General features: G+C 45.0%; 1 protein-coding gene across 11 annotated transcripts; it reads left to right on the top strand.

The window, feature by feature from the left end:
* The first annotated feature begins 46,241 nt into the window (after positions 1 to 46,241).
* On the top strand, positions 46,242 to 96,632 carry LOC103346970 (WW domain-containing adapter protein with coiled-coil-like). Of its 11 annotated transcripts, none has more exons than XM_089312423.1 (8): positions 46,242 to 46,372; positions 63,258 to 63,364; positions 66,257 to 66,384; positions 68,900 to 69,015; positions 69,574 to 69,686; positions 81,670 to 81,978; positions 93,395 to 93,640; positions 96,368 to 96,614. In XM_089312423.1, the coding sequence occupies exons 3-8, from the start codon at positions 66,289 to 66,291 to the stop codon at positions 96,580 to 96,582; spliced, it is 1,095 nt and encodes a 364-aa protein (XP_089168549.1). In that variant the 5' UTR covers positions 46,242 to 46,372; positions 63,258 to 63,364; positions 66,257 to 66,288; the 3' UTR covers positions 96,583 to 96,614. The 11 variants fall into 11 exon arrangements, with proteins under 11 accessions (XP_089168549.1, XP_089168555.1, XP_089168550.1 ...); XM_089312424.1 differs by lacking the exon at positions 46,242 to 46,372 and adding an exon at positions 46,842 to 46,860; XM_089312425.1 differs by lacking the exon at positions 46,242 to 46,372 and adding an exon at positions 47,330 to 47,352.
* Positions 96,633 to 111,300: the final 14,668 nt, after the last annotated feature.

Raw genomic sequence — 111,300 nt, 5'->3', positions numbered from 1 at the left:
TCTTGCCACAAACTTTCTGGCGTGCTCTCCTGTCACCATATCCCTAAACCTGGATAATGGTTTGCTTGGCACCTGAGATGACGACTCAGTCAAATCAGGAGAGCTCAGTGGACACCGTGTGTGGCTTAGGAAACGTGGGGGCCCTGTGCACCTGCTCAGCCAGGCTTCCTGGCTGTGGTGGGAGACAGGGGCACTGGTGGGGAGGGGCTGGGTTCTCCCTCACTCTTCACTTTCTGTGCAGACCCTACAGGACATGGGCTCTCCCACCCGGTCTCTATTGGACTGTGCGTATCTCCCACACGCTCATTCTCAGCTGCTCTGACCTCTTGGAGGCAGAGCAAACATTGGGCCAGACTTCCTTTTTTTTTTTTTTTTTTTTTTAAAGATTTATTTATTTGAAAGAGTTACACAGAGAGAGGAGAGGCAGAGAGAGAGAGAGAGGTCTTCCATCTGCTGATTCACTCTCCAATTGGTTACAATGGATGGAGCTGTGCAGATCCGAAGCCAGGAGCCAGGAGCTGCTTCTGGGTCTCCCACACGGATGCAGGGGCCCAAGGACTTGGGCCATCTTCTGCTTTCCCAGGCCACAGCAGAAAGCTGGATTGGAAGAGGAACAGCCGGGACTAGAACCGGCACCCATAAGGGATGCCGGCACTGCAGGCCAGAGCTTTACCCGCTACACCACAGTGCCGGCCCCGGCCAGACTCCCTTGTCAGGCTGTTGCCTTGCAGGGGTGTGTGTATGTGTGTTTCAGGGGACCCAGACAACTTCCTCACACCCCGCAGGGTCAGGTGCACTCTTCTCAGATGCGCCAAGTGCATCTGTGGATTCTAGAGCCAGTTGCCTGCACTTGGCTCTGGGCCAAGTCCGGGGAGGTGGGATGGGGTGATGTGGGGAACAGGCAAAGGAGTTAAGACAGGAAATAAATGAGCTGGAAGATTTTCTGCAGGTTTTTTTTTTTTTTTTTAAGATGTATTTATTTATTTGAAACTCAGAGTTACAGAGAGGGAGAGACAGAGATCTTCCACTGTTTCACTCCCCAGATGGCCATAACACTGCCCTAGTGCTGGGCCTGGTCGAATCTAGAAGCCAGGGGCTTCTTCTGGGTCAGCTATATGGGTATAAGGGCCCAAGCACTTGGGCGATTCCCTGCTGTTTTTCCAGGCCGTTAGCAGGGAGCTGGGTAGAAGTGGAACAAGCCGGGATTTGCACTGGCACCCCTAGGGGATGCCGGGGTCACAGGCGGTAGCTTTAACCTTAGGCCACAACACTGGCCCCAGAAGATTTTCTGAACTTCTTCCACAGCCTCGCATCCTAACTCCACTCCCTTGCAGGCCAATCCAGCACACCCACTTCCCCAGGATGCCATGAGCACGCACGCACTCAGCTCCAGAGGGAGACACTGAAATTTCCCAGAGAACATCACGCACACTGAACCCTGTGCAAACTCCACCTCATTTACATATTCAAGTAGGGCACTGCCCCCATACCCAATAAAGAGGACCACTGGATGGGCACACCCCTTCTCTCACTCACATTCTCTCCTAGTGGGCAGCTAACTTGCTCGCTCTCTCTTAGTAAGCATCTCTCCTCATGAGGTTGCCCGCCTTCATGCCTGAGTGTATACTCACTCTCGTGTTAAAGCAGACCTGCTCTTATTATTGCACTTATGTCTCTGCTTTGAATTTTTTTTTAAGATTTCATTTATTTGAGAGGTAGACTTCCAGAGAAAGGGAGAGACAGAGGGAAAGGTCTTCCATCCGCTGGTTCACTTCCAAATGGCCACAATGGCTGGAGCTGAGCAGATCTGAAGCCGGGAGTTTCTTCTGAGACTCTCACGCAGGTGCAGGGGCCCAACCAGTTGGGCCATCTTCTGCTGCCTTTCCAGGCCATAGCAGAGAGCTGGATTGGAAGAGGAGCAGCTGGGACATGTACCAGCACCCATAGGGGATGCCGGGATTGCAAGCAGAGGCTTAGCCTGATATGCCATAGCGCCAGCCCCCTCTACTTTGAATTCTCAACTCACACAGGGTCAAGAACATGGAATCAGAAAGCCGGGGATCATATCTCCACCCCTGGAGGGCTCACAGGAGGGTGGACAGACATCAGCGCAGTCTGCCTGGGCCGGTCCTGCCTCCCCTCTGTGGTCCCAGTGTAATCAGGGCCCTGGGGGCGGGTAGGGCTGAGAACCCCCCAAGAAGCTGGCTGGCCTGTTCCTTTCTGACTCTCCCCTCTTCCACCCTCGAGAATCTGCACCTGCTGTCATCCTGGGAAGCCTGCCTTCCACCATCGCCGCGTGCTCTTTCCCATCTATCGTCCGTGGCATAAAATTACTGCCTTGTTGCCCTCAGAGCCAGGCTTCTGATACCAAAACGCTGCAGATGTTGAAACTCCGAAGACTCTCCCTTCTGCTTCTCTGGGATATACAGTAGACACCCCACAGGCTGCTCAGCCATGGGATGATGGTAAATGACCACGAATGAAAACCGCATTGCACAGGCTCCTCCCACACTGCCCCCTGCCCTCAGCATCCCCTGCCCCAACAAAGCAAGCTGACTTCCCACAGGGGGCTCTGCTGCCCCACACCCTAGGAGGGAGCCACTGAGCCTTGTCCCCAGCTGGTGCTCTCAGCAGGTTTGTGTGCAAGGCCTTATGGCTCCTGACCTTGGCCCTGCTGGAGTGACTGTGACATCGGTACCCACCCCCCAACCCTGGATAAAAAAAAAATCTAGGAAGAAGATCCCGCCCTGCGGAGAGTGGTGGCAGAGCCCGCATGAACTGCAATGGAGTCTATGCCACCCGCAGGAACAGGCCCACAAAATGAGAACTAAATAGAGACAGGGGAGAAACAAAATGAGAACTAAATAGAGACAGGTGCAGGTGGGTTGAGGCCTCAGACTCCCATGGGACACACAGCAGGGACTGTCATGCTGATGGCCAGACAGCTACGTCCCAGGCTCCGTGCTAAGGACTTCACCTGTTGTAGACGCTGCTACTGTCCCATTTCACAGAAGAAAACTGAGTCACACAGACATGCAAGGATCGTCCAAGGGCAAAGGACTCTTGAGCCCTGCAAACTGACAGCGGAGCCTGTGATGGAGTTTGTAGTCGGCCCCTCCAGGATGGGAGAAGACTGTACCGACTTGGGGTGCAGCTGAGGAGCAGCAGAGCAGGGACAGCCCCCAGAGGGCATCTGTCCCCAGGGCCTGGGGCACTTTGAGTCCCTGAGCACCTGTGAGGCCCAAGCACCAGCTGGGCACTCTCCCAGGTGGCTGAGAGCAGTGTGGGTGCAGCAGAGCGAGCCGGGGGACAGCAGGAGGGTGCTGCACCCGAGCGAGCAGCCATCACAGAGAACAAGGACATTGCAGAGGGGGCCTGAGGGGATAGCCAGTGGGGGGCTGGGGAGGGGCGTGGCCAGGCAGCTCTGCCCTGGGACTGCCAAGTCTCTGCAGCCACGCCCAGTACAGGGTCAGGGAGGGACCAGAACTGTTTGGAGACATCATAAAACCAGCTGTGAGCCGAGTCACCTGAACTGGGGGAGGTTTCACTCTCAGCACCTGCAGGATCAGGGGTGACGGGGAGTGGCGGCAGTGTGAGGTTCAAATCGCTGCTACCAAAAGTTCTGGCTGCATTCCTCAGAGCCTGTGTGGTTTGTGCCCACTCTGTCTGGGGCAGTTGGCTTAGCCAGGCTCTACAGCAAGGGAAGCATCAGTTATGCCCGAGAGACCACGAGGTTGCCATGAACCTCAAGGCAGATGCAGATACATGGGTGGGTGCCTTCGGGCCAGTGGTGTTTTCTCCGGAGATGGGGAGGTGGTGTAGGTGTGGATGGAGGTAGTTCCGGCTCCTGTGGGTGTTATTAGTGTCTTGCCTGTTGTTTGCAAGCAAGAAACAAAGGAAAGTGGGAGTGACTGTTTCTGAGACTGAGCAACCAGCTGGGGTATGAGAGCAGATTCCAGCCCCTTTCAGGCGCCCTGGGGGTGCTGCTGGCAGAGACCAGAATCTCCCCCCATGCAGCCTTCCCAGTAGCAGGATTGCAAACAGGACTTAGGAGCTGGGAAGGGAAGCACATGGTGGCAGGAAGACTGGGGGCCGTGACGTCACAGAAGCTAGCCCGTAAACGGAAGAGACTGCGACCTGGAAGTGTGGGCTCCTCAGGATGGGTACCAAGGGCCCCATGGTAATCAGGTGTCAGAGAATCCCCTTCATTCACTTGTCCAGGTCAAAGCCAACCCAGCACCCGTGTTCATTGGCTTGGCCAACAGGATGCCCCAGTGGGTCTCTTTGGGTGAAAGTGTGTCTGCTCTGGGTGCCAACATCTCCCAGCTACAGTCTCGGGTAGAGGAAGCAGATGGCTTTGGGGAGGTCGGTAGGTATGTTGAGAAGTCAGTCCCTCCTCCCCTGTGGCTGCCACCCCTGTGCCAGGCAGACAATTAGACAAGAGTGACTGGGGAGGGAGCCACGAGACCTCATCTCCACCCAGGACCCACCCAAGACCACTCACTTTGCAACTTCACTTGTGGTTCAACCCAAAGCTGTGCAATGCCAGGATGTCAATCACGGATGCCAATCATGCATGTCACAGACACACCACCAGTCCACACCCCTCAGACTTCAGGGATAAAAGCCCCAAACAGAGAAGCGAGGGAGCCCTGGGCTCTCTCCCGACTGGTGCACTCCTCCCTCGAAACATCCTTTCGTACAACTTGCTGTACTACCCCTCCCTCCGGCGCTCGGAACTGCAATTCACAACTCTGTCAGTGGAAAAGAACCAAGGCAAGCTGGCCACCACCTGGTGACACGGGGATTCTGGTACAAGTGCACCCGGTTAGGGGACAAACAGCAACTGTGGCCAGAGAACAGGCTGTGTCATTGCAAGGTGTCCACCCAGCTGGCACAAGAAGTGGCAGCCAATAGTCCTTTCCCTTGTCCTCCAGAGCCACCTGCTTCTGGGGCTGCAGATACCGTGATACCGTTAGGGAATGCCATGGTCATGAGCCCACTGGCCTGCTTTTTCTCTGTAAAGTGAGTTTCTCGGTCAGGAGTAATACTGCGTGGATGACAATAACAGAATATATGCCATCGAGCAGGTTGAGAGAGAGAGAGAGAGAGAGAGAGAGAGAGAGAGAGAGAGAGAGGAGAGATGCTGGCAGCCAAGGAAACCAGATCCAAGACTGGAATAAGGGAATGAATCCAAAGGGAACCAGTCGCTGCCCCCTCCTGATGGAACAGGTCCAGAGCCATCAACCTGCCACCTGGCAGCCGGCCCCTCCCCCGGTCCTCACCCCACTAAACTGTGCAGTCACCCATTCAGCTGATCAGGTTCCAATTCTAGGCGTTCTCTGTTTTTCCATCTCCTACACAGGCAGTCTTCAATCTGTCAGCGATTCCTATTGGCTCTATGTTTAATAGAGACCTGGAATCGGACTTCCACCCAGCACTCTCCACCTCCAGCACCCAAGTTCCAGCCACAGCAGGGGCCTCACAGCTGGTCAGCCACTTCTGAGTGATTTTTTTAATGAAAATTTAAAATTGCGATGAAACACTTGTAACATAAAAATTTCCTTTTTTTAAAGATTTATTTATTTATTTGAAAGAGTCACACAGAGAGAGAAGGAAAGGGAGAGGGAGAGGAGAGGGAGAGAGAGAGAGAGAGGTCCTCTATACACTGGTGCACTCCCCAATTAGAAGTATTACTTCTGCCACTGCAACAGCGGGAGCTGTGCCAGGAGCCAGGAGCTTCTTCCAGGTCTCCCACGTGGGTGCAGGGGCCCAAAACTTGGGCCATCTTCTAACTGCCTTCCCAGGCCATAGCAGAGAGCTGGATTGGAAGTGGAGCAGCTGGGACTCAAACTGGCGCCCATATGGGTGGTGGTTTAGCCCAGTATGCCACAGCGCCAGCCCCACAATTTCCTTCTTAACCATTTCTAAGTGTGTGGTTCAGGAGGGCTGGGCACCTTCACATCGTGGCTTGGCCAGTCCCCAGGACTCTCAAGAACTGAGACCAGCAGCCCACAAACATCCTCATTTCTCCTCCCCAGTCATTCTCCTCTGTGTCTAAGAATTTCACTATGCTGGGGACCTCACATACATGGAATCATATAACATTTGTCTTTTCTTAAAGATATTTTAAAAATGTATTAAAAGTCAGAGAGAGAGAAAGAGAGAGAGAGGGGTCGGAGCTATGGTATAGATTAATCCTTTGCCTGCAGTGCCAGCATCTCATATCGGCACCGGTTAGTCCAGGCTTCTGTTCTGATCCAGCTCCCTGCTAATGCTCCTGGGAAAGCAGTGGAAGATGACCCAAGTGCTTGGACTCTGCACCAGCATGGGAGACCCAGAAGATTCTGACTTCAGATCAGCTCAGCTGTGGCTGTGCGGCCATTTGGGGAATGAACCAACGGAAGGAAGACCTTTCTCTCTCTGTCTCTCTCTCTCCCTCTCACTGTCTGTAACTCTACCTCTCAAATAAATAAATAAAATCTTAAAGAGAGAGAGAAAGAGAAATAGATAGAGAGAGATATATCCTCTATTCACAGGTTCATTTCCCAAATGGCCACAACAGCTGGGGGCTGGGCCGTGCTGAAGCCAGGAGCCAGGAATGCCATCCATGGGTTGCAATGGCCCAGTAGTTGGTCCATCTTCCACTGCTTCCCAGGCGCATTAGCAGGGAGCTGGAGTGGAAGAGGAATAGCAGGGACTCGAACCAGTACTCCAGGATGGAATGCAGGTGCCCCATGCAGTGGTTTAAGCTGCTGCACCACAGGTCTATTACGGTACTTGTTTGTGACTGGCTTACTGCGCTTAGTATAATGTCCTCAGGGTTCATCCATGTCATAGCATGTGTCCGAATTTCCTTCCTTTGCAAGACTGAATAACATCCCACTGTATGTGTGTACCACATTGTCCTTATCTGTCATGCATTTTCAAAGCATACATCAGGCTCAGTTTGTTCAACAAATAAACGACATGGGAAAGAAGCAATCAGCTGTAACAGACATTGCTTGCATACTGATTTCAATTGTAAAAAGATGCTTTGGAGAAAATGAGGGCTTTTGAGCAGAAATGGGGATTTATTAGGGAAAGACTTTATGAAATTGTTTTTTAAAGTTTTTTTTAATTTGAAATGCGGAGTTACACAGGGGCAGAGAGAGCGAGCGAGAGAGAGAGAGAGAGAGAGATCCTGTCTGCTGGCTCACTGTCCAATTTTGATGGGTAACTGAATCTCCCACTCATTGTGGGTTTGTTCAGACTCCTTTGGGCCACAACCACCACCCCTGCACCACAACACAAAGTATTACCCAGAGTATTTTTAAGGACCTAAAAATAGAAATAATACATAAATCACATTCATAGAAAGAATAAAATTGTAACTGTAAAACAAAATTATAAAAATAGTTCAAGCGAGGAAGTTAGTCTTTTAAACCAATATTGTGCTGGAGCAATGGCATAGCCATAGGCAAACAAAAGGAACTACAATCTAATTCTCATGCCTTATACAAAGTCTTACTCAAAATACAGGGCCAGCACTGTGGCGTAGCGGGTTAATGCCCTAGCCTGAAGCGCTGGCATCCCATATGGCCCTGGTTTGAGACCTGGCTGCTCCACTTCTGATCCAACTCTCTGCTATGGCCTGGGAAAGCAGTAGAAGATGACCCAAGTGCTTGAGCCCCTGTACCTTCTGGGTCTCCCTTCATGGAGACCCAGAAGAAGCTCCTGGCTCCTGGCTTTGGATCGGCACAGCTCTGGCTGTTGCGGCCAATTGAGGAGTGAAACAGCGGATGGAAGACCTCTCTCTCTCTCTCTCTCTCTCTCTCTCTCTCTCTCTGCCTCTCCTCTCTCTGTGTAACTCTGACTTTCAAATAAATAAATAAATCTTAAAAAATTAGATCATCCACTTAACTAAATGTACAATTACAGACATATTACAGAAAAACGTGAGGGAAAAATCTTCATGATCTAGGGGTATGCAAAACATCATTAGCTTGACACCCAAACTATGATTCCCTCCTCAAAGCGACAACTGAAAGATTCGCCTTCCCGCCCAAATCCATGAAACAAACATTAACAGAACTGAAGGGAGAAAATCAGCAACGCAGAGTGGGAGACTCCAATCTCCATTTTCACCAGTGGATGAAACATCCAGACCGGAAATTTCCAAGGAAACAGAGGACTTGGATAACACCAGGGACCAGAGGGGTCCGACAGACGTACACCTGCACCATCGATTATTCTTCAGGACGGAGCTCACCGTCACAGCTTTGAGCGGACTGGTAACATCCCCAGTGTGTTTCCTGACCACAGTGGAAGGAGGTAGATGAAAACAGACATCCACAGCAGACAGCAAACTGGAAAACTCACAGATCTGAGGGAGCTGGGCAATGCACACTTGAACAACTCACGGGTCAAAGCCAGTTAGAAAACATCTTAAACAAGTGAGAACGTAGCAGTGTGCAAAGACTTAGGGGACACAGCAAAATCCACAGTGCTGAGTGAAAGTTTACATGACAAAAGTGGGTGTGAAATTAGCTACCTAACTTCACACCTTGAAGAACTAGAAAAGCACAGCACGTATAACGTTAGCAGAAGAAAAGAGATAATAAAAGTTAGATTAGAAATACATGAAATTGAGAAAAGAAAAAAAAGTCAACAAACCCAAGTTTTTTTTTTTTTTTTTTTTTTTAACAACAAAATTGACAGATCTTTGACAGGACTAAGAAAACAAGAGAGAAGGCCCAAGTAAACACAATCAGAAATGAAAGAGGAACCAGTATAACCGATGTCACAGAAGTGACAAGGACTGTGAGAGCCCTGTAGATAACTCTGCACCATGGAACTGGAAGACATGGAAGAAATGCGTACATTGCCGGAAATATGCAATGTACCCAGGCCGAATCATGAAGAAAAAGGAGTCTGAAGAAACCCACAATGAGGGGGAGATTCAGTTACTCATCAAAAATATCCCACCATGGGGTGGGCGCTGGGGTACAGCAGTTGAAGCCACTGCTAGGGACACTCGCATACCTGTCAGAGTTCAGTCCTGCTAATGCATCCTGCGAGGCAGCAAATTCCATCTCAAGTGCTTGGGTCCCTGGGCCCTGCCACCGTATGGAAGAACTGGATGGAATTCCTGGCTCCTCACTTTGGCCTAGGCCAGCCCTGGGTGCTGTGGGCATTTGCGGCAGTGAACTAGCAGATGGAAGACATCCTTTCTCTCTCTCTCTCTTTCTCTTTCTGGCTACCTTTCAAGTACATGTAAATAAATATAAACTTTTCAAAAAATCTCCCAACAGCCAAGACCAGACGCCTTCGGTAGATAAGTCTATCAAACATTTAAAGAAGAGTATATAATAGAGCTCTCCTTGTCAAATTCTCAAAAACACAAACAAACAAACAAAAACAAACAAACAAACAAACAAAAAAAACAGGAGAGACAGGAACACATAGAAACTTTTCTTTCTTTCTTTCTTTCTTTCTCTTCCTTTCTTTCTTTCTCTTCCTTTCTTTCTTTCTCTTCCTTTCTCTCTCTCTCTTTCTCTCTCTCTTTCTCTCTCTCTTTCTCTCTCTCTTTCTTTCTCTCTCTTTCTTTCTTTCTTTCTTTCTTTCTTTCTTTCTTTCTTTCTTTCTTTCTTTCTTTCTTTCTTTCTTTCTTTCTTTCTTTCTTTCTTTCTTTCTTTCTTTCTTTCTTTCTTTCTTTCTTTCTTTCTTTCTTTCTTTCTTTCTTTCTTTCTTTCTTTCTTTCTTTCTTTCTTCTTTCTTGTTAACATAGGAGAAACTCATTCATGAGGCCACCATCACCATGGTCCCAAAGCCAGACAAGGCCACTAAAAGAAAACAATGGGCTAAATATCCCTGATGACTATAGATGCAAAAATCCTTAACAAACTGCTAGGAAGCCAAATTCAATAGCACATTAAAAGGTTCAAACACTACGACCAAGTGAAACTTATCTCTGGGATGCAAGAATAATCCAACAGATGGAAATCAATAGGATACACTGCTCAGCAAACAAAAGATTAAAAAATCATGGGGCCAGTGCTGTGGCGTAGCAGGTAAAGCCACTGTCTGCGATGCCGGCATCCTATTTGGGCAACGGTTCAAGTCCCAGCTGCTCCACTTCCCATCCAACTCCCTGCTGTGGCCTGGGAAAGCAGCAGAAAATGGCTGAAGTCCTTGGGCCCCTGCACCCACGTGGGAGACCCAGATGAAATTCCTTGCACTTGGCTCTGTCTGGTCCAGCCCTGGTTATTGTGGCCATCTGGGGATGAACCAGCAGATGGAAGATCTCTCTCTCTCTCTCTCTCTGCCTCCTCCTCTCTCCCTCTCTGTAACTCTGACTTGCAAATAAAATAAGTAAGTCTTTAAAATAAGTAAATAAATAAAGTAAGCAATCCACAAATGAAGTTAAGGAAACACTATCATATACAGTAGCATCACAAAGAATGCAACACCAAACTGGGGAGATGAAAGACTTGCACACTCAAAACTGCAAAATGTTGTTGAAAGAAATTAAAGATGCACAAGACAATGAAACGACATGACGTGTTCATGGATAGAAGACTGTGTGTCCAAACTGCCCAGAGTGATCTACAGCTGCAGTGCAATCCCTATCAAACTCTCAATGGCATTGTTGGATAAACAGTTCATATGGAGCTTCTTCAAGTTCATATGGAACCACAAAGAACTCTGAAGACAATCAGGGTACTTTGACAAAAAGACCCAATCTTAAAAATGGAAGTACAGAGCTCCTCCCGTGATACATTAGCAGGAGGCTGGATCCATAGGGATTCAGACTGGCACTGTGGTATGGGATGCTGACATTGCAAGTGGTGGCTTAACCCACTGTGCCACGCCACTGGCCTCTACACTACATGGAGTTGACCTCACATGATGTTTTCATTACCACATTAGCAAATAATCACAGAGAAGGAGGGAAGGAGGGAGGGAGGAGGGAGGCGCTGGCATACAGCACTTTGGCCCAGTGGGTTAAACCACTGCTTGTGAGTCCAGCATTCCACATCAGAGTGCTGGTTCCAGTCCTGGCTGCTCTGTTTCAGATTCTGCTTCCTGCTAATGCTCACCCTGGGAGGTAGCAATGATGGCTCAGGGAGCTTCGTCACATGAGAGACATGGATTGAGCCCCTGGTTCCGGGTTTAGACCTGGTCCAGCCTGGGCTGTTGAGGACCACTTGAGGAGTGAACCAGCAGAGGAACTTTCTAACGCTCTGCCTTTCAAAGAAACAAATAGAAATAAACAGAAATGTGTAGAATAAAAAAAAAAGAGGCAATAGTAAGTCTAACAAACACTTATGCATTTTATATGCTGGAAACTGAAGCTCTGATTAAAGAAATGAGAGATCTAAATTAAAAGACACATATCACACACATGTTGGAAGATTCAACATGGCGAAGACATCGGTTCTTTCTCAGATTGATTTATGGGTTTCATGCAATGTCGAGCAACAATCTAGTAGGGGGTTGGGCACTGTGGTTCAGCAGGTTAAACCACAGCTTTGGATGCCTGCACTCCATGTCGGGGTGTCAGCTGGAGTCCTGGCTGCTTCTCCTCCTATCCAGCTCTGTTACTGCACCTGGGAAGGCAGCGAATGATGGCCCGAGTACTTGGACCCCTGCCACCCGTGTGAAAGACCTGGATGGAGTTCCAGGCTTCCGGCTTCAGTCTGGCCCAGCCCCAGCCAGTGCAGCCATTTGTTGAATGAACCGGTGAATGAAGGCTCTCTTCCTCGCTCTTTGTCATTCTGCTGTCGCTCCCCCTCTTCGTGGAGGAGCGACACAGGACCCTGTGCTGTTCTTTTGTCTGCTCGGCCCTCCCCGGGTTTGCTGCTGGTTCTTCCCGGGTTGGCTACCGTCCCTTCCACCTCTGTGGAAGGGCGGTTCCCCCTGCCACTTTCCCCACTTCCGCGGGGGAGCGGCACACCGCCGGCCGGCTCTCTCGGGGGCTGCTCAGGTGTTCCTTCAGATAGATGTTCCTGGTGCATGTTGTCTCTCTCCTCCTTTATAGTCCTCTTCCACCAATCTCAACTCTGCTACCCACACGCCGTGTACGCTGCTCTCCTCCAACTCCTCCAATCAGGAGCAGCTCCTGCAGCTTGTCAAGTTGGTGAGAGGCAGCTGTGTAGAAGCTGTTTGCTCCTCTCCCAGCGCCATATTGTGGGAGAGCAGATGCATAGAATAAGTCTTAATTCCAGTAACAGTCTAGTCCGAGTTGCTTCCCACATTCTGCCTTCCAAATAAATAAAAAAAATTGTGTTTTTTTTAAAGAAAACAAAATTTGTATTAGATTTATTTCTCCACAATATTTCAATACAGACCAAAGCTCTTCCCACCTGCTACCAAAGGATCTTCTGTACGTAGAATGCGATTGCTTTTAAAATACAGTGTTCTGTTGCTGGGCACAGTTCTGCTGACATGGAGCTAATCCCTTCTCTGTTGTAAAATGGAGTTGAATACAATGATGCAAATGTCCATTTCCAAGTCCTAACTTTTTGTGTTCATGAAGTCCCAGCATTTCTTTGATTGGGAAATGGCACATACTCCTTGCTTTTCCAAAGCTGGTGGACACAGCGCTCCATGGAGCCTGGAAACCCTTCTCTTGGCCGCCCTCTCAGACAGAGCTGAACACCAGCCAGCTTGAGCCTTCTTGCGGTCCTCCTCCCTCCCTGTTCCCTGGAGAGCCAAGTCCTCCTCACATGAAAGTGCATTGTGCAAACACAGATCTCCGTGATTCCTTCTGATTCCTCATTTCACGACTAATTCTTTCTTACGTTTTAGTGACAACTGTACATCACTGTAAGAAGAGATTTGTCCCACTTGGTTGCACATTAGATTAGAATAATTTTAAGAGTTTACTGACTATCCCTGCTTGGCTAGAATGTATATGGAATGAAGTGGAATCAGTCACCATCTCACCCGGACACACGGGTGTTAATATCAGAATAAAAACATTCAACCAGATAAATATCACACATCTCCGGAGTGAGGCTCTGAGAACGGGCGATCTCCTATGAGGTAGCTGGGCCATGAATGCAAACCCATACTGAACCAGGAGGGACCACCAGACAAACCCTAAGTGGGGGATATTCGGTTTCTTAGAAAGATGGGGGGAGGGTTCAGGTAGCATTGTGGCACAGTGGGTGAAATCACTGCTTGTGATACCAGCGCCCCATCTCGGAGCGCCTTGTTCGAGTCCTGGCTGCTCCGCTTCTGATCCAGTTTCCTGCTGATAGGCCTGGGAAAGCAGTGGACCAAGTGCTTGGGCCCCTGCCACCTATGTGAGAGACCCACCCCCTCTCTGTCAGTCTGCCTTTCAAATAAGTCAATAAATCAATCCTTCTAAAAAGTGACGGGAAAGCTGTATTTTTCAAAACATTCAAGAAGAGTTGTGCCAGTGTTCTAGAGCAGCAGGAGACCCCAGAGACGGACAGGAAACGCCAGTGCCTGACCCCAGACGAACCCTGTGTTGGAGGGGAAGAAAGTTCTCCAAGGACACTTCTGAGTTAACCGCCAAAAGTGGATACCAATGCCGGCGTCAGATCAGGTTAGACAAAGGCGTTGTATGGTGTTACGTTTACTGAGGCTAATAACTACAGCAGTTACAAAATACACACTGATGCATGCAGGATAATCTTAAACTATTTAACTAGCCACCTAGTACTTCAGGAAAGTACTATTAGGAAGAAAAGACAGAAAGAATGATAAAGCAGAAGGGGTAAAATGCTGATGATGGGCAACAAGATGGGTGTTCTTAGTACTATTATTATTTAAATCCTTGGCAAATGTGAAATTATTTCCATATAAAAAAAGAAAAAAACAAGGAATTAACCCACAAAACCCTTTTTCATTTTATCTAATTTGAATATGGCAAATTTCAAGCAAATAAATATAAAGGAAACTATAACTGAACTCCCTGCACTCATTTTTTTTTAACCAAAAAAAACACTTTAATGACAGACAAAAGATGGCCAGGGTCTCGTGGTCCAAAAACCCAGGAATTCTGAAGGCAGACCTGTTGGTGGACGCCTGTGTTCCCAACGCAAAGGAAGATGCCTAAGGACGGCTCTGGAAGACCTGCCTGGAGCAGACCCCACCACGTCCCCGCCTCCTCCATCTCCCCTTCTCGAACGTCTCCTTGGGCTTGTGTCCTCCTGGTACAGCAGGTGGTGCGAGGCCACTCCCCTCCTGCTCCGGGCTCAGAGACCTCCTCCCCCCAGATGCACGTCCACCCAGAACCTCAGAGCGTGATCTGCTTTGGAAAGAGGATCTTCGTGGAAGTAAGTCAGCCAAGGTGGGTCATGCTGGATTAGCATGGGCTGCCAGCCAATGACCGGAGTCCTCGTTAGAAGGAGGCAGACAGATACAACATGTTGGGAAGGTCATGTGATGACAGAAACAGAGATGGGAGCAGTGTGCTACCAGCCAAGGGATGCCAAGGCTTGCCATCAGCCACCGGGGGCCAGGGAGGGTCCCCACTTAGAGCCGTCAGGGGGAGCATGGCCTTGGAGGCATCTCCATGTCAGACAAAACCTTCGTGTTGTTTGGTGGCACCCGGTGTGCAATAATTCCCCGTAGTGGCCCTGGGAAACCAATGAGACTATCACCCAAGTACATTCCAAGGTCAGGATCGCACCACCCTTCTTCCCCGGCACACTGACCTTCCAGCCAACCCCTTCCCCAGCACCGGACGTGGTGCCTGAGGGCCATTTGATTCTTTGGGGGCCGCTGAAATCCGAGGCTGAGGGGGCTTCTCACTAGTGGTTGCCCTCATCCTCTTTGCCATCTCATGGAATTTTCTTCTCTTCCGTGCGTACGTTATCTGAAATTATCTCTCTCTCTTTTTTTCTTGTTTACCTTCAGGCTCTCCCACCAGGATGCAGAAGACACAGGAGAGCAGGGACCTGGTCTGCCTTGTTGGCTCTCTCCCCAGCATCTGCAGCCCAGTCAGTGCGAGGTGAGTGGCTGGAGGCTACTGGAGGGAGGCGAGAAGGCCTGGGGCCTGTGGCCCAGCCAGCAAGCCCCCAGCCGTGTTGCCTCTCCACGCATCCTTATCTGGATTCCCAAGTCAAGTCCTACCTCAGCTTTCGGGCTGCTATTGTACCATTGGCCCCTCTGTTCCCAAGCCCATCTTCCTGATGGATGTGAGCTCCTCAAGGTTGGCACTTGTCTAATCTGCCTTCCCCTCAGGGCCCGTCAGGTTTGTCCCAGAGTGGGCGCTCGGTGCATGTTGTCGTGTGGACAAGTGAACGGGTTGGGAGGGCGTTAACATGCTCCTGAAAGCCTCCCCGCCCCTAGGCATGCCTTGACGCATGGCCATGGCTTCCAGGTTGCACAACCCGGCTCTGTGAACTCATCCTAACCACACCTAGGATGAGGAGGACCGGCTTGCCCCGCCTCTTTCCTCTTGGCTCCTCCAACAGGCGTTGCAGGCTGCAGGGCTTTGCTGGAGAGATCTGAGGCTGTCCAGCATGGGACTGCTCTTCTACAAGCTCAGGTCAGCAGAGTGCACTGATCAGTGCAATCCACACCTACATTTTTTTCACTGCTAGATCTTTCCCTTTCTAATGAATGACAGCTGAATTTAGAAATGATGTTTGATCCTAAATTACACACGCACGCCAAAGTAGTTAAACAGCAGCTTCGCTTGGGTTCTCTGAGAAGCAGATGCCAAGAAGGGATTAGAAGGGGAAGAGATGTACTGGGCAAAGCAGACTCTTACACAGCCTTTGGAGGTGGCGAGATCTGGGTTTGAATCCCAGCTCTGTCACCTCTGTCACAGTGCTGTCAGCAAAGGGGGGGAGGGGCTGGCAGTGTCCAGTGCCGGGCCTCGGGAAACACTCCAGAAGCAAGTACACTTTTTTTTTAAAAAAAGATGTATTTATTTTTTGAAAGAGTTTGAGAGAGAGATCTTCCATCTGCTGATTCACTCCTCAAATGGCCGCAACAGCTAGGGCTGGGCCAGGCCAAAGCCAGGAGCCTGGAACTCCATCTGAATCTCCCACATGGGTGGCAGGGGCCCAAGCACGTGGGCCATCTTCTGCTGCTTTCCCAGGTGCATTGGAAGGGAGCTGGACAGGAGCAGAGCAGCCAGGACCCTTAATGAGTGCCCATCTGGGATGCTGGCATCACAGGCAGCAGCTGAACCCACTGTGCCACAACCTTGGCCCCCAGAAGTGTACTTTTATGTGACCATACTGTGGGACGATCATGTTTGTGATAACACTAGATGACAGATAAGCAAGTTTCGCAGGTGTCAGCTTACTCAAAAGCAGAAGGGAATTTTAGAAGGCACACAGTGGAGGCCGCTAGCAACAGGATCAGGAACCACTGCAAACTGGTACTCACACGTCATCAGTGCAAGCGAGAGTGAGAAAGGCTAAGTTCCCTTACCTTTCTACACTGCGCTGAGAGTAAGCACACCTTTTGCTATATTGGCTGTCACTGCTCTACCGAGCACCAGGCTGTGTGTTGAAGAGAATGTACATGTTAGAAAAAGGAAGCGGAATTAGAGACCAAGGCTCTGTTAGTTTCTTCTTTTTCAGGTACTTAAGCCTCTAGCTGATCGATTTTGTAGGGAGGGGAACTTCTAGGTTACCTGCTTAAATGCATTTAATCCTCTGTGTTTAGTAAGTTTCATAAAAGGGATATTTCTAGTCATATGAGGAAAATTGAAGGAGTTCATAAGACATGGAATAAAAATATTAATTTGATTGACTTGGGTGCAAAGAATTTTGAAACTCATGTATAGTTTTTTCATAATATACATTTCCATCAGCTTTATTTATTTATTTATTTATTTTTGACAGGCAGAGTGGACAGTGAGAAAGAGACAGAAAGAAAGGTCTTCCTTTGCCGTTGGTTCACCTTCCAATGGCCGCCGTGGCTGGCGCACCGCGTTGATCCGATGGCAGGAGCCAGGTGATTCTCCTGGTCTCCCATGTGGGTGCACTCCACTGCACTCCCTGGCCACAGCAGAGAGCTGGCCTGGAAGAGGGGCAACCGGGATAGAATCCGGCGCCCCGACCGGGAGTAGAACCCGGTGTGCCGGCGCCGCAAGGCAGAGGATTAGCCTAGTGAGCCACGGCGCCGGCCTAATTTTTAAAGAGTTCTTTACTTGAAAGGCAGAGAGAGAGAGAGAAAGAGAAAGAGAAAGAGAGAGAGAGAGAAAGAGAGAGAAATGAAGGAAGGAAGGAAGGAAGAGAGAGAGAGAGAGAAAGAAAAAAAGAAAGGATGAAAGGAAGAAAAGAAAAGAAAGAAGGAAAGAAAGACCTTCCATCTGCTGGTCTACTCCCCAAATGGCCCCAACACCCAGGGCTGGCCCAAGCCAAAGCCAGGAACTAGGAACTCCATCCAGGTCTCCCACATGGGTGTCAGGGCCCTATCTTCCACTGCCTTCCCAGCCTCATTAGCAGGAGGCTGGACTGGAAGTAGAGTAGCCAAGACTTGAACTGGATGCTGGCACTGCAGAGGCTTAACCCACGGTGACACAATGCAAGCCCACCTGGCTTCATTTTTAAATTACATTGGTATGTAGAGAAAGTTATGAAATTATTAGCGTTAAGACAGAGTCTAGGGGATTCAGGACTTAGGGACGTGACACTGCCCCTTTTCCTACTTGACTGTGTTTATGACACCAACTTTCAGTGTTCTGTGACTACAGTGGGATACCCGAGGCAGAGGAAAGACTTATTTAGCTCAGCTTCAGAAGTTTGCGCCCACGACTGGGTGGGCCCATTGGTTTGGCCCCTGGTGAGGGTGGTGAGTGGCAATGGTGGGGCACGCGCACAGGGAGGGCCACCTGACGAGCCAGGGAGCAGACTGCGGTGGGTCCAAACCCAGGCTTCTGCAACAAACCTCTCGCCAGAACTCAGATCACCTGAGAACAGACTTCCAGGGGTACACCCTCACGAGCTCAGGACCTCCCACTAGGCCCTGCCTCCTAAAGGCTCCGCCACCTCCCGACACCAGCACTCTGGGGACCAAGTGACACACAGGTCTGTGGGGGACGCTGATATCCAAACCGCACGCGCTCCCAGAGTGCAAGGGGCCATGTTGGTGTGGCTGACTGACAAGCAGCTTTGGGCTTGCTTCCAGGGCTACAGCTTCCTGCCAGCCATCACCAATCATGCTGGATGGGGACAATGAGCTGTATTTTCACGGGACGGGGATCAGCACCAGCTGTTTCTGGCTGTGTTATTGAAGACAAATCATTGAATCTGCATGCTACAGTCTCCTCACTATCAAAACCAAGAGGCTGAGCTGGGTATCATTCAGTTTTCAATTTTTGTCTCTATAGTCTGTTATTAGTAAGGCTGATGCTGTCAGATGGCGCTGGGCTGGTGAAAATAAGGCACGACTGTGAGTACACTCAAGGATTCAGTAACTGTAAAGCTACTGTAAAGAGTAAATATGATGTGTTACAAGTTGACACTTCCATTTTGCAGTAGGCTAAGAACCATGGTAGATCCATCTAGACTCAATTCAGAGTTAATATACGTTAATTCTATGGGCTGGGTGTTGTGATATAGTGGGTCAAGCCATCGCTTGCGAGGCCTGCGACCCATACAGGGGTGCCCAGGATTGAGTCCTGCCTGCGCTACTATCCACCTTCCTGCAAATGGGCTTGGGAGGCAACACAGGAAGGTACATGGCCTCCTGCTACCCACGTGGGAGAGCTGGATGGAGTTACACGTTTCTGGCTGGAAAGAACCTGGGCTGGTGCCATGGCTCACTTGGTTAATCCTCTGCCTGCGGCACCAGCATCCCATATGGGCACTGGGTTCTAGTCCCGGTTGCTCCTCTTCCAGTCCAGCTCTCTGCTGTGGCCTGGGAAGGCAGTGGAGGATGGCCCAAGTCCTTGGGCCCTGCACCCCATGGGAGACCAGGAGGAAGCACCTGGCTCCTGGCTTCGGATCGATGCAGTGCCGGCGGTTGTGGCCACTGGGGAGTGAACCAACGGAGTGAATACCTTTCTCTCTGTCTCTCTCTCTCTCTCACTGTCTGTAAACTCTACCTGTCAAATAAAAAATAAATACATCCTTGGCCAGCGCCGCGGCTCACTAGGCTAATCCTCCAACTTGCAGTGCCGGCACACCGGGTTCTAGTCCCAGTTGGGGCGCCGGATTCTGTCCCAGTTGCCCCTCTTCCAGGCCAGCTCTCTGCTGTGGCCCGGGAGTGCAGTGGAGGATGGCCTGAGTCCTTGGGCCCTGCACCCCATGGGAGACCAGGATAAGTACCTGGCTCCTGCCATCAGCGTGGTGCTCAGGCCACAGCGCGCCGGCCGCGGCGGCCATTGGAGGGTGAACCAACGGCAAAAGAAGACCTTTCTCTCCGTCTCTCTCTCTCTCTCTCACTATCCACTCTGCCTGTCAAAAAAAAAAAAAAAAAAATACATACATCTTAAAAAAAAAAAAAGAACCAGCAGATGGATTTTTCTCTCTCTGGCTCTTCCTTTCTCTCTGTCACTTGCTTTTCAGATAAATAAACATAAATCAAATATACGTATTTAAAATTATACTGTGCTGTTAGTTACTTTAGTCATCTACATGAATCATTTATGAAATTATATCCAAAAGCAGCTAACCTCTTCAGATCTTTGCTTGGTGATAGGTAATAACTTTCCACAAAATTTAAGAAAATTATTATGGTATTTATTAATTTTCATTAATACAATCATGTGTCACTTAATGATGAGCATATTTTCTAAGAGATGCATTGTTACCCGATTCTGTCACTGTGCAAACATTGTAGAGTGTACTTACACAAACTGAAACAGCTACAGTATCCCTAGGTGATATAATTTTATGAAAATACCACTAGGGCTGGCGCTGTGGTGCAATGGGTTAACACCCTGGCCTGAAGTGCCAGCATCCCATATGGGCGCCGGTTCAAGACCCGGCTGCTCCACTTCCAATCCAGCTCCCTGCTATGGCCTGGGAAAGCAGTAGAAGATGGCCCAAGGGCTTGGGCCCCTGCACCCACGTGGGAAACCCGGAAGAAGCTCCTGGCTCCTGGCTTCAGGTTGTCGCAGCTCCGGCCGTTGTGGCCATTTAGGGAGTGAACCAGCAGATGGAAGACCTCTCTTTCTCTCTCTCTCTTTTTGCCTCTCCTCTCTCTGTGTAACTCTGACTCCCAAATAAATAAATAAATCTTTAAAAAAAGAAAATACCACCATATGTGTGGCTTTTATTGCCCAAAATGTCATGTAGTATAAGACTGCATATTTTAACTAGGACAAGAGTAATTCGAAAGGGGCCGGCGCTGTGGCACAGTAGGTTAAGCCCCTGCCTGCAGTACCGGCATCCCATACGGGTGTCAGTTCAAGTCCTGGCTGCTCCACTTCGATCCAGCTCCCTGCTATGGCCTGGGAAAGCAGTGGAAGATGGCCCAAGTCCTTGGGACCCTGCACCCACATGAGAGACCCAGAAGAAGCTTCTGGCTCCCGTCTTCGGATTGGCTCAGCTCCAGCCGTTACAGCCATCTGGGGAGTGAACCAGCGGATGGAGGACCTTCCTCTCTGTCTCTCCCTGTCTCTGTAACTCTGCCTCTCAAATAAACACTTTTTTTTAAAAAAAAAAGTAATACAAAAAATGGACATGAATTAGGTCAGATATATCTGAAGATAATTTTAAAATTTAAATAACATTTGAGAATTAGAAATGACAAGTTCAGGGTAGGTGCTTAACCTAGCAGCTAAGCCTCTGGTTAAAACATCTGTGTCCCACATCAGAGTAACTGGGATCAACACTGGGCTCCAGCTTCCTGCTAACCAGACCCGGGGAGGCAGTGGTGATGGTTCAGGTAATCGGGTCCTTGCCACTCAAGTGAGAGATGTGGATTGTATTCCTGGCTCCAGGCTTCAGCCCCAAGGCCACTGTGGGCATTTGGGGGAATGAACCAGAGTATGGGCACTGTTTCTGTCTCTCAAATAAAGAAAGGAAAAAGCAAAATAATAATAGAGGAAATATGAAAGACAGCGTTCAAGTTTGTGGGACTCTGTAGCCCCTCCAGGACTCGATATTGCATCAGGCAGTTCCCATGATAAATGTCCTCATATGGCTACTCCATTGGTTGTTTATCTAATGAACCTGACTCATCCACATACAGTCTTACCTCCCTTTCTCCATCCTATGTAACAGCATGGAGGACAGAATAAAGGAATGAATTCTTGTCATTGTAAAGTAAGAACTCTCCAGTGGACCACCAGTAACTAAATGTTTTTTTTTTTTTTTTTTTTTTTTTTTTTTGACAGGCAGAGTGGACAGTGAGAGAGAGAGACAGAGAGAAAGGTCTTCCTTTTGCCGTTGGTTCACCCTCCAATGGCTGCTGCGGCCAGCGCGCTGCGGCTGGCGCACCGCACTGATCCGATGGCAGGAGCCAGGAGCCAGGTTCTTTTCCTGGTCTCCCATGGGGTGCAGGGCCCAAGCACTTGGGCCATCCTCCACTGCACTCCCGGGCCACAGCAGAGGGCTGGCCTGGAAGAGGGGCAACCGGGACAGAATCCGGCGCCCCGACCGGGATTAGAACCCGGTGTGCCGGCGCTGCTAGGCGGAGGATTAGCCTAGTGAGCCGTGGCGCCGGCCTAAATGTTTTAAGATATTTATTTATTTATTTGAGCGGTAGAGATACAGACAGAGAAAGAAAGAGACAGAGAGGTCTTCTATCCACTAGTTCACTCCCCAGACGGCTGCAACAGCTGGAGCTGAGCAATCTGAAGCCAGGAGCCAGGAGCCAGGAGCCTCCTCTGGGCCTCCCACGTGGGTGCAGGGGCCCAAGGACTTGGGCCATCCTCCACTGCTTTCCCAGGCCATAGCAGAGAGCTGCATTGGAAGAGGAGCAGCTGGGACTAGAACTGGTGCCCATATGGGATGCCGGCGTTAACCCACTGTGCCACAGCACCAGCCCCATACAGTAACTCTGGCACATACACTGGGAGGGGACACATCCCCAAATCATGTGTGTTTGCTCAGGTCTTGTAACCTTCTCTGAACAACAGCAATTGGCATTTGTTGGTTAGTAATGGTGGTAGACTTTGCTCCTCTCACAATCACTCTCAAAAACACAGTGGTTTGAAGCAGCGACCAAAGATCACAATCCGAGCCGGCCATTTGGGTGGTCTTGCCGAGCTCAGCTGGTATGGGCCTCGTCTGGAGAGGCTGGATTGACTGGGACGGCTGGCTCCTCTCTCCACCTGCCCTGTCATCCCCTTGGAGGCTAATGGGAGTGGTGGGCTCCCTGGCAGTAGTCAGAGAGGGCAAGCCCTTGTACACGGGTGCTCGTGCCCCAGTGACCACATCCCGATTTAAGCAGTGGAAAAGGCTCTGCCCCCGACGGTAGGCATGCTCAGGTCGCATGGCAAAGGCACACACGAAGGCTGAACTGCTGGTCCTTTTTCCTGAGAATGGAGTGTCTCCCTTACTGAAAGGGGCGGGGAAGGTGAGCACAGGCAGGTGTGGGAGCTGAGTGGAGCAAACCTTCACTGAAGACCCAGAGCGTGACCCGCAGAGGTCACAGTGTGTTCTGGGGATGTCCTCGCGATCACGCAGTCTGCGCCTTCCATGCCAGATCCAGCTCGGCGGCAGCCATTTAGAGCGTGGGAACAGGTTAGCCCTGGCAAATCGTCAGGGACAAACAGCACACAGCACGGATGTTGCTTGGGGCCATTTTGCACGTGTTCCCCTGCAGAACTGTCTTTTAAATCCTTTCCAATGTCCATTCTAGTTCGCTATTTCTACTGCCAGGCCAAGACCCTAGGCCTTCATTTGTCTCACTAGTTCAGAGCCTGCCTGCTGCAAACACTCAAGCTACTGGAGTACTTCCTCCTGGTGCACATTCTTCTCCATCTAGGCCTAAATCAACCTTCCAGTTCAAGTAAAAAATGCATTCCGTTGTCTATCCCTCTATCTCTGCAACTCTGACAAAAACTCAAATAAATAAATCCTCCAAAAAAAGAAAATTGTGTTTCTGGGGCTGGCCCTATGGCTCACCTGGTTAAGCTGCCATCCGCAGGGCTGGATTTCATACGGGTGCCTGTCTGAATCCCAGCTGCTCCACTTGTGATCCAATTCCCTGCTAATGTGCCTGGGAAAGCAGCAGAAGATCACCCAAGTGCTTGGGCTCCTGCACCCACGTGGGAGGCTCAGATGAAGCTCCTGGCTCCTGGTTTTGGCCCAGCTCCAAGCCTTGGGTGCTGGGGCCGTTTGGGGAGTGAACTAGCAGATGGAAGATCTCTCTCTCTCTGACTTCAAAATAAATAAATAAATTTTTTTAAAATTGCATTCTGGATAGCTAAATAAGCCCATACTCAGGATATGACTGAGTTTTTCAAAATTGTTTTCATTTTAAAAATTATTTATTGCATTTGAAAGACAGAGTCAAATCTCCCAACTACTGGTTTACTTCTCAAATGCACACAACACTCAGGGCTGGGTCAGGTCAAAGCCAGGAGCCAGCCAGGCACGCAGTTTAGGTCTCCCAGATGGGTGGCAGGAACCCAACCACCTGAGCCATCACCTGCTGCCTCCCAGGGTGCGCATCAGCAGGACTCTGGAATCAGAGGAGGAGCCAGGACTTGAACCCAGGCACTCCGATATCGGATGTGGCATCTCAGGTAGTGGCTTAACTGCTATGCTGAACACCCACTCCTCTTCATTAAGTCTCGGTCTTGATATTCTCTATTTTTTAGTTCCCATGCCTGCTATGTTGGATAGAAAAAAAATTTTTTTTATTTACAAAATACAGCAAAACTTGTCCACAGTCGAGACATGCTGTTAATAAGTCACTCAAGGGTGACTGCCAAAAAAGGGCAAAGAAAAATGTTCTCTCAGAAAGCAGGGCATAGGAAGATCTTATCACACTATTTTTTTTCTGTCTAAGTCTCCCTACTTTGATCAGAATAGTTGCGTACTGCACTTATTTGCCTAAAACAGCCATTCATTTTCAAAGGAGACCATCACTTACAGATCCTGTTGCTGTATCTCTGGTTTGCTTGACTGAGCTTCCCTGGAAATTGCTCCCTTGAGAAGTTTTGGATAAGGAAAAAAAAAAAAAAAGGAGTGAAAAAGGGAGGGACATGTCCCTGGTCACTCAGGGTCATCTCTGTCCACGCCCACCCTCACTGTTGCTGCAGCATCAGTTTTTGGAGCTCCTGATTTCATCCTGCAGGGGGGCTAGGCCTTGTGGGAGCTGGTTGTCCTGGTTTTCTGGGATCTGGATGAACCCTAAACCCCGTACGAGACCTGGGGTTGCATGAGTTTCCGGGTCCAGAGAACTCAGTGGGACTGCTCCGAGCAATGACGAGTTGAGCACGGGAAGGGGAGGGTGGTGAGGGATTTGGGGGGGCAGGAAGGGCTGTGGGACAAAGTCACCAGGCCTGCACCCCCGTTTCTGACTGTGTTCTCTTCGCAGGCCGTCTCTTCATCCCTTGTTTCCGCCTACTTCTCCTTACTTCTGTTATTAACTAGCAACTCAGTTTCTTCTTTCTTCTCCTTACTGTACCCCCTTTAGTAAAATCAAATCCTTCCTCTATTCAGTTTTTGTTACTCTGATAAATACTGGCAAAGACGCAACAGTCATCAAGAGATGAGCAGTATTTCTAAATTAATATATTCCTTAAGTATTTAATTAGCATTTTAATTTCATGTAAGGAGCCAAGCTAAGAAATCTGAATCAGACATCTGACTTTTTGGTGTCCTTTTCTTAAAAGGTCACAAAGAGCCGGGCTGAGGGTCACGGAGATGATTGGGGGCAGCTACTGCTGTCTGTCTGTCCCGCTGGCGTCCTGCTCTCTGCTGTGGAGAGTCCTCTAACCTGTGTAGCTGGAGAAGGAGTGGCTGTCTGCCCAGCGGCGGAGGGGTGGGGCAGTAGCAGGGATAGGGACTGTTGAGCCTGAGATTTAGCCGTGGACGATCAGACACTCCCTGGGACTTTGACCTTCGAATCCAGGAAGCGACCTTAAGGACTCAAAAGTGGACAGAGGTTGTTACTGCTGCCTGGATTCTGCTGAGAACTTGGCTTCCTGACCTTCGACAGCAACTTCATCCCTGTTCTTTGTCCAAGTTTGCTCCCACCAGCTTTCCAGGAATTCTCTAAGCTCTTCCCATAAATTCCATTTCGCTTAAGAAAGTTGGACTTGGTTTTTGCCGTTTGCAGCAACAGCAAAAGAAAAACAAAACGGAAGTCCTAGCTGAGGTACAACTTGCTACTTCTGATTCCGTTACACAAAAGACAAAGAAACATGGAAAACAGCCCGCTGGCCACCCTGCCAAGGCTGCTGTGTGGTGACAGCTCCCAGCCTTCTCCAGAGCGCCCGAGGAGATGGTTCATGGCGCCTGGTCCTTTAGGAGAATATTCAGTGTTTTAGATCGGCTTTAATATTTGAAGTTAAAATTCAGAAAATTCAGAAAAAAATGTAGAATGAAGTTTTTAGAATAAAAACAGAAATGGTCTCATCAGCTAAATCAAATTATTTGCAAAATCAGTACAAACATTTCTGTCTGTCCATCTCTTCATCAAAACACGAACCAAGGAACAATTTTTTCACTTTTCTTTTGTGCTAGTTGGATTTTTTTCTATTTGCAGCCAGTTCCTTTTTGTTTTTTTTTAAAGATTCATTTATTTATTTGAAAGGTAGTTACAGAGAGAAAGAGTGAGAGAGACAGAGAGGTCTTCCATCTGCTGGTTTACTACCCAAATGGTCGTGATGGCACTGGGCCAGACTGAAGCCAGGAGCCAGGGCTTATTCCTACTCTCCCAGGTGCCCCGGCACTAGGGCCATCTGCTGCTGCTTTCCCAGGTCATTAGCAGGGAGCTGGATCAGAAGAGGAGCAGCTGGGACACGAACCAGCACCCTAACGGGCTGCTAGCGCTGCAGGCAGAGAGAGGCTTAACCAGCCGCGCCACCCCATTGCAGCCAGGTGTGTATGCGGCAGGTCTTCATCAGCGTTTAGTCTGTCAATCCAGCTACATACAGAAACGCCCAGGATGTTATCCGCTAAACCTTGATGTTTTGTTCAGTTTGCAGAGGAGAAAAAAAGTCACGAATATGCCCAGGCTCTATCGTCTTTTACATCTCCTTCAGAGCGGGCAGTAAACACCCAAAACTGATCAATGTGACAGGGAGGTGGTCGAGCTAAATAGTCCTGGATTCCGATTCTAGTCCCTCCCTTCTCCGAGCCCTGTGGTCAGAAATGCCTGCTGCCTGATTCCCTGTTTGCACAAAGGGGGTAAGAACACCTGCCTTGCAGGGCAATGTGAAGACTGAAGATATGGAAAACGCTTACTACAGAAAGCAAGCCAGCCGCCCGTGTTAAGGAGACAGTAAACTGTAGCTAATGGCAAAGATAAAAGGAAGAATGACAGCCAATCCCCTGGCTTCTCTCCCCTTGCCTTAAGTCAACAGTCAGTCACTGCTGTGTTTTCCTTTTTTTTCATATTTCTCCTTGAAATCAAGTGAAAGCTATGGGGCCTTTCTCTAGAAAAATAAACATCACAAAACCAGCTCAAATGGTTACATGAATTTCGTGGGAGTTCTGGATATCGTAAAGCCATTTCACAGACTTCAACTTACAAATGCCCACTTTCAATCAGGTAGTAGCTACCTTTCAAGTCACCTGTATAAGAATGTTCACAATACCCAGGTGTTCCCCTAGAGCTGTTAAGGGCCAGAGGACGGTGATGAGAAAGACGCAGGATGGCGTCCGTCCCACACCGAAAGGAACGAGCCTGAGTTCCTAGTTTTCTCTTTCCCGCTGAGGCTGGAAGCAAAGGACTTTGAGATGGCAGAGGTGTGAGGTATAGCACTGTGGGTCCCAGAACCGAAGGACAGCCACCAGGCAGATCCACCCGACTCACTGGGCTGTGACGTGATGGAGGAGCGATGGTGATGGAGGAAGGGACATTGCTGGAATTCACGGAGAAGTCAGCCAGCGTGGCTTAACCCAACTAGCACGAGCCCTCTATGGATCCAGAACTGCAGGTAACTGGAGTTAATCTGGACCATATCCATAGGTAGTAAAATCTGTATATTAATAAGAAGAGGCTTGTAAAATGCTTGTTCAAAGGTCTCCCCATATCTCACTGTGAGATTTCACAACTTTGTGAGATTGGCAGGCAAGGATTATCACACCTCTAATAGAGCAAGTGAAACTCAAAACAGGCAGGTGCCTTGTCCAAGCATAGTTCTTTTTCTGAGAAAACTTTTAAAATCTGACCTTTCCATCCATCAGTTCTAACCTAGTTCCGTGAAAGATCTGAGGTGGTCCTATTTTAGTTAAATCCTATATTTTAATGGTATCAGCTAAAGTAGATGCTACATAGAGAAAATCTGAAAACTTTCTGAAAGTTAAAACTGCTGGATGGTTTCAACTGAAATATCACCCACACCTCTTTATTATGATGAGATTATAACGCAGGGAAGTATCTAGACATATGCGCAGCTGCATGGACAATCACGAGGCAAACAGACACAGTTACTCTCTGGGTCGGTGAGGAAAACCTCACCAGCACTGCAGACGCAACCCTCCTGCCACAGAGTCACTATCAATGCAACGCGTAGTTTTTTTGTTTTGCTTTGTTTTGTTTTGGTCAGAACACAGCCTGCCCGTGACAGTGACCTGGACTGGATACAAGAATGAAAAATGAAAACTGCATTTCAGCAGCTTTGAATTAGCAAGTGATTTGCCTTAGAGAACCAATTTCCACTTGTCAAAGCAAAGAATTCCTTCAAGGAGAAGGACGATGGTGAAGGTACTGATGCCCTCGGAAGGAGAAGAAGGAGCCGGCATTCTTGTTACTGACATTATTATTATTATTATTACCCACCACTACTACAGGACATCATTCAGATCTGAATAACTACTCGATGGAGATGCCACAATAAAGCCAAAATTAAACCACTTAGAGCATCATACCGCAAATTTCCAAAAGAATAAATTTTCTCTATGTATTTGCGTCTATTGATTAAATCCAAAATGACAGTGGCCTAATGAAGCAGTAGGCTAGTTTCTCTGAGATAAACACACCCAGAGGTAGACTCTCGACAGCTGCAGGGACGCGGGCCTGACACCAGGCTCCTGCCGCTGCTCTACCCTGAGCCCGTGGCTGCCCCTCTGGTGCGAGAAGGCTGCTGAAGCTCCGGCTGCCACGTTCACATTGCAGCTGGGATGGAGGAGGGAAGCGGAGCAGCCCTTTCCCTTTGCGGCTCTTGCCTGGAAGTTCTGCCCACCACTTCTGCTTATCTCCCGTTGGGCACACATCACCCGGCTGCAGGGGAAATGTGGAAATGAACCTTCTTCTGAACAGAGGGACTCCCGTGAAAATGGAGTCTACTAAGAAAGAAAAGGAGAAAGACACGAGGAGGCCTCTTGTGACAGGGCTTTGGTATTTGGTTCCACAGGTAAATTTACTCACCATGTAACAGGTCACTATTCCTTCCAACATGTAAGGACTTCCACACAGAAAATCATCACAAATGTGTTTTAGAATTGCGAAAATGAAATCTAACTTTAAAATACGGATTTCGGATGGCCTGTCTTTTGGACATAGCTGATGAACATTCCTTTCTCCAGCAGGCTGCTTGGTGATGAAGGAATGCCAGCCGGATGGAAAACACTAGAGCGGGGAACAACTGGGTACGGCCACATGGGTGACCGCACGCCGCCTGGCCGGCAGACAAGGTGTCGTCTAGACATGCAGCCCTGCCTGCAGAGTCACGTGCCCTTGCTAGACTGGGTGCAGGGGCATGCACCTGCCGCTGAGTGCCACGTGGGCCCCCTGCTGCAGTGCTCTCGATACAGGGGCCTTAAAGCACAGGCCATGGGGAGGCATCAAAGGGGTTCCTGTAAAAGCCATGTCGTCCGCAAACGATCGTGAGACTTGACAAATGTCAGACCACTGGATAGCTACATGAGTGGATTTGTAATATTTCCTCAAAAAACTAGGTACTTGGCAATTCTATTGCACACAAATTAAACCACAGCCTGTGTGACTCCCTTGGTCTAACTTGTGGAATTCAGACTATGAACAGAATACTGACTGTGGAAGGTTTGATAGAAGTAGGTTCCATGACATAGAGAGACAGGGTTATCTCTGGCCATTGCCACCATTTGGGGAGTGAACTAGCAGGGAGGAGACCTTTGTATCTGTCTCTCCCTCTCTCTGTTTGTAACTCTACCTCTCATGTAAATATATAAAATCTTTTTTTTTTTTTTTTGACAGGCAGAGTGGACAGTGAGAGAGAGAGACAGAGAGAAAGGTCTTCCTTTGCCGTTGGTTCACCCTCCAATGGCCGCCGTGGCCGGCGCGCTGCGGCCGGCGCACCGCACTGATCCGGTGGCAGGAGCCAGGAGCCAGGTACTTATCCTGGTCTCCCATGGGGTGCAGGGCCCAAGCACCTGGGCCATCCTCCACTGCACTCCCTGGCCACAGCAGAGAGCTGGCCTGGAAGAGGGGCAACCGGGACAGAATCCGGCGCCCCGACCGGGACTAGAACCCGGTGTGCAGGCGCCGCTAGGTGGAGGATTAGCCTAGTGAGCCGCGGCGCCAGCCATATATAAAATCTTTTAAAAAATAAAAACCCACCCTTTTAAAAATATTTCATTTATCTATTTTTATTTATGAAAGGCAGAGAAAGAGAGTCAGACAGAGATTTTCCATGTGCTGGTTCACTCCCAAAATGCCCTTCACAGCTGCCGTTGGGCCAGGCCTAAGGCAGGAGCCTGAAACTCTGTCTGGGTCTCCCGCTTGAGTAGCAGGGACCCAACTGCTTGAGCCATTGGCTGCTGCCTCCCACAGCTGGGATAGAAGCAGAACTGCTACTCACACCCAGGCCCTGTAATACAGGATGGAAGCTCTTAACCACTAAGTCAGCCAGCTGCCTCCACCACACTTTCTACAAGCGCATTTTACTTTAACAAAGACCTCAAAGTAGGTGCCATCTCTCTACAATTCAGAATAAAAGGGCCCCAAGAAAACACTTGCCGCCTTCTGTTCAGATTCAGAGACAGACAAATAGCTGAAAGGTGATACAGAAGCCTTTGAAGAAGTGACAGGCCGCTGGGGGAGCTGAAGAGTGCGCATAGCCTGCCTGGTGACACCATCCACTGGCAAAACAACTTGAAGACTGAGACACTCCCGCAGGAGGCAGTCACACTCACTTGTCCTTTTGTGTTCACAGTGAGCCTCCTCCTGCCATACTGGGACTGCAGAGTGGCATGCTGCCCCAGGATGTGACAGGGATGGGGCATTGGGACGGGAGGACACGAGTGGGACAGCAGGGAATAAGGAGGAAGAATCACAGGCAGAAAGACAGTTAAAGAGCTGGTTTCTTCTCCAAACTCTCTCTCGGAGAAATGTTGCTGGTGTATGTAGTTTCTAGTAAAAAACAAGCAGCCCTTCACTGCAAGAGAGAAATTGCAGCATCTTGTAAAAAGCTGATAAAATTATGGGAAAAAAAATCAAAATAAGAAAGCTTTTCTACCAAAAATGCTGCTTGTCCATGGGGCAGGCGTGAGGTGCAATGATTAAGCTACTGTTTGAGACACCTGAATCTCATATGGGAGTGCCTGTTTCACGCCTCAGCTACTCCGCTTCTGATCCAGCTCCCTGCTAATGCACACCCAGGGAGCCGGCAGGTGTTGGCTCAAGTATCTGGGCTCCTGACATCCATGTGGGAGACAGTAGCTTTGACTTGGCCCAGCCCAAGCTGTTTCAGGCATTTAGGGGAGTGAACCAGCAGAAGGAAGATTCATTCATTTTCTCTCTCTCTCTCTTTCTGCTTTGCATATGGGAAGAAAAAAAATTCATAAGGTTTCTTTCCCTGGACTCCATGTTTTGTACAGCACATGTCCTGTTTTGCAAAAAGTCTGCAGAGACTTTGTCCTGCAAAGTAATCTGAATAAAACAGGCCTGGGCTGCTGCTAGGGCAGTTCTGCCGCTCTCTGGCAGAGCAGAGTTGTTCCGTACATCAATCAGTTGGGTGACCCGTGCTTCTGTTTGGGGCTAACTTCCTGGTACAAGACTGCCAGGGCCTCCTCCTCGTCTGTCCAGCCTGCTCTTCTGTGATACAACCACGGCTGCAAAAGAAGGCCTAACATGGGGCCCCAGAAGCAGTGCTCCCCCAGTCTAGATCCTCAGTGAGTGAACACACATGTGCTCAAGCAAACAATCACACCATGCAGATGATGTTGACGTTGAGGCTTTGTGAGAAGGGGTGAGCTGCGCTGTATGTCGGGTTATCCATCTCCCTTGAGACATACAGTCAGACTGGATTTTATGTACGTGGATAATAACTCCTCAGAGTGTCCAAAACCATTTCTAAAGTGTAAAGCTCTGTGGCATTACGTTCATTCCTAGCTGTGCCATCACCCTCCAGAACTTCTTCCATCAAACTGAAACACTGTACTCAGGGCAAGAGCTCACCCTTAGCCACACTTTCCCCAGTCCTGGTAACCAGTCTACTTTCTGTCTCCAAGAATTTGACTTCATGGAACTAAAACCACACATTTGTAGCCTAAGATCTTTAAGGTTCATCCGTGCTGTAGTATGTCTCAAAATTTCCTTCCTTGAGGGGCCAGTGCTGTGGCACAGTGTGTTAAGCTGCTGCCTGCGATGCCAGCATCCCATATAAGCATCGGTTTGAGTCCCAGCTGCTTTGCTTCTGACACAGCTCCCTGCTAGTGCATCTGGGAAAGCAGTGGAAGACGGCCCAAATGCTTGGGCCCCTGCCACCCATGTGGGAGACCTGGAAGAAGCTCCTGGTTCCTGGTTTGGGCCTGGCCCAGCCTTGGCCATTGCAACCATTTGGGGAGTGGACCAGCGGATGGAAGATCACTTGCTCTCTCTCTCCATGTAACTCTTTCAAATCAATCAATCAATCAATCAATCTTAAAAAATTCCTCCCTTCAAATAAGCCTTTAGCCTAGCAGTTAAAAACACCCGAACCCTACATCAGAGTATCTGAGATCAATTCCTGGCTCTGGCTCCTGACTTCAGTTGGCTTTCTGCCAGTGTGGACCCTCAGAGGCAGCTGTGGTGGCTTGAGTAATCGGATCCTTCCCATCCACACGGGAGACCTGGATGTATTCCAGGCTCCTGGCTTTGGTCCCAGCCTAGCGCTAGACGTTGCAGACACATGGGGGTTAAACCAGTGGGTGAGAGCTTTCTGTCTGTCTCTCTCTGTCTGCTTCTCTGCCTCTCGAATAATTTTAAAATCACTTTTAAAAATAATGAATAATATTCTATTCCACATATAAACCATATTTTATTTATCTATTGTGGGGAGCAACTGGGAGCAACTCGGACTAGACTAAGTTACTGGAATTAAGACTTATTCTATGCATCTGCTCTCCCACAATATGGCGCTGGGAGAGGAGGAAACAGCTTCTACACAGCTGCCTCCAGTTCAACCAATAAACTGTAGGACCTGCTCCTGATTGGAGGAGGGCAGCGTACTCGGCGTGTGGGTAGCAGAGTTGGGATTGGTGGAAGAGGACTATAAAGGAGGAGAGAGACAACATGCACCAGGAACACCTGAGGAACATCTGAGCAGCCTCCGAGAGAGCCAGCCGGCGGTGTGCCGCTCCCCTGTGGAAGTGGGGAAAGTGGCAGGGGGAGCTGCCCTTCCACGGAGGTGGAAGGGACGGTAGCCAACCCGGGAAGAACCAGCAGCAAACCCGGGGAGGGCCGAGCAGACAAAAGAACAGCGCAGGGTCCTGTGTCGTTCCTCCACGAAGACGGGGAGCGACATCTATCAATAGACACTTAGGTTGCTTCCACCTTTTGGCTATGGTGAATAATGCTATGAACACTGGTGTATAACAGTCTGTCTGCGTTCCTGCTTTCTTTTGTGGAATTACTAGTTATATGGCAAATCGCTTTTTACTTTTTTGAGGAACTGACAAACTGCTTTCCACAAAAGCTGAACCATCTTTACCTCCCTATTAGCAGTGCAGGAGGGTTCCAAGTCCCCCATATCCTTAACCAGCACTGATTTTCTGTTTCGCTTTTTCTTTTTTTAAATAATTGAGGCCTTGGTTCTTGTACTAATTGCCCCAAGTATACCTTTTATTTTTTAAAGATTTATTTTGAAAGGCAGAGTTAGGGGGTGGGGGTGGGGCAGAGACAGAATCTTCCATCTGCTGGGTCACTTCCCAAAGGGTGGCAATCGTCAGAGCTGGGCCAGGCCAAAGCCAAGAACCAAGAGCTTCATCTGGGTCTCCCATGTCGGTGGCAGAGGCCCAAACACTTGGGATCAGAAGCGGAGCAGCTGGGTCTTGAACCGGCACCCATATGCGATGCTGGCGCCTGCTAAGCCACAATGCTGGCCCCTTGCTTTTGGTTTTTAACAGCAATCCTAATGAATGTGACACAGTATCTTCTTGTTACAGCCTATTTGGAGACATTCTTCACAAAAGCATCTATTCAGAGTTGTCAATTTTCTGGTTTGTTGAGTGGTAGAGAATTCTGCATGCACTCTGCACATCGGTCCCTTAGCAGATATATGCACACGCAGTGTTTGAAGAGGGGAAGCAAGTCTGCAATGATGGCTGAGGGGCAGCGGAAGACACAGGGAGGCACACACTCTAGTGTGAGTGACAAGTGACAAGGGACAAGTGGGGGAGGAGCGAGTAGAGAGCTGAGAGCCCCTCAGATGCCCAGGCAAAAGGTGTTTTTTTTTTTTTTTTTTTTTTTTACTTCTAGGCAGAGTTGGCTCTACCCCTCACCTTTTACCACTTGGAGTTACCGCAAGTTCTGCCCCGTTTTTCTCACATCAGACACCCCAGACAGATGACATGCTTTACAGAGAAGTTTCTTTAACTTCCTGCACTGACCAATTTCTGCTATATTTTTATGCCCAACTTGTTTTCACTGCTTTTCTTTAAATCATTTCAATGTTGGAAATCCAATTTATTTCAAAAAGAAATTTTAAAGTGGGTATTAGAAGTGGAAAACTGGAACCGGTGTCGCTGTAGGCATAGCAGATGACAAATAGCAGTCACTCCTTTGTCATCCAGGACAGCCCCGGCTGTGGTCCTAGATAAGCAAGTCCTCTCGCTATCGGGGAGCCAGTTATGCGTGCTGCTCTGCTCAGCTGGGTCCATCTGTGGAGCAGAGGTGCTGCTCCATGGGAAGCTCACACCTGTGCACGGGTTTGTAGCAGGAGCAGAGACGGGCTGATGAGGGTAGGGTACCCTATCAACTGTCCTTTCACCGCACGCTTTGGCAGACTTTGCTATAGCCGAGAACACACTGCCTGAGATTTTATTCTGAGATTCCCACAGAGCCCAGTCTGTGTGTGTGAGTGACTGGAAACAGGGACAGAGCTGAACTAACCTAGCTATCGGTGGTCTGGAGGTAACCCTTTACTTCAGCACTTCTTTTTTTAAATTTTATTTATTTATTTACTTATTTTTATTTTTTACAGGCAGAGTGGACAGTGAGAGAGAGAAACAGAGAGAAAGGTCTTCCTTTTGCCATTGGTTCACCCTCTAATGGCTGCCACGGCTGGCGCGCTGCAGCCAGTGCACCGTGCTGATCTGAAGGCAGGAGCCAGGTGCTTATCCTGGTCTCCCATGCGGGTGCAGGGCCCAAGCACTTGGGCCATCCTCCACTGCACTCCCAGGCCATAGCAGAGAGCTGGCCTGGAAGAGGAGCAACCAGGACAGAATCCAGCGCCCCGACCGGGACTAGAACCCGGTGTGCTGGCGCCGCTAGGAGGAGGATTAGCCTAATGAGCCGCGGCGCCGGCCTATTTATTTATTTATTTGTTGACAGGCAGAGTGGACAGTGAGAGAGAGAGAGAGACAGAGAGAAAGGTCTTTCTTTTCTGTTGGTTCACCCCCAATGGCCGCTGCAGCCGGCACACCGCGCTGATCCAAAGACAGGAGCCAGGTGCTTCTCCTGGTCTCCCATGCGGGTGCAGGACCCAAGGACCTGGGCCATCCTCCACTGCACTCCCGGGCCACAGCAGAGAGCTGGCCTGGAAGAGGGACAACTGGGACAGAATCTGGCGCCCTGACCGGGACTAGAACCCGGTGTTCCGGTGCCGCAGGCGGAGGATTAGCTTAGTGAGCCGCGGCGCTGGTCTCATTCACCTATACTTTAATAATTTCATTTTTTTAAAAAAAATTAGATATTTTATACAGGTAGGAAGACAGACATAAGAATCTGAACTTGGAGAGACATTAAGGTTACATATAAGTTTGGGAGCTGTCAGCTAAAGGATAGATTTGAAAGCCATGAAGCTGGGTAAGAGCCATCCAGTGCTCTGGTGGAGACAAACTGAGCCCTGGGGTACTCTGGGGTGAAGAGATCCGGGAGAAGAATCTGAGCAGGAAGGAAGAATCCAGGGATGGAGGGAGAAGGCACAGCGTAGAGATCTGGAAATCAAGTGCAGAGAGTTTATCAAGGAGGAGAAGTGATTCACTTTGTCCAATGTTGCTGCGGGACAAATGACATGGAGACTGAAGGCCGACTGCTGGGATGAGCATACAGAAGCTGGTAGTGATCTTAACAACGGTGCTTGCTTTGGTGGTGGGGGAGAGAGCCTGATGAGAATGTGTCCAGGTAGGAATTGAAAAGAAGGAATGTGGAGCAGCAAGTATCAACTGCTATGTCAGGGTTCTGTATTGCAAAGCGGAACCAACAGGGCAGACTGGCATGGGAAGAGGTTTCGAGAGGTTTTTGGTTTGTTTTTTAAAGATGACAGAAATAATAATGCTCAAACGCTGGTGGAAATACTCTAATTTGGGGGCCGGCTCTGTGGTGTAGTGGGTAAAAGCCGCTGCCTGCAGCGCTGACATCCCATATGGGCGCTGTTTCAAGTCCCGGCTGCTCCACTTCCGATCCAGCTCTCTGTTATGGCCTAGAAAGCAGTAGAAGATGGCCCAAGTGCTTGGGCCCCTGAACCTGCGTGGGAGACCTAGAAGAAGCTCCAGGCTCCTGGCTTCAGATCAGTGCATCTCTGGCTGTTGAGGCTATCTGGAGAGTGAACCAGCAGTTGGGAGACCTCTCTCTCTCTCTGCCTCTGCTTCTCTATGATTCTGCCTTTCGAATAAAAAAAAAATACTCTAATTTGGAGCCCAAAACTGATTAATGTAGGAGAGAAAAGGGGGAAGGACCGTGTCAATATTGAGTAGATCAGAGGGAAAGAGATCTAGATCTACACAGGAATCAGCAGTTTTTGGCAAAGGATCAGACAGTGAGTATTTGTGGCTCTGTGAGCCACACATTGTCTCTGGTACATATTTTTCTCTCCAGCCATCTAAAAAATATGATAACCATTCTTAGCTCATGGGTTGTATGAAACAGTGACAGGATTTAGTTCAAGGGCCACAGGCAGGTAGCAGGCCTCTGAGGTACTACACAAGAAGGGAGGCTGGTTTGAGACAGCGGCAGGGAGAGCATTCACAGTTGGTGTGTGCTAGGTAGTGAGCCGACAAGGAGACTGTGAGTGCGGAAGCGAATCCGGAGACAGAGGAGAGGCAGGAGGTCTCTTCTGATTGTTTCGTTTTGTCCAAGAAACAGAAAAAAAACCATGGAGGGCAAGATTTAAAGTAGAAAATGTTGGGTATTTTGAGAGGCTAACAGATGAGACAGTCTAAAGAAAGGGGGTAAAGGGGAGAGCTGTGTCTGAATGTTTGTGTTTGGTATGTTGAACTCTTAACTCCCAAGGTGGTGGTAATTAGAAGGTAAGGCCTTTGGGAAGAGATTAGGCCCTGAGACTGGACCAGTCATGACCGGGATTAGTGCCCTTATAAAAGAGGTCCAAGAGATGATGTGAATGGAAGGGGAGAGGGAGTGGGAAAGGGGAGGGTTGTGGGTGGGAGGGACGGTATGGGGGGGGAAGCCATTGTAACACATGAGTCGTACTTTGGAAATTTATATTCATTAAATAAAGGATAAAAAAAAAAAAAGAGGTCCAAGAGAAATCCCTCATCCCGTCCAGCGTGTGGGGACACCGTGAGAAGGTGGCATTTATGGATCAGAAAGTGGGTCCTCATGAGATAGCCAAGCTGTTGGCTCCTTGTTCATGGACTTCCCAATCTCCAGAACTATAAGAAATAAAGCTCAGGGGCCGGTGCTGTGGTGTAGCGGGGGAAGCCGCCACCTGCAGTGCCAGCATCCCATATGGGCACTGGTTCAGGTCCCGGCTGCTCCACTTCTGATCCAGCTCCCTGCTAATGTGCCTGGGAAAGCAGAGGAAGATGGCCCAATCCTTGGGCCCTTGCACCCATGTGGGAGACCAGAAGAAGCTCCAGGATCCTGGCCTAGGATCAGCCCAGCTCTGGCCGTTGTGGCCATTTGGGGAGTGAACCAGAGGATGGAAGACTCTCTGACTCACTCTCTCTCTCTCTCTATCTCTCCTTTGCTTCTCTGTAACTCGGCCTTTCAAATAAATAATTTTTAAAGATTTATTTATTTATTTGAAAGGCAGAGTTACACAGAGAGAGGAGAGGCAGAGAGAGAGAAAGAGAGAGCGAGAAACAGAGAGAAAGAGGTCTTCCATCTGCTGGTTCACTCCCCAGATCTCCGCAGTGGCCAGAGCTGTGCTGATTTGAAGCCAGGAGCCAGGAGCCTCCTCTGGGTCTCCCACACGGGTGCAGAGGCCCAAGCACCTGGGCCATCTTGTACTGCTTTCCCAGGCCATAGCAGAGAGCTGGATTAGAAGAGGAACAGCCAGGACTAGAACCGGCACCCACATGGGATGTTGTGCCACAGTGCCAGACCCTCAAATAAATATTTTTTTAAAAAAAGAAATAAATCTCTGTTGTTTACAAGCTACCCAGTTTGTGGATGTTTTACTGTAGTGACCTAAATGGATGAAAACAGCAAGAGTGAATAAACTTGAAGAAAAACTAGAAATTGATTGGCAGCATTTTTAGGTCACATTAAGTTTCTGTTCATGAATTTAAAGTGAGACCCTCACATGTTTCTGAGTCACATTCCACTACAAGAGGAGCAGGAGTGAACAGATGAACATTGGTTAGAGTCCTGATTTTGCTGGAAGGATAAACTGAGAAAGGAAATCAAGAGAGTATTCAGGGGCTGGCATTGTGGTGTAGTGGATAAAATCACCAGCCATATGGGATGCTGGTTCCAGTCCTAGCTGCTCCAATTCTGATCCAACTCCCTGCTAATGTGTCTGGGAAAGAAACAGAGAATGGGCCCCTGCACCCTGTGGGAGACAAGGAGGAAGCACCTGGCTTCCGGCTTCAGCCTGGTTCAGCTTTGGCTGTTGTGGCCATTTGGGGAGTGAATCAGAGGATGGAAGATCTCTATACCTCTCCCTTTCTATAAAATAAATAAATGAATCTTTAAAAAAAGAAAGAAAAAAGAAATGTTTCTCATTAGGCTGCTCTCAGCGAACAGTTAAGAGGTCATTGTATAGACAGAAGATGGTGTCTTAGATGAGACTGGTAGCAGATCAGAGCAACTGGAATAGTGAGCACTACTTAGGAAGTAAAATCAATGGACTCAGCTCTCTGCTGTGGCCCTGGAAGGCAGTGGAGGATGGCGCAAGTGCTTGGGCCCTGCACCCCTGTGGGAGACCAGGAGGAAGCACCTGGCTCCTGGCTTCAGATTGGCGCGGCGGGCTGGCTGTAGTGGCCATTTGGGGGGTGAACCAACAGAAGGAAGACCTTTCTCTCTGTCTCTCTCTCACTGTCTAACTCTGCCTGTCAAAAAAAAAAAAATCTATGGACTCTAATGATGAACGGGATAAGGTGTGTAAACCAGAAGCAACAAGGATGATGTCTACAGTTCTGCAATGTTGGCAACCACCGTTACCTAAATGTGACCACTTTGATCACTCAAAAAACAAACACCATATTCATTCAGCAGTAGCCCCTCATTCCTGTCTCTCCACAGCCACTGGAAACCACGAATCTGCTTTCTGTCTGTAGCTTTGACTACTTTAGCCATTTCATGTAAATGGAATCTCACACCCTGTGGCTTTTAAGTGTCTGGCTTCTTTGACTTGGCAGGTTTTCAAGCCTGATCCACGTTGTAGCATGTATCAGCACTTCACTGTTATTCATGGCTAAGTAATATTCCATTGTATGCATATACCATGATTTGATTACTCATTCACCTTTTGATGGGACATTTATGCTGTTTCTACTTTTTAGCTACTATGAATAATACCACTATAAGTATTCACATGCCAGTTTTTGTTTGAATATCTGTTTTCTATTCTCTTCAGTATACATTTAAGAGATCTGCTGTGACATACTGTAATTCTCTGAAATTCTGAGGAACTTCCAGAGTGGTCTGCATAGCAACTGCATCTTTTTACTCTCTCACTAGCAATTTATAAGACTTCCAGTATTCCACATCCTTACCAACACTTTTAATTGATAGTCATCCTAGTAAGTGTGAAGTGGTTTCTCTTTGTGGTTTTGATTTGCATTTCCCCAACCAGCAATGATGATGAGCATCTTTTCTTGTATCTGTTAGCCATTAGAATATTTTTTGGGGGTGGGCCAGCGTTTTAACAGAGTTAAGCCACTGCTTGTGACACTGGCATCATTTGAGCCCTGGAAACTGGCTGCTCTGCTTCTGATCCAACTTCCTGATAATGTATGAGGGAAGGCAGCAGAAGACAGCTCAAGTGCTGGGGTCCCTGCCACACACGTGTGAGACCAGGATGCAGTTCTTGGTTCCTGGCTTCAGCCAAGCCCAGTCCTAACTGTTGTGGCCATTTGGGGACTGCAACTGCAGATGGAAGATATTTTTCTTCTCTCTCTGTAGCTCTTCCTTTCAAATAAATGAATCTTTAAAAAAAATTTCTGGGGGGCCAGCACTGTGATGTAACAGATAAAGCCACCACATGCGGTGCTGGCATCCCATATGGGCGGTGGTTTGAGATCCGGCTGCTCCACTTCTGATCCAGCTCTCTGCTGTGGCCTGGGAAAGCAGTAGAAGATGGCCCAAGTCCTTGGGCCCCTGCGCCTGCATGGGAGACCTGGAAGAAGCTCCTGGCTCCTGCCTCCTGGCTTCGGATCTGGTGCAGCTCCAGCCATTGCGGTCAACTGGGGAGTGAACCAGCAAATGAAAGACCTCTCTCTCTCTCTTTGTCTTTCCTTCTCTCTGTGTGTAACTGACTTTCAAATAAATAAATAAATCTTTAAAAAAAACTTTTTAGAGAAAAATATGTTCAAGTCTTTTGTTCATTTCTTTTTAAAGATTTATTTTATTTATTTGACAGGCAGAGTTACAGAGAGATAGATACAGAGAGAGAGGTCTTCCATCTGCTGGTTCACTCCCCAGATGGCCGGAACAGAGCTGTGCCGATCTGAAGCCAGGAGTCAGGAGCTTCCTCCAGGTCTCCCATGCTGGTGCAGGGGCCCAAGGACTTGGGCCATCCTCCACTGCTTTCCCAGGCCACAGAAGAGAGCTGGATTGGAAGAGGAGCAGCCAGGACTAGAACCGGCTTCATATGGGATGCCGGTGCCCCAGGCCAGGGTGCTAACCTGCTGAGCCACAGCACCAGCCCCTTGTTCATTATTTTTTTAAAAAAGATTTATTTATTTATTTGAAAGGCAGAGTTACAGAGCAGAGGCAGAGAGAAAGAGGAAGCAAACCAGCAGATGAAAGATCTCTCTCTCTCTCTGTAACTCTTTGAAATAAACAAATAAATCTTAAAAAAAAAAAAAGAAATGCAGGTTGTCATCTTCAAAGATGCTGCTGGGCTGGGCAGGTGAGTTAAATGATGCAAAGCTCTCCTCTGAGAGAGAGATATAAGTCATCCTTTTCTTAAGCGTCTGCCTGGTCACTGCAAACCTCTGACTAGTTTCCAGAGCTCACTCAGGGTTGCCTCTGACAATTTTTGCCAATTATTTATTTTGCAGGAGGATGGACTCATGGATCCCTACTTTATGCCGACACTTCTCTACTTTGTGAGAAACTTCAACAGATGGTAATGGAGTAAAAGAGGATGAAGGGATTACAGGAACAGTTGGAGAAGTCAGAACAAAATAAGGACCATGTTGTACCACAGAAGCCAAGTGAGAAGGGCAATGCAGAGAGTAGATGTTAGTGTCAAATACTCTGAGTTCAGGGATGGGTGTTCTGTGAACTAGTTAAGATGCTGCTTGGGATGCCTGCATCCATCATGTAATATCTGGGCTTCAAGTCCTGACTCTACTTCTGATTTCCAGCTTCCTGCCAGTGCCCTGTGAGGCAGTGGGTGATGGTTGAAGCAGCTGGGTCCCTGGCAGCCATGTGAGAGAACTAAGTTGAGTTCCAGGCTTTCACTTGGCTCACCCCCAGCTGCTGCATGTCTTTAGGGCATGAACCTGCAGATGAAAGATTTGTCTCTTAACTCCCGTCTGCTGACTTCTGTCTCTCCATCCCTCAAAACAAATACAAATAAAAAGCCTGCCACTTTGAGTTCAGGTAGGAAAAAACTGAAAAATGTCCATTGAACACAGGTAGAGAAGTCATTTGTGACTTTATGTCTTGAGGGAGTGATATCAACACTTGGAACAGGACAACTGTGAGGTACACAGGACTGTCCTAGGCATTGCTATATGTTGCCCTCCAACAAGCAAGTGACATCATCCCTCCATCCCTCCTGGACAGTAAGCAAGTAGCATCGCTCACCCTTGGTCAACTGAAAATACACAAGTGATAACCAATAAATACCGCCACACATTCCCAAATGGCTCCTGAAGACTCGGCACTGCCTCTTGAAGAGCTGCTGCCTTGGGAAATCTGGTTTCATAGCTACGGGGCATATGTCCACTGCAGGGACTTCAACTATGAACAGAGGAGTGCAGAATTAAACCGGACAAGACTTGGTGGAAGTCTGGCAGAAGGAAGGAAGGTAAAAGAGTAGTAACTGGCTAGGGGCAATAGGAAAGTTTTTTTTTTTTAAAGATTTATTTTATTTATTCAAAAGGCAGAATTAGAGAGAGGCAGAGAAAGAGAGAGGTCTTCTTCCATCTACTGGTTCACTCCCCAAATGGCCACAATGGCCAGAGCTGAGCTGAACCTAAGCCAGGAGCCAGGAGCTTCTTTTGGGTCTCCCACGTGGGTGCAGGGGCCCAAGCATTTGGGCCATCTTCTACTGCTTTCCAGGCCATAGCAGAGAGCTAGATGGGAAGTGGAGCAGCCGGACTTGAACTGGCCCCAAGGAAGTGTTTTTTAAACACAGGATTCAACATGTTGAAGATCTAATGGAAATGAGCCAAAGGAAAGGAGAGCCTGCATATACAAAAGAAGGGAGAAGTGGTACCAGAAGGCAACTGAAGGGGCACAAGGCAAGCACAGCTGACACAACTGGCAGTAGACAGGAGCCCAACTCCTGCTTTGAAATAGCAACCTTAAGACAATGCTGGAGCGTCTGTACTGGCTTGCTGTTTCCTTTCTTACCATGCAGACTGTTCTTTTTTTCTTTAAGATTTATTTTTATTTATTTGAAAGACAGTTACAGAAAGAGAGAGAGAGAGAGAGAGAGAGAGAGAGGTCTTCCATCTGCTGGTTCACTCCCCAATTGGCAGCAATGGCCGGAGCTGCACCAATCAGAAGCCAGGAGCCTCCCCTAGGTCTCCCATGTGGGTGCAGAGGCCCAAGGACTTAGGCCATCTTCTACTGCTCTCCCACGCTATAGCTGAGAGCAGGACTGAAAGTGGAGAAGCCGGGACTAGAACCGGCGCCCATATGGGATGCTGGCACAATGATCTGTCTTTAGAGCTACTTCCTGCTGACATGGGGCAACAGGTACTCTCTGCTGGCATGGGGCGATGTCTCAAGCCATTGTCTCCTGGGTGGGAGCTGAGTATATCCCTGTAGCAGCATTTGGTTGACCAAGCAGGCTAATTTTTAATGTGATAATTTTTATGGCCTGTGAATGATGCTATAAATATCCAAAAGGCCCTTGGCAGAAGACAGGCTCCCCACCTCGGCAAGATCCTTCACAGTCGGGTCTCCTGACCTCCTTCCCTAGCACTGCCCCCTCGGTTATGACCCACCATGCACAGAACTTCCCTGATTGTTCCTGCAGACAGAAAGCTCATTCCTGCTACAGCACCTTCACCAGGCGCTCTCTCTGCAGCCATCCACGAAGGTTTCCAGCGTTCCACCTTCATGTGTTCACTCAACTGCCACCTGTTCAATGAGTACTCTATTTAAAATATTACCCCTCAATCCCACCTTTCCTCCCACTCCGCTGTTGCCTGTAGCACACGCTCCTGTCTAAATTAGTTATCATAGGACTGACTTTTCCCACTGGAATATAAGCTCCAGGAAGGCAGAGTCCTGTTTGTATTGTTCAAGGACATATACCCAGCACACAGTGGGTGCACAATAAATGTTGGCTGAGTAAACAGATGGGTGAGTATAGATAATCTGTATAGTTCAAAAGCAAGAAGAAAGGGGCCAGCATTGTGGTGCAGCAAGTAGCCTATATTACAAGTTCAAGTCCTGGGGGTTCCACTTCGGATCCAGCGCCCTGTTAATGCACCTGGGAAAGTGCCTGGACCCCTACCACTCACATGAGACCCGGATGGAGTTCTAGGTTCCTGGCTTTGGCCTGACCCAGCCCGGACTGTCACAGGAGGAGTGAACCAGTGGAGAGATTTGTTTCTCACCCTCTCTCTGTTGCTCTGCCTTTCAAATGAATAAATCCTCAAAGTAAATTAATAAAATCAAAGCAGAAAGAAATTTCCATTTGGGACTTGTTTGGGAGGAGGTAAGTGACATTTTCTGAGTGAAGGTCATGAAGTGAGGGAGATAGGCTTAGGGAGAAAAGAAGTCTGAAAAACTTCGAGATCGCCTGGTGGTGCTGAGGGTCCATCTGAGTGTGATGAACCAGAGACTGTTACGGGATCAGTCCAATCTACCATCTGCTAGTCCACAGTACGTGCAACTGCTTAGAGACCCTGACATGGTGAACAGCTGGGTTAATTCAGGCTGAAGTTTTGCCAGAGGCAGAGGGTTTAGAGCTTGGCTTTTTTTTTTTTTTTTTTTTTTTTTTTTTGGCCAGGCAGAGTTAGACAGTGTGGGGAGCAAACCGGACTGGACTGAGTTACTGGAATTAAGACTTATTCTATGCATCTGCTCTCCCACAATATGGCGCTGGGAGAGAAGTAAACAGCTTCCGCACAGCTGCCTCCAGTTCAACCAATAAACTGTAGGACTTGCTCCTGATTGGAGAGCAGCGTACTCGGCGTGTGGGCAGCCGAGTTGGGATTGGCGGAGGAGGACTATAAAGGAGGAGAGAGACGGCATGCACCAGGAACATCTATGGGGAACATCTAAGGGGAATACCTGTGCAGCCCCCGAGAAGAGCCGGCCGGCGGTGTGCCGCTCCCCTGCGGAAGTGGGGAATGTGGCTAGCGGGAACTGCCCTTCCACGGAGGTGGAAGGGATAGTAGCCAACCCGGGAAGAACCAGCAGCAAACCCGGGGAGGGCCGAGCAGATGAAAGAACAGCGCAGGGTCCTGTGTCGTTCCTCCACGAAGAGGGGGAGCGACATAATGGTGCCGTGACTCGGATATGAAGCCTAGGCAGGGTTTAGTGTCGTTCCTCCATGAAGAGGGGGAGCGACAGACAGTGAGAGAGAGAGACAGAGAGAAAGGTCTTCTTTCCGTTGGTTCACTCCCCTAATGGCTGCTATGGCTGGTGCTATGCCGATCTGGAGCCAGGAGCCGGGTACTTCCTCCCGGTCTCCCATGCAGGTGCAGGGACCCAAACATGTGGGCCATCCTCCACTGCCCTCCTGGGCCACAGCAGAGAGCTGGACTGGAAGGGAGCAACTGGGACTAGTACCCTGTGCCCCAACCGGGACTAGAACCCAGGGTGCCAGCACCGCAGGTGGAGGATTAGCCAAGTGAGTCACGGCACTGGCCCTAGAACTTGGCTCTTAATCCTGGCGAATCTTTAGTATCACCTGGAAGAAGTTAAAAAAAAAAAAAAAACGGCCAGTTTGGTAAACCCAACTGTGATCATTACGGCCAACACATGAGTCAGTAAGTCCTGCAGCATCTGCTGTTATTTACGTTATCCCTGCCTGTGTGGGTTCACCACACACGGATGGGGGTGCTGTTCTGGAGGTTTTTAGTCCCCTTTTCTAAATGGGAACTTTTGTTGCCGTTGTCTTAGTCTTTCTCCTTAGGACACTTCACACTACAAACCTGTGAACCCAAAGCCTCTTCTTTTAGTTATGTATGAATATTGTTTAGTCAAAATATAAACTCGCTAAAAGCAGAGATCAAGTGACTTAGTCTAATGCTTTATTTCCAAGACCTGATGATTGTGCTTTAATACAATTTTTCTGAACGAATGGTAACCACCAGCAGCGGGGCATGTATTTTCTCAGTACTGTTACTTATCCAATTTCACTTCTTTTTCACCTGCAATGTTATATCCTGTCAAGTTCAGACAGGAGGAGGAACAGCCTCTGAGAACCCAACACGTTGCCCGAAGTCACACTGCTGGTGAGTCAGAATGAAGCCAGAGCTCAATTCTGATACTAAAACCCACGTTTTTAATCAATATGTTATGCTGCGTTTGATAGGGAGGTAAGGATGGAGACAAACAGAGAAATGAGAAAGAAGTAGGTGGAAATTTCCAAGAATGCATCCTTATTTTGTGGCCCATTGGCAACTGCAGCAAAATTTGGTATCAAGTCCCTTTCACAGCTGGAGGCCCGATTCTCCCCCGGTAGGATCACACTAGAATCTTGGTCACCTGCAGCAAACATGTGGCTCTTCCCCTCTCCAGGAAGATGTGTTAATCTACTGGCTGAAATACAGGTTTGTGCTCACTTGCAAACTTGGTACCTCTCATTAGATAAGCTATCCACTACCCTGCTTACAACTTGGTACATATGCGAATTTATGTAAGTTTTCAAATATTATGTTTCAATGCCATATTTTGCTTACACATAACCCAGCTTTTCCCCATCCTATTTATGAGGCCAGGACTGGATTTTGGTCTTTTATAAAGCAAGTATAAATAGACCATAAGCCTTTTCCTCTTGAGAACTCTAATACTTTACTTTTCCTTTTAATAAGCAAATGTCCTCTCATTCAACAAATATTTATCTGGTGTCGAATGGAGTGTCCACTGCAGTGGGAGACAAATGAATTATGTAACATGTTATGTGGTAAATAGTATAAGAAAAATGCGGCAGGGTGAGGGAGCAAAGGTGGTGGGGAGCCATTAGATAGTCTCAACAAAGACCTTTCTGACAAGGTGAGATGTCAACAGATACCTGGGTAACCATAGGAGCCAAGCAGTTACCAACGGGAAGAGCACTGCAGACAGAGGAATGGAAGTGCAAAGATCCCAAGGAGGACGGTTGCTTGGTACACTGGAGAAACGAGGAAAAGAATGACCCAATAAAAGTCTCCAGGTAAGGAGTCAAAGCTAACAAGGCTTGGGAAGTTTACAAAAAGCCTATGGGACATCACTAGAACTTTGCTTTTTGTTCTGGAAGAGACGGGAAGCTCCTGGTAGATTTTAAGACAGCAATGATACTTTAAAAAATTTACTTATTTTGGAAGTCACAGAGAGATCTTCCACTTGATGGGACTATCTCCAGATGGCTGCCAAGGGCCAGGATGAAGCCAGGAGCCAGGAGCTTCATCCAGGTCTCCCACATGGGTGGCAGGGGCCCAAACACTTGGACCGTCTTTTGTTGCTTTATCAGCTCCAGCAGGGAGCTGGATCAGAAGTGGAGCACCAGTTGGGACACGAATCAGTGCCCATATGGGACGCTGATATCACAGTCAATAGCTCTACCTGCTATGCTACAATGCTGGCCCTGTAACACGCATTATTTGCCTTTTAAAATGATCACAGTGACCTCAGTGTGATGGAGCTGACCACTTAGAAGCAAGGGTAAGGCCGGCGCCGCGGCTCACTAGGCTAATCCTCCACCTGCGGCGCCAGCACACCGGGTTCTAGTCCCGGTTGGGGCGCCGGATTCTGTCCCGGTTGCCCCTCTTCCAGGCCAGCTCTCTGCTGTGGCCAGGGAGTGCAGTGGAGGATGGCCCAGGTGCTTGGGCCCTGCACCCCATGGGAGACCAGGAAAAGCACCTGGCTCCTGGCTCCTGCCATCGGATCAGCGCTGTGCGCCAGCCGCAGCGCGCCAGCCGCAGCGCGCCGGCCGCGGCGGCCATTGGAGGGTGAACCAACGGCAAAAGGAAGACCTTTCTCTCTGTCTCTCTCTCTCACTGTCCACTCTGCCTGTCAAAAAATAAAAAAAAAAAAAGAAGCAAGGGTAGAAGCGGGAGCCTTTGCCTTGGTCCAGGTGTAAGATGACAGAGCTTGGGCAGGAGTGAAGGTGAAGGTGATGGTCAAGAGAAGTCAGATTCTGGAGACGTTATCAAGGTAATTCCAGCAGGATTTGCTGGTGGAGTTGATTGGAGATGTCAATCAGATGGCTCCTGGGTTGTTAGCCTCAAAAGGACAAAGCTGCCATTTCATGGGGGTAGGGAAGACCCGAGGAAAACTTGTTTTGGATCCATTACGTTTGTAATGCCTGTTAGACAGTCAGGCAGTGCTGCATGTAGGCAGTTAAGTGTGAACCTAGTATTCAGGGGCCTGGTTGTGGGCTGGAGTCAGCGTGGGTTTCCCCCAGCCAGAGATCTGAATGGTCCTGCCTGGGGAGAGAACAAGGAGAACACACACAGTGCAAGCTGTGAGACTTGGATCCTGGGACTCTGGCACTTACAGGCTGGAAAATGAGGAAGAACCAGCAAGGACACTAAAAATAGCCCTTTAGGAAGGAAGAGAAGCCCGAGAGAGAGAGAACAGGATCTTGGCAGGCAGCATAAGGGCTTCACAAAGAAAGTTAGCAGTTGTGTCGAATGCTGCACACAAGTGAAGTGAGATGAAGCCTGGAAACAGAAATCAGTTCTGAGAACATGGAAGATACTGAAGATCTGCAGCAGGTTCAGGAATGTGGGAACAAAGCCACATCGTGTGGGCCGGACAGAGTAAAAGTGGAGATGAGTATTTCAGTAGAGAAGGTCGCAGAGCCATGTGTTGATATGTGGTGGGAGTTACGGTTCAAAAATGTTTTTTTTTTTTAAAGGTGGTAGCTGGTAGAAAACGTTTAGAAGGGAGTGGAAGGGATCCAATTGAGAGGAAAAGAAATCCCTGAGAAAAGTAGATGATTCTAAGAGTCAAATGCAACAAAGTGGCCAGACTGGTCTTACTCTTACCCAGTTACTGTAATCATGTCACAAGGCTGGTACAGGTAGTTACTGCTTTCTGATTTCTTCTGTCTTCCTGGAGATCTAAGAAGCAAGATAACGAACTACAAGCGAGGAATGAGGTTTTGGCAGGTTTAGAAGACGAGAAACAGCTGGTGAGGAGGGCAAGGTACATGGATTTGTGCAATAAAGCCTGGAGGGATGAGGAACCCAAGGAGCTCACTTCAGAGAGAGTATGCTTGTGTTTTCTCCCTGTCAAGTTCACCTGCTCTGTGCAGGTACCCATGCTGCAGGGAACTGACTAGGGTTGTGGTTCAGGCAGGTAAAATGGAAAAGAGGAGTTGAGAGTTATTTGCTAAGGAGTTTTGTTAGCTATTCAGGCCACCCTCCTGGGCCACAGCAGAGAGCTGGACTGGAAGAGGAGCAGCCAGGACTAGAACCCGGTGCCTATATGGGATGCCAGCGCCACAGGTGGAGGATTAACCAAGTGAGCCACGGCTCCTGCCCCACAATGTCTTTTTTTTTTTTTTAAGATTTTATTTGAGAGGCAGAGTTACAGGATAGAGAGAAGGAGAGACAAAGAGAAAGGTCTTCCATCCACTGGTTCATTCCTCAAATGGCTGCATTGGCCAGAGCTGGGCCAATCCAAAGCCAGGAGCCAAGAACTTCTGGACCTCCCAAGTGGGTGCAGGGACCCAAGTACTTCTACTGCTTTCCCACGCATGTTAGCAGGGAGCTGGATTGGAATTGGAGCAGCTGGGACTCGAACCATTGCCCATTTGGGATGCTGGTGGAGAATTAACCTGCTATGCCACAATGCTGGCCACGCTTACTGCTTTCATACCATCATTAATTTGAGGAACACTCAGCCAGTTTAGTGCAAAAGCAGCCTTGGGTAGTATGTAAATGAGTGACCAGGATTGGCTAGTGTAAGCCTTGTCTGCCTCTTCTGTAGAGAGAAAAGAGAGTGAGCTGGGGATTAATCATCCCTGTGTTACTTCAGGTGTTCAAGGTTAGGGCTGTGAAGAGAGACTAGCAAGAGACTGAGATGTGGCCGGGAGACTAGGATGGGAGCAGTACCTATGGACGTCGTAAACTGTGGAAGTTTGTTTCAAAAGGGGAATGGAGAAGAATGCTATGGCTGCAGTGGTATGTGGATTAAAGAAAAGCGTTCCTTTTGTTTTTCTTTTTTATGGCAACTGCTGTCAGCATACTCATGTGCTGATGGAGCAGATCCTGAAGAGAAGTTGCTGGGTTGGCAGGAGGGGGCGCAGTTGCTAGAGAAATGTCACTGAGACTTAGTACACAATTAAAGGGTTGGCCTTAGATTGGAGCATTCACAGTTTGTTGATAATAAGAAGGCTGCTGTTTACTATTATAGTGTATATGCTGATGATTATTTACCATTTACTTAATTATAGCTGGAGAACTCAACTCCATTAAAGATAAGCACCATTTTAAAGTTACATGTGGGAAAGCTTATTCAAGGTTATAGTTGGGGCCGGTGCCGCGGCTCAGTAGGCTAATCCTCCGCCTGTGGCGCTGGCACACCGGGTTCTAGTCCCGGTTGGGGCACCGGATTCTGTCCCAGTTGTCCCTCTTTCAGTCCAGCTCTCTGCTGTGGCCCAGGAGTGCAGTGGAGGATGGCCCAAGTGCTTGGGCCCTGCACCCGCATGGGAGACCAGGAGGAAGCACCTGGCTCCTGGCTTCGGATCAGCGCGGTGTGCTGGCCGCAGCGGCCATTGTGGGGGGTGAATGAATGGAAAACGAAGACCTTTCTCTCTGTCTCTCTCTCACTGTCCACTCTGCCTGTCAAAAAAAAAAAAAAAAGGTTATGGTTGGTAAATTCCTGTCTCCTTGGTGTTTCGTAGTGCTGCCTTTGGTGCCATGGGTGTGCTGCAGAAAGGCCTTGTGGGTCACTGTTAGGAGAAGGAGGGAAAATACCAGTTTAAATTTTTTTTAAAGATTTATTTGCAAGGCAAAGTTAGAAGGAAGGACAGAGAGAGGGATCTTCCATCTGCTGGTTCACTCCCCAAATGGCTCCTATAGTCAGAGCTGGACCAGGCTGAAGCCAGGAGCCTGGAACTCCATACAGGTCTCCTATATGGATGGTAAAGGCCTATGTACTTGGGTCATCTTCTCAGATACCTTCGCAGAGAGCTGGATTGGAAGTAGAGGAGCTGGGACTTGAACTGGTTTTCATATGGGATGCTGGCATCACAGGTAGCAGACAGCCCACCCAACCCACTGTGCCACAATGCTGGTCCCCAATATTTCATTTTGGAAGGATTTCTTTTTCTTTTTTTAGTTTATATTCTCCCATGACATGAAACAGTGAATGCCACAGTTAAAAGAACAGTATTGCGAGTTGATGACCAACTGTAGCTCTCCAGAAATAGGTATTGGTCCCCATCCAGTTTAAGAAATTAAACATTACAGATAAGGTGTACCACTTCCTGTTGTATTTATTTTTGAAAAGATTTGAGAGGCAGAGGTAGAGCTCTTTGATCCACTGGTTCACTCCCTAAATAGCAGCAATGGCCGATGCTGGGCTGATTTGTAGCTAGGAGCCAGGAGCTTCCTCTGGGTCTCCCAAGTGGGTGCAGGGGCCCAAGGACTTGGGCCATCTTTTGCTGCTGTCCCAGGCACATTAGCAGGGAGCTGGATTGGAAGTGGAGTAGCCAGGACTTGAACTGGCACCCATATGGGATGCTGGCCCTGCAGGCAGTGGCGTAACGTGCTGTGCTACAGTGCTGGCCCTTTTGTATTACTTTCTTAACCTCATTGCCTTCTGATGCTTCCTTTCCCATAATTGTCCTAATTTTGTTATTTGTTACTCCTTTAAATTTGATATTTTGTTTTTACTTTGTACTTACTGAAAATTCGTTTTAACTGACTTGTCTTTGTTAAAGATTTAACCAAAAATGAAACATTTACCTTTAAATTTCTTTTAATGGTCTAAAACATTTTACGTTAGGAGGTGAGTATCAAGTTTAGTGGGATTTCGTGGAGAGAAAGAAGGTTAACTGAACTTTCTAAATTTTTTTTCTAGCTGAGATGGTAGAAGCAGTGTAGGTTCCTCAGGTTCTGGGTGGTGAGGGTAGGGGGCAGGGATGTGCTGTGCTGTGGACAGGCGAGATGAGTTAATAGCACAGCTTCTAGACGTTTTATTCTTAGTTCCTTAAGGGCAGTGGCAGTAATAGAAATTTTGATTTTTGTCAAATGGTTTGATCATTTGACAGCATGGTCTTTGGTCAGGTTCTTAATGCACGTAATCCATTTGGAAAAATACAGTAATTAATGAGTAAATAGTTCCTGAATTTTTTTTTGAAAAGTCAAGCTTTTAAAAAGTGTTAATATACCTTTGAAAGATAAGAAAGGTAGCAAAAAGTGGTGTTAACTTAGGCTTTTCATTCTGTGACATGGGGACAATATCCATATGCTGGTTGACTCCACAAGTGCTCACCAATGGCAGGACTGGGAAAATGTTGAACAGCAGCTTGGAATGTGCTCCAGGTCTTCCCCTTGGGTGGCAGGACCCCAGTCGCCTCCTAGGAAGTTGGAGTTGGGAGTCGGGACTCATCGTGAAACACTCCAGTGTGGGATGCAGGGGTCTCATCTGGCAGGCTGTGGCTGACTCCCTATGCCTTTTTGAAAGAGGTTAAATAACTATACTGTAGCTGTCCTATAGCCAAATACTAGATGTTGCATAACTGGTAGTACGTTGATGGCCTTGTGATGCAGTGGAGATAATAGTTAGGGCAAGGACTCTAGCCGCTGTTTCCCACTTGACTCTGTGGACTTGGGCTCATTGGAAAAAAGGAGTTCCTCATTTTTGAATAGTAAAATAAGTATTTTGCTCGTATTTCTTTTTTTCTTTTCTTTTTCTTTTTGACAGGCAGAGTAGACAGTGAGAGAGAGAGAGAGAGAGAGAGAAAGAGAGAGAAAGGTCTTCCTTTTGCCGTTGGTTCCCCTCCAATGGCCACCACGGCCAGCGTGCTGCGGCCGGCGCATCGTGCTGATCCGAAGCCAGGAGCCAGGTGCTTCTCCTGGTCTCCCATGCGGGTGCAGGGCCTAAGAACTTGGGCCATCCTCCACTGCACTCCCTGGCCACAGCAGAGAGCTGGCCTGGAAGAGGGGCAACCAGTTCAGAATCCGGCACACCGACCGGGAATAGAACCCGGTGTGCCAGCGCCGCAAGGTGGAAGATTAGCCTATTGAGCCACGGCGCCGGCTGCTCACATTTCTAAGATTTGTTTTGGTAGTAAATAATGTGTCTAAAATCTAACAATTTTTAGCAGATACAAGGGAAGCCAAAACTTGTAATTTATTTTATGATGGCTGTGTTTGAATAAAGAAATATATTTGGATTTGGGCACAAAGAATCTTATTACTCTTTTGGTGTTGCTCTTTTCAAGTAATTGGGTTCTCCTCCCTTTACTTGGGGCGCTTACTAGTATGGAACCTAGTAATCATGTCTTAATTTTGGCTTATACCAAGGTTAATGGTGTAGGAGGTAGAACAAGTAGGATTTTGGAATAAAAGTAGAAAATAGGAGAAGTGTAAATGTCTATTGCTTATTGGCTAAAGCAAATCCCTTTATTGCCTAAAAACTTCCTTCTAAAAATATTAAATTTAATCCTTAAAATGATGAGTTGTGCAAAACTGGTTAATTTGGGAATTTTGTTCTTGGCGTGTCCTGATGGAAACTTATCTCCGGTTTTTTAGTTCTTTATCTTTCTTCAAATTGATGGCAGTTTAATGACTGTAACACTCAGTATCCTGTATCTTCAAGGAGAATCTGAGTAAACCCTTTGAACTAGAAGCTTGCTTTCTGGAGTGACATCAAATCCAGAGGAAAGAAGGAAAACTAAGGAAGAGCAGTGGAGAAGTGCCCTGTGAGGTTCATTGACAAGAGCTGTCAGTGTTGTAACTAGGAGGCAAGGTGACTGGGAAAGGGTGGAGGCTGACTGAAGTCAGGGAGATGGGATTCAGGGTAAGTCTAACTGCAGAGCTCGGGGAGTTAGGAGAGCTGGTAGGAGTTACTAAACATTAATGTGTGGGAAGGGGGTGGGGAGTGGTAATGGGAACTGTGGCAGGACTCTGTGATGGGGGAAACAGGACAAAAACCACAGTGACACTCTTAGAGGCAGGGCTGCAGACAGAGCCACCACACTTGGGTTAAAATGGTAGCTGTTTGTTGTGCTAATTAAGTTTAAACAAAAAATTTTGTTGAATTTTGAGATTGTATATTTCCCTGAAATTGTATAAACTAATGTAGAGAAATCCAATCTACCCTTTGTCCATTTAAGTTAATGTGACCACTGCAACAGTCACAACAGAGAACAGGTTCATCACAGGAATCTGCTTCCCAGCCATGGCCGTGATCTGTCTTCACTCTTCCTTAGTCTCAGCAACCACTGATCTGTTCTCAGTCTCTGTAATTCTGTCATTTCAAGGATGTTTATATTTGTGTCTGGGTGTGTGTGTATGATACTCGGCATTAACATTTTTTCAAACATTTATTTATTTGAAAAATATAGTTAGAGGAGAGACAGATCTTGTATCTGCTGGTTCACCCCCCAGTGGCCACAACAGCTAGGGCTGTGCCAGGCTAATGCCAGGAGTCAGGAGCTTCTTCTGGGTCCCTTACATGGGTACAGGGGCCTAGGGACTTGGGCCACCTTTTGCTGCTTTACCAGGTGCATTAGCAGGGGGCTGGATTGGAAGTGGAGCAGGAATGAAACTGATGCTGGCTCTGCAGGCTGCTGCTTAACCTGCTGTGTCACAGCACTGGCCCCAACCTTAACCTTTTGAGACTGACACTCTCAGGTGTAATTCTCTTGAGAACCCTCCAAGTTTCAGTAACTCATTTCTGTTTTATTGCTGTGTAGTATTCCATGGTATAACATACTGTAATTATTTAACAGTATGCCAGTGGAAGACATTTGTATTATTTCTGTTTTGGGGCTGTTAACCATACAAGTGCTAGAACATTTATTACAGCTATTTGTGTGAAAACAGCTTTTCACTTCTCACTGATTAAATTCCCAAGATTGTATTTGTTGAATCACACAGTAGGCTGCACTTACATATTTAAGGGGATGGTGTTGTGGCGTAGTGGATAAAGTCACCACCTGTGACATTGGCAACCCATGTAAGTGCTGGTTCATGTCCTGGCTGCTCTACTCTTTTTTTTTTTTTTTGACAGGCAGAGTGGATAGTGAGAGGGAGAGAGAGAGAGAGAAAGGTCTTCCTTTGCCGTTGGTTCACCCTCCAATGGTCGCCGCAGCCAGTGCACTGCGCTGATCCAAAGCCAGGAGCCAGGTGCTTCTCCTGGTCTCCCATGAGGTTGCAGAGCCCAAGGACTTGGGCCATCCTCCACTGCACTCCCAGGCCATAGCAGAGAGCTGGCCTGGAAGAGGGGCAACCGGGACAGAACCAGCGCCCCGACTGGGACTAGAACCTGCGGCACTGGCCTGCTCTACTTCTGATCCAGCTCCCTGCTAATGTCCTGGAAAAGCAGCAGAAGATGGTCCAAGTGTATGGGCCCCTGCTATCCACATGAGAGACCTGGATGAAGCTCCTGGCTTCAGCCTGGCCATTGTGGCCATCTAGGGAGTAGAACCAGTGGATTGAAGATCTCTCCCTATCTTTCCCACTTGCTTTTTGTAACTCTTTCAATAAAGAAGTCTTTTAAAAATAATATTTTTAAAAACTTCATTTTTTACAGAGAAAGAAATCTATCTTCTGGCCCCTTTCCCAAATACCTGCACCAGCCTGGGCGGGGCTGGGCTAAAGCTTGGAGCTGAGAACTCACTCTGGGTCTCCCTCCTGGGTGGTAGGGATTTCATTCCTTGAGGCATCACCTGGTGCCTCCCAGAGTGTGTAGTAGAAGGAAGCTGAAATTAAGAGCTGGTCCAGGACTCAAACCTGGGTACTCTGATACAGGATGTGGGCATCCTGAGTGGTGTAGTTTTTAAAAATTTATTTATTTGAAAGAGTTACAAAGAGAGGAGAGGCAGAGAGAGAGAGTTCTTCCATCCGCTGGTTCACTCCCCCATTGGCCACAACAGCTGGAGCTGTGATCTGAACCCAGGAGCCAGAAGCTTCTTCCGGGTCTCCCATGCAGGTGCAGGGCCCAGGGACTTTGAGCCATCTTCTTCTTTTTCAGGCAATAGCAGAGAACTGAATAGGAAGTAGAACAACCGGGTCGCGAACTGGCGCCCATATGGGATGCTGGCACTGCAGGCAGTGGCTTTACTTACTATGCCACAGCGCTGTCCCTCCCCGTTCCCCCCCCCCCCCCCACAGTGGTGTCTTAACTGCTTTGCCAAACATGAAATGTTTTAATGACAGAAGCACAGAAGTCTTCACTTTATTGTCAAGGATCAAAATGTGTTATTAAAGATTATTATTGGATGCCAGAACTTTCCCTTTCTGTTGTCTTCTCTGTAAACACATTCTTCTGTAAGCTGTTGCACAAATACCTGAATTTTGTTAAGGAAATAGGTTTAATTACGGTGTGCTATTTGGATGTTTTAATATTTATGTTCGATGTTGAATGAAAAAATATAGATTTGCCTTTCTTTTCATAAAATAACATAAGCAAGACTTTTTAGTATATATTGTAGAACAAATAAGGTATTTGTTAGGTATATTTAGTTACTTTAAAATATGTATTTTCAGAATCTGACGTTTATAGCAGAGTTCCATACCTGTTAAACTGCCATTGTAAAAATAAAACCGATTTAGAGTAAATACATTACTGGATGCTGCTTAATCCGCCTCTGAGGCTTTAGAAGACTCAAGAAGTTGTAGTAGATGTTGTACTATAGTAGGCATGCAGTTCGTAAGCCTGACTGTCTTTCAGAATCACCTGAGAAGTTAAAAGAAATCTGAAAAACTCCAGATTATTAAGTGTCAAAACAAAACCAAACTTCAGTTTCATTTGATAAATACTAAGTTTAGAAAACTAGAACTCCAGGAAAGAGGGATTCTGTTGGTGCCTTACATCTACTTTGGCATGTAGTCAACACTCAATAAATTAAATGTTAAGTGTATGCAATGTGTGGATGTTGGGTGTGGGGTGGTGAGAGTGCTTTTGACTGCTTATATAAAATAAATGAAAAGCTTAAAGAGTCTAGTTAACATTTACTGTATACTTTCAGTTGCTTAGATAAAAGTAACAGGTGTCAAAATGGGAACTTGGATTACAAGAGTGGCTGTTGATCCAGATAACTAAGCAAACAAGTTTGGCTAGATTACATGCATACTGCCACTGCTCAAAGCACAACTACTCTATCTGCAGATTTGTATTTTTTTTTTTTTTTGGTATTTCTTGTGATTGGTAGCTCCCTCTTTCCTAAGTCATAAGTGCTTTAATCTTTGAATTATTTTGTATTTGAGAATGTCTTCCCTTTACCTTATTACTTAGGAATAGGACATACTGACTGGAAGGGTAATTGAGTACTACTCCTTTTCCTCTCTTCACATAGAAAGGACATTATTCCTTATTCTCCAGCATACTTCTGCCTGGATATTTTTAGAATTTTTGTATAAAATCCAGCAACTTCCCTAGGGTATAAGAATAAGTACAATTTTATTGGGTATTACTCTTTCCTGGTATATGGTGAGCTTCCTTCGGTGTGTAGATTCAGATCTTCTTGTATTTCAGGGAAGTTTTACTTTATTATACTCTTGAGATTCCTCTCTACTTTCTCTTTCAGGACGTCTAGTTTTGTGTATGTTGGCCGCATCATTCATATGTAGCATCTTCTCTCCAAGAGCTTTCCTCTTTGTCTTTTTTGCTTATTTGCTTTGTGATACTTCTGTTTTCTGTCCCTTGTGGTTAATGTTTTATTACTTTTTAAAAAATATTTATTTATTTGAAAGACAGAGTTTCAAAGAGACAGAAGCAGAGAGAGGTCTCCCATCTACTGGTTCACTCCCCAGATGGCAGTGGCCAGAGCTGGGCCTATCCGAAGCCAGGAGCAGCTGAGACTCGAACTGGTGCCCATGTGGGATGTCAGCACTGCAGGCATGGCTACACCTACTCTGCCATAGTGCCACCCCCCACGTCTTATTACTTTTAATGTAATTTTTAATTTAATGTCATCTTTTAAATTCCCCTTATTCTAGCCACCCTCACGCACTTTTTGTGTTGTCTTACCTTTTTGTTTCAGTTCATGCAGTCTGTGTTCTCTGAATTTGCTTAAAAAGTTCTTGAGTTCCTGAGATTCTTTCTTCACCTGTTTTGTGCTGTATACCCCCACTTGGGTGTGTGCCTGCTGTGTGTGGGAAGCTTCCTGGTGCTTGTCTAAGTGTCATTCACTCGGGTTCATGTATGGTAGACTTAGAGTTGGGTGACTGGCGTGAATACTTTGTCTTCGATGATTTTTTTTTTTTATTTGACAGGCAGAGTGGACAGTGAGAGAGAGAGACAGAGAGAAAGGTCTTCCTTTTGCCATTGGATCACCCTCCAATGGCCACTGCAGCCAGCGTGCTGCGGCCGGTGCATCGCGCTGATCCGATGGCAGGAGCCAGGTACTTCTCCTGGTCTCCCATGGGGTGCAGGGCCCAAGCACTTGGGCCATCCTCCACTGCACTCCCGGGCCACAGCAGAGAGCTGGCCTGGAAGAGGGGCAACTGGGACAGAATCCGGCGCCCTGACCAGAACTAGAACCCGGTGTGCTGGTGCCGCACGTGAAGGATTAGCCTATTGAGCCACGGCGCTGGCCAGCCTTCTGTGATTCTAATGTCTGTCCCCCGGACACTAGAGAAAGAGGTATGAAAAGCATGTACTTGGAAAAGAGAGTGATAAAGTGCAGAGGTTAGCCTTTCTTTAAACTTTGACTATATTCTAAATTCTCTTTCCATGTATCACACGTAGGAGTCTGGTCAAAGGTTTAAGTTCTCTAGCTTAGTGGGCTAAAAAGTGGGCCAAAAAGTCAATTTGATGGGGCAAGTGATCTTTCCTCTCTTGGGTCTGGCTTAAGTGTTCAAAATATGTAGACTTGACAGGAATTGGAATTTAGTACTTTCCTGTACTTAGTATGGATCTTAATTTTTCTTGAAACCCTTGTCAGTGCTGTGACTTCTCCCTTGTTGGATTTGGTTACATTTTTTTTTTTCAGTTCTTGGTTTTGATAGATGCTATAGAGGGCAAAGAGAAGACGCACTTGCGCTGTCAGCTTTCTGTGAGCTTGCTTTTAATGTAGTTGCAGTGACAGTTGTTAAAATATTAATATCAGTTATTAAAATGTTCAAACATTTATAATTTCAGTGATTGAACTAAGGGCTTTTTAAAGTCAATTTAGAAATAATCTCTTAAGATTACTTTATGTAATTCTTACTATCGAATTTTGCTAGTTTTATATAAAGAATTATTGGGCCAGCTTGTATATTTTGTCTTCCTTTGTGCCCTTGGATTTGGGACTGAAATTCTGAATTCAAGTTTTGTGTTCTGTTTTTGTTTGCTACTGTCGCTCCCCCTCTTCGTGGAGGAATGACACAGGACCCTGCGCTGTTCTTTCGTCTGCTCGGCCCTCCCCGGGTTTGCTGCTGGTTCTTCCCGGGTTGGCTACTATCCCTTCCACCTCCGTGGAAGGGCAGTTCCCCCTGCCACATTCCCCACTTCCGCAGGGGAGCGGCACACCGCCGGCCGGCTCTCTCGGGGGCTGCTCAGGTGTTCCCCTTAGGTGTTCCTCTTAGATGTTCCTGGTGCATGCCGTCTCTCTCCTCCTTTATAGTCCTCCTCTGCCAATCCCAACTCGGCTGCCCACACGCCGAGTACGCTGCTCTCCTCCAATCAGGAGCAAGTCCTACAGTTTATTGGTTGAACTGGAGGCAGCTGTGCAGAAGCTGTTTACTTCTCTCCCAGCGCCATATTGTGGGAGAGCAGATGCATAGAATAAGTCTTAATTCCAGTAACTCAGTCCAGTCCGGGCTGCTCCCCACAGCTACTATCCAAAAATCACTTAGATTCTGCATTTTAATAAGAATATGAAACCTTTGCTTTTGTTTCTAAAACAAGTCCTTCATGGATTCTAATAAATTCACATGATATTCAAAAAAAAAATGGGAGGTTTCAAAGGAGTGTTGTGTTGTAGCACTTCTCCAGGTACTGCTCTGGGAAATTGTCACTGCTGCCACGTTACTCTGCCCTCACGGTCAGGGGGAATAATCACTTTGCCCTTCCGTTTGTATAATCACATCAATTTGGTAGGTTGACTTCGAACCTTTACTAAAAGGTTCAGGTGTGGTACTTCAAAAATTGTTTTGCCAAATAGAAGTTGTAATTTTAATTCAAAAAGTTGGCCTGATTTTTCATTTAGCTTAGTATTGTCATGTCATTCAGGGGACTATCTGCCTTTCCTGCTGGCTGGAGTCTGAAGATCTGCTGCCTGCCTACCTTACACCATGCTTCCTATAAAACAACTGCCTAGATTTGGATTCTCATAAGAATGTTAGTTTATTCTAGTTTTACCAAAATACCTTCATCTTTTTTTTCTTTGAGTTGAATTACATTTGACCCGCTGCACCACAGTGCCAACCCCAGGTTTTCATTGATTAAGAATAACCACTAAAATAGAGTGAATTCCTAGATTTTAACCATATGAGAAATCAGTAGACCTCATGTATAATATATTATATGTGCATAATCAACCTGTCACTTGTGTTTTTGAGTTTTGTTTTGTTTTTTAAAAGATTCATTTATTCATTTGAAAGGTAGAGTTACAAATAGAGGCAGAAGTGGGGTGTGTGTGTGTGTCTTCCGTCCGCTGTTTCACTCCATGAATGGTCACAATGGCCAGAGCTAGGCCCATGAGGAGCCAGGAGCTTCTCCTGGCTTTCCCACACAGGTGCAGTGGCCCGAGGACTTGGGCCATCTTCTGGTGCTTTCCCAGGCCATAGTAGAGAGTTGGATCAAAAATGGAGCAGCCAGGACTCAAACTGGTGTCCATGTGGGATGCTCGTGCTGCAGGAAGTAACTGTACCTGCTATGCCACAGTGCTGGCCCCATTTGAGCTACTTAATGGGGTTCATGTCATTCAATAAAATTGGCTTTTTCTTATTGTCAGCATACTGAAATTTATCTCATTGCTTTGAGTTGTGCATAAATTCATCTTCTAGTGGTCATATTACTAGTTTTTTCTTATCTGTAATTTAGTTGTGAATCTGTAAAATATTTTTTATGCCTGAAAAGTAGAAATTGTATCATAGGTCTAAGACTTTCTTTAAAAATTGGGTTATTTTTCTTTGTTGTCATTTGAGGGTCCTAAGCCTACCCCCAGGTTTAGTGATTCTCAAAGACTCAGTCTGAGGTGGTGTATATAGTCACTGTCACAGCTGTGACTTAACTGCTACGAATGAGGGTGCAAAACAAAAGGGATGAGACAAAGTGGAAGAATCAGGGTGCAGCACTCCCCTCCCCATCCCCCCCTCCCCCCCCGCTGGACTGAAACCAACTGTGTCTGACTTGATTCTTCTTCAAACAAATAGTGACAACTCTTATGAAATGTTGTCTATGGAAAATCTCATTAGAGTGAGTGCCCAAGATTTGGATTTGGCCACTTAGATAAGTATACTCTGCTTAACATGTACCACAATTCCAAATGTAGAATTGGATATCAGGTGTTCAGCCAGCATAGGAACAGCGAGCAGTTAGAGATCTGAGAACTCTTCTGAAATTCCACGCCTGCTGAGGCCACGCCACACAAGCCGGCCTTGGTAAGGTAGCAGTGTGAGGTCTGCTCTGTTAGCTTTCCTGCACACTGAACTTATTTTTGACTGATGGTACATATAAAAAAATCAGTTAACTTTAGAGGCAATGAGAGAAGCAGCAGCCACTTGCTGGTTTACTTCCCTAAATGTTTGCGGTTGCTGGAGCTGAGCCACAAAAGAGCTGGGAACCCAGTTCCAGTCCTTCATGTGGGTGCCAGGGACCCAGTCTTGTACTCTGTGCATTGGCTGGAAGCTGGACTCAAACAGCTAGGACTGAAACCCAGGCACTTGACTCTGAGATGATTACATTCCAACCGACTTCTTAACCACTGAGCCACTCGTCTTTAACTGATTTCTTCTTGATCATGTTCATTCTTGTGGGGAGCAACCCGGACTGGACTGAGTTACTGGAATTAAGACTTATTCTATGCATCTGCTCTCCCACAATATGGTGCTGGGAGAGGAGAAAACAGCTTCTACACAGCTGCCTCCAGTTCAACCAATAAACTGTAGGACTTGCTCCTGATTGGAGGAGAGCAGCGTACTCGGCGTGTGGGCAGCCGAGTTGGGATTGGCAGAGGAGGACTATAAAGGAGGAGAGAGACGGCATGCACCAGGAACATCTAAGAGGAACACCTAAGGGGAACACCTGAGCAGCCCCCGAGAGAGCCGGCCGGCGGTGTGCCGCTCCCCTGCGGAAGTGGGGAATGTGGCAGGGGGAACTGCCCTTCCACGGAGGTGGAAGGGATAGTAGCCAACCCGGGAAGAACCAGCAGCAAACCCGGGGAGGGCCGAGCAGACGAAAGAACAGCGCAGGGTCCTGTGTCGTTCCTCCACGAAGACGGGGAGCGACAATTCTTACTGGCATTTATTGAATGATCTACTTATTTCCTGTTGTATTAAAGGTATTACTTTTTTATAAAGTAAGTTAATACGATCTAACAAGATAAGTAGAAGAAACATCGGGTATCTCCTAGCATCAAGCTTCTTGGGGACTTTATTTTTTGTAATATTTGCATTACCTGTTAAGTAACCATGTTAATGACATCAGTAGTCTTTTGGGTCTTGGAGTCTGCATATAGCTTCCCTTGCAGTCTCTTTTGACAGAGTTAGACAGAAAGGTCTTCCATTGGTTCACTCCCCAAATGGCTGCTATGGCCAGTGCTGTGCTGATCCAAAGCCAGGAGCCAGGTGCTTCTTCCTGGTCTCCCATGCGGGTGCAGGGCCCAAGCACTTGGACCATCCTCCACTGTCTTCCCAGGCCACAGCAGAGAGCTGGCATGGAAGAGAAGCAGCCGGGACTAGAACCCAGTGCCCATATGGGATGCTGGCGCCACAGGTGGAGGATTAACCAAGTGAGCCATGGCGCCGGACCCTCCCTTGCAGTCTTAAACCTTGACCGTTGTTATCCTATTATTTCATCCACGAATGTTTATTGTATGCATGCCAAAGTCAGTCTAATACCATTGATGTCTAATGGAAAAATACTTCCAAATTCACAACTGTGTGCTACCTTTCTCTTGGATTCCTAGTTTTACATAGATCTGTTGACCATTTCCACTTGGATAATCTGAAACTTTTATAGTCATAATCTCTAAGTATACATTCCCTCTTACCGTTTAGTTTTTCCTGTTAATTGAAATAATTCATACTAATTTCTGGTTTTACCTGGTTCTGACTGCTAATTCCTAAATGACTAGACCATTTAAGTTACTCTGCTGCTTTCAGTTTTGTTTATAAGTGTAACCAACCCCCATACCATTGCCAGCTTTCCTTCCTTCTTTCCTTTCTTTCCAAGTACCAGTTGAATTGTTGCTGAAGGTCCCTAGGTATGTGGAGTGAAATTGAAATACTAACATTAGGCTTTGTAGGGAACCTTTTTATATCATTAACCAAAGTATTTTTGCAAGATTGGACTTCGAGACTTTTCTTTGTGAACCTTTTTGAAAGCTTGATGCTGTTTCAGTGAAAAATTGACTATTAAAAAGTGAGGTGCAGAAACTGAAGAGATGGAAGTATATAGTTGGAAAACATACTGCTAGTAGTGACTTTCAGTATTGGGTCATTGGGACTTTTATACTCTGTGCATTTTTTTTTTCAGTGAAACTTCTCTTTAAAAAGTTTTTCTAGAAATTACACAGGACTTTGTATCCTGCTCATCTAATTAAACTTCGTTGTTCCATAGGTTATCAGCTATGTAGTATAATAAGCTGCATCTATAGTAGACTCAGATTTTTTGTGTATTATAAAACTGTATTCCTGATACTGAAGTGTAATAATGGTCTGTAGTATGATAAAAATCAGATGGAATACAATTTACCTGGAATTCACTTTCCTCTTTATTTTTTAAAGGGACCAGTTACTCTCCACAAGAAAATTCACACAACCACAGTGCTCTTCATAGTTCAAATTCACATTCTTCTAATCCAAGCAATAATTCAAGCAAAACTTCAGATGCAGTAAGTATTAATACACACGCCCAATTTTATCTTTTGGAATTCATTACAAAAATCTGATGGCAAAGCTCCTTATATCCAGTCTGTTCTTATGTTCTAACCAAAATTGATGTTTTCTTAATGTATTTATTTGCAACAATAATAACACTCTTTTAAAGTAGTGAGTAAACTTTACAGGTGTTAGTAGAATTGAGGACAGTCAGGAAATACCATCTTGGCATTACCTTAAGCAGAGTTTTGTCTTTGCAATATGTGAGTTGTAAAGAACTTCAGATGAAACTTCCATGGTTAAAGTGTTTTAAGAAAAAAAATAATAAAGTGTTTTAAGACTGAAGTAACTGCTACTCAGTTTGGATTTTTCTATTCAGTGTCCAGATTAAACACAGATTTCTAATGTATTCATTTAACCAGAAATAATTTAAAATTTCATTTTACTAGGTATATGCTAGAATGTAAGCCTACAGAATCAAGATAATGTGACCCATCTAATTTTAAGAAATGTTTAATACAAAAGCTTGTTTATTTGAAACGCAAAGTTACAGAAAGGGGTGGAGAGATCTTCCATCCACTGATTCACTCCCCTAAATGGCTGTCACAGCTGAGGCTGGGCAAGGCTGAAACCAAGAGCCTGGGATTCCACCCAGGTTTCCTTCGTGGGTGGTGGGGTCCCAAGTACTTGCGAGGTATCTTCCACTGCTTTCCCACCTGCTTTATTAGGAATCGGGATCAGAAAAGGAACAGTGGGGACTCTAACTGGCACTCGTATAGGATGCTGACGCTGCAAGCGGTGACTTAAACCGCTGAGCCACAACACTGGGAAGTACCACATTTCAAGGAACTTTTAGACTTGGGGAGATAGAAAAGTAAAAAACACAGTGTTTGTTAAAGTTGCTCTGGAGGGCACTCAGGATAAAGAGCCACAGCTTAGATGAAGAAGATAGAAACTGTAAGTAAAGCTTCTTAACAGGTTTAAATATGGCTTAGCCAGTAGAATAGGTGTGAACATTGTGTAGCATACAGAGGAATAAGAATAACATGGAAGTATGAGATGGCACGGCATGTTTGAAGAACTGGGAGGATTTGATGCTGTGGAAAAATGGCAGGAGCCTAAGATTAGGTATTATTAGTGTATTTTAGATGGTAAAATGTCTGTCTTGGCAAGGAATACAAATTATGTACAAAGGCAGTAGAAAGTTATTGAAGGATCTAATCAGTAAAGCAGTATCATAATTATAATCAGAAAGTCATCTGAGGTAGCAATGTGGGAAGGTATAGGAAAGAAGCAACAATCTGACAGAAAACCATCGAAGGTGCAGGTTTTGCTTGGGTGTTTGAGTGATTTTTATACCTTAATTGGCACGGCAAGACCTTTCATTTTTTTTTTTCTCTTACTGAAGTAGTGTGGATAGAAAAAAAGGATATTAAGGTACACATAAATCTAGAATAGTTTTGAGTGTTAGTCTGGGGTCAGTTAGGAAAAATAATTACAGTAGGGTGTTTTAACACAGAACTTAATATACTGGTAAGCAGATATGATAGGTATTAAAAGTTGGGAGGGGGGATAAAAGAGGAGGAAACCAAGAGGGCTGTGGTACAATAGCAGGAAGTTTAGATTTTCGGAACCTGATGGTGAGGAGGCACCCACAGAGCTGGAGACAGTGCCTCTGAAGCTAGTTCATGTGGTGGACTGCACTGGCGAGCTGGAGACCAGAACCCACTATGGCTTCATCTTCTGGTGTTTCTGGGAGGAAGTGATTTGCATTGTTCCAGCACTTGGACTAACATCAGCATTGCAGAGCAGACTTGAGATGGGATTGAAGCTGAGGGACTTTGGCAGGTGCTACCAGCAAACCGTGTGAATCTTCTTTATTCATGGAAAAACAGTCTGTTAATTTACATAAGTAAAAGATTGATTGATTGGTTTGAAAGAGGGAGACAGATTTTTCACTTGCTGGTTCACTCCCCTAGATTGCTGCAGCAGCAGCTGGTGCTGAACCAAACCAAAATCAGGAGCCATTTTCTTCTGGAAAAACTGAAAGCTGTTGTTTATGTGATCTGTCATCAGCAGTTATCATATTAGAAATTAAAACTGAGCAGGTGCTGTGGCATACAGGGCTAAGCCTCCACCTGTAATGTCGACATCCCATATGGGCTCCCGTTCATGTCCCAACTGCTCCTCTTCCAGTCCAGCTCTCTGCTGTGGCCTGGGATAGCAGTAGAAGATGGCCCAAGTGCTTGGTCCCCTGCACCCAAGAGACCTGGGAGAAGCTCCTGGCTTCCATTTGGGAATGAACCAGCAGATGGAAGACCCTTCTGTCTCTCCCTGTCTATCTGTAACTCTACCTCTTAAAGGAATCAGTCTTTTTTTAAAAAAATTAAAACTGAGCGATAGTTGATCTGACTTAAGATGCTGATCAGAATGCCAGTATCACATATTGGGAACTTTTCCCTCCCCCTAGCATTAGATTACGATAGGAACATGTAGTTTCTTGCTAACTCCCATGGTTTCAAGTCTTGGCTCCACTCTACATTGAAGCTTCCCCCTGCTGCATGCTCTGAAGGTATCAGTCGATGGCTCAAATGGTTGGTCTCCTGCCACCCTGCATGGGAGATTTAAGTGGAGTTCCCATCTGCTGCAGGCCTTTGTGGAATGAACCAGCTGCTTGGCGCATGCTCTGTGTCCCATCAGAGTAAAATATTTAAAACCATAAACTTAAGAGATTAAAATCATTTACTTAAAATGGCAATCATAAAACTGTTAGACATTGATATGGGCGTATCTGTATGAACAAATTTTAGAACAAAAAGACACCAAGCTTCTCTTTAGTGTCTGACTTAGTAGATGACATTTAGAATTTCCTATCTGCTTCTGTATCCAATCTTTTGTGAAAACAGATGTCCTGGACAGCTCTTAATAAACTCCCTGTATGCTTGTGGTACATGAAGAGACAAAGTCATCTTGGTCTTCTGTGAAAACAGTCTCGATCTGTGAACGGCCCTCCAAGTTCCCTAAGGATTCTTGGGTAACACTCTGAACTTACTTAGCACCTGTGCTGGCAATCATCTCAAGCCTAATTTAGAATACTTGAAATGGCTATAGTCCTTGTGTTTGATTTTCAATTTGATTCCTTTAGTAAAAAAAAAAAAATTGACATCTGTTGCACATTAGTATCTTAAAAATTATTCCATTACTTGATTTTCTTTCCTAACTCCTTGAGGATGGAAGTTGGGAGAAGATAGGCAGAAGTTACTGGTATTTGGCTGTAATGCTATACCTTGGAACATGCTTTAAGACATTAGCACGTGCTGACTTAAGATTTGATGGGCAAATCCACATAGTGTCACAGTCCAGGGTTCTGCAGGCTCTGGTCTGTCAGTTAGTAACTGTCAGGAGGTTGCAGCAGAATCTTAAGGAGATTCCTGGTGAGAGAGGCACGAGTGCGTGCTTGTGTGTGTGTGTGTGTGTGTGTGTGTTGTGGTGCTAACTCTATCTCCCCTCGGAAAGGTGCAGGGCTGTGCTTGGGCAGTTTGCAGAGCGCTGCTCTAGATCACGCTGGTCTCCCCTCTGCTACCCATATCTTCTGTCTGCTAGCTTCAGATCCCACTTTCCATCCCTTTGGCCTATCTGGGAACCCCATGTAACCAAGCAGAGCAAATCTGTTGACAACATCTATAAGAGGAGGGTGATTTTGTGTAATTTACCTACAGGGAGAAGTGAGTGATGGAGAACTTTATGAATTCGGCATCTGTGACTGGCCTGCTAACATTGTCATAGCTTATTTCTAGCTGCTCATGATTGAAAATTAACTCCCCACTGCTTTTAGAGACTTGGAAGCACAGGGCTGAAGTCCAATGTTTTCCTTATTTTGAGATGTAAACTGCAGAATATAAACTTATGGCAGAGTCTGCAGCATTTCTCCAACTGTTCTCAAAATTTTTAAAGCATTTCCAGAATTGATGTCTATTTAATGGAAATAATTAGCATTCAGAAACCAGAATTTTGATCCTTTTATATACCACTAATTAGTTTTCTGACCTATGCACAACTCATTAAGTTCTCTCAGCATGTTTCCTAACTGGTAATATTAAACTGGGTAGGGCAAGGCATTGAGTAGAAGTTGATTTCTCAAGCTTCAAAATTGTGCCACTGAGTGGGCGTGTAGCTTGGCAGCCACATTGCTGCATCCCATGTACAAAGTCCAAGGGTTTAACACCTGCCTCTGGCTCCTGACTTTTTCATGCGGATACAGACCTGGGAAGCAACGGTGATAGCTCAAGTTGGTGAGATCCTGCTGCCCATGTGGGAGACCTGGATTAAGTTCACAGCTTTGTCCCTGGGCAGAGCTCATGCAGGCATTTGAGAAGTGAACCAGCAGATGGACAAAATCTGTCTCTTTCAGTCTCTATGACTCTCAAACAAGTAAAAATTTCAAAATAAATAAAACTGTGTCATTATACACTTTGGCAAACCCAGAAGGTTAGGCTACCATAGTATAACATTATTCATTTTAATCTCATACCTCTTAGAAAAAATAGTTAAAGTTGGGGCTCACATAGTGAGTAAAGCCACCACCTGTAGTGTCGGCATCCCATATGGGCACTGGTTCTGATCCAGCTCTCTGCTGTGGCCTGGAAAAGCAGTAGAAGGTGGCCCAAGTCCTTGGGCCCCTGCACCTGCATGGGCACCCAGGAAGAAGCTCCTGGCTTTTGCATTCAGATTGGTGCAGCTCCGGCCATTGTGGCCATCTGGGAAGTGAACCAGAGAATGGAAGACCTCTGTCTCCTCTCCCTCTCTGCCTCTGCCTCTCTGTAACTCTGCCTTTCAAATAAATATTTTAAAAAAATAGTTAAGGCTCTCAACTAGAAGAATATTTGACATTTTACTGCATTTCCTGTGCTCAGTGCAGACACTTAGCTTAGACTTCTCAGATTTTTCTACCGTCATTGTGATTGTTACATTTCCTCTAAGATACCTGCAAGAGACTATATGTGAGCATATCCGGAAGACCAGCTCTGGTTGTGGGAAAATGAGTGATACTGCTGGTCATGATTACATGAGACCAGGGGGTCTTACTTAATGCTTGACTCATCTCATGGATTTTACAAAGAACTTTCAGCTGACTTTTTGTCTATATTTTTTAAATGTTGGTTCCCTTTTCCACTGTGTTGCAGTACCTACAGGCAGACTGTTCTCTGTTGTACTGTGTGTGACCACTAGCGTGCTGCAGTTAGAACTGAGGGTCTCATGCTTTATTAGTCACTTGGCAGTGATTTCTCCTCCTCGTCACCATGCTGTCGTATTTCAGCCATGGTGATTGAGGGCTTCTGTGTTTTTCCTTTTTTGATTTTTTTAAGGTTTTCTGTGATTTATGAAGATTTCCAGTCTACTGTTATATGTACTCACATAATTAGCAGTACAGAGTAAGGCGCTTTGGTCTCATATGTATGCTTTTGTTTCCGTGTATATGCTTTGGAAATCATTGATGCTATCAGGTTATTAAGTAATAATATTTTCTCATGTTTAAAATTATCTTTAAGCCTTATGATTCTGCAGATGACTGGTCTGAGCATATTAGCTCTTCTGGGAAAAAATACTACTACAACTGTCGAACAGAAGTTTCACAATGGGAAAAACCAAAAGAGTGGCTTGAAAGGTATTTGCTTTTAATCTAGTTGAGCTATATTTACCATTCTTGATTCTACAAGTTAATATTTTATGGTGTTATGCATTTGAATTTTAGATTCTTTATTGAGACATCATCACTCCCTCTTTTAATTGCAGTTGTTGACCTGTTTACTGTGTTTTCTATAATTTGTCTTAACATGTAGGAGAGCAGCTGCCCATAAGGTTCTTATGAGCAGTTAGTATATTTAATAAAATGCTTACATTATTAATCTCCATTTGTGCATTTCTGTTATAATTTATAATACAAGTTTGTAGAGCTTATGGGACAATCATGCTCATGTCTTTTACATATGTAGAATTAATACTGTGAAGTTGTCTGTGGCATTAGTGGTTTAAATAATTGGTATACTTTTGCCATCACGAAGAAACATTAGTGTTCTGTGTGCTTACCTCCATACCAGATAAATTATAGACCATATTCAGTTCTTTGATTTTGTATATACTGTTTGAATATTTGGCAGGAGCTATTATGGGTACCCATGTCCTTGATGTGATTTTTATGAGCTTATATATTTTCTATTTTTAGAGAACAGAGACAAAAAGAAGCAAACAAGATGGCAGTTAATAGCTTCCCGAAAGATAGAGATTACAGAAGAGAGGTGATGCAGGCGACAGCCACTAGTGGGTTTGCCAGTGGAAGTAAGTATTAATTTTGTCTCTAACCACTGTAATGTTGGATTATTCCTGTCATTCATACATCACAAATCTGTGCATCGCTATGCATTAATTAAAGTAAATAGAACCAGCACTCTGCTTAGTCTTTCCTACCCAGCCTCCCCCAGCTTGTGTCTTGAGAAGTGAAGGGTACACAGTAGAATAGGACATGTGTGCCTATCTCACCACCCATAGTGGCTACAATGTGATCAGGATGGTAGCTGACAAAATCTTATGTTTGGGATTGGCTTTTCTATCCAGATACAAAACTGAGTGGATTTCAATCCAGTAATTGAATCATGGGTACAGGCATAGTGACATAATGACTGTTATCAATGAGAGACTTGTTTGTTTGGATGTAGATAGTTTAACTCAGGATTTTTTACTTACAGTGGCCTAAATGTATACCCATACAATAATTTTTGTTTCACTTCCAGTACAGTTAATAAATTGCATGAGACAGTGCTTTATTATAAAATAGGCTTTGTGCTAGATGGTGCTCTTCTGTCCCCTCCCTGCCCCCTGCTCTAGGCCATAGGGCACTTTTAAGTGTTATGAGCATGCTTGAGGTGGGCTAGGCAAAGCTGTGATTTTTGGTAGGTTGGGTGTTATTAAATGCATTTTCAATTTAATGATCTTTTCAACTTAACAGGTTTGTCAGGGTGTAACCCCTTTGTAAGTGGAAAATGTGTGCATTTCTCCCTGATCGTAGGTCTGTCTGACATCTCTGTGTGGAGCATGTACAAAAGTAATAAAAATGCTTCCTAAAAAACTTTTATAGAGCCCTTTGTTCTAAGGCACTCGTCTATAAACCAAATTGCAGGCATGTCCTACTGTTCTTTTGAAAGCAAATTTATTGCAAATAAATAGAATGGTTTTTAGCAAACATTATACATTTGTTTTTTGATTTGTTTTCTAAATTTGAAGTTTCACTTGCAGATATTCTATTCCCAGTGTTGTCTTCTGCCCAGAATGAAATTTAAATTTCATGTAGAATTCTTGGGTTCTTTACTGAGCTTTGGGTTTGAAAAGAATTTAAAAATGATGGGTTCTGGAAATTCTTAGACTTGAGCATTTGAATCCTGCTTCTGTAACTTAACAAAAACTAGGGGTGTTTTTTTTAACTTTTATTTAATGAATATAAATTTCCAAAGTACGGCTTATGGATTACAATGGCTTCCCCCCCATAACGTCCCTCCCACCCGCAACCCTCCCTTTTCCCACTTCCTATCCCCTTCAATTCACATCAAGATTCATTTTCGATTCTCTTTATATACAGAAGATCAGTTTAGCATACATTAAGTAAAGATTTCAACAGTTTGCTCCCACACAGAAACATAAAGTGAAAACTAATAGATGATTTTTTAAATAATGATGAAACCAGATCAGACCTATTGTCATGTTTAATCCCAGTGAGAGTCAAGTTGGGAATTGATAATTTCTTTTTTTTTTTTTTACAGAAGATCAGTTTAGTATACATTAAGTAAAGCTTTCAACAGTTTGCACCCCCATAGAAACACAAAGTGAAATATACTGTTTGAGTACTTGTTACAGCATTAAATCTCAATGTACAGCACATTAAGGACAGAGATGCTACATGAGGAGTAAGTGCACAGTGACTCCTGTTGTTGACTTTACAAATTGACACTCCTGTTTATGGCATCAGTAATCTCCCTATGCTCCAGTCATGAGTTTCCAAGGCTATGGAAGCCTTTTGAGTTCACCGACTCTTATCTTATTTAGACAAGGTCATAGTCAAAGTGGAGGTTCTCTCCTCCCTTCAGAGAAAGGTACCTCCTTCTTTGAAGACTTGTTCTTTCCACTGGGATCTCACTCACAGAGATCTTTCATTTAGGTTTTTTTTTTTTTCCAGAGTGTCTTGGCTTTCCATGCCTGAAATACTCTCATGGGCTTTTCAGCCAGATCCAAATGCCTTTAGGGCTGATTCTGAGGCCAGAGTGCTGTTTAGGACATCCGCCATTCTATGAGTCTGCTGTGTATCTCGCTTCCCATGTTGGATCACTCTCCCCTTTATGTATTCTATCGGTTAGTATTAGCAGGTATTAGACTTGTTTATGTGCTCCTTTGACTCTTAGTCCTTTCATTATGATCAATTGTGAACTGAAATTGATCACTTGGACTAGTGAGATGGCATTGGTACATGCCACCTTGATGGGATTGAATTGGAATCCCCTGGTATGTTTCTAACTCTACCATTTGGGGCAAGTCAGCCTGAGCATGTCCCAAATTGTACATCTCTTCCCTCTCTCATTCCCACTCTTATGTTTAACAGGGATCACATTTCAGTTAAATTTTAACACTTAAGAATAACTGTGTATTAATTACAGAATTAAACCAGTCACATTAAGTAGAACAGACAAAAAAAAAAAAACTACTAAGAGGGATAATGTATTAAGTTGTTCATAAATAGTCAGGGCTATGCTGATCAAGTCACCGTTTCTCATAGTGTCGATTTCACTTCAACAGGTTTCCTTTTTGGTGTTCAGTCAGTTGTCACCGATCAGGGAGAACATATGGTATTTGTCCCTTTGGGACTGGCTTATTTCACTCAGCAGGATGTGTTCCAGATTCCTCAATTTGTTGCTAATGACTGGATTTCGTTGTTTCTTACTGCGGTATAGTATTCTGAAGAGTACATATCCCATAATTTCTTTATCCAGTCTACCGTTGATGGGCATTTAGGTTGGTTCCAGGTCTTGGCTATTGTGAATTGCGCTGCAATAAACATTAATGTGCAGACTGCTTTTTTGTTTGCCAATTTAAATTCCTTTGGGTAAATTCCAAGGCGTGGGATGGCTGAGTCGAACAGTAGAGTTATCTTCAGGTTTCTGAGGAATCTGCAGACTGACTTCCATAGTGGCTTGATCAGTTTGCATTCCCACCAACAGTGGGTTAGTGTCCCTTTTTCCTCACATCTTCGCCAGCATCTGTTGTTGGTAGATTTCTGTATGTGAGCCATTCTAACCGGGGTGAGGTGAAACCTCATTGTGGTTTTGATTTGCATTTCCGTGATTGCTAGTGATCTTGAACATTTTTTCATGTGCCTGTTGGCCATTTGGATTTCCTCTTTTGAAAAATGTCTATTGAGGTCCTTGGCCCATCTCTTAAGTGGGTTGTTTGTTTTGTTGTTGTGGAGTTTCTTGATCTCTTTGTAGATTCTGGTTATTAACCCTTTATCTGTTGCATAGTTTGCAAATATTTTTTCCCATTGTGTCGGTTGTCTCTTCACTCTCCTGACTGTTTCTTTTGCAGTACAGAAACTTCTCAATTTGATGCAATCCCAATAGTTGATTTTGGCTTTGACTGCCTGTGCCTCCCGGGTCTTTTCTAGAAACTCTTTGCCTGTGCCACTATCTTGAAAGGTTTCTCCAATGTTCTCTAATAAGTTGATGGTGTCAGGTCATAGATTTAGGTCTTTAATCCATGTTGAGTGGATTTTTGTGTAAGGTGTAAGGTCTTGCTTCAAGCTTCTGCACGTGGAAATCCAATTTTCCCAGCACCATTTATTGAATAGACTGTCCTTGCTCCAGGAATTGGTTTTAGATCCTTGATCAAATATAAGTTGGCTGTAGATGTTTGGGTTGATTTCTGGTGTTTCAATTCTGTTCCATTGGTCTATCCATCTGTTCTGTTTCTGTAGCAGTACCATGCTGTTTTGATTACAACTGCCCTGTAGTATGTCCTGAAATCTGGTATTGAGATGCCTCCGGCTTTGTTTTTGTTGTACAGGATTGCTTTAGCTATTCGAGGTCTCTTGTGCCTCCATATGAATTTCAGCATCATTTTTTCTAGATCTGAGAAGAAGGTCTTCGGTATCCTGATTGGGATTGCATTGAATCTATAAATTGCTTTTGGGAGAATGGACATTTTGATGATGTTGATTCTTCCAATCCATGAGCATGGAAGATTTTTCCATTTTTTGGTATCCTCTTCTATTTCTTTAAGATTTTGTAATTCTCATCGTAGAGATCTTTAACGTCCTTGGTTAAGTTGATTCCAAGGTATTTGATTGTTTTTGTAGCTATTGTGAATGGGATTGATCTTAGCAGTTCTTTCTCAGCCGTGGCATTGCTTGTGTATACAAAGGCTGTTGATTTTTGTGCGTTGATTTTATATCCTGCCACTTTGCCAAACTCCTCTATGAGTTCCAATAGTCTCTTAGTAGAGTTCTTTGGATCCTCTAAGTAAAGAATCATATCGTCTGCAAAGAGGGATAGTTTGACTTCTTCCTTCTCAATTTGTATTCCTTTAATTTCTTTTTCTTGTTTGATGGCTCTGGCTAGAACCTCCAGAACTATGTTAAATAGCAGTGGTGAGAGTGGGCATCCCTGTCTGGTACCAGATCTCAGTGGAAATGCTTCCAACTTTTCCCCATTCAATAGGATGCTGGCCGTGGGTTTTTCATAAATTTCTTTGATTATGTTGAGGAATGCTCCTTCTATACCCAATTTGCTTAGAGTTTTCATCATGAAAGGGTGTTGAATTTTATCGAATGCTTTCTCTGCATCTGTTGAGATAATCATATGGTTTTTCTTCGCAGTCTGTTAATGTGGTGAATCACATTGATTGATTTGCGAATGTTGAACCATCCCTGCATACCAGGGATAAATCCCACTTGGTCTGGGTGGATGATTTTTCTGATGTGTTGTTGTATTCTATTGGCCAGAATTTTATTGAGGATTTTTGCATCTATGTTCATCAGGGATATTGGTCTATAATTTTCTTTCAGTGCTGCATCTTTCTCTGGCTTAGGGATTAAGGTGATGCTGGCTTCATAGAAAGAATTTGGGAGGATTCCCTCTTTTTGATTGTTCTGAATAGTTTGAGAAGAAATGGGATTAGTTCTTCTTTAAATGTCAGATAGAATTCAGCAGTGAATCCATCTGGTCCTGGGCTTTTCTTTGTTGGGAGGGCCTTTATTACTATTTCAATTTCTGTTTCAGTTATGGGTCTATTTAGGTTTTCTATGTCTTCATGGTTCAATTTAGGTAGATTGCATGTGTCCAGGAATCTATCCATTTCTGATAGATTTTCCTGTTTGCTGGCATACAAGTCCTTGTAGTAATTTCTGATGATTCTTTTTATTTCTGTGGTATCTGTTGTTACGTTTCCTTTTTCATCTCTGATTTTATTGATCTGGGTCTTTTCTCTTCTTTTTTTAGTTAGTTGGGCCAATGGGGTGTCAATTTTGTTTATTTTTTCAAAAAACCAGCTTCTTGCTTGGCTGATTTTTTGTATTTTTTTTTTTTTGGATTCAATCCTGTTAATTTCTTCTCTGATTTTAATTATTTCTCTTCTCCCACTAGATTTGTGTTTGGTTTGCTGCAGTTTTTCTAGGTCCTTGAGATGCGCTGAAAGCTCATTTATTTGGTACCTTTCCAATTTCTTGATATAGGCACCTATTGCTATAAATTTGCCTCTCAATACTGCTTTTGCTGTATCCCATAAGTTTTGATATGTTGTGTTGTTATCCTCATTTACTTTCAGAAAGTTTTTGATTTCTCTTTTGATTTCTTGAATGACCCAGTGTTCATTCAGGAGCATTTGTTCAGTCTCCATGTGTTTGCATACTTTCTAGGGTTTCCTGAATTGCTAATTTCCAGCTTCATTCCTCTGTGGTCTGAGAAGCTGCATGTATGATTCTAATTCTTTTAAATTTGCTGAGACTTGCTTTATGGCCTAGTATGTGATCAATCCTAGAGAAGGTTCCATGCACTGCTGAGAAGAATGTGAAGTCTTTAGATGTATGATTGAAAGTTCTGTAGATATCTGTTAGATCCATTTGGGCAATAGTGTCAATTAAATCTGCTGTTTCCTTGTTGATCTTCTGTCCGGATGATCTGTCTATTTATGAGAGTGGAGTATTGAAGTCCCCCAGTACTATTGTATTGGAATCTAAATCTCCCTTTAAGTCCCTTAACATATCTTTTAAATAGACTGGTGCCCTGTAATTAGGTGCATATACATTGATAATAGTTACATCTTCATGTTGAATTGAACCCTTAATCATTATATAGTGTCCCTCTTTGTCTCTCTTAACAGTTTTTGTATTAAAGTTTATTTTGTCTGATATTAATATGGCTACACCTGCTTTTTTTGGTTTTTGTTGGCATGGAATATCTTTTTCCAACCTTTCACTTTCAGTCTGCATGCCTCTTTGTTAGAGAGATGTGTTTCTTGTAGGCAACAAATAGTTGGGTTGTGTTCCTTGAGCCAATCAGCCAATCGGTGTCTTTTAACTGAAGAGTTAAGACCATTAATGTTCAATGTGACTATTGATACGTAGTGACTTTGCCCTGCCATTTTCCCGGAGATATTTTCTAGTATATGCTTTGAGCTTCCCATGCTCTTTTACTGATAGGTTTTCTTCCTTTACCTTCTTTCATATTGATGGCCGTGTTTCTGTGTTTCTGAGTGTAGCACATCTTTAAGTATCTTTTGCAGGGCCAGACGAGTGGCGGCAAAGTCTTTCAATTTCTGTTTGCTATGAAAGGTTTTTATTTCACCTTCATTCACAAATGAGAGCTTAGCAGGATATAATATTCTGGGCTGGCAATTTTTCTCTCTTAGCACCTGTGCTATGTCTCGCCATTCCCTCCTAGCCTGTAGTGTTTCTGATGAGAAGTCTGCTGTGAGTCTAATTGGAGATCCTCTGAGAGTAATCTGACGTTTCTCTCTTGCACATTTTAGGATCTTTTCTTTATGTTTCACTGTGGTAAGTTTAATTACCACGTGTCATGGTGAGGATCTCTTTTGGTCAGGTTTATTGGGGGTTCTATGAGTTTCCTGTACTAGGATGTCTCTGTCCTTCTCCAAACCTGGAAAGTTCTCTGCTAGTATCTCACTAAAAAGGCCTTCTAATCCTTTCTCTCTCTCCATGCCTTCAGGAACTCCTAGAACTTGAATGTTGGTTTTTTAATAGTATCCTGTAGATTCCCAACAATATTTTTTAGATTTCTAATTTCCTCTTCTTTTCTTTGGTTTGACTGTATGTTTTCCTGTGCTCTATCTTCTAAGCCCGATATTCTCTCTTCTGCTTCACCCATTCTGTTTTTAAGGCTTTCTAATGTGTTTGTCATTTGATCTATTGAGCTCTTCATTTCATTTTGATTTCTCTTCACTATCACACTTTCCTGTTCTACTAGTTTCTGCGTTTCATTTTGATTCTTCCTTGAAATTTCATTTTCACGAGAGAGATTTTCAATCCTGTCCAATAAGGATTTCTGTAGTTCAAGGATTTGCTTTTGAAAACTTCTAAATATTCTTATCATAATTTTTTTGAAATCCGTATCTTGCATTTCTTCTATCTCATCATCTTCATAATCTTGGCTTGGGGTGTTTTGTTTATTTGGAGGCATCATAGTGTCATCATTGATCTTGTTCTTTCGATTTCTGTGTTTGTTGCTTGGCATAGTTAATTCTTCTTTCGTCACTGTGCATTTTTTTTTAATTTTTTTTTTATTTTATACTATGTCTGTGTTAAGTGGACTGCCTGCTGTTGGAGGAGCCTTGGAGGCTTAAGATAGGTGTGGCCTGAGAGCTCTGCTTGGTTCTTCCTGGTTACGGGTGTGCAAAGGTGACACCCTCAGGTTATGCATGGTAAATCTCTCTCTTTTTATTTATTTATTTTATTTATTCAGGAGGTAAGTAATACCGCACCGCACAGCTGTGCAGAATTGATGGTATTTAGCTTCCGATCTCTGGCTTCTACCCAAAGAGTCTGTTCAGGCTCTGTTTCTCTTCTGGACTCCCACTGGGTTGCCTAGGCTACTGAATTGTAGTGACTCAGTTCCTTAGCCCTCCCCTGTTGTTATGTAAATGCAGAGAGGGGGCCTGCTCTTTGTCTCTTGCAAACTCTTGCAAACTCTTGCAAGCCTTGCAGCCTTGCAACCTTTGCAAGGTTGGCGGAGAGAGAAACCTCCCACCTTTTTCCTTCTCTCCTGTAGTCAGTCTGGTGCACTTTCCCGCTGCCCTCTAGATTCTGACCGCCTTTTCCCCGCCAATGTCTCGGGTTATTGAACTCACCTACCCTTCCAGCGCCGATGTGTGGACTCGGAGCCCTGGGCATCCCAACTCTCCCCGCTGGTGTCTGTGTGACATCTACTCCCCTTCCTGCACTGGCTTGCAGACCCTGCGGCTCCCGCAGCTCGGCTTCTGCACGGTGGGCGACCTTGTTCTCCCAGTAGGTCCTCCGAGTCACAGCCACTAGATCCAGAAGAGTTTCCTCTGCAATTTTTTCCTGATCCTTTTTCTGAAGCTACCATAACTCCCCTTTTATTAAACTAAATTTTCCCGGACTATTGGTGCACGCCCTCACTATTCCGCCATCTTGGCTCCACCCCCCGGGGTGTGTTTTGATTTTAGGAAGGAATGCTGATTATTTGGGGGAAAATTACTTAAGATAAAACATAGTTCTGGATGACTGTTTGAAATGTTCTCCTAGGAACATTAAAATTTTAAATTTATTAATGAAATTATACTCAGTTTTTAGAAAACATTGATTTAAGGTAACTGGAAATTAAAGAACACTATTTTGTGACAGAAGACTTGGGTTTCATATTAAGTAATTGACTTTTGGCAAACAAAATCAAGACAGCACACCTCCTCACACCCCCTTGTTTGAGAGACAGAGAATGCTTCCATCTGCTGGTTTCTCCCTGAGTGTCCTCAGCCTGCACTGGGCATTGCCGAAGCCTGGGGCTAGGCACTCTGAGTCAGCTCTCCCACACTGAGTGACAGAGGCCCCACACTGAAGTCTTCGTCACTGCACAGGATCATCGGGATCTGCACAGGAGGCTTTCCTTTTGAAGTAAATGAGTAGCACCCAGCTTCCGGGCATTCTGATCAAACTGAGGGGGTACATACATAGAGGATTATTGAGATGAAAAACACCCCCCCTCTTTTTTTTAAGTAAGTAGATGTGTTGGCACAGCAGGTGTCTTGTCCTGCTGGCTAGATCCTGAAGTTGTGCAGTACTGGATTGGGCCAAGCTTCTTTATTTAGTGGGTGAGGATCCCAAAGAGGAGAAAGAGCAGAGCCTAATACCTTTTTTTGAAAATAACCTCTTTCCCTTTGGGTATAATAAATGAAGGGAGAAATTAGCAAGATCTGACAGAAAGTTAAAATAACTATTTTTATGTTTTTAAATTGTTTATCTGTATGCATCTGTTTCTTAGACTCAGTAGTTTTATTGCTTTTTTCTTTATGACCTTTTAAAAAAGATTTGAAAGGCAGAGTTATAGCAAGAGAGAGAGATCTTCCATCCACCGATTCATTCCCAAATGGCTGCAGTGTCTGGGCCAGGCCAAAGCCAGGAGCTTCATCCAGGTCTCATGAGGGTGGCAGGGGCCCAAGCATTTGTATACCACTGCTTTCCCAGGTGCATTAGGAGAGAGCTGAATGGGAAGTGGAGGAGCCAGGATTTGAGTTGGCTCTCTGATCTGAGATGCTGGTGTCACAGGCAGTGGTTTAACCTGCTGTGCTACAACACCAGCCCCTTCGTCATGATTGCAAAGGAAGGCATTTTTATTTAAAAAAAATTAGAGGACAGGTAAGGTTTTTTTTTAAACCCTAAGACATAGTAACATTTTGGGAATTATCCCTTTTTTGTTTGTGCATATAAATTTTGTGTTGAAATTACGTATGTAGCTTTTATACCAAAAATGGAATTGTATATTACTGGCTTTGAGCTGTTTTTCCCCCAGTAATATTTCAGGGCTGTGTTTTTATGTGCATTTGTAATTGCATATTTGCTCTCTTGTCTGCCCAGTATTGCATTGTTTTGATGTACCTTCTTTATCCGTGGACATGTGGATAGTTTTCATCCTTTTCTGCTATAAATGAAATTGTGGTTCTTACCTGCACACTTAAGCTGATTCCTAAGCAAATGAGGGTTTAGTGGGTCTGTGGCCATGTTGAAATGAAATTCTGCTCTAACACCTTTTTTCCTTGGCATTTTAAAATGGTTGAGAAGGGACTTCACTTTGTATCATTGCTTTTTCCTTTTTAGTGATCAAGTGAGCTGTAGTTGCTGTGGTAGTAATGGTCAGTAAGCCATTTAAGTGTTTGAGTTTGCCTATCAAAAAATGTTGGCAGTTTTCCTTTATGTCCAATCCATGGGGTGAGGCTGAAAACCTGTTGGTGACTACCCACAGAAGTGTGATGGCTAAGAGGGGGAAGGCTTGGGAAGATACATTAAGTTTTGAAGGATATGTTAGTACAACTTGACATTGAAAAGTTTATGAGTAGAATGTTTCCATCTCTAAACTGTGGCTTGTTAGAGTGAAAGCTGTGTGTTTCGAGAAACCTTGTTGGGGTTTCTCTTAGCATTGGTGGCATTTTTAAGTCTGGCAGGTCTTGGTTGTGGGAAGCTGTCTTGGTGTATGTTGTTGAACCCAACACCCTGCGTGTACTTGCTAGGTGCTAGCAGCGTATTCCCAGGGGGCTGTTTACACACAATTAGCTACCTCAGTGCCTTGTGTTTAGAGTTATGATAGCAGGCTGTGTGGCAGTGGCTTCCTTGGATCCTCTAATGCCCCCCCACACTGCTTTTTAACACTTAGAAATAGTACAAGTATGATTTTTAATGTTCATCTTGAGTATATTTAATACATTTGACTATAGCATATGAACTGGAAATGTAATTTTCTTAGTCAAGAAAATGAAAAGTTCTAGGTAGTAAAGTGGTAGGACTGAGGGTGATATTATTCCTATTCAAACAGAAGGTTTCTATTGTAATAAAAACTCTGGAATAAAACTGAGTATTTTATGTCCATGGAGGTTGATAGTTTATGATGCAATGGCGTTACAGGCTGGGATACCTGAGTCTACTAATTTTATATATTGTCACTGTTAAAAGACCTTGGGTTTTGATGTGATTGGCATTTTTGACTATCCCAGTGCCTTTTATTGTGTTATGACACAGTGGTTGTGTACTGACAGATTTAAAATTGACTTGCAGTTTGAGTGTGTGGCTTTCTTTGCTATACTGGTCTTTGAATTGGAAAAAGCAGTAGTGAATGGGAGTGGTGGAGCATCATATACTGGAATGTTAGTGTTTCCTTGGTTACTTTAATTCCAGTTACTGATGGGCATTTTGGAGTTCAGGGTAGAGACTTTTTTTGGTAAATATAAACTTAGTGAACGTGATTGTCCAGATTTTCCTTTTGTCATGTTGTTTTGTGGAAACAGTGCTTCCCATCAATTTATGGATAGAGCTTAGACTTTCCAGTGCCTATTTCTGAATTTAAAATTTTTTTGGTTTTAGATTGAGAGAGGATCTGTTTTAATGTAATCGGTGATACCAGTTTGTAGGATTTCTATTTTCAGATAGCATTATCTGAAAGTAACATGATTTTGTTACTCTGGTGTTTGTTAGTATTAAGAAAGCTGAATTGGTTTACATACTAGATGGTGTGCTCAGTCATCTTACATGAGGCCATTTACATTCTGGCATAAACTACTTTAGAGCCGCTGTTTAGTACCATAGCATTTAGAGGAAGCAGGCTAATAAAGTCGATATTTCTTTGCAGTTGAACCACTGTGGATAATTTAATTTGAATTTATGGTCCATATGTTACAGAAAAACACTTTTTCTGTTTTATAACATTAAAAATTTGAGTGAAATGTTGTAACTCTAAATACTGATTTTCTTTTTAATGTTTTGTTTGAACAACAGTGTGGTTCTGAAGAATCCTAAGGAATGAATAGCCCACTGGAAATTTGAGCATAGATATTTATAGTTGAGTAAAAACTCTTCTTTTACTATTTGGATATTTATATACCCATGGTAAAACTGCAGAAACTAACTGGGCTTGCAGTTTTATTGAAAGATACATAAGAACAAGAATGTTGCTGAATCAGCTGATGTTAAAGACAGGATTCTAACGTAATCTTTTTTCTTCCCCTTTCTGTCATTCCAACATCTTTTTCGAACTGTGAACTAAAGTGGAAGACAAGCGTTCCAGTGATGCCAGTAGTTTGCTCCCACAGAATATTCTGTCTCAGACAAGCAGACACAATGACAGAGACTACAGACTGCCAAGAGCAGACACTCACAGTAGTTCTGCGCCAGTACAGCACCCCATCAAGCCAGTGGTTCATCCAGCTGCTGCCCCAGGCGCTCTTCCTTCTAGTCCATTTACGCTGCAGTCTGATCACCAGCCAAAGAAATCATTTGATGCTAATGGAGCATCTACTTTGTCAAAACTGCCTACACCCACATCTTCTGTCCCTGCACAGAAAACAGAAAGAAAAGGTATGTCGTTACTACTAGATGCTGCGCGTGAACTAGTTTCTGCTGTAGTACATTATTTCCTTTGGCTTAAGACTCTTATCGATAAGTTTTTTTAAGTTTTCTAGACTGTTACTGCATATATTTAGGTCTAGAGTTAGCAGTACTTTGCCTTTTCTTGTAATTTATTATCAAGCCTCAGAACCGTTTTTTCCTTTGACACTGACATCAAGTGCTTAATTTATAACCAAAGTGGTTTAAGTAACTTGTCAAAGTCCAATAACTGTCCCTTTGTATTTATGTAAAATACTCTTGTGGTAGTTGTCTTGATAGTCTAGAAATTGATTCTCTTAATTAAAATTTAATATGAACAGAGACAAAACTTGTTTTTGTACAACATGAACTCATTGGTTTCATTTTGTGAGTTAGAAAACTGAGTCATGAGTCTCAAGTTAACTAATGTCTGAATTTGATTGTAAGTCTGAAGTGAAACATTGCAATACAAATTATGTTTAGCCAACTCTGTGTTAATAACCATAGCATATTCAAAAAAGAAGTGTGACAACAACTACTTGGGAGGTGGAAGCAGTGTGATAAGAACTATATTTGCATGAACCATTGACTCTGACTTTTACCTCACCATATATATATATATTTTTTAAATAAGGAAGTTAAAAGACAAATTTTCATGGTTAGACCAGTTGGCAGACCATTAGTAAGTGTTGAGGAATTTTTGAAATGTCCCGTGAGTTTAGGAGATGAAGAGTTTGAGTTTTTAAGCGCAGTTAATTGCTTGACAAGTTGTTTTGGACTGTTGATGAAGGATTCACATAGCTGCTTTACTTTTGCCTCTGGTTTTCTCTTGTGTGTGCTATTTGATTTTCCTTTGTACTACAGTGTGTTTCAGAGTACTAAACTAATATTTTTACTATACAGTATACAGTTAAACAGATTAATGCTTGTTTCAAATGTTAAAGTCCTTTGTACCAAAATTGATAGGTTCTTTGTACCAAAATTGATAGGTTCTCATCAGATTTACCCTGTTGGACAAATCCATATGCAGATAAAATTCTTGATGAAATCTGAATTCCTGCAACAGTTAATTTATTTTTTTCCAAAGGATGGTTTGATTTTTTTTCATTTCCTATAATTTTGTTTATCTGATCACAGAAAAACTTACTTTATTTAGAAGAACTCCAAAGTTAAAAACCTTGAGACCTTCTGAAGTCTTTATTCAGGTTCCCATTTGTTCACCTAACACTTCACAGCTCCCCTGGGCTTCTGTGATAGTACTGTCCTGCAGGCTCCTTGTTCTAGTCTCTTCTCCTTAAATGGCAGCACCATACTTTGTCTTGCTTAACGTGTCCTCCCTCTTTTTATCATTATCTTTGGTTTTATTCCCTTCTGCATGCTGTATTTGTTAAATTTCCTCGGATACAGAGTGTCCCAAATTTCTCCCTTTCCCACAATGTATTAGATTCTCAGTAACTGACAGAATTAACCGTCAACTTGTTCTCTGGTATTCTCAAGGCCAGGCACATTTCTGCCACCTTTTGACAATCTTTGCACTCTTTGCTGTATTTCATTTGTGTGTACTCTTTCTATTGTTACTACTACTTCCATTATTAAACTCAGGTCATCTCTCTTGAAGCAGGCTTCTGATGATCTCCCTGTCCTTCCTGCCCGGTCCGGTCACTCACTGCAGCACCACCATCCTAAAGTGAGATTGGACTCTGTTGCTTTCTTGCTTAAAGGCTTGTACTGGTTTGCCATTACGCAGAGGATAAAGTCTAGACTCCTAAGTAAGCCGTGTGTCTCCCTAGTTTGATCTCCAGTCATTCCACTCCACATTCCCTACAATTGCTCTGTTGCAGGTGTGTGTGTTTCTGGACGTGGTAACGTTCATTCATGTTCCTTGTGTTCGCTAGATGGAAGGACATGTCTGTTCCTGTCCTGCTGAACTCAGTATTCTTTCTTGAAAGTCCAAATCTCACATCCTTCAGGTTCTTAACTGTCAGTTAACCTCTCCCAGTCTGTTTCCCAAGCACTTGGCCCTTTGTCTATTTTAGTGCTTATCACACTATTTTAGTTTTTTCAGACAGTTATGTTTAGGTTCGACATTGTGTTTTACTGCATTTTGTACTGTGCTCACCTCCTCTCCCCTCATCCCCCATGCTTGAGTTAGCATTTCCGACAACCTTAGTTAAAAATGACTGTGAACCAGAGTTGGTGCTAATTATTTTACATATACTTAGTGTGTTCCTTGAAACAACACTAGAAGGGAAGAGACTGTCTCTTACCATAGAAATGAGAGGCCTGAACAGTTCAAACACATGTTAGAGTATTTCAGGTGGCTTCTCCAAAATCCATGTTCTTTCCCCAAAACCATATGTAATGAAAGATAACAAATTATCAGTTAAGACTTCGGTAATTTAAAATTGCGAACAAATTGGAGGTGACTCAAGTGTAAATTGTACAAAGTGTATTTGCTAATCACAGATACTATATACAGAATTTTATGTATGGTAATTTTAAACTTAGAGGAAGAAATTTGATAAACTTGGAGCTGCCTGTTTTATAGGGGAAATTGTATAGTCTTTCCAAGTACTTTCCTTGTGTATATAAATCAGACGATTTTACTTCCTTAAAGAAGATGTCTTAACAGTTTTGATACTTTCAGATTGTTCTAGTTACTCTAAATTTATGCAATGTTCATTACACTAAAATTTTTTTTCCTCAGTGAAGATATCCATGTTACTCATGTTGAGCTTCCTGTTTTCTGGGTTTTTTTTGTTTTTGTTTTTGGACAGGCAGAGTGGACAGTGAGAGAGAGAGAGAGAGAAAGGTCTTCCTTTACCTTTGGTTCACCCTCCAATGGCCACTGGGACCTGTGCACCGTGCTGATCTGAAGCCAGGAGCCAGGTACTTCCTCCTGGTCTCCCATGCTGGTGCAGGGCCCAAGCACTTGGGCCATCCTCCACTGCACTCCCGGGCCACAGCAGAGAGCTGGCCTGGAGGAGGGGCAACTGTGACAGAATCCAGCGCCCCAACCGGGACTAGAACCTGGTGTGCAGGCGCCACAGGCGGAGGATTAGCCTGTTGAGCTGCAGCGCCGTCCTATTTTTTTTTTTTAAGATTTTTTTTTTTTGTGTGACAGGCAGAGTGGACAGTGAGAGAGAGAGACAGAGAGAAAGGTCTTCCTTTGCCGTTGGTTCACCCTCCAATGGCCGCCGCAGAGGCGCGCTGCGGCCGGCGCACCGCACTGATCCGATGGCAGGAGCCAGGAGCCAGGTGCTTTTCCTGGTCTCCCATGGGGTGCAGGGCCCAAGCACCTGGGCCATCCTCCACTGCACTCCCTGGCCACAGCAGAGAGCTGGCCTGGAAGAGGGGCAACCGGGACAGAATCCGGTGCCCCGACCGGGACTAGAACCCGGTGTGCCGGCGCCGCTAGGCAGAGGATTAGCCTAGTGAGCCGCGGCGCCAGCCTTTTTTTTTAAGATTTGTTTATTTGAAAGAGTTACAGAGAGCGAGCTTCCATCCAAAGATTCACTCCCCAGATGGCTGCAATGGCTGGAGCTAAGAACTCCTGGTCTCCCACATGGGGGCAGGGGCCCAGGCACTTGGGCCATCTTCCTCTTTTCCCGTCAGCAGGGAACTGGATCAGAAATGGAGCAGCCGGGACACGAACTGGTGCCCATTTGGGATGCTAGCATCGCAGGCAGTAGCTTTACCTGCTGTGCCACAGCACCAGCCCTGACTTCTCATCTTTACAGGGGTTTTCCCCCACGAATAATTCATGTTAAAGGGTGATAATTCAGATCAGATTGGTCACTTGGCTTTAAGTGTAGTTAAGCTGTATCTAGTGGTAGCATGTTTTATTAAATAATGTTTTATTTATTGATAATTATGTTTTATTAAATAACACAAGAGCAGAATCTGTCTTAGCCATAGCTCTGTCCCTAGTACTTGACTGATAATAAGTGGCATCTGTTTGTTGTGGATGGATAAACATCTGTGTGAGTAGTAATGGATGTATTGAGGAGGATTGGAGAAGCTCCTGCATAGTTCATGGTTTTAAAAATGTATTTGGGGGGCCGGCACTGTGGTGTTGCGGTTAAAGCTGCCACCTGCAGTGCCGGCACCCCTATGGGCACCGGTTCAAGTCCCAGCTGCTCCATTCTGATCCAGCTCTCTGCTATAGCCTGGGAAAGCAGTGGAAGATGGTCCAAGTCCTTGGGCTCCTGCACCCACTTTGGCTCAAGCTGTTGCAGCCAGTTGGGGAGCGAACCAGCAGATGGAAGTCAGTCTCTCTCCCCTCCCCTCCCCTCCCCTCTGCTCTCCTCTCCGCGTGTAACTCTGACTTTCAAATAAATAAATAAATCTTTTTAAAAGGTGTATTTGGAGAAAAACAATGAATATATGTGTTGTGTATCTAAAACATCTCAGCTGGGCACTTAACATCAGCTTAATGTAGAGAACAATGCTGGTGTTAGGGTAAAAAGAAGGGTTCAGGTTGTCCCCATTGAGGCCTGTTTGTGAGGGTTAACATTTGAGCATCTAGGGGTAAGAGAGATCACTTTGTTTGGCAACCATATACCAAAGTAATAGAGAAGTTGTTACCTTAGAGAGCATAAAACTGATTTTTATCAGCTGCCTTCATGACCCTTCTAACTGGCTTAACTCTCGACCCTCTGGATTTGTGAAATGACAGTAAGCAGGGGATGTGTGGGTCCTTGTTTCTTGCTATGGCCAAATAAGTGTCAGAATTACACATTTTTTAAAAACATGTTTTATTTATTTGAAAAGCCTACAACAGCCGGAACTGTACCAGGTCAAAACTAGGCGCCCAGAACTCCATCCAGTTCTCTCATGTGAGTGGCAGGCCCAACTACTTGAGCCATCACCTGCTACCTCCCAGGGTGCACATAAGCAGGAAGCTGGACTGGAGCTTAGAGCCAGGACTCAAACCTAGCACTCCAGTGTGGGCTGAAGTTGTCCCAGATAGTGTCTTAACTGCTGTGCCAAATGCCTGCCCCTAGAAGAATTTAATGAACATAAAAAGCAGTTTTCTCATTTAGTATTTTAGAGTTAGGATTTAGTGGCATACATAAGTTTGAAAGTGAAACAAAATAGCCACCGAAGCAGACCTGTTCAGTGACCTGAGGTTTAGGTCTCAGAGGCTTAGCCTGTCTAAACAGCATGGCTCACTTCCTCATGGCGGGCTGGAGATCTTGTGTCATGCAGTAATTTGATGTGTGAGTCACTTAGAATAAAGTTCTCATGTGTGTTCATGGTACATGTCAACTACATGAAATTTGAATGAACTGAAGTCTTCATTATGTGTGAAGTTATTAGCCGTAGAAGTTCATTAATTGGCTGTAGTGGATTCCCTTCAGTCCTCAGATGCTTTGCTTTAAAATGACTTTTAGGAATACTGAATATCATGAAAAATTAGACTGGCCATAAAATTACTCCAATTTGTTAAATAACTGAGTATATATTTGTGGAGGAATTTAATCTTGGTAAGTTAAACTAAATAGTATTTGATCAACTTCTTAGAGGTGGCATTTTGAACAGGCATGCAAGAGAAACAACTATGACACAAAAAAACTGTAGAAAACATTGGGTATTATTTGAAGCTAATTAAAGAAAACCTTTTTTTAAATTTATGATTTATTTACTTGAAAGAGAGAGAAAAGTCTTCTGGTTCACTCCCCAGTTGGCCACACTGACTGGAGCTGGCTGATGTGAAGCCAGAAGTCTGGAGCTTCCTCCAGGTCTCCTACGTGGGTGCAGGGGCCCAAGCACTAGGGGCCATCTGCTGCTGCTGTCCCAGGCCATAGCAGAGAGCTGGGTCAGAAATGGAGTATCGGGACTTGATCTGGCACCTAATTGGGATGCCAGCACAGCAGGCAGTGGCTTTACCCCTGTGCCACAGAGCCGGCCCCAGGAAGACCTTCTTAAGACCTAAAATGCATTTGCCTTTTAAAAAGTTGATAAATTTGACCAAGTAAGACATCTAAGATTTCTTTATAACAGAGATACAGTAAACTGACAGACAAATTTTGGGAGAAAATATTTGTAGTATTTTGATAAGATACGTTAAGAATTTATACAGAACATTGGGTCAAAGAAAATCGAAAAAACTATAGGAGGCTTATCTTCATGATGTTACTTTTTATCAGTGATTTCTTGAATATGACACCAAAAGCACAGGCAACTAAAGGAAAAATAAATTTGAATTCACCAGTATTAACCTCTGTGTGTCAAGGGATACAGTCAAGAAGAGGCAACCCTAGAGTGAGAAAATATTTATAAATCATAAATGTGATACAGGGTTAATATCTAGAATATATAAAGGAGTCTAACAGTAACAACAGAAAGCCCAGTTCAAATGTGGGCAGACTTTACCTAAGTGATACTTCTCCAGAGAACATATTCTAGTGGCCAGTGGACACATGAGAAGATGGTCAGCATCATTAATCACCAGGGAAATGCAAATCAGAACCACAATTCCGTGCCTGTCATGCTCATTAGTATGAGTAGTTGTGGTTTTTTTAAAGTAGAAATAAAGAGCAATTTGTTTGTTTTAGGATGTAGAGAAATTGGAACCCCGTGCATTGCTTATGATAGAGCCCCTGTGGAACACAGTTTGGCAGTTTCTCAAAGAATTAAGAGAGGATTACCTATGGCATCCAGCAGTTTTGCTCCGGGATAAAGGCAGAGACACCACTGTTGGTAGCAATTATTGACAACAGATACTAGATAGAAACAATCCCAGCGTCCATCGCCATTGGATATGAGAAGATGAACAGTGTGATACTTGTATGTGCAGCCTTAGCCACCATAAAAGAAATGGAGCTCTGATACCATACCACAGCATGGATGAGCCTTGAGGAACAAGGCAGCAACACAAGGATAAATATGGGTATGATTGCGTGTAGATGCCGCGCCTCGAGTGGGTAAATTCCTGTAGAGACAGAATAGTGGGTACAGGAGCTGGCGGGGAGTGTGAGTGAGGAGTTAACCACGTAGTGGGCAGTGTTTGGGAAGATGGACAGGTTCTGGAGTTGTATGGTGGTGGTCAGTGCACAAGACTGACGTCCCTGCATTGTACACTTAGAGTGGAACATTTTGTCTGGTACGTTGTACCAGCATAAAAGCATTGCAAGGATAAGATTGCCAATACATAATGAAAACTAAGGTTAAAACGTGAGCTGCTGTTTTGCCTCATGGTTAGTGACAGTTACTGTTTGGATGTGGAGAAACAGTTGGTGGGAACGTGCAAGGTGGTAATGTTCATGTGGAGGTCCGTTTTTCAAAATCTGTCAAAGGTTTAAAAATGCACTAATGTTTTGTCTGTATAGTGCGAATATTTTTTCAGCTTAATGAGATGAGTTGCGAAAGTTAATATCTTTGTTGTAAAGCAAATTTATGTACATTTATAAATACATGGAAAAGGTTCTGAAAGGATACATGCCTAAAGATACTCACTATGTGTATGTAAAGTAACTTGAAATGCAAATCATAGGAAGCCACGGAGCAGGAGCAGACTGGGCCTGGCTGCCTTGTTTTCTCTGCTATGCTTACTGTGTCGTTTGCTTTCCTTCAAAACGTGTTCCACGTCTCCTGTGGAGCACCACTGCAGAGGGTAGAAAGCAGACTGAGCTTTAGTGTCCTGCTCAGTGTTACACACCGTCAGAACCCTAGGAAGTTAATGATAAAAGTGCTGTTTTTATCAACATCTTTTTAGATTGTATTGTGTATCACAAAGAAAAATAGCTCACAAAGAAACTTTGGTTTATGTTCTTTGGGGTATTTTAAAAGGATCCTTAGAATAGTTGCGATGCTATTCTAGGTTCAGTCTTTAATACGTTGTAGTAACAAGTACTTTTGCAGTTTCCTTCCCCCTTCTGGCAGTAACTGGAAATACACATCAGTTCATAATTACAAGCATAAAAGGAGGGAAAGCAGTTTTACCTATTCAAACAGGATATACAGTGGATGACACAGTTGTGTGTGTTGCAGAATTGGTTAGAGGCCTAAAGTCACAGAGATGTCAACTGGAAAAGTAAGTTTAAAATGTATTCAAAAGAGATTAAGAAATGGAGCATGCATAGATAGGTGCCCATGCCTGTGTAGCAGAACCAGGTGTCCAGTCAACGAATCTATGTTGGTGTCATTCTGGTGCCAGTTCCAATTCTTGCACTAGGGCTGACCGAGGCAAATAAAGCAAGATTTCGTTCCTGCAGGAGCTATGGTGAAGTAGAAGGGAGGGAACATTACTGTTGTTACACCGTAAAAAGGTGCTGGGCAGTGTGGTGGATCTGAGGGCTCTCTGGGCACAGGGGAGTGCTACCCAACCAGCACCTTCAGTATGAAGCTTGGACTCGCATTGCTACATTTGTGTTACATTCAGGTACATGTGTACTTTGAAGCATCTGATGGAACAAACTTTGAATAAGCTGCAGCTCTCTGAAGGGGTGTTTATGTGGTGTGTCGTGTGGGAGGCCTGGAGGCTGTGACAGATGGGGAGCGTGGCATTCCGAGACCCTGTCTGAACAGTCTCAGCTCTCTCTGGTTTTGTTCTTACTCCACTCTGTACTCTGCCTTGCCTTGTGCCATCTTTTACAATTTTTTTGGAGGTTTACTCTGTTTCTTCAGAGTCTCACGTTGAACTTTTCATGGGTCCCTAGGGTCATCAGATAGAGGCGAGGGCCCTAACCTTCCGAGGTGATTCTGTTCCTGTTTATTGAGAACTTACATGTAAAACCAAACCTTTTAGCAGAGAACTACCGACTTCCAGAGATGTACTTTCCCCAGTGGTCGCCCACGTCTGAAGAAGACTCCTCTGATTTCCACACTGATTTTCTCATTTGTAATTTCTCACAAAATTGAAAAAGTCAGTCGTCAGGACAAATAACCCTGTTGTAATTGGAAATTAGGGGTGTTGAAGTGTTTGTTACTTTTGTTCCTTTGAAGTGATGCATATTGGCGTTCTGATTTGGAGTGTTTCCTTTGCTTGACATGAGGGGCCAACTGAAAAATTGTTAAGGGATAGGGACCCTTTTACCTACTGAGGGCCATTTGGATATTTCTAGCATCATGCGCAGGTCATACAGAATTATCAACTTAAAAATTGGCCTGCTATGGATTTAATTTTGTGGGCCAGGGGCTGGACGGTCCTGTGTAACTTGGCAAGTCTGTGAAAAGATTGGACGGCACTCAGGCAAAATTGAAAACACCTTGCATCTCCTTCTACCTTCTTTTCTCTGTTAAAAAGAAGAAAATCTGTGAGGTGACAGAGTGAGGATAGTTTCAGAGGGCTGTAAGTACTCATTTAACTGTTCGTGCAGTAAGTAAAAACACAGATCTGAACTTCACTGTGCACGTTAATCAACATGTCCGTAAGCTGTGTGTGGAAGAACCTTGAAGGGATATGATCTGGAGAAATGTGCTGATACAACATACATGTTTTATCATTTAATTTGGGTTTATTGATATTTGTCTATCAGTCCAGACCAGCAAAAGCCAAGCACAAAGTCTGCTGGATCTAGGACCAGGCTTTTTTAAGATGCATGCCTTAGAAGAGAAGAGCGTCTTAGCCCGACCCAGTGGAGCATGGGTAGCACCAGTCTTTGAAATGAATGGAAAGCAGCTCTGAGATGTGTCATTTGTAGAGAGCTGCTGTCCCTAATTCTGATGACCATTGTGATAGTGTTGTACAAAGACTGATGGGGAGGCCCTTTTCCGTAAGCTTGCTAGTAATTTGGCGCCTGTCCAGGAATGTGAAGGATGGTGAATGTTTAGTTCTGAGAGTTGAAAATGAAGATTTAAAGTTACTGCTCAACTGTGATACTCCTGAAACCTGCATGACTTCATAACAAGTCTAAAGGTCATATGTTGTATGTGCTATCTTAACTGCCTCCAAAAAATGCTTTGACAAGTGTCCTTCTTTGGTCTTCAGACCAGCCTTGTCAGAGTGTGGAGTGTGTGTTGCTGCCTGAGGGTCTGTGTTCTTGCATTAGAGCCCTGCTGTGTTGACAATTTCGTGGCAGGAAGATGGCATTTTGTGCTCTTTGTCTTGTCTGGGCATCCATGTGCTTCTGGTGTTGTGCTGAAATAAAGCAGGTGTGGTGCTCTTTCTTACAACCTGCCTTACATCTCTGAGTTCTTCTGAGGGTGTACACCTAAGCACAGAGAGTGGATCCTGAAAGGGTGTTTATGGACAGCTTTTCTAGAAATGCCAAGTGGCTCTCTGATGTGGGTCTTCTCCATTAGAAACGTGAAGTAAGCCTTGCTTTGCTTCTTGCCAACAGTTGGCATTGTTAGGCTTTACATTTTTGCTACTGTGGTGATATAAATGAATATCTTCCTCTGTTTTATGTTTTTGTGTTCATTAATGAAGTTGAGCATATTTTTTGTTTGCATTTCTTAGCCATTCAAGTGCTTGCTAAAATCTTTTTATGTCTTGTTTTAAAAATGCTTTCCTATTGAATAGTCTTAATTTATAGAAGTTTTTAAAAATATTATGACTACTAATACTTTGGATGTAATTGTTAAGCTTTTTGAAACTATAAAAACCTTCCTTGTAGTTTTAAAAATCTTTTAAAGACTTAAATAAAAAGTTGAGTCCACCTTCAACTGATTTTATCTGACAGAACTTGTCTTGCTTATTGTGTTCTTCAGCCACCACAGGAATCTTTAGAGCATTTAGAATTTACATTACCAGCTTGTCAGATGTTTCAGAAGCACTGTTAGGGCTTTGGTTGTTGTTGCATCCAGACTTCATAAATAAGGAGTTTGAAATAGAAACTTCCAAATATTCATGATTTTCCATGTGTGTTTTATGTTTTTTAATATCTAAATACTAAACATTTTACTAGTAGAAGAGTTCATTTTAGTGCTGATAATCTTTAAATGACACAGACAGATAAAGCATGGCCTCATGTAATATTACAGCAGGGAACTTTGTAGTTCTGAAACTCGGCTAATACAGAGCTCTAGTACGTGACATCCTCAGTCTGTATGGGAGGTGACTACTGTGATGTCTGTTCTGACTTGTCTTACATAGGTAGGTTGCTGCCATGGTCATAACATTTTTTTCCACCTTATTTTACTAAATATCTAAATCTAGTCACGTAGAATTGTTCCTTTATCATCATGGAAGCTGTTTCAATATGTGGTTAAAATAACTGTTCACGACGGCATTCCCAGTAGGCAGAGCTCAGAGCTTTGTATGTCACACGTAGGAGTGCGATATCAGGTTTTGTGACTTGCATTTATGTCACCTGGTCAGGTACTTACTGAGCACTTTGTGTGCTCAATTGTACGGACTAAATGGAATTAGACGTTTCAGATGCCAGTTCTCATATGTATGCTTGTTCTGCTTTGCCAAATTCAGGTAACTTTTTTCAGCCATATTGTCTTATTTATTTAGAATCTGCACCAGGAGACAAGGCAGTATCACATTCTTGCACAACTCCTTCCACGTCTTCTGCCTCTGGACTGAATCCCACGTCTGCACCTCCGACATCCGCTTCAGCAGTCCCCGTTTCTCCTGTTCCGCAGTCACCAATACCTCCATTACTTCAGGACCCAAATCTTCTTAGACAGTTGCTTCCTGCTTTGCAAGCTACACTGCAGCTTAATAATTCTAATGTGGACATATCCAAAATAAATGAAGGTAAATTTTCATAGTAACAATGGTTATCATGTTTTTTTCCTCAAAAAGATTTGAGAGACAGACCAACAGTGAGCTCCCATCCAGCTGTTTCACTCACCAAAAGACCTGCCGTGACTGTTGGCAAGGCAGGAATAAGAGCCGGGAACAAAGTCCAGGTCTCCCGTGTAGGTAACAAGGACCCAAGTACTTGAGCTGTCTCCTGCTGCCTTCCAGCGTGTGTATTAGCAGGAAGCTGGAATTTGGAACAGAGCTGAGATTCAAAACCCAGGCATTCTTAACTGCTAGACTAAAAGCCTGCCCCCATAGTGAAAAGGTATTTAAAATGTATTTATGGGGGCCGGCACTGTGGCTCACTTGGTTAGTCCTCCACCTACAGTGCCGGCATCCCATATGGGCACCAGGTTCTAGTTCCGGTTGCTCCTCTTCCAGTCTAGCTCTCTACTGTGGCCTGGGAAGGCAGCGGAGGATGGCCCAAGTGCTTGGGCCCCTGCACCCGCATGGGAGCCCAGAAAGAAACACTTGGCTCCTGGTTTCAGATCAGCATAGCTCTGGCCGTAGCAGCCATTTGGGGAGTGAACCAATGGAAGGAAGACCTTTCTCTGTCTGTCTCACTATCTAACTCTGTCAAATTAAAAAAAAATATTGTAAAATGTGTTTGTGTTGTATAAAATTAGTAAATCTCTGCTTTAGTACTAGTCTTTTTTCCCTTATATTTGAACTTCTCAGAATTTAGAATTTATGTTCCACATAGTTTAAAGCCATGGCATATAATTGGGTTACATTTGTGTATATTTTTCAAGACTTGCTATGTATCTGGTAGTTACTAGAGATGAATCACTTCTGTAAGTGCTAAGTACTAGGAAATGAGGAGTTCAGGTAGTTATATAAAATACTTGAAACATTTTCTGAGAAAGGGGTAGGTACTGGATAAAATTTTGCCATTTTTTCCTGATTAATTACAATGTTTAATTCTGGCCTCTTAAGTATCAAAAGTACATGGTTTCCTAAGTACCATCTTTTTTCTGTTCACTCTTAATTAAAAGGTTGTTGGAATGGGTATAGCTGAAGGGTTTGTGTGGCTACTTTTCTAAAAATAAAAAAAAATCATATGAAATAACAGCCATTTATCTGGTTAATCTTATATACTGCCCTGTGCACTTCCCATAAAATTGGCTAGGTTTCTGGGATAACCCACAGTTCTGAGAACACGGTCTAGTGTTTTCTAAAAAGTCTCACACTGAGGAGTTTTAATGGTAGATCTTAATTTATCTTTATTGTAAACTCACTCATTTTCTATCTACCTCAGATTATTTTTAATCTTTTTCAATATTTTTAAGAGATTTAGTTATTTGAAAGGCATAGTGACACAGAAAGAGAGGGATCATCCATTCTCTGATTTACTTCCTATGCGGCCATGGTAGGTAGCCAATGCCTGAGCCAGGCTGATGCTAGGAGCCAGAAACTCTAGCCTAGTATCCCACATGGAGGGCAGGGGCTCAACTACTTGAGCTGTCACTGCTGCCTTCCTGGGCACATTAGCAGGAAGCTGGATCAGAAGTGGAACAGGCAGCATTTTTTTTAAAGATTTATTTATTTATTTGAAAGAGTTCTACAAAGAGAGAAGGGGATGCAGAGAGGTCATCCATCTGCTGGTTCACTCCCCAGTTGGCCACAATGGTTGGAGCTGCACCGATCTGAAGCCAGGAGCATCTTCTGGGTCTCCCACGTGGGTACAGGGCCCCAAGTCCTTGGGCCATCTTCCACTGCTTTCCCAGGCCATAGCAGAGAGCTGGATGGGAAGTGGAGCAGCTGGGACATGAACCAGTGCCCATATGGGATGCCAGCACTGGAGGCAGCGGCTTTACTCGCTATGCCACAGCACCGGCCCCCATCTTAAATCCTTATACCCATTATATTGCATCTTCTAGGTTTTGTTTCTTTGTTGTTTATCTTGGTTCTTTTTTATTATTTTTTACTTATTTATTTGACAGGTAGAGTTATAGACACAGAGAGAGAGAGACAGAGAGAAAGGTCTTCCTTCCATTGGTTCATTCTCCAAATGGCCCCTATGGCCAGTGCTGTGCCAATCCAAAGCCAGGAGCCAGGTGCTTCCTCCTGGTCTCCCATGTGGGTGCAGGGTCCCAAGCACTTGGGCCATCCTCCACTGCCCTCCTGGGCCACAGCAGAGAGCTGGACTGGAAGAGGAGCAACCGGAACTGGAACCCACCACCCATATGGGATGCTGGTGCCACAAGGCGGAGGATTAACCAAGTGAGCCATGGCACTGGCCCCTGTTTCTCTTGTTTCAAAAATTCATTTATTTTAAAGGTAGAGTTAACCAAGAAAGATCTTCCACTCCCGAGTGACCCCAGTATCTGAGGTTAGGCCAAGCTGCTCTAGGAACTTGGAACTCAATCTGTGTCTCCCACAGGCCCCAACACTTAGACTGTCTTCTGCTACTTTCCCAGGCCCATTAGCAGGGAACTGGTTAGAAGTAGAACAGCTGGGACTGGAATCGGCACCTGTATAGGACACTGGCATTGCAGGCAGTGGCCTGACCCACTATACCACAGTGCACGCCATCACCCATTTTCTAGGTTTTTATTTCAAGAGTTCCAGTTGTAAGTGCTTCATCTGTTTTCCCAGTCCTGTTCAAGTTTCCAGGTTGTTACTAATGCTTTGTAGGCCTCTGTGCTTCTGTTTGAATTTATGAAGTAATGTTTTTAGTTCTTACAGCAGCTGTGACCCAGGCTTCACTGCGGTCCATAATTCATAAGTTTCTTACTGCTTTCAACATAACCTCTCTGATCTCTCAAGCTGCACAACTCTCAACACAAGGTATCTGTATTCTTAGAAATGTCTACAATTGTCTGGAATTTTATCAGCACTTCTTAAAAACTTCTTTAAAGATTGGCTATCTTTATTTTAGCTGGTTTTGGTAACACTAGCATTATAGTAGTATATGTATTTCCCTTTTTTAATGTTTTTAGATGATGCTTTGGAATTTATCTTAAGGTATTACTGTAAATCTGTAATATAGTGTGATTTAAGTTGCTAATAAAAGAGTTTTACTCCAAAGCTGAAGGTAAACTGCGATGTGCCCTCAATCTTCAGAAAGCATTGTTATATATTTGAAGAGCTGAAGTTTGGGCAGGTTGATGTTAGATGATTCTAAATACACACACACACACACACACACACACATTATATTTGAGAGGGAGAGACAAAGAGATCTTCTGTCCAGTGGTTTACTCTCTAACTGGCTGCAACAGCTGGGACTGGGCCAGGCCAAAGCCAGGAGCCTGGAACTCCATCCAGGTCTCAGATGTGGGGGTCAGGAACCTAGTGTTTGGGCCATCTTCTGCCGCCCCCTCAGGACCTTAGCAGGGAGGTATATCAGAGGCATAGGAGCTAGGAGCTGAACCAGGCTTGCCCAGCTGGGATCTGGTGTCTCAAGCAACAATTTGCATAATGCCTGTCCTGATGTCAGGTGACTTGGCTACATGATATGGAAAAAAACCAGTTCTTGCCTTGAGCTAGTGGTCCCTCTTCAAGTAGAGTGGCGCAAAGGCTCTTGAAGTCCTTTGACTAGGCTATGCAGCAGGAGACTGAGCACAGGACAGTGCCTGAGCCTCAGCGAAGCAATGACGGTGCTGAAGGGCTGCTGTGTGAGGTTAGGCTCAGGCTCAACTCCTTGCTGTGGCCTTGGAGTCCTGTGCTGGGTGTGCTGAGCTCTGACACAGAGCTCGTTTAGTCAGTGAGTCCACGTTGGATGTCGGTTTCTGACTTGGTTGGGTAAGTGTTCTTTGGGGGACCTAGGATTGTGGGGGGTATGTAGAGTGATGCAGAGATGTGTCTCCAAGAATAAGCACACCTCAGACTAACACAGTCCCTATCAAACCTTTGATTAGTACTCCTCCTGTTTCATCACAGCCAAAAGTATGTCACTTCTGAGGGAAATTCGCAAAAGTTCCAAGTTAACAACTGTTAATTTTTGAGTAACCTTATTATTTGTCTGCATTTTGATGAGGGAGCAACCAAAATGTGAGTTTCAGCAAACAGATCTTATTTCTAGAGCTTAGAAGTTCTCTTCAGTCTGTTTAAAAATAGTGCCTAAAAGTGAAATGCATGGTAATATTAGTTTTCTAGTCCCTGAGAAAATCACTGCATCAGATCCCTAAAGCAATGGAGGTCAGTTCATCACTTTCAAAGTTCTTTTTCAAGTTGGTTTTAAGAATACTTGGATATTTGAACTTATGTGGAACTTCCTAAATAATATGTTCTTTATGAAAAGACTTTTTGATTAGAAATGACAGGTTATTAATATTCTGAAGCGTCAAGACTATCTAGATTTGTTTTGGGCGAATTCTTAGAAATCAAAAACCCTGCTGCTTTAGGATATGACTTGATCAAAACGGCCCCCTCTGTTTTTGCCTTGTTGCTGTAATTTGGGGCTTTTATTTTAAACTACTTTTTTTTTCTTCCCTCTCTGGCTCCTAAAAATAACATATGTGTCCCATAGGCAGCCATAAACCTGTATGGGGTGATAAACATCTCTGTTAATCAGAGATGGGCTGTAGCTCATTCTGTGGTTGGACCACTCTATATTTTCTCAAGAAGTTATTGAAATCTGAGCGTGCATGTTTGTATGAACATAGATAATTGGTTTTATTGCTTTTGTTTGGATTACAGAAGTAGCAGTAAATGAAGAGAGATTAGAGTAGATTGGAAGGAAAGCTGTAGTGAAAAGTCAAACGTAGTTTCTTGGGCTGTTGTGTGATTTTATGGTTTTGACCTTGAACTAGTTTATGATTTAAGTTTCAAAACTTAGACTGTCTTCTAGCTATGTGGCACTTGATAACTTCTTTTAAAAATCTGGATTCAAGAGTCTTTAAGATTGTTAGCTAGGTTTGCTGGGGGCAAGATATGGATTGGATTGAGAACCTAACTTTACTTTTTACAATTAAATATGCTTGTATCCAGTAGTAGCAATTTTATTGTGAAACAGAATTAAGACAACTGTTAAAATCACTGGAAAGTAGAAATGACAGGAAGTTTCATTGACAGTAACACTTTGACTTTGCTCTAATTTCGATGCTGGCTGTGTGCCCAAAGCCTTCCTCCCCAGGTTTTTCTGTGTCAGGTTAGTACTCCAGTAGTTAAGCAAGGACCAGTGCCCCAGTCAGCCCCACAGCAGCCTGTGACTGCTGACAAGCAGCAAGCTCATGAACCCGTCTCTCTTCGAAGTCTTCAGCGCTCAAGGTAAGTTGATGTGTGTTGAAACTGCCTCGTGGTTTTCTTTAAAATGACGGAGAGTGCATTGTTCAGCTGTGATTATGGAGACTAGAACCTGGTCTTGGGAGAGGTCATGGACAGCCTGGCTTAGCAGTGTACAGACAGATCTTCCATACAACAAAGGGAAGGAATGTTGTCTCCCGCAGAGCGGCCTCGGTTATTTTGAAGCCAGTGGCCCTTTTCTTTAGAATTTACAGTAGGTGGGATTATGTCATACTTGCACAAAAGACATCCGATTTTCCTTTATTTGTTGGAATTAGATCACTTTTGACCTCATAGCAGTTTTCATTGAATGTATCGTAGCTATGATCGCACACCGCAAACGTGGGTCAGTGTTTCCCAACCGGTGTGTGGCAGGCTTTCCTGATAGCTTGTGCTTAACCCTAAACAGACTGGTTTTTTTTTTTTTTTTTGGACAGGCAGAGTGGACAGTGAGAGAGAGAGACAGAGAGAAAGGTCTTCCTTTGCCGTTGGTTCACCCTCCAATGGCCGCCGCGGCCAGTGCGCTGAAGCCGGCGCACCGCGCTGATCCGATGGCAGGAGCCAGACTGGTTTTCAGATCTGCAATTGCCACTGTATGTGTTTTCACTTCATGTGTTCATTAGTAATCAACTTGAAATGAAACTTGTTGAGTGGAATGCGGCGTCTGGGTCAGCGTCAGCGTCCCAGCGTCGTCGGGGTCAGCGTCAGCGTGTGTAGCGTCGGGGTCACGTAAACGTCGTGGGCGGGGCGGCTCAGTTCATCGGCGGGCGGCGGCGAGGAAGGATGCAGCCGGGGCCGTAGGGATTCTTCTGAGAAACCGAGAAGTCGGCGGCCAGCAAGGAAGCAGAGGCAGGTGGGGCCGGTGTTGGTGTAGGCCTGGGCAGCGGCGGTGAAGGAGGCGGCGGTAGCGAGGGTGAGGGGTGGCGCGGATAGAGGTGGCGGGTCCGTGTCGGGCGTCCTGGGCGGGGAAGGGCGGCTCTGCCCCGGCCTAACTGAAGCCTGGGCTTCCTAGGCGGTAAGTCTCAGTCTTCACTGGTGGCGGGTTCCTCGCTCACGTCCGACTTCCCCGGGTCTCAGAAGAGTCGCCACTGCCGCGGCTACATCCTTCCTGCCATTCCACGTGACCCCGACGCTACACACGCTGACGCTGACCCCGATGCAACGTTGAATGCGGCGTCTGGGTCAGCGTCAGCGTCCGAGCGTCGTGTGCGGTGTCGGGGTCAGCGTGCGTAACGTCAGGGTCACGTAAACGTCGTGGGCGGGGCGACTCAGTTCCTCGGCGGGCAGCGGTGAGGAAGGTTGTGGCGGTGGCGGTAGCGATTCTTCTAAGAAATCGAGAAGTCGGCGGTCAGCGAGGAAGCAGAGGTAGGTGGGGGCGGTGTTGGTGTAGGCCTGGGCAGCGGCAGTGAAGGAGGCGGTGGAAGCGAGGGTGAGGGGTGGCGCGGATAGAGGCGGTGGTGGCGGCTCCGTGTCGGGCGTCCTGGGCGGGGAAGGGCGGCTCTGCCCCGGCCTAACTGAAGCCTGGGGCTTGCTAGGTGGGAAGTCTCAGTCTTCGCTGGCGGCAGCAGTGGCTGAGGACCAGGAGAACCAGGAAGCGGTGGGTGTCGGCGTGGGCGTCCTGTGGGGCGTCCTGCTTTGCACAGCACAGTTCGTGGGCAGGCAGCAGCGGCGGTGAGGAAAGACACGGTGGCTGGGCCATTCTGGCACAGAGTCCAGCGGTCAGGAGCATCAGCAGCCGGTGAGGAAGCAGGTGGGAGTGGCGGTGCTGACGCCATGGGCAGCAGCGAAGCAGGCGGTGGCGGGGGCTCTGTGTCGGGCAGCGGAAGAGAGAGGCCGGCAGTGGCGGCTTGAGATGGCAGTGACGTCAGCATCAGGTAGGCACTACAGATGAACAGGTTGGGGAGGAAAACTGGTCATAACAGTCATATTCTGCATCATGCAGGGGAAGGAAGGTAGGCAGTCAATTGCAAGGGAGGTTTCTCTAGCTTTGAAAGTGCCCCTTACACCAGCTTTAGGCTAACAGCCTTTGGGTGTCATTTGTCAGATTCTTGGGGGTGCACATATGATGTGGGAGTTAAGTTTCTCCCTGGGATGTCTGTGCCCTGTGTCCCAGTGCCCGGATTTGAATTATGGATCCATTTCCAGTTCCAGCTTTCCCGCTAATGTGTGTCCTGGGGAGACATCAGGTGATGGCACAAGTGTCTGGGTACTTGTCAGCTACATGGGAGACTGAGTTCCTGGCTCCTAACTTCAGCCTGACCAGTCCTAGCTGCTGCAGGCATTTAAGGAGTACAGGAGTAAATGGGAGAGCTCCCTCTCTTTGCCTCTTAAATAAATAAAGTTAAAACTCTTCAAAAGTGGGTGATCTTTATCTATTCTTAAGATTTATTTCAGAAGCAGATACTTATACCCATGCAGGTACATGCACGTGCACACACACACACACACACACAGTGCAGGAAACAGACATAAAGAGGGTTCTCATCTGGTTGACTTTCTAATTCTCACAACTACTGGGCCTGAGCCTGGCTGAGTTGAGGGTTGGAGAATTCATTCCGTGTTCCCAGCAAGGGTGATGGGTATCCAAATACCTGGGTCCTATCCACTGCCCTCCAGGTCCACATTACAGGCAGCTAGACTCAGGAGCCAGAAACAGGTACCCGATTTCTTGAGCCGTCACAACTGCCTTCTCCATCCACATTAATAGGAATCTGCTAGAGTCAGGAACTGGAGGTGGATACTGAAACGGGTACTTCAGGGATGGAATGTAGGTGACCTTAATTGGCTTGGTAATCAAGATTTCAAATCCTTGCCCCTCTGAATTCTAAAAATCATTACAGTTTAGTAACAGTTTTAAAAGGAAATTAAGAATTTACAACGTGTTTTAATTTCATTTCCTTCATACATTTATTTCTCTGCAAATAATCTTCATCTTTTTCATGTGTACACACATCTTAGTATATGCTTTGGTACTATGTGAGGTTTTGTGATGTTATATGTAGTTTTTTTTAACATATCCTGTGTATAGTTAATACATTTCAATAATTGTTATTTATTGAATGTACCTTATTTTCTTAGTTCTATATTGAGTTTTTGCAGTTTTGGCAAATGGGTAAGCAGTGATATAGGGAACAAATTAATGTGCATTGGTTTTCTTTGTATTTCTTTTCTTTTCATTAGTGTTTAACAGACTCTGTGCTTTGTGGACACAACTGTAAGAACACAATGATATTGCCTTCCTTCCTCCCCCTTTCTCCTTTCCACTGTGTTTCCTTCTCCTTTTTCTTTCTGTCTTTGGTTTAGATTTTGAGCCTATTTTCAAATTACATTGCAGTAAAAAGGCTTAATACTTTACCAGATAAGTTTAACGAAAAAAAAAAAAAACAAAATTATTCCAGTTTAGTGAGACTATAGACAACTACTGTAAATAGTAATTGAATAGAAAAATGATTGTTTCAACCGTATGTGGTAAATCTTTAAGTAATTATAGATCATTAAAATTGTGGGCTGTCACCGTGGCTCAATAGGCTAATCCTCCTCCTTGCAGCACCTGCACACCAGGTTCTAGTCCTGGTCGGGGTGCCAGATTCTGTCCTGGTTGCCCCTCTTCCAGGCCAGCTCTCTACTGTGGCCCAGGAGTGCAGTGGAGGATGGCCCAAGTGCTTGGGCCCTGCACCCCATGGGAGACCAGGAGAAACACCTGGCTCCTGGCTTTGGATCAGTGTGGTGCGCCGGCCACAGCGGCCATTGGAGGGTGAACCAACAGAAAAGGAAGACCTTTCTTTCTGTCTCTCTCTCACTGTCCACTCTGCCTGTCAAAAAAGTTAAAAAATAAATAAAATTGTGGTGGGATAACATTCTTAACCATTGGTTTCACACATAGGTATAAAAGAAAGTTTTACAAACTGTATTTTCAGCAGTACTGATACACACAAACATTTCTTTCTGTTTGATTCCCGGAGATTCCTCCCAGCAGTGTCTAAGTGTTCCTTTTCCCCCACATCCTTTGCAGCATTTGTTACTCTGTTGTTTGGATTTTAGCCATTCTAATAGGGATGAGGAGCTATCTCATTGTGGTTTTGATTTGCATTTCCCTGAAGTCTGGAGATGTTGAGCATTTTGCCATATGTTCGTTTGCCACTTGTATTTCTTCTTTCAGAGAATTGTCTGTTGAAGTCCTTTTCCATTTCTGAACTGGATTGATTTTGTTGTTGACTTTTTTAAGTTGGATATATATTTGGGATATTAGTCCTTTGCAGATAGATGGTTTGCAACTATTTTTTCCATTCTGCTGGATGTCTCTCCCCTCGAATTGTCACGTCCTTTGTTTCCGAGTTTTATATAGTCCTATTTCCTTAGTTTTGCTTTTGTTGCCTGTGCTTCAGGGTTCCCATCCAAGAAGTTGTTCCTACACCAATGTCTTTGAGTGTTTCCCCTACGTTTTCTTCCAGCAACCTCATAATGTCCATAATGCCAGGTCTTAAATTGGTTCTTTGATGTATCTTCAGTTGATGTTGATTTTTGTATGTGAAGAGAGATATGGATCTACTTTCGTTCTTGTGCGTATATGCATCTAGATTTGCCAGCACCAATATTATCCTTAACTCCACTGTGTGGTCTGAGCACTTTTGTCAGAAGTCAACTGGCTATCTGTATGTGGATTAAATTCTGGGCTCTCTCTTCTGTTCCATTGAGCTACACGTTGGATTTTATGCCATCAGTAAGCTGTTTTAATGACTACAACTTTGTAGAATGCTTTGAAATCGAGTATTATGATTCATCCAGGTTGGGCTCTCTTATTCTAGATCACTCCAACTATTTGTGGCCTTTAGTGATTCCATATGAATTTTCTTTAAAGATTTTATTTATTTGAGAGGTAGAGTTACAGATAGTGAGAGGGAGAGACTGAGAGAAAGGTCTTCCCTTTCCCTGGTTCACTCCCCAAATGGCTGCAACGTGTTATTGTTGCTATAGCATATTCAGCCCTGTTATCTGTTCTATATTTTCTTGGAAAAGAGATTACTTTTTCAAAGTGAGTGAGTATTTGTATACTTTTAGTATTAATGCATATATGTAACTTACAGATCCCTCTGTCTATACCTTAGTTCTAGACAGTGAAAAATGGGGGAGAAATACAGAGGATATACAAACAACTTTTGAAAAATTAAAAAAAAATCTGATTTACCATAAGCTGTTCTTCAAACTAACTATATTTTTTATTTCATTTAAAAGGAGGAGGCCAGCTCTTCCTATACTTAATTTAATCAGATAAAGCTTTTCTTTCATTGTGTGAGCTCACAGGCATGTTGTTGTTTATTCAGCAAATCTTTGAGGGCCTATGTACCCCACTTCCACTAGTAGCTCTTCAGAAATTCACATTTTTGGAGGTTAATCACACATAAGGATGTTTTGGTATAGTCTTGTGAATAAGTAACATTCTCTGTATAAATTCTCTTGGGTGGCAGATAACTAAGTGGGAGTGTGGAGCAGAGAGAATCAAACCTTTTTTCAGTTTCCTGTGGGCTCAATTCCTTTTATTAAATTATAATCAGTCATAATTTTATTAAATTATATTCAGTCAGAAACATGGGGACGTGAGTAACTGCTTGTTTTAGTTTTGAGTAATGCATCTCTGTAGAATTGTCAGGTGCAGTGGAATACAGGAAAGGACTTTGGAGACCAGAACAGCTTCTTCCTCTAAATGAGTTCGTTGTTTGTATCAGCACAGTATTCTTGTGCACTAATTTTACACTAATTTTGTCATTTGCTGTTCTTTCTCTGCATGCTACATTTCAAATTGAAATGTTTCTTGTATATTTTTAGTATTCTCTTAAGTTACTTGTTTTGGTAAAATTTTTTAAGTGGACATCTTTAGATTTTCCTAACATCTTGTGGCTCAGTAGACACTCTATGGTATTTTAATTGATTTTTAGTCTTTTTCTACTGATACTGGCAGTTTTGCATGGACACTATGATACGTTCTTGGTGCATTAATAGGTTGGTTTGAAAGTCCACAATACATCAGCTGTTTTTGCACAAATTTGCATTTTTAAAAACAAGCGTTCATAGTAGAACTAGATTGTTATTTTTAATACCATTACCAAGACAGGTAATGGTAATGAAATTTGTATTTGCATTTTTTAATCCACCATGTGTTCTTGTTGTCTAGATTTGTCATGACCCTTTGTAGCATTTTAATAAATAGATAAATTAAAGAAAAGTGAGATAGTCACGCTTAGGGAAAATACAGGTTTTCTTTAACAGTGCCACTCAGCATTTAATGTGTATATTGAACAAACGGGGGTCTTGTTAAAATGCATATTCTGCTTAGCACTTTGGGGCTGGGCCCCAAAGATCTGCCTTTGAACAGGATCCCAACTGATGGCCATGCTGCTGGCTTTACTTGAATAATTTTGTCCTAGAGCAGCACTTTACAGTGAAAATATGAATTAGTGCAAACTATATGTTCACTTCTAGTATCCTCATTTGAAAATGATGTGAAATCAACTTAAGTGGTTTTTTAGCCTAATATACCCAAAGTACTATCATTTCAACATTTAATTAATATGCTGAAAACTATTAAGGGGTTTCTTTACTTTTTTTTGGACCAAAGTGTTTAAAATCCAATGCATATTTTGCATTTACAGCCCATTTCAGCTTGGACTCGTCACATGTAGTGTGTCCAGCATGTCACCCATGATTGGTAATGGCCACTGGCTGGGACAGTGCAGTTCTGGAGTGTACTATCTAGATTCACCACTCCCTGGTAGTTCTATAAAGAAAGTTTGATGTGCCTGATTTCTGCTGTACTCTGTTTATGCAAAGCAAGGTCGGGATTGATGGGACCTTGAGCTATAGAGTGCAGCTCATTTTAGTTTTATTCTTTGTAAGTGCACATTCATTACAGAAGACTTAGACAATACAGGGAATGGAGGAAAAATAAAATCACATCAAATCCTGTCATTGAGTCAGTTGCTGCTTTTCCATAGGAGGAACTTTTTATGCCATGAAGTACTAAGGTTGTATAAAACCTTTCCAGATAATTTTATAAAACATGTTTTATACACCTGTATTTAGTATTTACATAGTGGATCAGCAGAAAGTTGATGTTGACAGTGTCAGTCTGAGAGGACTAACCAGGAGTACTTTTAGTGTTCAGGGAATAGTAATACCCACCTTTACCCTTAACTAATATGTGAAGTAATCTTTTAGTTAGGTTTTAGTCCGAGTACCTGTACCTGGATGACACTGGGCACACTTCTGAGTTTTCGTGTATATTGTCCTTGTGAGTGTTACAAATTTGGCTGAAATCCTGTATATGTAATACTTGGTCATTAATGCCTAAATTATTAGATTTACTCTTATTCAACGGGATGTACAGTGTCAAGGAACAGTCATTTGTCATTATTTGGGACACTGGCACCCAATATTGGAATGCCTGTTTTGCAAGTTCTGCTTCCACTCCCATATCCTGGGTGAGTTTGAATCACTGCCATACATGCTGTATACCTGGCTTGAATTCCTATCTTGGTTTTCTTCACCATCATCTGCCTAGACCCACAGTGTGATCTGCATATACATTATGTAGTCGAGTTAATAATCTGGGGCCAAGCCAGGTAATGCTCAGCAGTAGAACTAATGCTTGACAGCAGAGATGATTCTACCTGCTGTTAGCAAGACAATCAGTGTGTGTATATTTGACATAGGTAGGTAGTGATGGAACAAGGACAGAAGCCTCAGCCATTTTAGGTTTCTGTTACCCTTACCTTCTCTCAAGGGACCAGTATAGTCTCACAATGTGTTGTTCTCCATCCCACCCCCTGCATTCTGCCCCATGCTTGGAAACTAGGGGGCCAAACTTGAAAAACTTGTATGGAGAAGCTCACCTCTGTTTATTGCCCCCCACCACCACTAGTGCACCTAAGATATAAAAAGGTCCAGCCCACTGGGGTCTGGTCACTCTGCTCTGTATTTGTGTGTGTGTTTGTGTGTGTGTGTACGCATGCTTGTGTGCTAGCTGTTCATCACCCATCTCTGTGGATTTATTTTCTTTGGATAAGCTTTGTCTGGCTATGAGTTCGTATTCTGTCTTTTCTCTGATCTGCAACCTTTTGCTTATATTTGCTGCCCCGTGTGAGAAGTAGAGGGAGGGGCCAGCATCTTGCCCCAGTCTGCACTCTTGTATTCTCTGGGTGAGAGCTGTGACCTCCCCCCCCCACCCTTCATCTGGATAAATTCTTCCCCTTTTTAGTGTCTCCTCCCGCCCCTAACCTTCTCTTTCCTACAATCTCCTTTTTCCCTTCTGACCTGGAAGATCCTATTCAGAACATTTTCTCACTCATGCTTGCACTTCTCATTTTGAGCGAATTCACAGCCAGAGCCTTTGCCTGATCTCATCATCACATGCCCACATCGGACCTAGTTCTCAGCCCATCAGATTGGTAAGAGAGGTCACGCTCACCGCATGCCTGCTGGGGCAATGCTCGTGACCAGTTCATCCGCCTTTGTAGGGCCTGGTTGTTTAGTTGGTTTCTATCGCTGTCTCCTCTTAGAGGACTCAGGACTTAAGTTCTCGGTTGAGGTGATTCTTCCCCAGGGAAGCCCTGCTACAAGAACCTCTTCCCTCAGACCATAGTTTGCTTAATCCATGGGCTCCAAATTTCAACTCCCTTCTGGCCTGCCTCTGAAAAGACTTGCACAAGCTGGGGACTGAAGGGGGAGACAAAACCAAAGCTATTATTCCACCTCAGCGTGAATTTGTTTTTTTTGTTTGTTTGTTTCAAAATTCTCTTAAGATTTTGATAACTTCACACAGAGAAAAGGCAAATGGTCAGAAGCCCCTATTCCAAGCCTTTTTCCTCCATTGGGGTCAACTTTCTGTGTGTGTGTGTGTTTTAACTTTTATTTAATGAATATAAATTTCCAAAGTACAGCTTATGGATTACAATGGCTTCCCCCCATAATGTCCCTCCCACCCGCAACCCTCCCTTTTCCCACTCCCTCTCCCCTTCCATTCACATCAAGATTCATTTTCGATTCTCTTTATATACAGAAGATCAGGTTAGCATACATTAAGTAAAGATTTCAACAGTTTGCTCCCACATAGAAACATAAATTGAAAAATACTGTTTGAGTACTAGTTATAGCATTAAATCTCAATGTACAGCACACTAAGGACAGAGATCCTACATGAGGAGTAAGTGCACAGTGACTCCTGTTGTTGACTTAACAAATTGACACTCTTGTTTATGGCCTCAGTAATCACCCTAGGCTCTTGTCATGAGCTGCCAAGGCTATGGAAGCCCCCTGAGTTCACCGACTCTGATCATATTTAGACAAGGCCATGGTCAAAGTGGAAGTTCTCTCCTCTCTTCAGAGAAAGGTATCTCCTTCTATGGAGGTACTATGGAAGTCAGTCTGGAGATTCCTCAGAAACCTGAATATAACCCTACCATTCAACCCAGCCATCCCACTCCTTGGAATTTACCCAAAGGAAATTAAATTGGCAAACAAAAAAGCTGTCTGCACATTAATGTTTATTGCAGCTCAATTCACAATAGCTAAGACCTGGAACCAACCCAAATGTCCATCAACAGTAGACTGGATAAAGAAATTATGGAACATGTACTCTATAGAATACTATACAGCAGTCAAAAACAATGAAACCCGGTCATTTGCAACAAGAAGGAGGAATTTGGAAAACATCATGCTGAGTGAATTAAGCCAGTCCCAAAGGGACAAATATCATATGTTCTCCCTGATCGGCTACAACTAACTGAGCACCAAAGGGGAAACTTGTTGAAGTGAAATGGACAGTATGAGAAACAGTGACTTGATCAGCTCTTGTCCTGACGGTTGATGTACAATGTAATACTTTATCCCTTTTAGTATTTTTTTTGTTCTAGTACCATTGGGGGTCAACTTTCCTCACTCTGATTTCTCATGGAGGAAGAAGGCCTAGAGCCACCCCTTAAATCGTCAGCCTGCCCACCCCTCTTTTCTCCCATACCTGATAAGCTGGCCTCTCAGGAACACAGGCCTTTGCTCACTGCATTCCTCCTCTTTCTCCAGGGCCTCCTTTTCCCTCTCCACTGGCAACAAGGAAAGTTACCACCCTTCCAGCCTCTTCTCTGAATTCTCTTTCTCCTGCTCTTCCTGAGGGAGCTAAAACTCTGTAAGCTCTCCGCCCCTCCTTCATGTCATCCTCTCTGAGATCCTGGCCCAGGTTGTGACCCTCCTCCCTGCTCACCCCAGGGTCCTCCCAAGCGTCCATCTGGTGATTCCTGTCTGGCCGACCCACCTGATTCCCCTTCATTAAGCCTCCTCTGAGGTCAGCTTTTCTCATTCCAAGCCCTCAAACCAGGGAAATACTTGGAATCTCCCCTCGCACCCTTGACTTTCCCTTCCACTGTTCTCTCGGGGATGCTGCAGCCTCGGGACCATGACCCTCTCCTTACCCTTGTCCCCTGTCTGGCTCTTCCCCACTCCTGTCACCGGCAGCCAACACTGCCTCTTTCCTCTCTTCCTGACCTCTCCTCCCCAGTCTCCTCTGCCAGTCCAGTCCCTCCCCCTGCATGTAGAAAGATAGTGTAAAGGCTAGCAGAGTGTGTATTGCTCTGGAAAGCTCTGCACCTGAGACATGCCAAGCTCCAAAGACAATGCACTGTCAACTCCAACTAGGAGCCTTTCTCACTTCTGCCCACCTGTCAGGGTCCGTGTGGTGCTCAGCACCTCCCCCAACAAGAGCTTAAGAAAGGACTCTGCCTGCTGCTCAGATGCAATGAAGCCTGACGTCAGCACCACCACCCACACTCCCACACTCCACCCTCTGTCCCACAAGCTCAGCCCCTGCTCTCTTTACAGTCCCCCCTCTCTGTCCTAACTAAAATAGTCTCTACCTGTCACTTCCCCCCTCCTATGAACCCGAAAATCCTAAAATGTAATGTAATGGAGCTGTATCTCACACTACTCCTCTCACATCTAAGTTCTCTCTTGCACGAAGACAGAACCTCTGCTCCAGCCATCTCTAATAATATATTTTGCAGAACTGTCAAAGAAAAACTGAGTAACAGTGGTAAGTCCTGAGCAACTTTGCTCCAATGAATGCTCCATGTCTAATCCCCTCCCATCTTTTCCCCTCCATTGTCTAGCTTTGTCGTTCTCTCCTGTACTGTGTCATATATATGCACGTATTGTATGTCTATATGGGAAAATTCATTAACAGCTTTTTGTTTCCATTTGGTTACACTGTGTTAGATATTTGAGAAGTATTTCCAACTACAGGTACTCTTAAAACTGGTAGAAGGCATTGGAATTTTGGTAAATGTTTTTATAAGTTATTTGACAGCTAAAATTGTTTGCTAAGTTTTCACTGGATTTTAAGTTATTGACAGTAAGAAATCTTGAAAGCCTGACTTGTTCCCTCATTTCTCTAGTCTGTTCAAGATGGGAAACTGATTCTGTTCTGCAGGACTCCTCGTCAGGATGTACAGTTTGATCTTTAGACCTTATATTAGACAGTTTGGATAGGGTCGTCTTAATGTTTTGATCTTACATAGAAGGACATAGCTGTCCTCATTGGCATCATCTTTCCTCACAGGAAGAAAATTGTCCTAACATGCCTGTGACTGTAGATTTCCAGCTCAGGCCACCAAAGATTAGGCATGGGATTGAGCGCCCCCTTGGCTGACATTCCTAAAGGCTGCTTCTGTGTTCTGCTTCAACAGAGGCCAGGAGATAGAGGAGCGAGTGAGGCAGCAGGAGCAATGTAAGGATAGGTGGCAGGCCAGTTAATGGCCACTTTACACCGTGAGCTGCCATCAAGGAGACCCAACAAGGCCAGTCCATCCCTGAATGGCACGTGTTTAGGAAATGAGGAGTCAGGGCATTGGGCAAGTAGCTGTCATGAAGAGCCCTGTCGGCTCTGACAAGAGCCAGGCCACTGGAAGCGGAACTGCCCTCGGGGTTGAAGGACTCCTGGGTCAGAACCACAGACCCTGTTGGCCCCAGGCTAAAAAGCCTTTCCCTCTGCCCAGCTCCCAGAGTAACCACCGCCATCAGGAGGACAGCCTAGGGTCAGTACCAATCAAGGCAGACGCCACCTATACGATACTAACCTCCTATTCAGGCCAGCCCTCCTCTCCGGCCAGCAAGGTGGTGGAAGTCAACGGGGTGTCTTCCCCAAGGAGGCTCACACCTCCCTTACTATGGCTCATCCAGGGCTCCATGTGAAGACACACACACACAGGCCGGGACCTCACAGATTCCTTGGCTATAACACACCTGATTATTACTGAACCCCTTCTGTCAGTTTCCGTTTGCATCTCAATGGGAAAACTGCCTCCTTTCTTGGATCCTGTAACAATGACTCTGTCCTGTGATTT

This window comes from Oryctolagus cuniculus, chromosome 13 (genome assembly GCF_051225735.1).
Source record: "Oryctolagus cuniculus isolate XC-2025 breed Fujian yellow rabbit chromosome 13, ASM5122573v1, whole genome shotgun sequence".
NCBI classification, from domain to species: domain Eukaryota; kingdom Metazoa; phylum Chordata; class Mammalia; order Lagomorpha; family Leporidae; genus Oryctolagus; species Oryctolagus cuniculus.
The sequence above is the reverse complement of the archived record's forward strand: the minus strand, read 5'-3'. Positions and strand labels throughout refer to the sequence as shown.

Excerpts from the sequence above, each read along its gene's own strand:
- LOC103346970 (XM_089312420.1), top strand. The coding sequence starts at position 49,247 with ATGGGAGCAGTACCTATGGACGTCGTAAACTGTGGAAGTTTGTTTCAA. Across the intron at positions 63,365-68,899 it reads CAAGCAAAACTTCAGATGCA|CCTTATGATTCTGCAGATGA; the intron begins GTAAGTATTAAT and ends ATTATCTTTAAG. Across the intron at positions 69,016-69,573 it reads CCAAAAGAGTGGCTTGAAAG|AGAACAGAGACAAAAAGAAG; the intron begins GTATTTGCTTTT and ends TTCTATTTTTAG.